The sequence below is a fragment of the Taudactylus pleione genome, unplaced genomic scaffold, assembly GCF_031769625.1.
Source record: "Taudactylus pleione unplaced genomic scaffold, aTauple2 ptg000314l, whole genome shotgun sequence".
Taxonomy (NCBI): Eukaryota; Metazoa; Chordata; class Amphibia; order Anura; family Myobatrachidae; genus Taudactylus; species Taudactylus pleione.
In genome coordinates, this window is record NW_028284715.1 from 6,916,578 (window position 1) to 7,058,922 (window position 142,345).

The 142,345-nt window shown below is 45.9% G+C and overlaps 3 protein-coding genes and 1 long non-coding RNA gene across 4 annotated transcripts; 2 read left to right on the forward strand and 2 right to left on the reverse strand.

Annotated features, from left to right (window-relative positions):
• Positions 1 to 3,410: 3,410 nt before the first annotated feature.
• On the reverse strand, positions 3,411 to 20,067 carry LOC148510616 (uncharacterized). Its single transcript, XR_015869376.1, has 3 exons — positions 19,974 to 20,067; positions 18,855 to 18,960; positions 3,411 to 3,876 (listed from the first exon to the last, which is right to left on the reverse strand). It is a non-coding gene; the product is annotated as an uncharacterized LOC148510616 (long non-coding RNA).
• Positions 20,068 to 42,082: 22,015 nt separating this feature from the next.
• On the reverse strand, positions 42,083 to 74,973 carry DCAF13 (DDB1 and CUL4 associated factor 13). Its single transcript, XM_088442590.1, has 11 exons — positions 74,753 to 74,973; positions 72,884 to 73,083; positions 71,809 to 71,916; positions 70,584 to 70,673; positions 69,548 to 69,703; positions 68,592 to 68,669; positions 66,219 to 66,301; positions 64,818 to 64,982; positions 64,327 to 64,462; positions 43,107 to 43,270; positions 42,083 to 42,429 (listed from the first exon to the last, which is right to left on the reverse strand). Exons 1-11 carry the CDS (start codon positions 74,820 to 74,822, stop codon positions 42,342 to 42,344), a joined length of 1,338 nt encoding a protein of 445 aa, XP_088298716.1. The 5' UTR covers positions 74,823 to 74,973; the 3' UTR covers positions 42,083 to 42,341.
• Positions 74,974 to 75,105: 132 nt separating this feature from the next.
• Positions 75,106 to 87,086, forward strand: SLC25A32 (solute carrier family 25 member 32). Its single transcript, XM_088442591.1, has 7 exons — positions 75,106 to 75,405; positions 79,200 to 79,350; positions 80,606 to 80,691; positions 81,243 to 81,403; positions 81,496 to 81,609; positions 83,657 to 83,802; positions 86,629 to 87,086. The coding sequence occupies exons 1-7, from the start codon at positions 75,237 to 75,239 to the stop codon at positions 86,765 to 86,767; spliced, it is 966 nt and encodes a 321-aa protein (XP_088298717.1). The 5' UTR covers positions 75,106 to 75,236; the 3' UTR covers positions 86,768 to 87,086.
• Positions 87,087 to 97,467: 10,381 nt separating this feature from the next.
• On the forward strand, positions 97,468 to 111,710 carry LOC148510619 (tripartite motif-containing protein 14-like). Its single transcript, XM_088442559.1, has 3 exons — positions 97,468 to 97,773; positions 98,656 to 99,010; positions 108,924 to 111,710. Exons 1-3 carry the CDS (start codon positions 97,468 to 97,470, stop codon positions 110,306 to 110,308), a joined length of 2,046 nt encoding a protein of 681 aa, XP_088298685.1. The 3' UTR covers positions 110,309 to 111,710.
• Positions 111,711 to 142,345: the final 30,635 nt, after the last annotated feature.

The window sequence follows — 142,345 nt, forward strand, 5'->3', positions numbered from 1 at the left end:
ATCTATTGCCAACTCCCATAGAAGACATAAGTCCTCATTCAGACCCGGTTGAGTGCTCGCAACCGGGTCGATGTTAAGGCCCAGCGCACGCGCAACGGCCGCACTGCGCGCAAGCCCCGGAGCGAAATTCTCTTGCTCCGGAGCTCACTACAATAGGGGCGGCTGTCGATGGTGATCGACAACTCGCCCCGTTTTGTAGACGGGGCGGAGGGGTGGCTACACAAACGGAGGCGTTCCCGACGGAACGCCTGCCGTTTTGTGGGCGGCCGCACTGACATTAGCAGTGATGTCAGTGGGGAGCTTCCTGCTCTATCAGAGCAGGAAGCTCCCTGGGGCTTGCGGTTGCCGAGACCCAACCTTAGGGTCTTGTCGCAAGCCCCGATGGTCTTGACCATCGCGACAATCACCCTGGTCGGTCGCTAAAGCTGTGGGTGGTAACCCACAGCTTAGCTAGCGACCAGGAGGCCGCACTTTAAAAATCAAGTGGCCACCCTCATTCAGAGAGAGCGCTCGCTTCTTGCGAGCGCCTCTGAATGACGACCATTGGGCCTTATTCAGATCCGGTCACAAGCGATGAGCACTCGCAACCGGGTCGATGTTTGCCCACTGAGCATGCGCACGTCGGTGCCGGCTCCGACATGCGCAAGACCCGGCTAGCGACGGGCGCTCCGTCTCTACGGGTCTCGCACCAAAGGAGGCGAGCTGTCGATGGTGATTGACAGCTCGCCCTGTTTGGGAGGCGGGCAGGGGGGGGTGGCCGGCCAAACGGAGGCGTTCCCGACGGAACGCTTGCCGTTTGGGGGTGGCCCCACTGACATCAACAATGATGTCAGTGGGGAGCTTCCTGCTCGATCAGAGCAGGAAGCTCCCTGGGGCTTGTGCTTGCCGAAACCCAACCTTAGGGTCTCGTCGCAAGCCCCAATGGTCTCGATGGTCCTGACCATTGCAACCATCAACCTGGTCGCTCGCTAGAGCTGTGGGTGGTAACCCACAGATTAGCTAGCGACCAGGAGGCCGCACTTCACTCCACAAGCGGCCGCCCTCATTCAGAGCAACCACTTGTATCTAGCGATCGACTCTGAATGAGGACCATTGTGTCCTCGCATGCACCTTACTAACAACAATCACTAAATGAACACGGCCAGCTTTACCCAATAAGAAAGCATTCAAAAACTTTATATTGTGTTTAATCATAGGACCTAAGAATAAGAAATTAACATGAAAACAAGAGAGACAAAATAGTAACTACATATCTACAACTGTTGTTGTAGTACTGTAATAGAACTGATCACAGGATCAAATGGTCTATATATAATCCTAATTTTTACTTCTACGCTCTAATGTCCCAGTCCCTTGATCCAAGAAGACTCCCGGCTTTTATTATCAGTTATACATCAGCACCACTTTTTATTGCAGGCAACAAATCAATGACCTAAGATTAAGATGGCTAATGGATGGCCCTTACCAAACTCTACATTACGACATCTAATAGCAGATGTATTATGAAAAATTCTGTCCATGTTTCATTTTTGTATGACTTACATCAATCGTGTGACCCGGGGAGAACAGAGGTGACTAGGGGTGACCCATGTATTGAGCCATGGCGGGAGAGTAATAACTGGGGTCTGGCCTGTACTACTAGGCCCTACTCTTATTACTTACTGACTGGCATGTTGCTTATTGACAAGTAGCAGCCAGCTCTTAAGGGTTGGGTATGAAATCCCAGCAGTCGGATTGCCTGCTGTCAAAATGCCGACAGCGGGCATCCTGATGCCTAAACCTAACTCCCCCCCCCCAGTGGTGCCTAACCCTAACCCCCCCCCCCCCCAAAGCCTATCCCTAACCCCTCCATGGAGCCTAAACCCAGAGCCGTAACTAGACTTTTTGGTGCCCTGTGCCAGAAAGAGCATTGGCGCCCCCCTCATTTTTCAAAGGAAAATAATACACCCAAAAAAGGGAAATGGCCTCATGGGGAAGGGCCAAGGAAGAGATAGGAGAGGCCAGGAGTTACTGGGGATGAAATAAGAGAAAGCTACAAGTGAGAATGATAATAAACAGAAATTTGACAGGCCCAAACAGCGCCCCCTGACCTGTGGTGCCCTGTGCGATGGCACCAGCCACACTACCTTAGCTACGGCCATGGCTAAATTTCCCCCCCCCTGCGCGGCTAACAGCTAAGATGCCCCGATGTAGCTTCATTTGGGATGGCGGCTGTTGTGATTTCGGCGTCTTGATACAGACTGGCGTCAAGATTTTGACCATCTCTCTTTAGCCCAGGGTCGGGTTCCGAAGTCGTGATTTCAACGGTCGGCATCCTGTCTGCCGACATACTGACTACATCCCACTCTTAACCCCCGTGCACGTTCCTCTTTACTTCCTTTCCCAAATCTCAAAGTCGGTATCAGCCTGCTACTGTCAATAAGGGGCATATTTATTAAACACATTTTGAGGGAAATCCCCTGAAAACTGCCGCTTTTGGGGGATAACCTGCAAAATGCAAGTATCCCATGAATGTATTTACAGCGGTTCAGCAGCAGATAAGTTTCCCTGTCTCCGATCGCCTTAGAAGGCCCCATAGAATTTCTATGAGGGCTGCTCTATTCAGTGGCGTCACAAGGGGGGTGTGAGTGACACCAAAAAGAGCAGCACACACACCTGAGGGCCGCACCCCATCCACAGACATGTATGCTGCCAGAACACCCCCTTCCCCGGCACCACCGCATCCTCGCCGATGACAAATGGGCTGGCCCTGCGCGCTGCCGCCGGGGGTCACTTCATTCTCTCACTGCGGCCTGCGTCCAGAGCCACACACAGGCACAGAGCTTCTCATTGTGCCTGTGTGTGGCTCTGGACGCCGGCCACAGTGACGTTATCACGCATGTGGCACACCGGAGGGAGAAGAAGAAGGAGGTGCGCGCCCGGACACCCCTAGTGCAAGCCAGCCTGGACATCTGGAAGAGAGGTAAGTACTATTGCACAGGGGAGGGGGCACAGCATAAGGGGCGTTCTGGGGCCACTGCATAGGGGCACTACTGGGGGTACTATATAGGGGGCACAGTGTAAGGGTACTACTGGGGTCACAGCGTAAGGGGCTCTAATACAGGAGGCATTGCATGATGGGCTTTAATACAGCAGGCATTGCATAAAGGGCTATAATACAGGGGACACTGCATATTGGGCACAACTACAGGGGGCAGTGCATAAAGGGGCACTACTAAAGGGGGAACTGCATAATGGGCACAGCTACAGGGGGCATTGCATAAGGGGTAACGATACTGCCTTGAACCTCTATATACCCCTGCCTATACCTTCTGATATCCTGCCTATAAACCTCTAAGGATGACGCTATTTTGCGTACGCAGTCATACAGTAAATAAAGACTCCAGACCTAGAAACCTGTGGTTCCAAAGCACAAAGTATTATTCAAGTAAAAGTACAGTCAGTTACACGCTATGATCCTCATATAATCTTAGCGCAAAGAAATTATACAGACCCAAGTACAGTTATACATACGCAGCGCTCTCTGGACCAGATGTAGGCATCAGCAAGAAACCCCCGTCAATCAGCATTCAGCACGACGACTAGAAACCCAGGGTCAGAGCACACATATTTATAGCCCCCCAGAGATAGACAACACAATAGAGAAGTTTGTTGCTAATACCATTGGTCCTAAAGGCGAGGGCATATGTTACAAGGCATCGAACAGGTTGGTTCAAATAGACACAGTCCAGCCTCTAACAACTGGTGGTCTCTGGTTTCCCGCCTCATGCAAATCCTAACAGTTGGTCATATAATGTACATTTTGTTGCTTGAAGTCTCTGCGGTCCATAAGTTGAGAATGCATGTTGCGATCTCTACATCGATGTTACCGGAATACTGTTGAGAGAGTACGCATCAGTACAATGCCAAACATGGCTTATTTATCACGTATAAAACCTTAGTTACAAAAATATGAGATATGGTAAGAACTTACCCTTGTTATCTCTATTTCTACGAAGTCCATAGGGTTCCACAGGATACCTTGGGGGTATAGGTGTGACGTCAGTCGCAGGGCACCAAAGAGTTAAGCTTTCAGCCTCCCAGGATGCACTAGGTCCCCCTCCTATACCCCGCCCCCGAGCCAAGGCACCTCAGTTAGTTACCAAGCCATAGGCCGGAGGAGGAGAAGGAAGAGAGAGAACAAAGATCTGGACACATACAAGAATCACATTCTCACCAGAGGGAGACGGAAAACCGGTGACCAGAGCAAAGCCCATCTGCAGCACAGGTGCGACAGGGCGGGAGTCCTGTGGAACCCTATGGACTTCGTAGAAATAGAGATAACAAGGGTAAGTTCTTACCATATCTCATATTTTCTACTTCAGGGTCCATAGGGTATCCACAGGATACCTTGGGGATGTCCCAAAGCAGTATCCTTTAAGGGTGGGGACGCTCCTGTGCAGAAAGGAGAATCCGCCGCCCGAAGGAAGCATCCTGAGAGGCGAAGGTGTCAAACCTGTAATACCTCACGAAGGTATGGACAGAAGACCACGTAGCAGCCTTGCAGATCTGAACTGCCGAGGCACCACGTCGAGCTGCCCACGAAGGACCCACAGACCTAGTGGAATGAGCCTTCAGAGAAGGAGGGACCGGTAGGCCTTCATGAAGATAAGCTTCAGAAATAGCCATACGGATCCAGGCTGCCAAAGTTTGCTTTGAAGCAGGCCAACCCTTTTTACGGAAGCCAAAGAGGACAAACAAAGCGTCCGACTTCCTAAACGAAGAAGTGCGGTCAACATAAGTCCTTAAGGCCCGCACAACATCCAAAGAGGCCTCACCCACGGAAAGACCCGGTGAGTTAAAGGCCGGAACAACTATTTCCTCGTTAATATGAAACTGGGAAACAACTTTGGGAAGAAACTCGGGCCGAGTGCGGAGCACTGCCCTGTTCCCATAAAAAACCAAGAAAGGGGGTCTACAAGAAAGAGCCCCTAACTCAGAAACACGTCTGGCCGAAGCAATGGCCAGAAGGAAAACAGTCTTAGCTGTTAGCCATTTAAGATCCACTGAGCCCAGTGGTTCAAACGGCGGTCCTTGGAGAGCCCTCAGGACCACAGCCAAATCCCAAGGCGCCACAGGTGGAACAAAGGGCGGCTGAATGCGGAGAACACCCTGCATAAAGGTGCGCACATCCGGGATTGTAGCAATCCTACGGTGAAACCAGACAGATAGGGCCGAAACCTGTACCTTCAAAGAAGCAAGGCGAAGCCCATGATCTAGTCCCGCTTGCAGGAAGGCGAGAATCCGAGACAGACGAAACTCCCGCGGTGCATAACCTCTCGGTCGACACCACTGGAAGAACGTATGCCACACGCGATGGTATATCCTCGCGGAAGACGGTTTCCGAGCTAGTAACATGGTACATACCACAGAGCTGGAAAACCCCCGGGACCTCAGCATGGCCGTCTCAACAGCCACGCCGTCAAAGACAGCCGAGTTAGGTCCGGGTGAAGGCAAGGACCCTGAGACAGAAGGTCCGGTCGTAGCGGCAACCGCAGAGGAATGTCCACGGACAGACCCTGAAGGTCTGAGAACCAGTGCCGTCTGGGCCACGCGGGAGCTATCAACAGGAGCGTCCCTCCTTCCTGTTTGAATTTCCGGATTACCCGTGGAAGAAGGGAGACCGGAGGGAACAGGTATGCGAACCGGAACGTCCACCGGACGGACAGAGCATCCACCAGAGACGCCCCTTCGTCTCTTGTGCGAGACCCGTACACCGGCAACTTGTTGTTGTGCCGGGACGCCATGAGGTCGATTTCTGGAAGACCCCACCTGTCCACCAGTAGTTGAAAAACGTCCGGGTGCAGGGACCATTCCCCCGGATGAACGTCCTGGCGACTTAGAAAGTCCGCCTCCCAATTGAGCACTCCCGGGATGAAAACCGCTGATATGGCCGGAAGATTGCGCTCCGCCCAAACCAGGATCCGAGAGACCTCTACGAGAGCCGCCCGACTGCGAGTTCCTCCTTGCCTGTTTATGTAGGCCACGGTGGTAGCGTTGTCCGACTGGACCTGCACCGGGCGACCCTGGAGAAACCGCTGTGCCTGCTGGAGAGCATTGAAGACCGCACGGAGTTCCAAGATATTTATTGGAAGCTCCGCTTCTGTCGGCGTCCACCTGCCCTGGAACAAGTGTGGACCCGAAACTGCTCCCCAGCCCCGAAGACTGGCGTCCGTTGTCAACAGGACCCAATTTGGAACCCAGAACGGACGTCCCTTGTTGAGGTGGGTCGTCTGTAACCACCACGTAAGGGACAGGCGAACCTCCTGGGTGAGCACAATCGTCTGGGACTTCAGAGACTGAGTCAGCCCGTTCCACTTGGACAGGATCAGGTGCTGCAGAGGTCTGGAGTGAAACTGGGCGTATTCCACCATGTCGAACACCGACACCATGGAGCCCAGTAACCTCATCGCCGAGTGTAAGGACACCCGGCGGCTGTGCAGACAACTGCGCACCCTTGACTGTAAAGCAGAGATCTTGTCCTCCGTCACGAAGATCCTTTGCTGTCCCGAGTCCAATAAGGCTCCAAGATGCAGAATCCTCCGAGACGGGATTAGAGTGGACTTCTGCCAGTTGATTAGCCAGCCGTGCCGTTGCAGCAGTGCAATGGTCAGGTCCAAGTGGCGTAACAGGAGCTCTGGAGATCCTGCCACCAATAACAGGTCGTCCAAATACGGCAACATGCGGACTCCCTGCAGCCGCAGAGAAGCCGCCATGACCGCCATCACCTTGGTGAAAACACGTGGTGCTGTTGCCAGGCCAAAAGGTAACGCCCGAAACTGGAAGTGGTCGCTGCTGATTGCAAACCTGAGGAACTGTTGATGGCGCCAAAGAATAGGGACATGCAGGTAAGCGTCCTGTATGTCCAATGACACCAAGTAGTCCCCAGGTTCCAGCGCCAGAATGATGGACCGTAGGGTCTCCATCCGAAACTTCGGGACCCGCAAAGACTTGTTGAGTGCTTTGAGGTTGAGAATCGGACGATATGACCCATTGGGTTTCTGTACCAAAAATAGATTTGAATAGAAACCCTGGCCCCTCTGGGAGAATGGAACCGCCACTATAACTCCAGCCTGGAGCATAGTGTGCAATACCTTCCGCAGCTCCGTAGCCTTGTTCCGGTCTGATGGGAGACCCGTGGTGAAGAAGCGAGCCGGGGGTCTGTGCCGGAAGGAGAGGGCGTATCCGTGGGAAACCACCTCCAGAACCCAAGTGTCTGTCGTAGTAGTCGACCAACACTGGGCGAACTGTAGCAGGCGGCCTCCCACCCTGGGATCCCCCAAAGGGAGGCCCGGACCGTCAGGCCGCAGGCTTGCCATCTGGCTTGGGGGCCGGACGTCTGGTACTCCATGCCTGCTTCCGGGGCTTGACCGATTTCTTAGGGCCAGCCTGTCGAGGAAACGACTGTGGTTTGGGCCTGCCCTGGGCCCTAGATGACCGAAAGGACGATGGTCCCGAACCAGAAGGAGCAGCGGCCGACGGGAGACAGGCAGATTTGGCTGCCGCCAGCGTGGCCACAATCTTATCCAGATCCGGACCGAAGAGAACTTCTCCGGTAAACGGCAACGCTTCCAGACCTTTCTTGGAATCTGCGTCCGCCTTCCAGGATCGCAGCCACAAGGTGCGACGAGCAGCTACCGCTGCTGAAGAAATTCTAGACACCAGAGTACTAATGTCTAGAGCCGCCTCGTTGATGTAGGTGGCCGAATCACGGAGATTGCCAATCAACTCCGCCTGATCGGCCGGACAGTCGGATTCAAAAGAAGCCTCTAATGAATCCGCCCAGCGCTCCATCGCTCTGGCAACCCAGCAAATGGCCATAGCCGGCCGTGCTGCCCCCCCTGCAAGGGAATAAGCGGACTTCAGGCAGATTTCTACCTTGCGGTCCGTAGCATCCTTAAGGGAGGACATGGATGGCATCGGCAATGTGGCACTACGGACAAGACGGGTCACGTGAGAATCCACCTGTGGAGGGGATTCCCACTTCGCAAAATAATTATCCGCGAACGGATAAGCCACCGCCAGGCGTCTCTGCGGCTGGTATCTTTTGCCAGGTTGTTTCCACGCCTCCTCTAAATGGTCCACCAACTGACCCGAAAGAGGAAAGACTGTGGCATCGCCCTTCACATCTTTGAAAAAGGCATACTTAGATTTAGCCGCTGGGGGAACTTCGTCCTCAATCACCAAGGCTGTGCGGACCGCCCGAATAAGTCCAGGAATATATACTTTGGACTTAGCATCAGCGTCCTTAGTATGGAGAGGTTCCTGATCGTAAGGATCTAGAATCTCCCCATCATCAGACGTCCCTTCGTCATCCTCATAAGGAGCGGACAGAGACGCCACCGGCCTTTTATGAGACCGCATCACAGACTCCCCTTGCAACACATCCGACAAGTGCTGTACAGAACTCGTCAGGGAGTTAACCCACGCTGGCTCCTGAGAACCCGGGAGCGGGGAAATAGGGAGACTGTGGGGTACCACCAATTGTCGTGGGAACCCCTGCATGGGTGACGACACCACAGACTGCTGGGACAAACCCATCGGAGTAAACGCGGGCTGCGGAGCTAACTGGCCCACTAAAGCTGTTAACGCCTGAGCGAAACAAGCCCAGGGCGGCTCCTGTACCGGTGCTGTAACCGTAATAGGCCGCGCCATGGACAAACACTGCCGGCAAAGGCCCTCCGCGCTACCCTCCCCCTCCGCTAACGGTACTTTGCACGTGGTACACTGTAGCCGGAGGGGAAAATCACTTTCAGACATGATGGCACCACGTATGTGACCTCTCTCACCAATTAAGTATTAAATAGGCGAGAGACCACCCTGCAGCACCGCACCGCAAGGGCTTTAGCAGAAAGAACAGGGACAGTAATAAAGCTGACAGTTTAGAGAGAAAAGATTACAGGCAGCAGCGCTAGCACAGTCACATACAATGCAGAAAAATAACAATTCCTGCACTAACAGCGCTGATCACTCAACTACACAGACACAGGGCCTGGTAGGACACAGCGCTGCATACACAGACCTGACCACAGCGGAGGAGAGGTATGCGGGGGGACCCAGACCACGATGCTTCCTTCCAGCGCTTCCAGCAGCGTTCACCATGCGTTCTGGAGAAGATGGCCGCCGAGGAGCAGAGAGGAGGCTGGCCTGGGGGAGGAGCGCTGCCACAGGACCAGTCGGCAGCATGCAGAGAGGGCTGTGTGCAGCGGGGGAGGCGCCGGCTGTGAGACAGGGAAGGCGCGCTCCCCTGGCATGCATTTAACCCCTGGGACGCCGCAGCGCTACCGCTCTGCTGCGGTCCGCTGTCCCAGGGGGTAGTGGAAGCGCAGGTTGGTCGCCTGGCTCCACGCTGCAGCCAGTCCCCAGGGAGCCCCCTGCCTGGGGACTTAGGACCATGTGATCAGCGGGGACCCACCGCGGGACCCCGCTGCTTACCTCTGTCCCCCTTGAATCCGGCCATGGTCCGGAGCATCTGGGGTCACCGCTAGCTGTGACCCCAGACGCCCACCAGCATCCCCGGATCAGTACCGGCGTTCTGGTACCGGCGGGGTGTAGGGAAGACAGCATGGACGTCAGGACTGACTGTCCATGCTGTTCATCCAGTTGTGCAGCCACAGCTGCATGAAGAATAAGCTTCAGGGGCTCTTCTAGCCCCCACTCCAACAGGTGCACCCGACTCCGGCCGGGCACCAAACTAAACTGAGGTGCCTTGGCTCGGGGGCGGGGTATAGGAGGGGGACCTAGTGCATCCTGGGAGGCTGAAAGCTTAACTCTTTGGTGCCCTGCGACTGACGTCACACCTATACCCCCAAGGTATCCTGTGGATACCCTATGGACCCTGAAGTAGAAATAATCTTTATTTCATAGCAATTATAGTAAATGTGCATACTTGAATCTTATACCTTAAAGCTTATGGAACCTTGTATGTGAATATGTAATGTGTGAGTATGTGGGGTTTGATGTAAAGATGCTAGTTAACTTGGGGCAGATGCGTGTGCATGAAGCTAATATTCGTTGTTTTCATACAGGATCTTATGCATTCGCTAATATGCGACTAGTTAACAGCGCTATTGTGCCTATTAATGTGTGTATGAGAAATGGTGTAAGATGCAATCGCATGATGCTAATAGTAATATCGCCACATGTACTAAAGTGTGAGTTTATCTAAAATGGCGCTTGGGCGGCCATTCGCAAAATGGCGTCTTGCGGCCAGACGCAAGATGGTATCGCTGCGATGCAATTTTAAACTGATCTTGTCTCAGCCAATTATCCAGCTTCGACAGGGGCACTAATAATGTGGTCATTGTATAAAATGAGCACTACTGTGTGTCAAAACATAAATAAGGGACACTACTTTATGGTGTAATGTGAATCAGGGGCACTATGTGCGGTGGTAATGTGGATAAGATTGTGCTACTGTGTGGCATAATTTGAATTGGGGATAGTATTGTATGACCATGCCCCTTTCTTTCGAGATCATGCCCCTTTTTTGCGCCACACGCCTTAGGCGTACGCTGTCCTTTTATTGATAAATCGCCGGGGGAGGGGGGGGGGAATCGTTCCACCACGTCTCTAGGACCACTTTAAGCACTGCTACCCAGAATATCAGGCGTGGCATCATCACCCCTGCTGGGTGCACCTGGCATTCTGGGAGGAGCACAGTGTGACTGCTGGACTGGTAAGAGGGAAGAGTTTGCGGAGCTGCACACCTTGGTCCCGACACCAACCCTAGTGATGCCTTTGGCTCTATTACAGTGGTGTCCCTACCTCATCTGACACCCAGTGCGGGGAGTAGTGATTGCTGGGCTAGTAGTTCGTGCGGCGGAGCTGCGCGCCGGGAAAAGGGGGCATGTCCTTGCAAGAGGGGCGTGGCCTTGCGGCCCGAGCCACGTTTTTGTCACACCGTGGGTGCCGGAGTTGCGGGCTGCCCCTGGGGACCAGCCTGTCTGAAGTACCCGCTCTCTCACTGTGCCAGGAGCAGAGTGCTGCACGTAATGCTACAGTGCAGCACCAGGCTCCTGTCACTGAGGGGGAGCCTGCACCTTGGTGTCACCCCTCAGCGGGTGATGCCCGGGTGCGGCCTGCCCCCCTCTTGTGATGCCACTGCTCTTTTGTGAGATTTAACAAGCTGCAGAATGCGAAGAGCTGGGCCCTGTTAGCTCATAGGCTACATATCGCATAATTTATCCAGAATAGATTTTGCTCAGTTTTGTATATATGACACCAGATATTTGACATCCGATATGACTACCTTTGTATTTGTGTTGCCAGAGAACACTCAGCTTATTGCATTTGACATAAGATGTGGGCCTGTGGCTCAGCTCATTTTACTTTTCTTTAGAAATGTTCTAAATATGTCAGCAGATACTGAACTCTGCTTTGTGCTCTGGCCACTAGGAGGAGCTATGTGCCTCTGTGATAGGCTTTCTGCCACATGCCATTTACTGACAATCTTCAGACTGTAGAGGTCATTTCTGTTACCTAGGAGACTTTTAACCAATGTCTTTACAGAACAGGCAGCTTACTGGACAGACTTAGTTAAGTTTGAACACATAGGTATTTATAGGTATATAAAAAACTCAAAATAATTTTTTTCTTACTACATCACCCCTTCGCAGCTAGCATAGTGACCCTCTCCCAAGGCTCTGATGACTTTTGTCAAGGATTGACAACCTCAACACTCAATGGACAATTAATACCTAAATTAACCTTTAGGCCGGGATGTACTAATCTTGCGGTGTACATTCGCTAGTGATCACATATGTACTAACATAAGCCATTACAGGTTGAGTCTCCCATATCCAAATATTCAGAAATACGGAATATTCTGAGAATGTGAAACCTTTGCTTTCTGATGGTTCAATGTACACAAACTTGTTTTAAAGCACAATTTCATTAAAATACAGTATACAATAACCTTCAGGCTGTGTGTATAAGGTGTATATGAAACATAAATGAATTTCATGCATGTACACAAACTTTTTTTGATGCTCAAAATTATAAAAAATATTGTATAAAATGAGCTGCAGGCTGTGTGTATAAGGTGTATATAGAACATAAATGCATTCTGTGTTTAGTTTTGGGTCCTATACCCAAGATATTTCATTATAGTATGCAAATATTCCAAAATACGGAATAATCCGATATCCAAAATACCCCTGGTCCTGAGCATTTTGGATATGGGAGACTCAACCTGTAGTATCGCAAAGGACAGCTCTTGCAAGAAAAGGAGGAGAAGGAGGCGGGGGACCCAGGAGGAACACGGGCTGGCATGCAGGAGGCTGTGGAGAGGTAGGGGGGCGGTGCTGGGTGACTGCGGAGCGGTAAGGCGGTGGCGAAGCGTCGTCAGCAGGATGTGGTAAGAATGCCATAGGCCTCTATAGGGTAATGCCAAAAAAACCTGGCGTTACCCTCCACATCGAAAATCGGGCGGTAGGGGTTTGGTCAGGGGCGTATCTATAATTGGTGCAGGGTGTGCGGGGAACACGGGCACCCATAATATTACTTACCTCTCCGGAGTCCCACGTTGGCGCGGGGGTCCGGCACTGTAAAACCACTGGAAAATGGCCGCGGCAGCCATTTTCCCGTCTTTCGCGCATGCGCGGTACAGGGAAAATGGCCGTCACGGCCATTTTCCCGGTGACCTGTGCATTCATTATAGACTCTGAACACTCTCTAGTGCCCAGAGTCTATAACTTCGTCGCTGGCCGCGCACAGCTCAGTGCGCTGCCTGCCTCTGGGCGGGGAGGAGGGGGCCCGCGTCGGAGACTGCACACGGGCCCCCTCCTCTCTAGAAATGCCCCTGGGTTTGGTACATATGAAAATGCAGTAAAAACCCAGAAAGCGGGGTTTGTACCGCATTTTTCCTTTAGTACATGCCGGCCTTACTGTGAAAGTTTACTACACATGCTGCCTACTCTGTAGGATACCCTCCCCTCGCAACCTTTTACCCTACACTCCTGGGGTCTGATATTTTATGAGGTTCCTACAACAAACAGCCAAATGCATTTAGGCTTCAAAATGAGCCTGAAATTGGGTCTCAGGCACATTATTGGTATTGGGACTCAAATGTTATCACCCTGAACTGGTGCACTGACCAGAGCAATTGGTGTAGGCAACATAGGTCTCGGCTTTCAACCTATCCACACTTTGCACTCTCTGGGCCTGATTCAGACCCGCTCGCAAGCTGGTCGATGGTGGCCCAGTGCGCATGACGGAGCCGACTCAGCCTACCGTCTGGGGCCGGCCCCACTGACATCACAAGTGATGTCAGTGGGAGTGCTTTTGGCTCTGGTAGAGCCGAAAGCACTCTAGGGCTTGCGGCAATGAGACCCTACCACAAGGGTCTCGTCGCAAGCCCGATGGTCTTGACCATCGCGACCATCTTCCTGGCTGCTTGCTATAGCTGTGGGTTGTCACCCACATCTATGCGAGCGACCAGGAGGCCGCTCTAAAAAAAAACCAGAGAGCCGGCCCTGATTCAAAGCGAGCGCTCTGTCAGAGCGTCCGGCTCTGAATCAGGCCCTCTGTTGTTAGGACCCCAAATAGAAGAGGGAGCAGAGTAATGATGGATGCAATTACCTTTTAGAAATTTTTTTTTTTTTTTTTTGTTTTGTTTGGAATTTAATTACTATTTTCTTCTACTACTTTTTAGTAGAGGTTTTAATCAGACATCTGTTTTACTTGCTGCTATTGCAGTGCTAAATAATGCAGTTTGTACTTATTTAAAGCAGTTTTGGATGCAGAGCTAAAGTCGCTTTCTTCCACTATTTCAAAGACTTCTGCATTTTTCTTTTATTTCTTTGCCCTAATTAATCCAACTGCCCCCTGTTGTCATGTTCCTACTGATTCTATGCAGCCAGCTATGTCCCAGAAGCCTTTGCTGCCGCTTCTTATTCATTACACTGATTAAAGGAGAATTGTGGGGAATCAAATTAATGGCATAGAACAGTCAAATATGAAAAGTTAGGTGTTCAGTGCAGTGCTGGGGATAGAGTGCAGTGCTTCGGTGACAAACTGTTTTAATCAAAGACCTAATTACGTTTATAATGTTGTTTCGTGCTTACAGTATACTAGCAAATATTTATAATTTTGTATTAGTTTCCTTATGAATGGTCATATGTCATTTGAAACATCTAGGGAGTCCTCCTTTCCCCCTGTAAGTAGAACGGTTTTAAAATAGCTTGTGCAGCTTAAATCTGCCGATTTCATCAGTTATTAGTTTTTCTGGGACTTTTGCAAGTTTCCAACTTTATTTAGGCACTAGTGAGGAAGGACTTGGACGCCCGAAGTGCCTACGGAGAAGGGAGATTGCCCTGATCGTCCTCCTCATCCCGCATTGTTGGATCCGCTACTACATACATTACCCCTGCAGCAGTATCCAGTGCAGCAGTATCTCTAGAGGCTGCAAGATGGTGGCAGTGAGTCCACAACATGGGACCCCTTCTCATACCCCTGCCTGCTCACCAAGTACTATTGTAGGCTGCACGATTTCCCCGAAGCAGGCATATGAGCTACTGAGACTTCAAGATATGCAGACCCTACTTATCACATTTAAGGCCTCAATTACTAATGAGTTTTATCACCAAAACGAGTGAGAAATGTCACTGTGTATGATAAATGGTGCTCCAGCCAATCACCTCCCAACTATCATCTGTTAGAAGAATGACAGTTGGGAGCTGATTGGCTGGAGCACCATTTATCATACACAGTGAAATTTATCACTCGTTTTGGTGATAAAACTCTTTAGTAAATGGGGGCCTTAAAGAGAGATGTACTAAGCTTTGGAGAGAGATAAAGTGGCGCCAGAAAAAAAGGGGCCCATTTATCAAGGAGTTTTATCATACGCAACGAGTTTTAAAACTGGTTGCATATGATAAATGGTGCTCCAGCCAATCAGCTACCATCTGCCAGTTTTCAAACAGATGACAGTTGGGAGCTGATTGGTTGGAGCACCGTTATATCACATGCAACGAGTTTTAAAACTCCTTTCCTATGATAAAACTAATTGATAAATGGGCCCCAAAGTTATAACCAATCAGCTCCTTCACTTTACAGGCTACAGTTAGGAGCTGATTGGTTGGTACTTTATCTTTCTCCACTTTATCTCTCTACAATGCTTTGAAAGTAAGAACGAATCCCCAGGTGCCTCATAATCCGGTTCCAGCATATAAGTACTGTGACTTACTAGAGCTAATGCTATTGGCTCTGTTTGCATTTGTCCTTTTAACCATCTGTCCCCATTCTCCCTCTCCACATTTAGGGGGTCATTCAGACCCGGTCGTTTGCGCCGATGCGTTCGGACCGGGTCGATGGCCCCCCACAGAGCATGCGCACGACGGCGCCGGCTCCGTCGTGCGCATGCGTGAGACCCGCTACGACCAACAGCGCCGGTCGTAGCGGGTCTCGATCCAAAGGGGGCGAGCTGTCGATGTTATTTGACAGCTCGCCCCGTTTGGAAGGCGGGCCGGGGGGGTGGCAGCCCAAACGGGGGCGTTCCCATGGGAACGCCTACCGTTTGGGGGTGGCCCCACTGACACCACTAGTGATGTCAGTGGAGAGCTTCCGGCTCAGACAGAGCCGAAAGCTCTCCGGGGCTTACGACAAGGGAGACCCTACCCTAGGGTCTCGTCGTAAGCCCCGATGGTCGCGATGGTCTTGACCATCGCGACCATCACCTTCGGCGGTCGTAAGGCTGTGGGTGTTAACCCACAGCCTTACCACCGCAAAGGAGGACGTCTTGAAAATTCAAGACGTCCTCCCCTCATTCAGACCGACCGTACGCTCTGTGCGACCGGCTCTGAATGAGGTCCTTAGTCTTCTTACGTGTATACACAGGTCTCATATATCTCCTACTCTGATATTCAAAAAACTTCCTTTAAATCTAAGGGCCTCATTTATCAACAAATGATAACCTTGTAATCACTCGTTACTAATCTTAAAGGGTGCTCCAACCAATCAGCTCCTAACTGTCATTTTTCATACACATGTCAATTAGGAGCTGATTGGTTGGAGCACCATTTAAGATGCTCACTTACCTGAATTAAAGGTAACTATAATTCGGCTGATATAAGAGGTCTACAAAAGATTGATTTCCCAGTAACAATCTGTATTACTTTCTAAGATACTTGCTATACGTAGGGAAACGTTTATAACACTCCTGTTAATGGAATGGAGATGCTATCATATTTAAAGCCAAGATTTCTTTCCGTCTGCATAAAATGTTATCTTATATAGAGGACTGATATGTAATCTAGGTGGGGGGAAGTAGATACCATATACCCTATACTAAGGTCAAAGTTTATGCACCTAATTACATTTCTCCAGCAGTTATTTGCCACAAATCAGAAAGTGTCACTAATGATGTTTGGTGACATTTCTCAGGTGACTTTGCTTTAACATGTCCTCCAGGCTCTTCTCTAAGGCACATCAGAATGCTTCTATTAAACTTAACCACTGGCTGTTCCTCACTTTGATCTGTGAGCTGCTCCTGAGGAGCACACTACACACACAATACAACAAGCTCCAGTGGTAGTAGAGATGTGAGCAGACCCCCAATGTTTTGGTTTTGGTTATGAATCATCTTCGCGTTTTGGTTTTACCACCCTCAAGTGTTTTGGTTCGGTTTTGCTGTTGGTTTTGGATTTCTTTAATATTGATAAAGACAGCTAAAATCATGTAACCTGGACCTGTTTTTGTTCCTGTAGTATTATTAACACCAATAACATTCATTTCCAGCAAATTATGACCACCGCACAGCACTTGAAACCACGAGGAAGGGACAGAAATGTAATCCAAAAACACTCAAGATCCGTGTTTTAGATCCAAGTTTCGAATTTGGCGAAACTCAGTTCTACTCGGAACCCCAAATTGAGAACTTAGGCCCTCATTCAGAGCCGCTCGCTATTTGCAGTCGTTCGTTCTAAAACAAGGGGTGGCTATTCAAATGAACCGTTCGCTAATTGCGGTCTGTTCACACCTCTAAGTCTGAACGAGCGAGCAAAACTTGCGCTTGTAATTTTGAAAAATACGCCCCCTGGCCGCTCGCATCCTACGTCATGTCCGCTATTTATTAGATTAATCGAGTACATCGACCAGCGTATGAACTGCTCGCTATTCTTGTGGTTGGTTTTTGCTACCACAATCTTGCGAGCAGTTCTGGCTATAAAATAACCCAGTGACGTGGTCAATGACGCTGCTGTTTTAATTATGCACACCCTTAAAACGCCCGTTTTGACCTTTAAGCACGCCTGCGTTCTGATCTCCACTCCCCGTTTTCAAGCACCTTCCCCTGTTACCACCCACATACGCCTCATTCTGTCACTCAAAGTAGCAGGCATTCGCTATATAGCGAACAAACGATTTTCGGCCGCACTGACTGGTTCGCGCATGCGTATTATAAACCGTACGCATGCGCAGAAGTGCGAACATCGCTCGGAACGAGCGTACTGCCGCTTACGAGCGGCTCTGAATCAGGCCCTTAGTTCCTGGAGCCTTGCTGCTACGGGAAAAAGTGCCAGGTTGAAAAGATTCCACCACCACCTCCGCACTCCATGTCCATAAAAGTATTCACAATTCAGGACTAATAATATGCTTTGTCTTTTGTATTGGACAGATTATATTTCATTCAGCAGTCATCCTGGTTTTGTATCTCTGTATAAATTAATCAGTTCTATTCATGAAGCTTTTCTCAGTTCAGCCATTGCCAAAATCTGTGTTTTTCTGCTTTCTTATAAACTTACATCTACAGAAATCTGTTTTTGTTTCTTTTATGGGGGGGGGATTTTTTTTGTGATATAAACTAATAAATGAACGAATCAATGTAAATGAGGCAATATAAGTTATACTGTTGTTAAAAGGAAACTAAAGCTATAATTTACAGTTTTTCGCAACTATTTTTTATCTTGTCGTACCGTTCCCTTACACTATTTCTCCAATCATTTACACCCTGGGCTCGTTCACACAAGAATACAAAATGGTGAAAACCAATGCACGCCTCAGTGATGCTCCTCTGTCGTGTTCTCCACATGATTTTATTTTATTTGTTCCTTTTTTTGCATCACAATCACGTGCACGTTAACACCTGACAAATAGGATTAACACATTGGTAGGAATAACAGCGTAGGAAATCATTGTCTATATTTTCACCGTGGCTCCAATCAGTTACTTGGATGCCATACGCCTCAGGATGGTCCCTAGCTCTAAGGGCCTGATTCTGAGTCCCACGCAAGTTCAAATGTGTCAATATCTAGCACGTTTTAGCAAACTGCCAGGTGCCACAGCGAACATACAATACAAGTACATGTCTTTGTCTATCCTAAAGTGATTCTATTCTAACGGATCTTTTCTCTACATTTGTGAAATGAGTGTTACTGGGTGTCAACTGGACACAGGGACAGACAGCTCCAGCATTCCTCTGTGCTGTCATGGAAAAGGGGTGTGGCCATGAGGGGGGCATGGCCACCACTCACTGGGGTGTGCTACGAGTCACAGGGGTGTGGCCCTGCAACAAGTCCCGTCTCTCTGCATGCCGGCTGAGCAGAGCACCGGGAGGTGGAGCTGTTATGAGTTTTAGCAGTTACTGTATATATAAAATACCTGCATTTTACCGATAATCGCTCAACTGCAAAAACATCGGCATAACGTACTTCTCTGAGTCAGGCACCTAATTGACTATTTACGTGCAACATTCATATCTGAAATGCATCTAAGTAGGTGTATGGAGAGTCATGTGTAGAAATGAATACCTGTGTAATTGTAATACCCTGGTGTGGTAATGATGTACATGATGTGGTGTGGGTACAGGTAGGAGTTACCTTGGTGGAAGATTCTCCCCTCAGCAACAGCTTTCTCTATACCATGCCCAGGCAGAGAGGCAAGGTTTCCCCAGACAGGCGCAAAGAAAGGCAGACAGGGCTTTTCCTAAAAGAATATCACAGTTTATTCTTTAACCCGGAATAGGAATTGGTTAATGTAGTGAAGGGAAAGAATGGATTCAGGTGACTTTAAAAAAAAAAAAAAAAATCACCTAAGTATATACATCCAGTATAAGGTCATCACACAAACGGCAAATATCTAACTTAAGTTTAGCTTACGTATTCAAAAATATAATCAATCCATGCAGATTTACTTTAGTATGCTACACATATAGTATATGAACAATTCTTAGTCTCCTATTTGATTAAATAAACTCTTAACTTTCAATTACCGTCCCACAGACAATAATTTTGTTCTAACCTGAGTTACTACAGAGGGTCTTTATGTGCACGTTGGGGCCCAATTATTGTTATTTTATTAAGGGGTGGGATACAGCTGTCCATCTCCTTTTAGCAGTAAATAAAATGTTGCAGCGCTGTGTATTAACAATGGTTATATTAAACACACTGGAACTGTTTCCCGTGGAATCCACTGGCTATATAAGTATTGCAAATATAAAGACATATGCAGTGGAGCAGATTTCAATACAAATATGTTTCAAAGAGGAGTGAGCTACGGCACAGACTTCAGTCTTCCTGCCCCTCCAGGGAGGCTTCACACCCTGTTCCAAGATGGCCACCAAGCTTACTACTGAGCATGTGCAGGGGCCATTTTGATTTTTCTGCTTAGAAGTGACATTTTGGGAGACAGACTTCTTCTACTTAGCTCTTATAAGTAGACCTGGTTAATTACCAGCTATAAAGCTGTTCCAGCATCCTGCACTGCTACCAGTTTGCAGCAGCACTTTGCTGGTGAGCTGTATAGAATCCCGCTCCTCTCCATTACCAGTTTACATGTAACAGTGAGTACGGCTGTACCTGCTATCCTTCAATAAACCCCAATAAATGGGCTGCTCATAGTTGAGTGGTCCGCTGGTGTGTGCCTACATAACCCTGCAATATCTACACCTGCGTACACATAATTTCAAAAACAAAATATATATATAAGATTTATCTCACCACAGTCCAATGGATGTTGCTGAGGCAGTTTACCCTCAGATGCAGGCAAATCAGCTTAGGTGTATAGTCTATAAGCTCCAACTGTCATACCTCGAACCGCTCCTTTTTAAAAAAAAATATACTTTATTTAAAATTGTACTGGCCTCTATGCCCTTTTCCAAAGTGAACTTAATTTAATGGGATATAACATTATGACTGCATGCTTAATGTAATATTTTGTTTTTTTTCAGGGTGGCAGACAGTTTTTAAAACCATGTATTTCTTGCACAGAGCATCTTCTGTGTGTCTGTTTCTTTTCCCCACTGTGTCAGCTAGCTCCCATTGGCCAAAACTAGCCAATGGGAGCAAGCTGACACACACAGAGTCTGGGGGTAGGCTAATCAAGCTCGCCTGTCAATTACACAGAGACCATATCTGATCCTTCCCTGGTGAGTTTAAGGATTGTTGCCCAGCAGCAGCATTTGAAGCAGGCTTAATTTTATTGTTTAAATGGCACTGCAGCCTGGAAGTTTTGGTAAGGGCTGCTGCCCCACCTTGCAACCGCAACTGTTTGCCACCCAGAGAATTTTTAGAATACTGAGACGCCAACTTGTGAGGTCTTACAGCGGCGCAAATCTGTCTTGGTGCATCTTTAAATTGCACCATCATATGCACCATCCCGTGACACACCCACATCTCCTTAGCTACCCCTGTTACCCCCTAGGAAGACCCATTGAATTTGGTGCATCCGACTCTGTTCCCCGTCTCTGAACACTAATAATCGAGAAGCATGCACAGTGCGAGTCAGATGTATGCGCAAACTTAAAAGATTGGCCAACTGCGTGCTGCATTGACACTACGTGCGATTCACAATTAGGTCCTTGGCATCAAGGTCCCGATTGGTGTGAAGCCATGTAAATATATCTAGTAAAAATTGTTGAACTGAAGTATTACATGATCCCATGAGCAGTAGATTGGAATTCCACATCTATTATAGTAATCTATACAATTTTTCGCCCTGCCTCTTCTTATAACTAGCCCAGTGATGGGATTATCAGCAATTCCCTCACTGACTCACAGCTCCTCCAAGTCCTTAGTGGTGGCTCCTTCACTACAAAAAAGCTAGAGGCCAGGATAATAGAGATACACAATGAGGGTAAGGACCAGCATAACTGTGCCAACTACAGCATAGGCCCATCTCCAGCCTTAATGTAGACCTCAAATGTTATGCTAAAATCTATGGTCAACCTAATGAACCAATTCCTCTTCTCCCTAATACACTTTGACTAAGTGGGCTGCATCTCAGGACACCAGGCGAAGGATAATACTAGGCGAGCCATTGATCATGCACTATTAGTATGGTACAGGAGATGTCTCATGGAGTTTTATGAAGTTAATTCCGAATCTTTTGTCATACCAGGAGACTTCCTAAACGGCGTCCTGGCACTTTATACTACTCCAGATAAAATCTCAATGTCATTCCAAACATAGTGCTCATCTGTAATGGCACCAGACAAGGTTGCCTCTCACACAATAGCTCTATCTCCAGTCCCCAGGTGGTGCAAGTGGGCAAAACCAACTCCAAGATTTCGCTTTTCATGAATGACATCTTTCTCTCACATTCCAAACCAAGATTATCCCTGCCCAACATGCAAATTTATAGTGATTTGCCTGCAAGATCAATTACTTGAAATTCGATCATGCCTTGCTGCTTCAAGACCCCTCTCAAGATACTGAAAGCCTTAAACCAAATTTTAATTTCACATGGCAGTCAAGACAGAAAAAGATCACAGATGTTAAAATGAATATCCTTCCTAAATGACTATCACTCTCGCAATCTCCTGCTTTTTTCTGGAACAAAAAGTCAGCATGACTTTCAGCCAACACACTGAAGAAACCTATTACAAGAGGTGGAAGGTCTTCCTGATATAAAAAAAAGTAACTATCTGGCATCACAATTTTTTCTCAAGAAGTAGTATCATATGCCCCCCCAGGAACAACCTCCTGGCTTGATATTAAATCGAGATTTTTAATTTGGACTTATCTAGCGCACTTGTAGGGCTTATCAAAAAACAAAGGTCACCCACTGCTAAGTTTCTCCCAAAATTTAAATTCTCAATCAAGCTTTGGGATTGAGTCTCCAACCTTGACTCCTATCTGGGAAACCCTGCATTCCTCCCGGCATCATCTGCAACCAGATTTAGTAATTTTATAAAAGCTGATTTTAAAGTTCCTTTTGATTTCTGTAGCCATGGTCGGAGGCTAAAGGGGGTATCCATTTAGCCGCTGTAAATTACTGTGGCTAATTACCTCGCCCGGGGCTATCCAATTAGCCCCAAAGCTGGCACTTATCAGGGAGGCAAAACCAAATCCCTAAGGTGTTTTTCTACCGATCGCAGCAGAGAAAATTCATAGGATCCACGAAAAGTCTCGGACCAATGTATTTTCGTGACAAAAACAGAACATTTTCGGGCACAATAAATGGGGTTTAATTGGATAGCACGATAAAAAAAAAAAAAAAAAAAAAAAATCGGCCAAAAATACCCAAACATTGATGAAAAAAATTTTTTTTTTACGTTTGAAAATTGTTTCAGAGCTAATTGGATACCCCCCTAACTCTGATGAATCTTCAACAAAGGTCCCCCTCCTTTACGCTGAGCCTATTTGTGTTCACCCAAATTTCACATTTCTTGTATTCCCTATGATCTGACCGCATTTGAGAATATTTGCAGACACCATGCAAAAAGCAGGGCTAGGATTTCCCAAGTTTATAATATTCTGCTTACTATTCTTCTCAAATGGAATTACCATGAAGGAGGCTTGGGAAAACATAAGACTGGATATTACTAAAAGTTCTACCTCAACTAAGATCAAATAAACTTCTTATAAAGTGTATTATTGGTGATATTATACTCCTGTGAGACTTAGTCTCACCAGTTTGCCGGAGAAACTGCGGCTTCAGGGGTACCATGATTCATATATGGCGGTCATGTCCTTTATTAAACTACCTTTCAAAATGAAACACACAGACACCTACCCTATATATGCATAAAGACAAATTTGGGATATTACAGCCATGGAAAAAATAATATACTACCTCCACGATATAGCCCACATGCTCAATCAAGTATGGGCCTATGGCAGTCCGTGAAGCGTAGTTCTCTACCCTCTTCTTCAGCTCTGTGATTTCTCCCTGACCTCATGCATAATGGAAACACTCAAATAATCCTTGAGCCCTTCATCGCTACTTCTTCAATTTGTGATCACCCCTAACCATTGTGGGATGATTAGGACACCACTGCCGACTAGTCCTGTACCATAGCCTCTCCTGTTATTGTCCTTTAAAAAAAAAAAAAAAATTAACCCATATACTCACTTCAAACCTAAATTCCTTCTCATTAAACATGTAGTCATATTTTATTCTTACTTTGGACCTCTATTGATGCTCTCATTTAAAAAATTTTATACCTATGTTATACTTTATTTTGGATTTGCCATTTCCTCGTTTTTTTTGTTTTGTTCAATTGTACTAAACATATTGTTATCTTGATCAAACAAAACAAAAAAAAATTGTGGTCATTCCGGATAGCCACAAGCCCGTAGAGTCAACAGATGGAGAGGATTTGGACAACTACATCTCTGCCTTGAAAAGGAGGATGATGTGCTCCAAAATATGGTGAAACACAAAAGTGTGTGTCTGGATATGCCTATTACCCAGATCCCAAATCACAGAAGAGCTGGTTAAGGGGAAAAAGCATTTGGGGGACAGGCTTGCATATTAAATGGAAGCATAGGGGTTGACATTGGTCTTCTAATTGGCACATAGATGTGTTTCATCAAAGATTGTAACCCAGCCACCACTGTCTTCTTGGACATGGATTCCTGAGAACTGCCTGCACCCAACAAGCTCCTAAACCAGATGTTCCAAGACTTAAGCTGGCCACACACTAGACCAACTTTCATCCAACCAGCCAACTAGTTGAATGGTTGGAATGAAAACCCGGTAAGGTATGAAAGCAAATGACAATCAGCAATTTGCTTCCAAACGCCGGAAAATGGACAAAAACTGTTGTTTGAACAAATTGTTTAGATCAAACATTTAACAAACTTGTCTGACCGACCATTTTCATCTGTTTTCTGGCATTTAGGAGCAAATTGCTGATCATCAGTTACTTCCATTCCTTACCAGATTTTCATTCCAACCAATCAACAAGTTGGCTGGTTGGATGTAAATTGGTCTAGTGTGTGGCCAGCTTTAGTCTTCAAGGCAACCAAACTGTCCAGGTTTTAAGACTATCCATGCTTGAGCACAGGTGACTTAAATAGTGCCTCAGTCAATTTGATTTAGCCATCTGTGCTCAACATTTGATATCCTTAAATCCTGGACTGTTAAGAGTGCCTTGAGGACCGAACTTGGGTAACACTGATCTAAATGCTACAGAGCAGACTGGAAGAACAAAACATGATGAATTAGTGATGGTAACCAAACTGCTGTGGCCAATCTGAAGACATCTTAGAGGTTGGAGCAAGCACAAGACACAACTGCAGAAGAGCTGCAGTTATACCAGCGAGTGTCCCTGTATTTTTAAAGTGGCAATAATTTTAAAGGCTAAAACAAGCTGGTTTAGCCTTTAAAATGATTGCCACTTTAATAATACAAGGAGACTTGCATAAATCCCCGCAGTGGCTGAAGATTGCAAGCTCTTACATTTAGCCCATCATTTCTATTAAGAGAACGTTTACAATTTAATAGCCATTAATTTACACATGAATGATTGGATTTCCAAACAGATGTTCTTTACTTGAAAATTGGTGTCATATTGTAGCGCTGGACAGGACTCATACATGGATAGGGTGACACAATGCAATGTTCTGCAATTCTCCCACTGTAACAATGCTCTGCAGAGCTCTGAAAGAAAGGCACATTTAGAACGGTTGCTTAGAGGGGCCTGGTGGGACATAAAGAGCGGCGTTTCTGAGCACCCAGAAAACCATCCCTGACGGACCCAATTATTTTGGGCTGAGCCATCCCATGATTGTAGCCCCACCTCCTTGCGACATTATGGCGTAATTGGCACGGCTATGGAGAGGGGGTGCTGAACCAATATGACACGATTCTATGAGATGATGCAAAGTGCCCGCCCCTATCAATGACCTCTCACTGCATTTTACCTCCTACAGTAAGTGTGTGTGTGTATACAGTATATGAATGTACCTCTCTCTTTCTGTGTGTGTGTGTTATATATATATATATATATATATATATATACATATATACACACACACACAGTGTGCAAACAAAACATGTAACTGTCCACCCCTCCCCCTCTAGGAATCCTGGCTTTGCTCCTGATAAAGGATGGAATGGTCTCAGATATAGTTTGTTCCTGTCTTGGTAATCTCTCTTTTTTCCTCTTAATGTCCATCATTTTAACACCTGGCCCCCAACCCTATTGCAGTTTTTTTTGTGGATGAATGAACATGTTACTATAACAGATCCTTTTGTCATCTACACCATCATCTAGGTCAGTGGTTCTCAAACTCGGTCCTCAGGACTCCACACAGGTTATGTTTTGCAGGTCACCCAGCAGCTGCACAGGTGCAGTCATTACTCAATGAACACATTTTAAAAGATTCACAGGTGGAGCTAATTATTCCACTTGTAATTCTGTGAGGAGACCTGGCAAACATGCACTGTTTGGGGTCCTGAGGACCGAGTTTGAGAACCTGTGATCTAGGCTAATTCTTATTTTGGGACATAGAGATCTGTTTTTATGGGGTGGAGGCAAGTTCACTGTAAAATAATCATGTGGAGCTATTAATGTGCAACGTTGGTAGAAGTGAAATATAGCGTTGAATTACTATGCTCGTCTGTGCATATAAACTTCCTTTCACTGGGGCTTCCAGAGGGGCCCCAGCATGATAAATAGTGTGATACATCACTGCGATATACAGCGGTACATAATGGTAGTCACCAGAGGTATAAACACCCCTTACATTCACCAACACAAATGAGTCACCAGAGAGATCTATGAGCGGAGCCATGCCACATACATTTGTCTAATAACAATCATCTGTTCTTGCCCGTTCCACTTCCGCTATGATTTGTGTTTTCTGGCTACTAAGATTCCTTTAATAAATGAAGGAGTAGGTATATATGTTGAGCCCTTGTGATTAGAAGTTATAATGAAATTGCTAAAGTGATGTTGTAGCCAAGTAATGAAAATTATGGATTTTAGTTGAAAAATATATAAAAAGAAACCCCCAAATAACAAATCAAACAGGATTAGAATTGTATCACTGTGAAAGAGATCACGTTGAGAGGTATGTTATGTCAGCGGGCACTGAACTACCCTTATGTCTCCTGTCTTATGCTGGGTACACACTGGCCAATATATCGTGGGCGCGTTGGCAGGTGTGTACTAGCGATATGACGGTGAACGTCGTCATTCATAGACATATTGCATCGACTTTGCAGCACAAAAGATGGCCAATATTTCTGCAGATAGTCAGCCGACCGCCCGTACTATTGCTGCAGAGGACTGACAGCTCAACTGGGCAGGCTCATGTAAATGCCCGCCCAGGTGTGACGTCAGTCACGACACATCAGGCAGACGACTGGTAAGTGTGTATGCAGTTAGCAATCTTCAGCTAGGATGGTAGATTGGCCAATCAGTCGTCCTAGTGTGTGCCCAGCTTCAGGACGGGTACACACTAGACCGATATCTTCACAATTTGTGATTTCCAGGCAAATTGGAATGACAAATCGTGGAGATTGTTCAGTATGTACCAGCAATTGCGCGCTCCCGCGGGTTGTTTACGATATCTTCTGATTGGCCTTGCTGCACAGTCAGTCAGAAGATATTGTGTACAGTGACATGCTGCTAGATGCAGCATGTCATTGTACATCGCGCCAGTGTGTACGCACAACATGATGTCAGCTTGTCCGCCGGTGGATCAGCCGGGAACTCATTGTTTTTATGTGCTCCCGGCCTTAGGGTGTACCTATGTATGGTGAAGGTGGCCATTTTGTGGGCTAAGCCGCTAATGTAGCATATCCATTCACCGGAATGGGATTGAAATGCAGGCGGCTGTGTAGCCACCGGTTCAAATCCCGACAGTGCTAGCCCGACGCGGAGGAAATCCTGACAGCGGAAGTAATGTAACCCTTCCCTCTCACTCCCCCTAACCCTACTTTAGGGGTGCCTAAACCTAACCTCCCCCCGTTAGTGCCTAAACCTAACCCCCCCCTCCCCGTACCCTAAACCTAACCCTCCCGGGGGTTCCCTGACCCAAACCCCCCCCCCTAGTGCCTAAACCTAACCCCCCCTTCCCCTAGCCTAACCCTAAGTCCCCGGGGGGTCCCTAAACCTAACCCCCCATCCCCAGCTACATCGCTACTTACCTCCGGCGCTGGACGATCAGTCCGGCGTTTTGTCGGGATTAACATAGGCGACGGAATTTTGACGCCTATGTTAAATCCCCTGCCGCAATTGTAGTGTCGGGATTACTACATCCCCCATTCACCAGGGACCACTGACATCAATGAGGAAAGAGGCATTAGTTCCTGGTGAGTGTGAAAGCTGCAATCCTAGCAGAGCCCACACTGCCTCCTCTAGGAGCGGCTGATGGGTACACTTTATAGACATTTCTGTCTATCAACATTTGAGTTTGTATAATTAACTGAACCAAGGCTTGCAATGGTTATACTACAGTATCCCAAAAATTACTATCATCATCATCAGTCTATTTATATGGAGCCACCAAGTGTCCATAGCATTGTACAGGAAAAAGGAAGTCTATAGGGTCCACAGGGAGACATTGGGGTGTAGGTGGACCTGGAGTACTGGACACCAACAGCAAAGCTTTTCAATCCCAGGATGCTCCGTTCCTTTCCCCTATACCCCGCCCACAGCCTGAGGGAACTTCAGTTTTGTTAACAAGCCCAAAGGCAGGAGCAGGATAGGAGAGAAGGAAGACTGGTACACTGAAGAATCACACTCTCATGCAGAGAAGGAAACAAGTGACCAAGAGAAGAAACACAAAGAAGCTAGGAGCGTCAGGGCGGGTGCCCTGTGTACCCTATGGACTTCGAAAAAAAAAAAGTGTTAATGAAAGTTTTACCGTAACTCTACTTTTCTTCTTCAGGGTTCATAGGGCTCCACAGGGAGACATTGGGGGTGTCCAAAAGCAGTTGTTCAAGTGTGTGAACACTCCTAAACCGATAGGATGCTTCCTTCGGGCATTGGGTTCTCCTGAGAGGCAGATGTATCAAAAGGCATAAAACCTGAACCAGGTTGCTTCCTTGCATAGCTGTTCTGCTGAGGCACCATGTCGGGCTGTCCACGAGGGACCCACTGAGCGAGTAGAATGAGCAAATACTGAAGCCGGCATAGGAAGGCCAGTCTGCATGTAAGCCTGTGAGATAGTCATGCAAATCCATGTGGCTAGAGTCTGTTAGCTGGCCATCCCTTCTTGCGGTCCACGTAGATCTTCAGAGCACGGACCACATCCAACGAGGCCTCACCTGCCAAGAGGGCTGGTAAATGAAATGCCGGAACCACAGTTTCCTCATTCAGGTGGAAGTGAGAAACCACAATGGGAAGGGAACCTGGGCATGTACGAAGAACAGCCCTGTCCTGATGAAATATTAAAAATGAGCAACATGAAAGCGCCCCTAAATCCAATGGGCAGATGCTATAGCCAGAAGAAACAGTATTCGCAGTGAGCCACTTGACATCCACTGATTCCAGGGGTTCGAATGGAGGTTCCTGAAGTGCTTGGAGCACCATTGACAAATCCCATAGAGCCGCAAGAGGAACAAAGGGAGGTTGTATATGTAGAACACCTTGCATGAAGGTGTGAACATCCGGTATAGTAGAATTCTGCGCTGAAACCAGATAGACAAAGCAGAGACCTGCACTTTTAAACATGCTAGGCGGAGGCCTACGATCCAGTCCAGCCTGGAGAAAGGTAAGAATTCGAGAAACCTTAAAGACTTGTGGGTCATAGTTTCTTGGAGCACACCATTGGAAATACGTATGCCATATTCTGTGGTAAATCCTGGCTGAGGCCGGTTTACGTGCTCCGAGCATGGTCTGTCACAGAGCTGGAGAAACCCTTAGCCGTTAGGAGGGATGTCTCAAGAGCCAAGCCATTAAAGACAGACGGGCTAGGTCCGGATGTAGACATGAACCCAGAGACAACAGGTCTACTCGTAGAGGAAGTTGAAGAGGAACGTCTATGGAGAGCCTGTGAAGATCGAGGAACCAATGACGTCTGGGCTAAGCCAGAGCTATGAACGGTCGCCTCAGGACTGAGACGGCGTATCCGTGGGAGACCACTTCCCTTACTCAGACATCTGGTGTGGTTTGATGCCAAACCTGGGCACAATGAAGAAGTCGGCCTCCCACCCTGGGAGCCCCCAGAGAGAGGCCTGCCCCGTCAGGCTGTAGGCTCCTCCTCAGACTTGGCAGGTGGACGTCTAGTAGCCCAGGCCTGTTTGATCCTAGGCTTGGTGGCCTTGGTTGATGTCTGCTGTCGTGGTAAAGACTAACCCTTGGCTTTTCCTTGAGGGCAAAAGGACCGAAAGGATGACTTCCGAGGCTTTGCATTATATGCAGTGGGCAGGAACGCTGTCTTGCTAGCCTCCAAAGCAGTCACAATTTTAGCCAATTCTGGACCAAATAGGATGTCTCCTGCATAAGGCAGAGACTCTAGTGCCCGTTTTGATTCTGTATCTGCTTTCCAGGAATGTAGTCAAAGTATACGGCGGGTAACTACCGAAGTGGCAGATATCCTGGAGGCCAGGAGAGCCATATCCATAGCTGCTATACCTAAGTAGGAGGCTGCACTCTAATGTGAGATATGTAGGACAGCTGTTCCCTCGAAGCATCAGGGGGAAAAGTCTCTTCTAGGGCCTTTGCCACCCAGGCCGTAGCCCCAGCAGAATGAGTAATAGCTCCTGTAACAGAGTATATAAATTTACGACAAGCTTCTATGGTCTATCTGTAGTCTCCTTCAACGAGGTTGCAGTATGAATGGGTAAGGTGGCATTTTAACTAGACGTGTTACATGAGAATCCACTGCTGGGTGAACTTCCCATTTAGTGCAAATCAGTAGCTGGCAGAGGGTAAAAGAAACTGAACAGTTTTGGAATTTGAAACCTTTTACCGGGCATATTCCAAGCTTCACTCATGTGATCAGATAGCTGGTCAGAGTGAGGAAACTCTGGTAAAAACATTTACAAAGTGAATGTTTTTTTCTTAGGAGCGGGTTCATCCTCTTCTATTTCTGGAATAGTTTTAACAGCTCTCACAAGAGCAACTATATTTAGACGGTGGCTCCGCTTCTCCTGAGACGGAGTCAGAGTGAGAGAGATCTGCGTCTTCTGCCTCCCCAGATGATGTCTCAGAATCAGATAACTGTGTGGATTGGGAAGATATCATAGTACGTTTAGTAGGCTATAGTAGTTAAAGGCTTTACTTTTTGCAGCATTTACTGAAAAAACGTAGAGGTATTAGCCAAACTCTGTACTGAGGTAGACGGTATACAGGGAGACTGGACACAGCGTTCCCAGAGACCTGCTGGCTGCCTTGCGTCTCATGGGGGCGGATGGTGAGGGAGGATCAGCCCACGGAACACAAAGGTAGCAGTGGAATGGCGCCCTGGACTGAGGGAGGGGCTGCAGGGAGAGCTCCTTCTCCCCTTGCTGACATTAACCACCGGGTCCCCTGGCCTCCTTACATATACCCTGTGCCAGTATGTTATATGCCCTGGTGATCTACTGGAGCCGTGGGCGGAGCAGTGTCCATATCAGCGCCTCCGGTCGGTCTCCTGAGACCGGAGGCAAGACTGCGCAACAATGCGGGTCCCTGCGAACGGGGTTCTGCCTTACCTGTTTACTGAATTCCAGGCTGCAATCTGGGGTCCGATGAGCCTGGTAGCTAGTCCCCCTCGGAGCCCTGCCGGGAGTACCAAGCACAGACTTTGAGTCACGGCGCCATGGAGGGGTGATGGGGTGACAGCACAGACGCCCGGAGGACAGTCTGGTGCTGCTCGCCTGTTATAGTATAAAAAAAAATATATATATAAATAAATGACATCATAAAATAAAAGCTTAATGCAGCCCCGTTATAATGGTGGTCGAGCTCCAGCCGGACACCAACGAAACTGAAGTGCCCTCAGGTTGTGGGCGGAGTATAGGGGGAAGGACCGAAGCATCCTGGGATTGAAAAGCTTTGCTGTTGGTGTCCGGTCAACCGGACACATGAATGGTGCAGTCTGAGAACAAGAGGGGGGGGGGGGGGGGGGGGGCAGGGCCTATGAGGTGAACTGGGTAGATCTAAAGTATTAATAATAAAAAGGGAGAGAGGGAAGGGTAGGGAAGATTTAAATTGCACAGGAGTATTCGTATTGATATAACGGTATTGGGGTTGTATGTAGCATACAGAGGTGCTCCCTCAGAGAATAATTATATTGAATAGCAAAGAAAGAGAAAGAAAGACTCCTGTGGCGGGGCACACTCCGGTATAAGTAAATGGGATCAATTACAGTAAAATATATCTTTTATTAATAAATGATCTAAAAAAATTATTTTAACTGTCAGGCAAAAATGTAATCACACACACTAAAGTCTAAAGTGCAAGACAGAAAAGACATAAGGAACATACCTATAAAAATTAACTCGAATAGATGGTAAATAATATCTGCATATGCATACAGTAATTATCCAAAGATAACCTGGAAACAAAAAATTCCTATATAGTAATGGATGCAGTATAGGATTCTATGATATGGGATATATCCCGGGTATAGACTGCAAAGGTATGCAATTCTTGTATGATAGTTTAAGGAAACACATCTACTGAGTAAAAATACTGTACAAACATACAAACGTACGTGCAAATATGAAGTTACTTTCATATATTCAGTGAGGCGAAATATGTGAAAAACATATCAGACATTAACAGTGAGACATACACAAACTAATTAAAAAAGCTAAGTACCACGATTTCTATATGTACCAATTGGATAAATAATCGGAGGCGTCCCTCCCTTCTACCTGGGAGAATGAAGAAAAAAGGTCTAAAGTAGTAAGATACGTCCAAATACGGTCAGCTCTTCATTTATAACCATCAGAATTCTTTGGGCAGAAAATGGATAAGGGCTATGCTGCAGATTGCATAATACTAAGATGCTACAATTACAGAACTTTACTTAATCCATAGCACCAAAAGCATGATCTTGTCACACAGCAGTTTATTTGTGCTAGTATTCTCTGCTCAGCAACCAGCATTGCCAGCCAGGTAAGAGGTATGCCATGAAGGGTGGACTGTACATGCGCGGTAAGAGGTATGCCATGAAAGGTGGACTGTACATGCGCGGTAAGAGGTATGCCATGAAAGGTGGACTGTACATGCTTGGTAAGAGGTATGCCATGAAAGGTGGACTGTACATGCTTGGTAAGAGGTATGCCATGAAAGGTGGACTGTACATGCTTGGTAAGAGGGACTGTACATGCGCAGTAAGAGGTATGCCATGAAAGGTGGACTGTACATGCTTGGTAAGAGGTATGCCATGAAAGGTGGACTGTACATGCTTGGTAAGAGGTATGCCATGAAGGGTGGACTGTACATGCGCGGTAAGAGGTATGCCATGAAAGGTGGACTATACATGCGTGGTAAGAGGTATGCCATGAAAGGTGGACTGTACATGCTTGTTAAGAGGGACTATACATGTGCAGTAAGAGGTATGCCATGAAGGGTAGACTGTACATGCGCGGTAAGAGGTATACCATGAAGGGTATACTGTACATGCGCGGTAAGAGGTATGCCATGAAGGGTGGGCTGTACATGCGTGGTAAGAGGGACTGTACATGCGTGGTAAGAGGTATGCCATAAAGGGTAGACTGTACATGCGTGGTAAGAGGTATGCCATGAAAGGTGGACTGTCTTAACTAAACACCTGACACTTCTGCAATTTAAAGGGTATCTGCTGTAAAATAAAGTGTTATTTCGACAATTTGTGCTATTAACATGTTTTAATTATGTTGTAAGTTACCGTAACACATCATTAATTGTGTAGTTAGAAAAAAATTGTGATCTTTTTTTTTTTAAACCTTTTTAGAGATACAGTAATAAAATATGGTACAATGTCCAAATCTTTTCTTAAAAGCGTAAACAGTGCATGTGTGTGTGTGTGTGTGTGTGTGTGTGTGTGTGTGTGTGGGGGGGGGGGGGGGGGGGGGGGGAAATAGGGAGACAATATGGAAAAAAGGGGTCACTGAGAATACCACCCCTTTTACAGCAACCGAATAACCCGGGTTATTGCCGGGTCGATGCTCTGTGTGAACGGCTCCCAGAAAAATTTCCTGGGAATCTTACTCGGGTTGAGAGCTGGGTTGAACACGGGTTGTTCCCGTGTCATGCGGCAGTGTGAACGGGTAATACCCTGCTTATTTGACCCGGCTAGCGCTGAAAGATGCTGATTGGAGCTTCTGGGGCACTGGCAGATGATGTAATTTGTCAGTGCCCTGCAGAGAGATGCACATGAAGCCATTGCTTGCCTGCCTAACCTCCTGCACCACAGCAGCCTGACCAGCAGTCACAAACGCAAGCTGATACACAGCCTGCCACAGCCAGAACTGCAGCCTGCACCACAGCCTGACCAGCAGCCACAAACGCAAGCTGATACACAGCCTGCCACAGCCAGAACAGCAACCTGTAGCAATGCTGTAATCAGTCCCCACCCCTCTCTTTTGTTGCCTTTTGTGACCATCTTTGTCAGACCTTAAAACAGACCATTTAATGACTTCTATAGAGAAAAGCAGGGATTACCCGGGTTCAGTGTGAACGGTGCAAACCCGGGAATAACCCGAGTCAAGTTGCAGTGTAAACGGGGTCTGAAGCCGAGTTCGACCCGGTATTGACCAGTGTTCAAATTCCAGTGTTCAAATTTGGTGTAAAAGGGGTATTAGTAACAGCAGTTTTTTCTAAACAGGTTTGGTCTATCATGGAGATATTATACCCTGCATCTGACTTGCCAGATACGGGGTTTTACTGTGGAGAGGGGTGGAGGATCAACTTGCAATAAATTAATTAGCTGTGGCCAATAGAGACACACAGTGCTCTTATACATGTGATTCAGATGTCATTCTTTAGGGAGTACCCTTTCCCGTATGGCATTAGGAGTCTGCTATTCCTCCCACTATAAAGGTGCTGTACTCAGGGAGTGTTTGGGTGTACACCTCAGACTTTGTGACACAATGAAAGACTGTATAACGGTCAGTGAGTGTATAGGAGGAGTACCTTATACACCTTCACAGCGTGTCCTATGACATCAGTACTCACCAAATATAAGCAATGGGCCATGCAACGGAGATCTGACAAGATACAGGATGACTGTGCAGTTATTGTACACCAAGTATAAGATGACCGTGTAATTGTTACAGCTATGACAGCAAAAAAAGTCTCTCTAAGCAAAGGTTTAGGTTACTTTATACACTAGCTATGTATATAACCAGCTGCACAACACTCTAGGTAGTAGATTTACCAACCCGGGGTTTGTCAAAGCCCCCAATGATCAACAGCTTTGACCGATTCATTTAGGGTGGCAACAAAAATAACTGCAAAACCAAGCTTTATTTCTGTTGCAGTTTTAAATTCATTGGTCAAAGTTATCGACCGCCATTTAAATAATGCGACATTGGGAGGATGAGACGCTGCATGGCGTCCTGGGACACCCGGTAGCCTCCTTATATGGTCAGTTATGAATGACAACCAAAACAAACAATTAAGGGCCATTATCAACTAGCCACGAAAAGCCGCGTTTTGGCCATAAGTGTTCGCAGGTGCGAACTTTTCACACAAAAATGTGTAGCGTGCAATGCTATTGCCGAAGTTTGCGGATGTGCGAATTCTCCATAAACAAAAAACAGCAAATTGTTTTCACCATCGAAGGGCAGGTGAAAAAAAAAAAAGTGGAAAATAAATATTTTTGATAAAAATGTGAGGATTTCTTTCAGAACTCCTTTTTGCAAATTAGGCAAAAATTATTTTTTAATTAGCTTAATTTGGGCAATAATATGAGATATGGTAAGAACTTACCCTTGTTATCTCTATTTCTACGAAGTCCATAGGGTTCCACAGGAGTTAAGCTTTCAGCCTCCCAGGATGCACTAGGTCCCCCTCCTATACCCCGCCCCCGAGCCAAGGCACCTCAGTTAGTTACCAAGCCATAGGCCGGAGGAGGAGAAGGAAGAGAGAGAAAAAAGATCTGGACACATACAAGAATCACATTCTCACCAGAGGGAGACGGAAAACCGGTGACCAGAGCAAAGCCCATCTGCAGCACAGGTGCGACAGGGCGGGAGTCCTGTGGAACCCTATGGACTTCGTAGAAATAGAGATAACAAGGGTAAGTTCTTACCATATCTCATATTTTCTACTTCAGGGTCCATAGGGTATCCACAGGATACCTTGGGGATGTCCCAAAGCAGTATCCTTTAAGGGTGGGGACGCTCCTGTGCAGAAAGGAGAATCCGCCGCCCGAAGGAAGCATCCTGAGAGGCGAAGGTGTCAAACCTGTAATACCTCACGAAGGTATGGACAGAGGACCACGTAGCAGCCTTGCAGATCTGGACTGCAGAGGCACCACGTCGAGCTGCCCACGAAGAACCCACAGACCTAGTGGAATGAGCCTTCAGAGAAGGAGGAACCGGTAGGCCTTCATGAAGATAAGCTTCAGAAATAGCCATACGGATCCAGGCTGCCAAAGTTTGCTTTGAAGCAGGCCAACCCTTTTTACGGAAGCCATAGAGGACAAACAAAGCGTCCGACTTCCTAAACGAAGAAGTGCGGTCAACATAAGTCCTTAAGGCCCGCACAACATCCAAAGAGGCCTCACCCATGGAAAGACCCGGTGAGTTAAAGGCCGGAACAACGATTTCCTCGTTAACATGAAACTGGGAAACAACTTTGGGAAGAAACTCTGGCCGAGTGCGGAGTACTGCCCTGTTCCCATGAAAAACCAAGAAAGGGGTTCTACAAGAAAGAGCCCCTAACTCAGAAACACGTCTGGCCGAAGCAATAGCCAGAAGGAAAACAGTCTTAGCTGTTAGCCATTTAAGATCCACTGATCCCAGTGGTTCAAACGGCGGTCCTTGGAGAGCCCTCAGGACCACAGCTAAATCCCAAGGCGCCACAGGTGGAACAAAGGGTGGCTGAATGCGGACAACACCTTGCATAAAGGTGCGCACATCCGGGATTGTAGCAATCCTACGGTGAAACCAGACAGACAGGGCCGAAACCTGTACCTTCAAAGAAGCAAGGCGAAGCCCATGATCTAGTCCCGCTTGCAGGAAGGCGAGAATCCGAGACAGACGAAACTCCCGCGGTGCATAACCTCTCGGTCGACACCACTGGAAGAACGTATGCCACACGCGATGGTATATCCTCGCGGAAGACGGTTTCCGAGCTCGCAACATGGTACGCACCACAGAGCTGGAAAACCCCCGGGACCTCAGCATGGCCGTCTCAACAGCCACGCCGTCAAAGACAGCCGAGTCAGGTCCGGGTGACGACAAGGACCCTGAGACAGGAGGTCCGGTCGTAGCGGCAACCGCAGAGGACTGTCCACGGACAGACCCTGAAGGTCTGAGAACCAGTGCCGTCTGGGCCACGCGGGAGCTATCAACAGGAGCGTCCCTCCTTCCTGTTTGAATTTCCGGATTACCCGTGGAAGAAGGGAGACCGGAGGGAACAGGTATGCGAACCGGAACGTCCACCGGACGGACAGAGCATCCACCAGAGACGCCCCTTCGTCTCTTGTGCGAGACCCGTACACCGGCAACTTGTTGTTGTGCCGGGACGCCATGAGGTCGATCTCTGGAATACCCCATCTGTCCACCAGTAGTTGAAAAACGTCCGGGTGCAGGGACCATTCCCCCGGATGAACGTCCTGGCGACTTAGAAAGTCCGCCTCCCAATTGAGCACTCCCGGGATGAAGACCGCTGATATGGCCGGAAGATTGCGCTCCGCCCAAACCAGGATCCGAGACACCTCTACGAGAGCCGCCCGGCTTCGGGTTCCTCCTTGCCTGTTTATGTAGGCCACGGTGGTAGCGTTGTCCGAGTGGACCTGTACCGGGTGACCCTGGAGAAACCGATGTGCCTGCTGGAGAGCATTGAAGACCGCACGGAGTTCCAAGATATTGATTGGAAGCTCCGCTTCTGTCGGCGTCCACCTGCCCTGGAACAGATGTGGACCCGAAACTGCTCCCCAGCCCCGAAGACTAGTGTCCGTTGTCAACAGGACCCAATTTGGAACCCAGAACGGACGTCCCTCGCTGAGGTGGGTCGTCTGTAACGACCAAGCAAGGGACAGGCGACCCTCCGGGGTGAACACAATCGTCTGGGACTTCAGAGACTGAGGCAGCCCGTTCAACTTTGACAGGATCAGGTGCTGCAGAGGTCTGGAGTGAAACTGGGCATATTCCACCATGTCGAACACCGACACCATGGAGCCCAGTAACCTCATCGCCGAGTGTAGAGACACCCGGCGGCTGTGCAGACAACTGCGCACCCTTGACTGCAAAGCAGAGATCTTTTCCTCCGTCACGAAGATCTTTTGCTGTCCCGAGTCCAATAAGGCTCCAAGATGCAGAATCCTCCGAGACGGGATTAGAGCGGACTTCTGCCAGTTGATTAGCCAGCCGTGCCGTTGCAGCAGGGCAATGGTCAGGTCCAAGTGGCGTAACAGGAGCTCTGGAGATCCCGCCACCAATAACAGGTCGTCCAAGTACGGCAACATGTGGACTCCCTGCAGCCGCAGAGAAGCCGCCATGACCGCCATCACCTTGGTGAAAACACGTGGTGCTGTCGCCAGGCCAAAGGGTAACGCCCGAAACTGGAAGTGGTCGCTGCGGATTGCAAACCTGAGGAACTGTTGATGGCACAAAAGAATAGGGACATGCAGGTAAGCGTCCTGTATGTCCAATGACACCATGTAGTCCCCAGGTTCCAGCGCCAGAATGATGGACCGTAGGGTCTCCATCCGAAACTTCGGTACCCGCAAAGACTTATTGAGTGCTTTGAGGTTGAGAATCGGACGATACGACCCATTGGGTTTCTGTACCAAAAAAAGATTTGAATAGAAACCCTGGCCCCTCTGGGAGAATGGAACAGGCACTATAACTCCAGCCTGGAGCATAGTGTGCAATACCTTCCGCAGCTCCGTAGCCTTGTTCCGGTCTGATGGTAGACCCGTGGTGAAGAATCGAGCCGGGGGTCTGTGCCGGAAAGAGAGGGCGTACCCGTGGGAGACCACCTCCAGAACCCAAGTGTCTGTCGTAGTGACCGACCAACACTGGGCGAACTGCAGTAGGCGGCCTCCCACCCTGGGATCCCCCAAAGGGAGGCCCGGACCGTCAGGCCGTCTGGTACTCCATGCCTGCTTCCGGGGCTTGACCGATTTCCTAGGGCCAGCCTGATGAGGAAACGACTGTGGTTTGGGCCTGCCCTGGGCCCTAGATGACCGAAAGGACGATGGTCCAGAACCAGAAGGAGCAGCGGCCGACGGGAGACAAGCCGATTTGGCTGCCGCCAGCGTGGCCACAATCTTATCCAGATCCGGACCGAAGAGAACTTCTCCGGTAAACGGCAACGCTTCCAGACCCTTCTTGGAATCTGCGTCCGCCTTCCAGGATCGCAGCCACAAGGTGCGACGAGCAGCTACCGCTGCTGAAGAAATTCTAGACACCAGAGTACTAATGTCTAGAGCCGCCTCGTTGATGTGGGTGCCCGAATCACGGAGATTGCCAATCAACTCCGCCTGTTCGGCCGGACAGTCGGAATCAAAAGGAGCCTCTAATGAATCCGCCCAGCGCTCCATCGCTCTGGCAAACCAGCAAATGGCCATAGCCGGCCGTGCTCCCCCCCCCGCAAGGGAATAAGCGGACTTCAGGCAGATTTCCACCTTGCGGTCCGTAGCATCCTTAAGGGAGGACATGGATGGCATCGGCAATGTGGCACTACGGACAAGACGGGTCACGTGAGAATCCACCTGTGGAGGAGATTCCCACTTAGCAAAATAATTATCCGCGAACGGATAAGCCACCGCCAGGCGTCTCCGCGGCTGGTATCTTTTGCCAGGCTGTTTCCACGCCTCCTCTAAATGGTCCACCAACTGACCCGAAAGAGGAAAGACTTTGGCATCGCCCTTCACGTCTTTGAAAAAGGCATACTTAGACTTAGCCGCTGGGGGAACTTCGTCCTCAATCACCAAGGCTGTGCGGACCGCCCGAATAAGTCCAGGAATATATACTTTGGACTTAGCATCAGCGTCCTTAGTATGGAGAGGTTCCTGATCGTAAGGATCCAGAATCTCCTCATCATCAGACGTCCCTTCGTCATCCTCATAAGGAGCGGACAGAGACGCCACCGGCCGTTTATGAGGCCGCATCACAGACTCCCCTTGCAACACATCCGACAAGTGCTGTACAGAACTCGTCAGGGAGTTAACCCACGCTGGCTCCTGAGAAACCGGGAGCGGGGAAATAGGGAGACTGTGGGGTACCACCAATTGTCGTGGGAAACCCTGCATGGGTGACGACACCACAGACTGCTGGGACAAACCCATCGGAGTAAACGCGGGCTGCGGAGCTAACTGGCCCACTAAAGCTGTTAGCGCCTGAGCGAAACAAGCCCAGGGCGGCTCCTGTACCGGTGCTGTATCCGTAAGAGGCCGCGCCATGGACAAACACTGCCGGCAAAGGCCCTCCGCGCTACCCTCCCCCTCCGCTAACGGTACTTTACACGTGGTACACTGTAGCCGGAGGGGAAAATCACTTTCAGACATGATGGCACCACGTATGTGACCCCTCTCACCAATTATATATTAAATAGGCGAGAGACCACCCTGCAGCACCGCACCGCAAGGGCTTAGCAGAAAGAACAGGGACAGTAATAAAGCTCACAGTCTTAAGAAGAGAAGTTACAGGCAGCAGCGCTAGCACAGTCACATACAAGGCAAAGAAAATCAATTCCTGCACTAACAGCGCTGATCATTCAACTACACAGACACAGCGCTGCATACACAGACCTGACCACAGCGGAGGAGAGGTATGCGGGGGGACCCAGACCACAATGCTTCCAATGCGGGCTTCCAGCAGCGTTCACCATGCTTCTGAAAAGATGGCCGCCGAGGAGCAGAGAGAAGGCTGGCCTGGGGGAGGAGCGCTGACACAGGGCCAGTCAGCACAGTGCAGAGAGGGCTGTGTGCAGCGGGGGAGGCGCCGGCTGTGAGACAGGGAAGGCGCGCTCCCCTGGCATGCATTTAACCCCTGGGACGCCGCAGCGCTACCGCTCTGCTGCGGTCCGCTGTCCCAGGGGGTAGTGGAAGCGCAGGTTGGTCGCCTGGCTCCACGCTGCAGCCAGTCCCCAGGGAGCCCCCTGCCTGGGGACTTAGGACCATGTGATCAGCGGGGACCCACCGCGGGACCCCGCTGCTTACCTCTGTCCCCCTTGAATCCGGCCATGGTCCGGAACATCTGGGGTCACCGCTAGCTGTGACCCCAGATGCCCACCAGCATCCCCGGATCAGTACCGGCGTTCTGGTACCGGCGGGGTGTAGGGAAGACAGCATGGACGTCAGGACTGACTGTCCATGCTGTTCATCCAGATGTGCAGCCACAGCTGCATGAAGAAAAGCTTCAGGGGCTCTTCTAGCCCCCACTCCAACAGGTGCACCCGACTCCGGCCGGGCACCAAACTAAACTGGGGTGCCTTGGCTCGGGGGCGGGGTATAGGAGGGGGACCTAGTGCATCCTGGGAGGCTGAAAGCTTAACTCTTTGGTGCCCTGCGACTGACGTCACACCTATACCCCAAGGTATCCTGTGGATACCCTATGGACCCTGAAGTAGAAAATTTCATTTTATTTTTTTGGGTGAAAAAATTAAAAAAAGTGTTGGAAAATGGGTTTAAAGTAGTGGGTCAGTGTTTTTTTTTTTTTTTTTTTGTACGGGTGGGACATGTGTTACAACATGATGTATTTAAAGAAAAAAAATGTAAAATGCACTTTAGGACACAAAAATAGTTTTTTTTTTTAATCATTTTCCCAATGTTATACAAATATGCATATAACAGCCATTTAACAAAATTTAAGAACCCCAAATACTTTTATTAGGGCTACTAATACACTTCTATATTGATTTCCCATGTCAGTTAGCCTTTTTAAGGGGTACAGACTGATTTTCCCAAAATGTGCTGTACTTTTCGTTGTTTTCACCTCACGCAGTTTTCAAACAAATACGTTTTCTCGTCTTTTGTAATAGGATAGTGCGAAAAATGGCAGCGCGCATAGACAAAAGCAAAAATATCACACCGAAACACGCGAATTGTGCAAAAACTGCTCAGACGTTTTTTTTTTTCCTTTTTGCGGCTAATTGGATATGGCCAATATAATTGGCAGATTGAAATTTCAAAGGGCATATTTTATACATCAGCCAGTACTCCATGCTATTTAAAAATAGGGCTCTGCTCATTTGGAACACTCTTGAGGCAATGCAAAATGTCTGTTTTTGGCTGATTTTTTGTATGTATATATATATATATATATATATATATATATATATACACATACATATACACACATATATATACATATACACACACACACATATATATATAAATTAGCAATAGCTTTACTATAATTTTTTGCAATCTTATTTTTATTGAGTTGCGGCTATCATAATAATTTCTACTCATTGTACAGGTCTACATGAAGGAGTCCTTAGGTGTAAAGGGCCCCCCCATACTTCAAGCGGCCCTTACATTAATGCGACCAGAACCCCCAGTCGGAAACGCAGATCGGCAGCCATCCATGATTGCCGATCGGTCAGGGAACTTCATGTTAAAAAAACCCTGATTTGCTGAACCCGATCATATTTTGGTCGGGTTTGACAAATCAGGGAAATCCAACACGTTGGATTTCACCACCAGTTCCCCAACCCCGGCGTCTGGGGATCAGGGAATTGCGAGAATTCCTCGCTGATGAATGGGGGCCTTTAGTGAATCTACATCTGGAGACACCAGAGTTAGTTACAAAGCAACACACAAATCAGAGTGCACAATATACTTAAATAGTCGAGTTTTATTTCAAAGTGATGTTCTTAATAACCATAAAAACCATATACAAACTTTACATAAACTTGTGAACAACCCAAGAGATCATCTTCATGGTATACCCCTCTAATCTCTCCTGGATACAAGGAATAGATATCCTAGTCCCCCACAACAGATACCACAACAGAGACAAAAAAAAAAAAGAGGGAAGAGTATTGAGCAACATTATCCACAAGAGGACACATTTGCATGCCCGCAGGCGACTCTTCAGTCCACCACAGCGACAACAGATTTCTTCTTCTCCGGGACGACGGGCACTGCGCCCTTCTTGCTGTGTTTGCGTCGATTTAACTCCCTAGAAATTTGATTGTTAATTAGAATAAGAGAAGAACCAGTGGAAAGTTGAACGCATCTACATTTTGAAATATTTGGTTTTAAATCTCTAAGTTTGTGATCTCTGCATAATGTTTGAAAGTCACTAATAGGGCTCATTCAGATTAGCACATTTTTACGTTGCATTCTGGATGAGAGACATTAAGACTATAATATAAGCGCAGTGATTAGGGGAAAAATAAAAACGATCGGAAGGCAGGAGAAAATTATGCATGATGGGTTTCCTTGTATTTTCACTGTATTGGGGTCTACAAATCAAGGCCTTCATTGAATTATTGTAGTGGTTTCTGTGGTTATTCTACATAGGGGTAAAGTAGTCTGCAAAAACTGGTTAAATACCAATCTGACAGCAAATTCTTAAATTTCAGGTTTGAAATCAGAAACACACGATACAGTGGAAACAACCAGTATACACATTTGTCACCGGAAAAGCCTCATATGAAACAAAAAAATGATACTAGCGCTGGACTTTAATAGTTTCAGGAGTAGCAACGTTTCCGAGGAAAAGGCTCCTGTTATTTTAAGCACTTAACCATGCTACAATTCACCAGTGCGACCGAGGGCCTACACCACCACTGTAAGACTAGTAAATCATTGGAGACGCAAAGGCTTAGAACGCGCAGGAAGAGATATACGTACTTCTTGCGGCGAGAGTCCCTCATGGCGCGCTGTTCCTTTATCTGGCTGTATATGGCTTTGGGGAGGTGTCTGTGTTGCGCAATTCTCTTGATCTGCGGGTGATGCTGGAATTTCTCCTTTAGCTTCTGGTTGTAGTTCTGTGCTGCCCTCTCTCGTGGTGATAACTACGAGACACAGGCAAAAGTACAAGTGTTACACAAAGACGTCACTAAACTTATAGATGACCAGAGAACAGTCACGGGTATTCGATCCAGCCAGTGCTTTTACAGAAAAATGGGCTTCTGTGACCTAAAACCTTACAATAACTATGTACATGGTGACACGCATAGAATACGGATGGACGGTAGACACCGCATTCGGTATGACTTACCGCGGGCCGCATGGCCAGCGGTTCAAATCCTGGCAACGGAAGCCCGACAGAGGACGAAATCCTGATCGTCCTAAAGGTAAGTATAAACTAAACTAATTTTACCCCCTAAGCCTAACCCTAATCCCCCTTTTAAGTGCCTAAACCTAAGACCCCCGGGGGGGTGCCTAACCCTAGCCCTCCGAGCCCCTAACCTAAAACTCCCCCCCCCCCTTCCAGCGGCTGTCCGGTCTCCCGGCGTCTGTAAAATGACGGCTGTCTAGATTTATACGCCTGTCATTTAACCCTCTCTGGGATTAAGTAGTTGGGAAGCCGGCTGTCGGCATTGTGACAGCCGGCTTCATGAACGTATACCGTAGATACCGACACTTAGAGATAACATAATATTTAAGACCTTTAATGCATTGTTTGGCAACTACACTTCCTGAAACCTTGTTTCAAACCACCACGGTGCCTTTAGTAGAATAGCAGCATTAGTCTTTAAATCATGTCAGCTTCTGTACCACAATGATCCTGATATACTGTACACGTGTGCCACAATCCATCTCACAACAATAATTCAGAGACTTTTTTTTTTTCTCATCATATTACAAAATCAATGAACATGTATTCTCTTAAAAAACAATCCCCCCCCACCCCTTCCCTCCAAAAACCTGTAAATCATTTTGGAGTTTAAATAAAGCAAATCAGAATCAATTAATCACAAATCTAAACCAATCTTGGCCAAGTTCATCAGAGATATTTTTAGGAATAGAAATGAGCCTGTTCCAATGTATCTGAATCACGCTTTGTCTATAAATCACATCTGCTATTTGTTTTAGCTGAAAAAGCAGCATGGCAGGAACCACGTACAGTTACTGAAGCACACCTAATCAGTGATAGAAGTCCACATTTCCTCAATGATTGATACCCTTGGTTTAAAGAAAAGATAAAAATAACCCCCCTCCAATAAATAAATAATAATAAAAAAAAAATACAGTGTCTTGCAAAAGTATTCACCCCCTTTGCATTTTTCATGTTTTGTTGTCTCACAACCTGGAATTAAAACGGATTGTTTGAAGGTGTGCATCACTTCATTCACAGAACATGCCTACAACTGTGAAGTTGTGTTGTTTCTAATATTGTGAATCAAACAACATTTAGGACAAGATAACAGAAAACTTCAGCATGCATAAGTGTTCACCCCCTTAAAGTCAGTACTTTGTCGAGCCACCTTTTGCGGCAAGTACAGCTGCAAGTCACTTTGGATAAGTCTCTATGAGCTTGCCACATCTTGTACCTGGGATTTTTGCCCATTCCTCAAGGCAAAACTGCTCCAGCTCCTTCATAGAAAAAAGTATGGATATGAACAGCTCTAAGAAACCTATTGGTATATTATGAACCAATTGCAATAAACAAATCTATATATAAATAATTAAAAATGTATAACTCAAAGAGAAAATATCAAATAAAATCTGTATAACATCAATACATATTATAATCAATCATATATAACTGTATGGCTTGATTGAAAGTATCAATTTATTAGAATCCAAATATATGATAAATATATGCTTCATGGATATTATCACAATGCAGACATTATAAAATAAAAAATAAACATTAAAAATAAAAATTCACTCCAAATGAGAAAGGAAAATGTCCGTGAGAATAATAAGAAACAGATAAATGAATGAATATAGTAATGGTCTCTCCTGAGGTATTATTAGATGTGCAATATAGTAACAGTCACTGGCCTACACATGTGGATCCGGAATATTATCCAGCTAACAGTATTTACCAAACTTGATTGAGTGTCCACAGCCTAGGCATGCTGACGTTTTGAAGAAAAAGCTGGAAAGCAGTGAGTAGTGCTGGTCCGGAAAGAGAGTCCACATAGGAATCCAAGTGCTGTATTAGATGCTGGGGTGCTAAACGCGTTTCGCTGTGGTAGGTCCCACTGCTTCCTCAGTACTGAGGAAGGGTACAGGGTTACTGAGGAAGCTGTGGGACCTACCACAACGAAACGAGTTTTTCTTCAAAACGTCAGCATGCCAGTGCAGAAACTTCTGCACTATTTCTAGGCTGTGGACACTCAATCAAGTCTGCTCAAGAATATCAATGTATTTAGCACCATCCATCTTTCCCTCGACTCAAATCAGTTTTCCAGTCCCTGCTGCTGAAAAACATCCCCACCACAGCATGATGCTGCCACCACCATGTTTCACTGTGGGGATGGTGTTCTTGGGGTGATGGGATGTGTTGGGTTTGCGCCAGACATAGCGTTTTCCTTGGTGGCCGAAAAGTTACATTTCAGTTTCATCTGACCAGAGCACCTTCCTCCATACATTTGGAGAGTCGCCCACATGCCTTTTGGCAAACTCAAATCGTGTCTTCTTATTTATATATAAGTCATGACTTTTTTCTGGTCACTCTTCCATAAAGCCCAGCTCTATGGAGTGTACGTCTTATTGTGGTCACATGCACAGATACACCAGTCTCTGCTGTGGAACTCTGCAGCTCCTTCAGGGTTACCTTTGGTGTCTGTGCTGCCTCTCTGATTAATGCCCTCTTTGCCCGATCTGTGAGTTTTGGTGGGCGGCCCTCTCTTGGCAAGTTTGTTGTGGTACCATATTCTTTTCCATTTGATGATGATGGATTTGAAGGTGCTCCGGGGGATCATCAAAGATTTGGATATTTTTTTTTTATAATCCAACCCAGAATTGTACTTCTCAACAACTTTGTCCCTGACTTGTTTGGAGAGCTCCTTGGTCTTCATGGTGTGATGCCTCTTGCTTAGTGGTGTTGCAGCCTCTGGGGCCTTTCAGAAAAGGTGTGTTTATACTGACAGATCATGCGACACTTAGATTTCACTCAGGTGGACTTCATTTCACTAATTATGTGACTTCTGAAGGTAACTAGTTGCACCAGAACTTTTGAGGGGCTTCATAGCAAAGGGGGTGATTATTTTATTTATAAAGATTCCTATATATATATATATATATTTATTTATTTTTTTCTCATCTCACTTCACCAAGTAGACTATTTTGTGCAGATCCATCACACAAAATTCAGATTAAAAAAATAAAAAGCCAAGGGGGGGTGAATACTTTTGCAAGACACTGTGTATAACATAAAATGGAATATATTTTCCCCATTTGCCACATCTATTTGATGACAACACATTAAAGCTTTGCAATAATACTAATGGGCACATAAGTCTCCAAGCAGGGGCTCTACTAGTCCGTGCTCCTGAATGTAAAAAGCATGCTTGTCCACCAGCAGTGAGCAGGTCAGGGTGTCCCTTACTGTGATTTCTGGATGGGGGAGAGCTGAATACAGGACTATCCAGTATCTTTGTCACATATCACTTCCAACGCTTATATCTTATTGGCCAGTGAATAATTAGATGGCACCGGTAAGCAGAGCTGTAGTAGTGAGCAGTACTGCTGATATTCCCCATGTAGGGTGGTTCACCACTGATAACTGGCCTTGCTGGAGTAAGTGTCTTCTATTAGTGACTACACTACACACTTGGGGTTCTAGATAATGGGCCTGTGCCGGAGGTCTTACAGCAATCTGGCATTACTCCTACTTCCAAGTTTGTCCTAACTTTAATAAATCACCTTCTGAAAGTTCAACAAATCATTAGCACAAAGAATATATTTGCCCTGGCAATAAGGAGAGTTTTGTCTCGCGTCGTCCCTTGGCCGGACAGTGCAATCCGTCTCATTTACAACAGAGTGAATGAGTGCCTGATACATGGCTTACCCTGTTTGTGTAATAATGAGAACATCAGAATACACTGTATCTGGGGTGGACAATCACACAAATGGCTAGCTTCAATGCCATTACTTTTCTCTCTGCTGTGTAAGACACCTGAAAAATGTGCATTTTCCCAAAAGGTTCAGAGACTGCTCCTCTTTATCACTCTACGCACACATAAAAGTGAACTCGTCACTGTAAATCAAAACGGTCTGAGCCAATGCGACATATATACTGTATATATCACATCATGCTAGCCACTTGCTATGCTTATTTTTTGACGTTCCTCTTTATCTTTCTACTCCCCAGGGCTGTATTTTACATACAGAGCTAGAATAAGACTCGTGTTTATGGCAGGAGAGAGATTATTTTATTTTAATCATATAGAGAAAATAGATCAGAAGAGATACTGTGAATGTACGGCAAGTCACCCGATACTAGGCTAGCTAACAGTTTTCCTCTGTGATTACATTATTATTACGCAATCAAGTGCTTGGGAACTGATCCTTAGTAAATCTACTCCTAGGAGCGTAGAAGTATGTGACTGCCATTGTACGGTTATGCTGGGTACACACTAGACGATATGTCGCCCTATCCAGCCGGATCGGCCAACATATCCGGCACATTGTCTAGTGTCGTCAGCGATATCGCCCATCAGACCTGCATGCAGGTCTGACGAACTACATAGTTAGTGAAGGCCATGCTGCATGGCCCCCCATTGTCGCTGCCGGCATCGGCAAGTGTGTACGCACTTGCCGATGCCGGCACCCCGCTGGGTCCAGTCGCTTACGAGGTCAACGCACACTAGACATAGTCTATTGTGTTAAAGCCATTAGGCTATAGGAGAAAAAATAAGATTTTCTCTTACCGTAAACTCTTCCTTGTAGCCCATCTGGGGGATGCCATTACTTCTGGGTTATGCGTAGTGAGGTGTAGAGTCGGACACTAGCTTAACTGAAACTGGCTCCCACCCACTATATAACCCCTCCCCTTCTATTGTAAGCTCAGTCTATGTTAAACAAAGTCGGAGGAGACCCATGGAAAGAACTGAGAAACCAGAAACCAACAGGTATCTAGTATGAAACCAAAGAAGGGAGGGATTGCTGCATTCGCCAGATGGACTCCAAGGAAGAGATTTTACGGTGAGTAAAAATCGTATTTCCTTTATCATCCATCTGGGGGATGCCATTACTTCTGGGACATACCCAAGCAAGCCAATTAAGGATGGGGGAGCGTCAGAACTGATAGCTTTAATAATTTTCCATCCAACACTGGCATCCCTTGTGCCAAAATGTATGGAAGCTGTAACATTTTTGTAAAAGTGTGTACAGATGATCATAGCGGCTTTGCAGAGCTGCTCAACCGAGGCACCATGCCGTATAGCCCAAGAAGCTCCGACAGCATGAGTCGAGAGGGCCCGAATTGAGGCTGGAACAGTCACATTTGAGGACAAATATGCCTGTAGGATGGCAGAAGTGACCCATTTAGCGATGGACCCTTTTGAGGCTGGCCAGCCTCTTTTTGGTGCATCGATTAACAGTAAATCCGTACGCCTCAAAGACACAGTACTGTCCAAGTAAATGCGTAACGCACGAGCCACATCCAATAGTGCTAAGGAAGAAGCTTCACTAGTCACTGAATGCTGGCGAAAAGCTGGAAGGACAATATCTTGGTTAATGTGGAAAGCAGATAGCACCTTTGGCAGAAAGGAAGGTTTAGTGCGTAACACTACCCTATACTTATGAAAAAAGGTAGACTTACCTAGATAACTCCTTCTCTTTGAGGTCCATAAGGATACTATGGAGATATTGTGGTTGGAAGACCAGGCACCAAATAGTTAAAGCTTCTGCTCCCAGAATACCTCGGGTCCTCCTCCATATATACCCCGCTCTTAGCCATAGAACTTCATTTTAGTAAACAAGCCTCAAGACAGGAGAAGGAAAGATGAGAAGAACAATCATACACCAGAAACACTCATACTGATAGAATATAACCCAATGAAGCCAGGTGCATCAGGGTGGGTGCTCTGAGGACCTCGAAAAAAAATGGAGTTATCTAGTTAAGTCTACCATAACTCTAATTTTCTTCTTCAGAATCTATAAGAAAAGTGTGGATAGAACACCACGTGGCTGCCTTAGACAACTGTTCAGCGGAGGCACCACGACTAAATGTCTATGATGGCCCCATTAGAACGTGCTGTCACTGTGCTTGGAACAGAGAGATCAGCCTGTGTGTACACCTGAGAGATAGTAATGTGTAGCCATCTCGCCAGAGTCTGCTTATTAGCTGGCCATCCTCGTTTGTGAAATCCGTATGATACAAAAAGAGTGTCTGATTTTCTAACAGAGTTTGTTCGCTCATAGATACGGAGAGCACGAACTACATCCAGGGTGGCTTCACCTACAAAAAGGTCTCGAGCCTGAAAAGCTGGAAGAACAATTTCTTCATTCACATGAAAAACGGGACACTACTTTAGGAAGCTAACCCTCCCATGTACGAAAAACAGCTTTATCCTGGTGAAAAATTAAAAAAAATGGGGTGCGACAAGAGAACGCTGCCAAATCCGTGACTCTGCGAGCAGAAGAAATAGCAAGAAGAAAGTGTCTTTGTTGTTAACCACTTGAAATCCACAGGGTTCAAATGGGGAAGTTTGTAGTCCCTTAAGAACCAAAAGACAAATCCCACCGTGCTGCCAGTGGAACAAAAGGAGGCTGAATTTGCAAAACTCCTTGGGAAAAATTCTAACATCTGGTAATGAAGCAATCTTCTTCTGAAAGCAGACTGCCAGTGCAGAAACCTGCACACTCAAAGTGGCCAGGCGTAGACCTTTGACTAATCCTGCCTGAAGAAAAGCCAGTACCCTGGAAATGCTGAATATCTTAGTATCATATTTCCTATGGACATACTATTGACCAACAGAATACCAAACTCTTTAACAGATGCGGGCAGAGGTAGGCTTCCGTGCCCTAATCATCGTTTGACTTACAGAACTGGAAAAACCTTTCGCTTGTAGGATAGAAGATTCAAGAGCCACGCCGTCAAAGCCAGACGGGGTAAGTCCAAAATGTCGGCAGGGACCCTGCGTTAGCAGATCCTGCCATGGAAAACGAGGATATGACTGTCTATGGACAGATTCTGGATGTCGGTGAACCAATGACGTCTGGGCCAAACTGAAGCCAGTATTACCGTTCTGCCTTCATGCTTGAATTTTCTGAGAACTCTTGAGAGTAGAGAATCGGAGGAACTTGAAATCCCATCTTACTGCCAGGGTGTCCATCAAGGCTGCTGATGGGTCTTGGGACCTGGACCTGTACCTGGGGACCTTGTGGTTGTGGCGTGATGCCATGAGATCTCTCTCTGGTAGACCCCGTTTGTTTATCAGGAGTCGAAACACTCCCGGATGGAGAGACCACTCTCCGGTGTGTATGTCCTGGCGGCTTAGGAAGTCTGCTTCCCAATTGAGTATGCCCAGTATGAATATTGCAGAGATGGCCAGAAGATGACGTTCTGCCCAAATCAGAACCTTTGTCATTTCTTTCATGGCTGCATAACTTCTTGTGTCTCCCTGATGATTGAGGTAGGCCACTGTAGTCGCATTGTCGAACTGGATCTGGACCGGCCTGCCCTGGAGCAGGTCCTGTGCCATGACCAGAGCTCTGCATACTGCTCACAGTTCCAGAATGTTTATTGGCAGATGACTTTCTTGATTTGTCCATCTTCCCTGAAAAGTGTGATGACCTGTCACTGTCCCCCATCCGCGATGGCTGGCGTCAGTGGTGAGAAGCACCCAAATTGGAATCCAGAACGAGCGCCCTTTGTTTAGATGATTCTTTCTCAGCCACCACAGGAGAGAGTTACGAACCTCTTCAGTGAGGATCCTCTGAGACCTTATAAAATGATGCTGTCGGTTCCACCTGGAGAGAATCAATCTTTGTAGAGGCCTGGAATGGAGGTGGATACATTTGACCCCAGTACCTGCATTGCTAACATAATGGATACCCTTCGCTTGTGTAGCACCTTGCGTATTAGCAATGATAGATCCGCAATCTTGTCCTCTGACAGAAACACGCTTTGTGCCCGAGAATCCAGAAACATTACCAGATGTACCATCTGCTGTGTTGGAGAAAGTGACGATTTCTTATAAATTGATTATCCGGCCGTGCCTTTGTAGGCAGGCTATGGTCATTTGAAGATGGTTTTGTGTCATAACCGGAGTCTGTGCCAATATCAGCAGGTCGTCCCGATATGGCAGAATTCTGACTCCCTGACGCCTGAGATAGGCCGTCATGACTGCCATTATTTTAGTAAATACCCGGGAAGCCATAGATAGGCCAAAGGGTAGAGCCTGAAATTGGTAATGTTGCTGAAGGACAGCAAACCGTAAGAAATGTTGGTGGGATGGTATAATAGGAACATGCAGATATGCATCCTGAATGTCCAGAGAACCATGTAATCCCCCAGCTCCGTAATAATTGACCGGAGAGTTTCCATCCGAAACTTGGGTACATGGATAAATTTAGTATAGGCGCCATTCAGTTTCTGAACCAGAAACAGATTGGAAGAATAACCCCCTTCCCTTCCCTTCGACACAGGAACCGGGATTATTACCTCTGCCTGCAGCATGGAGTGAATAGCTTCCTGAAGGGCCAAGGCCTTGACTGGATCTGATGGAAGATTTGTGCAAAAAACCTTCATGGGGGGGCTGTATATCTTGAGGGCATGCCCTTGAGAGACCATGTCTCGGACCCAGGCATCTGTAGTTGTCTGATGCCAATAATCCGCAAACTGAAGAAGAAGTCGGCCTCCCACCCTGGGATCCCCAGGAGGGGGTAAACTCCATCAGGTCAAGGGCTTGTTGTCCTACTTATAAGCTTGCCAGGCCAGACCTCTTAGTTTGTCGCTTAGACCTGCGGAAACTAGTCGGACTAGAGGAAGACTGTTCGTTTGCTCGTCCCTGAGGCTGGAAGGACTGAAAAGAAACCTGCCTAGATCTAGTCTTTGACGTAGATAGTAGACCTGCAGATTTTGAAGCCGCCAAAGTAGTGATTATATTGCTCCAAAAAGTACCTCTCCATAGAAAGGCAAGACTTCCAGTGCCCTTTTTGATCCTGTATTAGCTTTCCAAGATCTTAACCAAAGGGCCCTGCGTGCCACTATTGATGCTGCGGATGCCCTAGACACTAAAATTCCAGCATTGACTGCAGCCCCTCCCAGATAGGAAGCTGCTTCCCGTATGTGGGAGATATTCATCATCTGCTCTCTGTTAGCATTTGGTAGCGAATCCTCCAATGCCCTTACCCATTCTTCAGCAGCATTCAGTTGACGAAAATATTGCTTTAAGACAGGCTTCAATCTTTTTATCTGTGGAATCCTTCAGTAAAGACGCTGCTGGGATAGGCAATGTCGCATTTCTGATTAAATGTGTTACATGAGCATCCACAGTAGGAGGTGGCTATAACATCCTTCCATGAAGGATGCATAGGAGGTGTAAACATAGTATAGTGTGGACACCCAATCCAAGGAGGCATCGTAGGAGCAGCCATACGATCCACAACCTTCATCATAACCTGGGACAAAGAAGAAACCCAAGATGGTTCTTGTCCAGGAACAGGAAACTAGATTGGTTAGGTGTTTATAACAGCCAACACAGAAACCATCTTTTACATCCTGAGAGGACACATAAGCCGTACATGAATTACATGGAACCAACACAAGTTGCTCGACCTCCTGTTTCCCTTTATCTTTTGACATGGTCAATAAAGGCAATTATTGCCTTGTTATGCGACAGCCTTCACAAAATCTTTTTTGAATGTGAAGTACTCAGAAAGAAACCTCCACCTAAAAAGGATGGAAAGAAAACAGTGATAGTTACAACTGACAGATTTAGAAATAAAAGACAGTGTCAATCAGCAGCTAGCAAACAGTCACATACAATGCATATGTAATATAATTACAATCGTCTCTAAATCAACTACAGCAACGCACAGGGCGCACTGAGCATGGACCGTGAGCATCTCATATACACATGGAGGGTAGGTGGAGCAACACAGACGGGCAAAACCCTTCGTAGGGACTGCGTCTGGAAAAAAGCTGCCTGGGGAGCGCCTACCTTCCCTAGGCTGCGTTAACCAGCCGGGTACATTGGCCTCATGGCAGCAGAAGCGTCTGCTGCCAATCCCCTGCGTCAGACGATAAGGCCCCAGCTGGTGTAATGAGGATGCGGACAATCCCGGGCCCTGACAGCAGCGGCTTCTGGTGCATCTGACACCAAAAGCAAAGACTGCCGCTCTCGATTCCTCGTAAGCGAGGAATCACCTGACATCTCCGCACATCCGATGCAGTCCAGGTCGCAGCATTGCTGCTAGCTAAGCTCAGCCGCAACCCGCCAAAATCACCAGCACAATTACTGATGTTGCGGCTCAGCGGAGATAGATGGTATTTGTACTGCTGACTCAAACATAAGAAAATAAACTAAAACATAAAATAAAAGCTTAAGACTGCCACGGCAGTCCCCTGCTGCAAAGGTGCGTCTTGATCCTGCAGCACCAAACGAACAACTGAAGAAGTCCTATGGCTTGGGGAGGAGTATATATGGGGAAGGACCCAGGACATTCTGGAAGCATAAGATTTAACTGTTTGGTGCCTGGTTTCCAACCATAATATCACCATGGTATCCCTGTGGATCTCTATGGACCCCGAAGAAGAAATAAGAAGCAGAGCTTTACAAGAAAGAGCCGCTAATTCAGATTTCCTTTTGGCCATTGCTACGACCCGAAGAGTAACAACCTTCAAAGTGAGATATCATAATTCTAGAGATTCCAAAAGGCTCAAACGGTGCCGTTTGAAGTGCCGCCAAATCTGAGTTCAAGTCCCAAGGAGGAACCGGTGGGATATAAGCAGGCTGTATGCGAAGAACCCCCTGCGAGAAGGTCTGAACTTCTGGAATGGCTGACAATTTCCTTTGAAACTGGATTGAAAGGGCCGAAATTTGTCCTTTAAGAAAGGATAAATCTAAGACCCTTAACCAACCCTTCTTGTAGAAAAGACAAGAGGCGAGACATGGTGAACATTTCAGGTTTCAACTTGTTTTGTTCACACCAAGAAATATATATATTCCAAGTCAGATGATAAAATCTGGTTTGTGATCCTGTGTCATGGTTTTCACCAGACTCTGAAAACCCTTTGTCCCTCAAAATATTGGATTCAACAACCATGCCGTCAAAGCAAAGCGAGGCAAATCTGGGTGACCAAATGGACCCTGAAGTAACAGATCTGGACACAGGAGCAGATGATAGGGAATGTCTGCCAACATGTTCCGAAGAACTGCGTACCAAGGAGGGTGCAGTCATTCTGGAGCCACCAGAATGACCGGCTGTGCCACCAATCGAATCCGCTGAATTACCTTTGGCAACATTACCAGAAAAGGAAAGATGTATTCCAGCTTGCATAACATTCCACTTTTTAGCCTTAAAAAACTCTTTGGTTGCTTTTGCAGTATGCTTCGGATCATTGTCCATCTGCACTGTGAAGCGCCGTCCAATGAGTTCTGAAGCATTTGACTGAATATGAGAATATAATATTGCCGAAAACACTTCAGAATTCATTCTGCTGCTTTTGTCAGCAGTCACATCATCAATAAATACAAGGGAACCAGTTCCATTGGCAGCCATACATGCCCACGCCAAGACACTACCACCACCATGCTTCACTGATGAGGTGGTATGTTTTGGATCATGAGCAGTTCCTTTGTTTCTCCATACTCTTCTCTTCCCATCACTATGGTACAAGTTGATCTTTGTCTCATCTGTCCATAGGAGGTTGTTGCCGAACTGTAATGGGTTTTTTAGATGTTGTTTGGCAAACTCTAATTTGGTCTTCCTGTTTTTGTGGCTCACCAATGGTTTACATCTTGTGGTGAACCCTCTATATTCACTCTTGTGAAGTCTTCTCTTGATTGTTGACTTTGACACATATACACCTACCTCCTGGAGAGTGTTCTTGATTTGGCCAACTGTTGTGAACGGGTTTTTCTTCACCATGGAAATAATGCTTCTGTCATCCACCACAGTTGTTTTCCGTGGCCTTACGGGTCTTTTGGTGTTGCTGAGCTCTCCGATGCGTTCTTTCTTTTTAAGAATGTTCCAAACAGTTGATATTTCCACACCTAATGTTTTTGCTATCTCTCTGATGGGTTTGTTTTGATTTTTCATCCTAATGATGGCTTGCTTCACTGATAGTGACAGCTCTTTGGATCTCATATGGAGAGTCGACAGCAACTGATTCCAAATGCAAATGTCACACCTAGAATCAACTTCAGACCTTTTACCTGCTTAATTGATAATGAAATAATAAGGGAATAGCCCACACCTGTCCATGAAATAGCTTTTGAGTTGATAGTCCCATTACTTTTGGCTCCTTAAAAAGTGGGAGGCACATATAGAAACCGTTGTAATTCCTACACCGTTCACCTGATTTGGATGTAATTACCCTCAAATTAAATCTGAAAGTCTGCAGTTAAAGCACATCTTGTTTGTTTCATTTCAAAGCCATTGTGGTGGTGAACAGAGGCCAAAATATGAAAATTCTGTCAATGTCCCAATATTTATGTACCTGACTGTATGTCTGGTGAACCCCATCTGGCAACTATTTCAGCAAACACCTTCTGGTGTAATTCCCATTCACCTGGATGCACACTGTGGCGACTTAAGAAGTCCGCCTCCCAGTTGTCCACCCCTGGAATGTAAACTGCTGAAATAGCTGGAGCCCAATTCTCTGCGCAATGAAAGATGTGAGAAACCTCCCTGATTGCTAGCCAGCTGCGTGTGCCACCCTACTTGTTTATGTAAGCAACTGCTTGGTATTGGCATATCGAATTTCCCTTAATTCCAGAACATTGATGGAAAGAGCGGCTTTCTGGACCTACCACAGACCCTGTAAGTGCCTGTCCAGAAGTCCCGCCCCTATCCTTTAAGACTGGCATCTGTGGTGACAATGGTTCAGTCTTTTACTGTTAATTGGCAACCTATGTTCAGATTTGCCTCCTGTAGCCACCACCGGAGAGACTGCTGGGTCTGCCGAGATAATCTGAATATCTGCCTGTTTAATCGAGGGTCTGATTTTATTCATCCATGAATCAATTGTTTTTTGTAAAGGTTGAAATCTGGCGAAAGGAACGGCTTCAAATGAAGCCATTTTTCCCAGTATCTGCATAGCCCTGAGAACCGAGATATGAGATATCTGTAAAACGGTCCTTATTCTGGATTGCAGATCCTGAATCTTTGCCTGTGGAAGAAACACCGTGACACAGAGTGTCGAAGAGAAGGTCCAAAAATACCATCCTCTGGGATGGAATTAAATTTGACTTGGGAAAATTCATGATCCAGCAGCATCTCTGGAGCATGCCTAAGGAAATCTGAAGATGTTGTTGCAATAGGGTCATTGAAGGAGTCTTTAGCAACAAATCGTCCAGATAAGCCAACACGTTTATCCCCCACACTCCTGAGTAAGGAGATTATGTATGCCATAACCTTTGTAAAAACTCTGGCAGTGGTGGCCAAACAGAATGGTAGAGCCTGAAACTGAAAATGCCCTACTGCAAATTGCAGAAGATGCTGAGGACCTCTCTACATAGGAATATGGAAATAAGCATCTTTGATATCTATGGAGGTTACAAATTCATTTTCCTCCATGGAACAAATGACTGACCTTACTGACTCTATCTTGAATTTTTCCAAGTGGAGACAAGCATTTAACCCCCTTAGGTTGAGAATCGGACGAAATGACCCATCTGGTTTGTCTACCAAGAAAAGGCTGTAGTAGAACCCCAGAACTTGCTGTAGCACCGGGACCAGAATTATTACTCTGGAATCGGAAAACGCAGAAATTGCTTGCATAAGGGAGAGGGGTGGAAAAGAATCTCCTTGGAGCAGGACCCTCCAAATCAAGCATGTAACTCCTGGTGACTATTCGACTTACCCAAAAATCTGGATTGGATTGAATCCAATCTTCTCGGAATCTGAGTAAGCGGCCTCCCACCAGAGGACGCTCCCAGACCCGTGACTCTCATGTGGATTGACCTGCTGGCCTAGCAGCAGGTCGACTGGTGCTGGTGACTGTACGTCCCCTAAAGGTTCCTCTTCGGGAACCCCTAGGTGCACTCCGGAAGGCCTGAAAGTTTCCTCTGAGTCCAAAATGAACAAAACCTAGGAGGAGTTTTTACCTTTGGAGTGGTTACAGGAAGATACAGACTTTTTCCTTCTGTGACTTGAGAAATAATTTTGGTTAATCCTGGACCAAACAAAGCACCTCCTTCAAAAAGCATGCTTAGATTCTACATCTGCCTTCCATAATTTAAGCCATAGCGAACGCCTGGTGGAAATGGCCAAAGCATAAATATGAGACTGTACCTGTATAGTATCTATTAAAGAGTCACCTATATAGGTTAGAGCTTCCAAAATCTGATCAGCTATGGAACTAGCTTCAGACAACTCCAGATTTAAAACCAGTAATCATCTGATTCAACCAGAGATCAATAGCTTTCATCACCCAGGCGCTGGCCAAAATTGGCCGCAGAGATACTCCTGACAAAGTGAAAAAAGATTTAAAGTACAGTCTCACTCTTTCTATTCATAGGATCTTTAGGAGTTAGAGACCATGTTGTGGGAATAACAGTATTCCTAACCAACCTAGCAATAGGAGCGTCCAACGTAGGTGGAATTTCCCAAAGTTTGGTTTCCTCTTCCAAAAAAGGATAAAGGCACTTACATTTTTTTGGAATATTAAATTTGGAGTCAGGCTTTAACCAGGCTTCCTTTAATATTTCCTCAAAATATGACAATTCCAGAAAAAAATAAAAACAGATACCGGTTTCTTCTTTCGTTTAAAGAAAGTGAACTAATCTCTGGAATAGCTGTTTCCTGTATATGCAAAGTCTCCCTGACCGCATTTATCAACACAGAAACTCCTGAATACGATTGAGGAGTCCTCCTCCCAGTTAGAGGGGTCTTCCCAGTCAGAATCAAATCCCCCTTATTCCTGGGAAGAGGTACTGCAACCTCGTCACCATGAAAAGTGGAATGGCCTGTCTCTTAGTGGCTATAGCCCCTGCTGCCAATTTATTCAAGGACGTTGCCATCTGAGTGAGATATTGTCCCATATTCTGGGCCCATCTGGGCTCTACTGAGGGATAAGAAAAAGAAGGAGTTTGAGCACAGGGTACCCTATAATTTGCCTGAGAGTGACGTAATTCACCTATGGCCGCAGCCATAGGTTTGGCCCAATCAGGCACCACCAACTGCTCAGCCGATCCTCCGGGAAATTAATCCCGTGAACAGCTAGCACAGACTGAACCTGGATCCGTACGTTTTGGCATTTTAGCACATTTTGTACAAACATAACTAGTGACTCCTTGGACTAAATAATTCGACATTCACATTTCTGGCGCACAAAGATCTGCATCAATTCACGTAAATAGAAATTACTCATCCCACTCCCCACCCCCCAAAAAAATAAAAAATGACATGGCTGCTGTATAGCTTTTAACAGGGTTTTGCTTTGCAAATAATGCTCGGTCAACTTTTTTTGTTCATGCGGTTGCATAAGATTGCCTTGGGCGATATTGCAACAGAACCCCTCAAGAATACTGTGGAACCGTCTCTGTTTAATGAATGAGACTTGGATTCCTTCCCTTTTATATATAAAGCCGAAGTGAGTTTTGATTGGGCAGGGGACACACTTACCAGTGGTCACTTAGTGGCTTCACCTGCAGACCAGGATGCACGGAGTCTCGACACTCTGCAAGTGGTCAGATTGGTCAGTGCACCTTATGACTGAGAAAGGGACTCCACTTGCTTAGAGGTTGCCATTCACATAATGAGATGCCCCATGACATGTATTCCTATTTTATTACTGAACCAGACAAACATTACTACAGTTATTGGTTCAGTTGTTTACAGGACTCGGAAATGCTTACTCCCTTACATTAGCCCTCGGTCCCTTTGAACATGGACATCTCGCCCCCCTTCATGTAATGTAATTTTTGCTATTTTCCTGAGCCAGCCTAAATAGAGCCTACAATTTTTTTTCCCCATTGTGCAGCAAATTGTCAACAGCCTCCAAGTGAGAGGGCTTTTATTCTAATTAAAAGCAATGATTTTCTTTAATTTAATTGAGAAAGAGCAAAGTGCTGTTGCTGATTTAGTACAAACTAAACAGTTTTGTAGAGCAAAACCTCTGTGTGGAGAGAACACATTTAACCATTTCCTCACACAGAGCGGGTAGGTGAATGAGTTACCTGGAAAGGATAATTTCTCAGGGGTTCTGTTGTATAAAAGAGGCCACTTCACTATACAATTCATCTTGCAGTTTATTCTGATCCAATGAGCAGTAGTTATACTGTATTGCCCACCCCCTCTCCTTTCTCCACCAGAGGTATTAACTAACAATTATTTTATCTTCAGGTCACCGTGTTTATTTTTAAGGGTCTTCATTTCAAAGTGATGGGAGCTCTGATCGTACACCAATACCATGAGTTTGGTCGACGTTTGATAGTGATGCACAGAACAAGCACAATATACATGGGAGACCGCCTGAGATTCGGCCCTACCCAGTCCTTTCATCCTCCATGAATGAAGAGTTTTAATATTAGACCACTTCTCACATCCTTGGAATGAATTTGTATTAATGAGACCAACGTTATATATAAATATTTTATCCCTGAGTTTGTAATACAGGTTGAGTCTCCCATATCCAAAATGCTTGGGACCAGGGCTATTTTGGATAATGGAATATTCCGTATTTTGGAATATATGCATATCATAATGAAATATCTTGGGAAAGGGGCCCCAATATACACACAGATTGCATTTATGTGTTATATACACCTTATACACACAACCGCAGGTAATTTTATACAATATTTTCAATAATTTTGTGGCTCAAGCAAAGTTTGTGTACAGAAATTAAATTAATTTATGATTCATATACATCTTATACACAAAGCCTGAAGGTAATTTTATACAATATTTTTAATAATTTGTGCCTTAGACAAAGTTTGTGTACATTGAACCATCAAAAATCAAAGGTTTCATTATCTCAGTCCTGCCAAAATAATTCCGTATTTCGGAATATTCCGTATTTCAGAATATTTGGATATGGGAGACTCAACCTGTACTCTACTCTCTAAAGACTAATCGGGTCTATTCATCAAATTTTGCATATTTGACAACAAACTTTCTGGCATTTTTAGCATTCAGTTTTCGGCTTTATTTACAAATCTCACCTTGCCGGGATGGTGCTTGCGTAAAATTCCTGTCCCGGTGAAGTCTTTTGTAGCCAGAACGGCACTATTTATATGCAGATAACTTCTTCAATACAGGTTAGTCGTATCTGCATGAGCCGTGCATGCAGGGTGTCACGTCTTCACTCAACCTCGGTGAGGGAAGACCGCGGCGGGCGCTATTCAATGTCCCTGGAAAGCAGTATTAACCACTTGCCTGGCGTGGTCGCATCTGACGCGACCACGCCAGACTGGACTTTAACTGACATGGTTGCATTTGATGCGACCAGTCAGAAACGTCCACTAGTTGGCTGCTGAAGGATAATCCTCCAGCAGCCGGCTATATCAGCGAACCTGCTGTTTCCTCTGCACCCGCTGATCCCCCTCCACGATGTCCTCATCACTGCTGGCCACAATGATCGGGACCCACCTGGCTGCTGCTGTAGCTATCTCCTCCCAGCCGTGGGAAAGCAGCAGCCACGGCTCCTGTAAGCCAGCGGCAGCTGCTGCTGCTGCTGTGTCCAGCCGGCAACTACCCAACCCCCCCATCCAGCTGCTGCTCTCGCAACTATCTCCTCCCAGCCGGAGGCAACCCCACCTCCTCCTCCCGCATTCCGCTGAGGTCGCCACCAGATCCCTGCATTGCAAGCCGAGCTCCGCGCAGACGACACCGGACCCCCAGGTATTCTAAATAATGGACCAAAAAAAGAATCCAAAATGCTTCCAGTCTAATATAAATATATATATATATATATATATATATATATATACATATATATACATACACACACACACATCCAATGAATGGACACAAGTTAATGGGCGGCAGTGCCGCCCATTATCTTGTGTTCATGCATTGGTGATTATATATTTATTTTACACATACATTACACACAGTGATTTAACATTTTTGTTAAAAAAAAATTATATTGATTCAGGTTTATATCAGGTCTTTACATAATTTGCCAATAAATAAATTATAAAAAAAGGCCGTTTTATGAAAAATATTAGCCAGTTAAGTGGTTAGAGGTATGTGCGACAGACGCACAGTGGGAGAAAACTAAAAAAAAAAAAACCCCTAAAGATATTATTTCATAAATAGCCCCCATATGTCCAATTTTTGTTGATTTTGTTTTAGGGATTAAATGTGTAAACAAAAAATATTAAAAATCAAAAGACCCTAATGGACCGTACACACGGTCGGATCAGATAATGATCGTTATCGAACATCCAGCACATGCACCATTCCCCCAACTACTATAAGCCTATAGTAACTAGGCTAACCTGGTCGATACCGACCAGCTTGGCCTGCATGCACGGGCGATGGTCGATATCGAACATCCTTGCCCGCGCATCATTTGGTCGTTTGAGGGGGGGGGGGGGGCGAAAAAAAGGACGATTTAAACGGTCAAACGATATCGTTTAAATCGTCCTTTAAATCTGACCGTGTGTATGCACCATTAGGGGAATATATTGCAAGTGACACCACCTATCACAGTTGTTTTCAACTCCAGTCCTCACAACAGATCATGTTTACAGCATTTCTTTCAGTAATTATCATGTCCTTTTTACAGACAGAAATCCTGAAAACTTGACCTGTTGGAGTTGAAATCCTCTGCCCTAACTTCTCTTTAGCTGTGTGCTATACATACTTTCTAGGAGAGTGTATATAGTACTTAGCTCCAGCCACATTCAGTCACACGAGGTTTATCTACAGCCAGTCACCTCTGCCAAGTCACAAGCCGATCATCACTGGGTTCGGGCTGAGCAGTGCAGATTGCGTTTCCTGCTGTTTAAATTCAATTGCACATTGGTGGAGACCATCTGAGGACTGACTGCGGGCAAGGCCACTGATGATGGCACTCCCCATACTGTACAGAGTATGTAGCAGACCATTACAGGTAGAGTTCTCCTTTATGTGTAAAGGATAGGAGGTATATAACTATTCTCTTTACCAATGTGAGTGTAAATAATGAATAGAAAATAATCATGCGCAAAGCACTAAAGCAAAAATTATGAACATGCAACTACCAAGTAATAACTTCTAAAGGACATTTTAAAAAGAGTAAACAAAATGCGCAAAATGTACAAATATTACAATACTGCACCTTTAAATAGCGTACCGTAACCAAAAGCTTAGATGCTTTATTCTGTAAATAAGATCCTGTATGGGAGAGCGATTGTATTATGCAAGAGGTGGCATGCGGACATGACTGACTGATGGAGCCTGTGATGTAAAGGGGTCACCGGCAACATTAAAGTTCTATTCTCGCCTGAACTGTAAGTGAAGACAATAAACCCCCATCCTGGACCCCTGCGGAAGGCCTCAGTCATTAAATGGCTACAAAGTAGTAAGTTCTCTGTGATTTGCATTGGACTCATGCTAGGAGGAAAACAAATTAGGATTCAATTAATGCGGTTTCCTGGCAAAGTGTTGAGCAATGACCTGAACAGTGCAAATTACGGGAGTCCTACTGTCACCTGGTGGAAAGCTGGAGATCGCCCCCATGTGGTCATAAAACTGATGTGTTACCTTATAACAATCTTAGAAGAAAGGAGTACAGAAAACTCCGAATAAAACACAAATCGTTGCTTTGATGTTCTATTGCTTTTGTGGGTTGTCAAGCTTAGGAGGAAGCCTCTGTAAACTGATTTACTACATGTTTATGGCTACCATAATGGGATAATGAAAGTCAAGAAAGAAAGGGATTGTAAGCAGGGCGTTTTGTCTAAAAGTGTCACAAAAGAAAACACAGACAACAATGAAACAGACATCTACAATTACAAGTCCAACTGGGGGCTTTTGAATTTTAACGATTAATGCACCAGCAAATTACTGCTAGCTTTATTGGCGCGTTCCCCTTATTCCCTGATGTTTGATCTCTCATCTAATCCCAATAAAAGGCAGTGGGGCCACGATACTCCGTCTATTTATAATCCACCATACTGAAGGCAATGCGGACCTCTGCCCGCACAGAGGACCGCTAATGCTAATGGCGCAACTGATTCGGGTCATAAGGAGATTCCCGCTTGCATCAGCGCTAATCCATCTCGTTGCATCTTTAGACGCACCATCGAAGCCTGCACCAACACTATGGCAGGTTAAATGTCTCCGTCTGGACATGGCGTCTTGTGTCAGCGCTACTATTCGATTAGATGCAGCTGCTGTCAGTAACATGCCCGTGTCTGGCTAACCACCCCAAGAACGCCTGCTGACATCTATTACTCATGTTCAAATTTGTTCAGCATCTCCCAGCTGTAATCATGGAGACGCATGGGCTGTACTCCCACTGCCGGCATCACACATTTATCACGTCAGTGTTTGGAGAATCTTATTGGTCTATTCACTGAGCAGTGTTAGGAGACAGAGTGAAAAGTGATAAGGTGCCAGCCAATCAGCTCCCAACTGTCATCTCACAGGCTGTGTTTGAAAAATGACAGTTGGGAGCTGATTGGCTGGCACCTTATCACTTTTCACTCTGTCTCCTAACACTGCTTAGTACATAGATCCCTTAGTCTCTGACAAGCCACCCCGATGAATAGTCACATAATATACATCTTCGTAAGCTTATGCCTTCCCCTATCCTGCAGTAGTCAAACGATTTCCAGGCACTAAGTAATCACAAATGTAACAGTCACCTTGCATTATAGCTCCAAATAGGGGATGACAAGCAGTCTAGGTGCTGCGGTCTGACTTCAGGATTTAATGCTGCACAGTATGACTCACACAGCAGGTCTATGACTGAGCACTAGGATCTGGCTACAGGTGCACTGCAGTGACTCTGCAGCTGCAATTAACGTATTGCTTTGCTGGACACCACCAGCACTCTTACCAGGCCAAGTTTCTCAGAAGCGTTGGCTTTCCATATACGGATGTTCATTTCGTCCGACCCGCACAGGATGTACTTGTTGTCGGCCGACCACCTGACGCAGGTTACGTGCTGCATCCTCTTTGTGTGATACACTTCCCTGTTTCAAAAGCAGAGCTTAGAGTCAGGTTATGTTGAAGCTTTAGAAGGGAGAGGATGTGTAAAGTGTAAAGCATTCAAACAAGACCTGGTGCGTGCAATGGTCACATCTAAAGAGCATTCCATTCAATGAAAGTATCTCAGCAGCATCGTGACACAGATTCCTCCTTAAATGCATGCTAGGCTGAGTAAATTAACAGAAATTGCCTTTTAATGGACTCAAAAGTGCACTAGTCATTACACACAGAGGAGGCAGCCATCTTGTGGACTGAACGGAGAGTCACGTGAATGAGGCCTATTAACTAAGAATCAGTGATGATGTGTACTTTTTATCATTGGTAGGAAGAGAAGCTCACCGGCTGTGCCCACTTTCAACTGGGAAGATGCGAACTGATTTATCAAAGCTGGCAGTCACAAATTCCTTCCCGGTGGGGGAGTAATCCACATCCAGAACAGCTGAGACGTGGTCCATGTGCACCTTCATAGGGGTTTCCATGTTGCGCATGTCATAGGTGTACAATCTGCAGGAAGAAGATGCATTGAAAGTGAAAACGCACTTTGTTTTGTATTTTACAAGGAAGACATTAAAACAATATAAAAAAAAAGGGTGTATTGTGTTGTATTAAGGCAATTTTTTTTGCTTTTACATACGAGTGTATGAGGAGGTCCGGCTACCAGGAGGGAGACTGTAGTGACTGATGGCCTGATTCAGAGATGGGCGCCAATGCGATCGCAGCTGCGATTTCGTGCACATAACACAAGAGGCGAAAATATGCCAATGGTTGCAGAGATTACCCGAGCATAGAGACGGCCACTGCTGCCTTCTTACATTGCGGACAATGTCGCTTACTGTGTAAATACAGGCAACATCGACGCACATCGAGCAGCCATCTTGCCCTTGCGGCCTGTCTCCAGACACGCAGAGGGCTCTCATGCTGCGTTTGTAATCACAGTGGCTAATGCATGCACGCCCATGTAATGGCGTTTAAACGGTCAGACACGCCAGCATTCTTTTTTACAACCCCACCCCCCCCCCTCCCCGTCACCAGCCCCAAATACTGAGTACCTCTCCCTCACTTTGCGAATGAACCCTCTGTGCGTCCGTAATTGCATTGCGATGGCTGCGCACGCGGCTTATACGCATGCACGATGGCAAACAATCGCTCGTTCTGCGTTCGTAATCGCCATCGCGTCCAGCTCTGAATCAGTCCCTGAGTTAAACACATTTCCCAACAAGACATTTCAGATCTTCTTATAACTGCAATAAACTAAAGAAGTATTTTTAGACTCAAATTTACTGTCTCGTTAAGAGCACTTCATGGAGTAAATGAAGGGCAGTGTATATATAGGTGTGTAACATCCCACATAAACCAGACATACTGCATTATCTGATAAGGATATAACAGGACAGCAGCTACTGTACTGCTAGATGAGTAAAGCAAATGACAAACTCCTCAACTGGCTCCTCCGCGCAACATTAATAAACACTTTTCACTTGATTTATGGGGGAAGGGGGGGGGGGGGAAGAGATATTTATCAAGCCTTCTAAAGACAAGTGGAAATGTTGCCCATAGTAACCAGATTCTAACTATTTATCCATTACATTCTATAAGATGATAGCTAGAATCGGATTATGAACAACACCTCCCACTTGTCCTCTTTGATAGATCTCCCCTGTAAGAGGATGTTTTACCCTGCAACTTACAATTACTGTTCATAAACTTGCCGCTGCCCGCTTGCCGACTATTAATACTTACTTGTAGTTCTCATTAGCAGCTGTAAATACGAAAGCTTCCATAGGGTTCCAGCAAATAGCATTTGTTCTCATTTCTAGAATAATCTGTTACAAGAGAGGAATTATTAGGATATAATAAAAAGCTAAACATTGCACTAGAACAGCAGGTTTGTTTTAAAAAAAAAAAGTGCTGAATTGTCTGTTCTGAAAAATCTCAGGTTCTGCACCGTCAGCAGCACGCGGCGTGCATTTATCCGCCAGTTACGGTAAAGTGATTCCGTCTGCATCTCCATAGGCTGTGAGCAGAATCAGAATTGCGTCACATGATGCACTTTGGCGGTTAATTGAAATTTGCCTCTAGGCAACCAATTCATTTTAGGATCCTTCACCATTGTCAAATGAAATGGAAAAAGCTCACTCACCTGGGTTCCGCCAATCATTTGGGTGCCATGAGGTCCTCTCTCCTGCTCGGGAACGGCTTTCCTCAAACTGCTGCCTTTGAACCATGGCGAGGCAGCTCCAGTTTGGGAATGGCCTGCTCAGCGGAGGAGAGAGGACTTCCTGCATAGACTGTTAGGGGAGATCATAAAAGCCTACAGATCAGAGGAATGCAGGTAAGGAGACCATCCGTTTATGAAGAGTCATCCAAATGAGCAGTAACCATTTATATATTACCAGTTATTTATATAGCGCACACATATTCCGCAGCACTTTACAGAGAATATTTGGTCATTCACATCAGGAACTGCCCCAGTGGAGCTTACACTCTATATTCCTTATCACATGCGCACACACACACACACACTAGGGTTCATTTGTGTTGAGAGCCAATTAACCTACCAGTATATTTTTGGAGTGTGGGAGGAAACCGGAGAACCCGGAAGAAACCCACGCAAACACAGGGAGAATATACAAACTCCACACAGGTAGGGCCGTGGTGAGAATCGAACCCATGACCTCAGAAACACTACTAGAAGCAGAGCTGCAAAATTACACATAAAAACACAGAATATCACAAATCTGTAACCTAAGAACTGAGAAAGATATACAGAGCAATATTCTTAACATGCAGATGTTGTTCCTTATGTTTCCAAGTAATTTGAAAATATATTATAGCCCAGAGTTGTTAACCCAATAAAGGTCCAGTATTTTTTAAAGGACCACTCCTTGTTCATTTTTTTTATTGTAGCAGGACTTTAATACCCATCGCCTAATTGTCTCTAATGCAAAAGTAATCTAGATTTAGTAGATAAAACAAGGTTCAATCTCACAAGTCCTGCTGATTTGCCTGATTTGTCCAAACCTAAACCGGCCGCTCGCACTGCGATATTGTCAATATTGGAGCAACCAGATGATATTCAGTGTGTGACACCCAAAGTGGTGTTGATGTCAGATGATAATGTTACGGAAATTTATAGGATTATTATTATTTGGTAAAACCGAAAACACAACTGCAATATAACCGCTATCAATCTTTTTGTGTGGGGTTATATTCCCTCTGAATTATCAAGCCAGTTCCTTGACTCGAGAACAGCTGGTTCTTGTATAATCTGGGAAGAATGGAATAACCAAGTTATGACCCTGTCGCTTGGGTCCAGCAGTAGTAACCGGCCACCTTCGAAAACCAAAAGTTCAATAATAAACACGAAATAACTGTAGTGTTTAATAATGGTGACCAATCAGGACATTGTCCTACAGATATGGGAGGGGCTTCACCTGTCTATTAGTGGAATTTATTAGAATTAACTAATTTTACCACCATGGCCCATAGCTGCAAATTTAAATTTTGATCAATCCTTTAATCTCAGTGAATACAGAAAGCCGATATCAAAAAACAAAGCAACAAGATAGCAAGGTATAAACATGCAAATTAAAATAGGAGTACTCTTGACTTTAAATGTAATGAAAATAAAGTAAAACATGGGCCAATTGCCTCCACCAGGGGTATTCAACATGTGGCCCTAAAACGGTTTAGGAACTACACATCCCAGAATGCCCTACCACAGTTTTAGCATGCCCCAATAGCAAAACATGTGGCAGGGCATGCTGGGATGTGTAGTCCCACAACAGCTGGAGGGCCGCAGTCTAAATAACCCTGGCCTACACCAAGCGAAGGCAGCCATTTATTAGATGGATCAATATTCATGAGAATGCAGCCTGTCTGTTCACGGCAAACCAGTGAGATCACTAAAGCTGCAGCCTCATTGTACAGCAATGTCATACGTTCCTAGTGAGCTTTGTGGGCCCCATCCTCCTGACTATAGACTGAGAGCAAAAACTCCACTGTGTATAATCCTATAACTATTGTGTTCTGCCATTGAAATTCAGCACAGCATCTCCCTTGAAGACATCACTTCCCACACATAGTGATACCAGATGTGAAAGTGCTACTTACCTTTTTTAATGGTGTAGGTTTCCGCATATCATACAGGACAACGCTTCTGTCAGCAGCACAGCTTCCTAGGATGTGCGTCTAAAAAACAGAGCAAATCATGAAGATTCCACCTCTCTGAGATAAGCTGTACAGCAAGATTGGTGTATCTGCTATATGTAGTTAGCCCTGTTGCAGCAAATTAATATCCATACAGATGTGAGCACATACATCTTACCTCCATGCGCTACAAGTCACGTTAAACATAACACGTGAGCGTTGTGCGACTCGACAGCATCAAGCGTAATTTCTTGCTTCATTTTCTCTTAAAACGTGTTTTATTCGCAAAGTGATGTGAATAGGACACACAAGCTGCTTCTGCTGATTAAAAGGATATGCGGCATGCCTATGTTCTGTGTGCAACAGCGGGTGCATCTGCAGGCAAAATGCTACGTCACAGTGCCACATCCGCTGACACTAACGCAGCATTTCGCATACAGATACACCCGCACACAGAATAATATAGGCATGCCGCATATCATTTCAATCAGCAGACACGGCTTGTGCGTGCTATACACAGCGCTTTATGAATAAAATGCTTTTGAAGGGAAAAAGTTGCACAAAAAGATGCTCAGCGCTACGGAGTCAAGCCGTGGCATAGCGCGACTAGAAGGGATATTTAACATGCAGAGATGCATGTGACCACATCTGCATGTCTAGCAAATATAATATATGTTACACTATTTAAACCAGCTTTGTATTTATCTTTAAAGACTTGGGACTAACTGAGCAAGCCTGTAAAGCAAATCTGCCAAACGGAAATGATTGAGGCGCAAACAATCCGACTAAATGGGTATAATATACTGTAGAGGTTGCAAGTTATGCATCTTCATAATATACCCAATGACAAAGTAAACCCCAGGACTTCCAGGTCCTCTGATGATCACAGAAACGCCATGAATAAAACACAGCTGCTTTACCTCAATGGGGTTAAATCTGACGCTGGAAATGCTGTCTACTCCCCAGGAATAGGATCGCATGGGACTGGTTCGCTGTTCATCCCAGATATCCACCTGCTGCCCACATGTGGCAAAAACAGGGTCCCTCCAGTGATGATCCACCCACGTGTACACAGTCTGCAGACGGAATAAAGAGTTGAGAACCTAGGAAGACACTCTTTGGAGACAGCAGAATACATACAGCAACTCAGACAGACTAAACTTTGCGGTCATACATATCTGGAAAACTTTATGGAACTTAGATATTTTACAAAGCAGAATACCCCGATGTCTAGTGTGTACCGACCTCATAAGCGACAGACCTGGCCGATGCCGGCAGGGGGGTTAGCGGGAGCCATGTTGCATTCGGCAGCATGACATCGTTAGCGACATCTTCAGATCTTTCTGCATGTACAAGTGATCTGAGGATGCGACGGACGTCCGGCATGTGCTCGCTTCGGGAATGGGATTAGTAGGTGTACACACTACACTATTTGTGGTTCCGATGCATCGGAATCGGCTAAATCGTTCAAAATATCGTCTAGTGTGTACCCAGCATAAAAAATCTGGATTAGTTTGAAGGGCCTCCTCTTCTACCAACACTAGTACATTCAGGGCTTCTTCTATATAATCAAGATCTAATTGTACTGCCAAAGAAGGTCTGATACAGTAACGTCACAGGATTTACTGTCAAATGCAGAATGATACCAATTATCGCCTATATAGTGTTGCCATATTGCGCAGTGCTTTACGGAGAATATTTAATCAGTCCCTGCCCCACTGGAACAAATAGTATAAATTCCCTTACACACACACGTTTTTTGTCAGTGGGAGGAAACTGGAGCATTTGGGGGAAACCCACACAAACACAAAAGAGAACATGCAAACACTACACCGAGGGCAAGGGGTGAAATCGAACTCAAAGCCCCAGAGCTGTGAGGCAGAAGTGTTTACCTTTATTGTATTAATAAAAAAAATATCCAAGAATGAAAAGTAAAATCATAATTTACCAACCGACCTTGCCCAGGATTGTATGTATAGGCTCCTCTTTCTCTCCATGACCCGGGCTTTCCATCTTCCACTGTTTCACCGTCTTATCATCACCAACCTAGGACACAAGTGCCAACAACTAAAGTAATCAATGGTTATTTACTAACTATATGTGAGAGTGGTGTGTGCGCATACCCATATTTTGGGAGCAGTAACACATAACAGAACATTTACGAGCTTTCCGAGTTAAATTGTTGCCCTTACGCTTAAAATGAAACAACACTCAAAAAGCCTTTTGCCTAATTATAGTTATACTGAGTAACACAGATTGCTGGAGTAACTCGGAATTAAAAAAATATGACTTCTATAAAATATGGCTAGTTGGAAGGCTCAGAAGATAGATACTCTTTTCACAATATTAAGTTTACTTTTTTTTTTTATTTTTTAAATGGAATAAACCTATCATGTGATGTTTTTATTTTTAAACCGGAAGCAAACTTTGAAAGCCGCAGTGCTTTCTGATGGATCTAAAAGAAACGGACCCGCTACAGATGTACAAGTACAAACTGGACTATTGTCACAGCACTTCAGTGGCAAACGCAGGATTTCTAGAGGGGGGTTTCCAAATACCTGATTTTAAAGTGAGTGTGGCCAGTCCATGAAGAGGGTAGAATTAGCACTTAACCAGCTTTAATATGCGTCATACAAAGTATATTGTGTGTCATAATTCCAGCATATACAGTAAGCCATTAGATGCGTCAGTATGGCCATCCTGCCTGAGATGAATGTTTATATTTTAGATGTGGGCACCATTCCAGAGTATTAGAGCAAGTCCGGGAGTCTGGGGGAGCAGCAGAAGAACCTAGCACTGCCCTGGACATATATGTACATATTGGGCTCTATAGCAGCACATCCCTAACAGTGAATGGTGAATGTTTTCCAGATCTCCTAGTTGGTGCACAGGTTATTTATTACTGGCTGATACATGTTAAAAGATCCACAGGTGGTGCTAATTATTTCATTTGTGATACTGAGAAGAACATGCAGTACTAGTAGAATTCTATTACATTACTATTTCTATTGTGGTCATGGTGTGGGTTGGGGAGGGGGGTTTCCAGGAAGACGGAAACCCCCCCTGCGTTTGCCTATGCGCTTGTACAATTTCACTGGTTGTTAGAGGAGTTTGAAAGCTGCAAATTAAATAATAAAACTCTAATAGTTTGGGGTATATTGAAAGCTTCATGGGTACATACTGTAAAGAAGGAGGTTCCGCAGAAGCGAACACAAATCCCTCGGACAAAGCCTTCATGTGCCTGTATTGTTCGGGTGCACTTTCGCATGACCAGATTCCAAAGCTTCACCTGAGAAAAAAAGAAAGAAGTACATCCACTTACAGGTAGGTTTATGCAAAACATAATGAAGGACACACTATTGTCTATAACACGTGAAAGGCCGAATGCAATTGCCCACGATTTGTGGGAGCCAGTGTCATACTGGCGAGATTGTCACTAGAAATCTAGTGACTATTAGGTTAAAGTCAAAACCAACCTTGTTTTTACTTTAAATGAATTGCCACTTTAAATCTAGTAACTATCTTGACTGAAACAAGCATGTTTACATAAATCGTAGGCTATTTCATTTGTTCCATAGTTTCCGGTCTAAATAAGTTACATTGGTAGAAGTCAGATGTATTTTTAGACTTCAAGAACAGAAATAAATAAAAAAAACAAAACAAATCTAAATTATTATTGTTACAAATAACTATGATTAAGTAGATTATATACTATTTAATTATATATTAAGGACCCCATAATATATAATTAAATATAGGCAGCCATTTCCACGATCTGACCGGAGCCACCAATCGGAAACGCTGATCATCGATGATCGCCGATCTGCCTGGGAAATTTTTCATGTAAAAAATTCCTGACTTGCTGATCCCGATCATATTTTGGTCGGGATCGACAAATCAGGGAAATCCAACATGTTGGATTTCACCGATGCCCCGACCCTGGTGTCTGGGAATCGCGAAACTTCGGTGCAGATGTATAGAGCCACTTCGACTCTAATAAGCCACTCTAAGCTGAAAACAATTACAGTATACACTGAAATAAGTTTCTCCCTTTAAATTAATTTATTTGCTAGTATATAACCTCCAGCAAATTTGACAAAAATTATGCTTTCTGCTTCGTGAGTTTAGTCTGCCCACTGTTAGTAGTAACAGGTTAAGGGTGCAGGATAAAAAACAGCATACATTTACTCAATACCCCTTCCCCCTCCCCTCCCTGCATGGCAAAGATTCGTAATAAATCCCTTTACTATTCTTACCTCTCCATCGCAAGCTCCTGACAGCACTGTGGATAAGCTCTTGGGGTGTTTTGCCATACAGTTGATTCCATCTCTATGTCCCTCCAATGCAGCAACAAATGGCTTGGCGAACACACGCTCTAGTTTGGTGCTATTTAGTGCTCGGACATACTCCCGAGGCACTTCAAACGGGTGGAGTGAGGGGTCATAGTTTCGAGGAACTAGAATGGAAACACATTCACACTAGTATCACATAAAAAAAAACATTACGACCTAAAAATGTATCTGTAACATCACACAAATCATTTTATACTGCTTAAAACAATGTATTTGGAATAACTGCTACAGTAATACAGAATTGTTACTAGGAACAGTCACCGTTCGCAAATTAGGTAATTATCTCTCTCATCTACTCTCCCCCCCACCCCACACGTCTGCTCGCTGCTCCTAGGGCCCCCACACATCCTCTCTCTTCCTCTAGGGCTCCCCCACACGTTCGCTGTCTTCCCCTAAGCGCCCCCCCATCTGCTCTCTTTACCTAGGGCCCCCCATAGGCACGTCCGCTCTCTTCACCTAGGGTCCCCCATACGGACGGCCGCTCTCTGGACCTCATTCAGAGTCGGTCGAATCGGCCGCACGGTCGTACGGGAAAAGGGGTCGGATATGCAAATGATTCCCTCGCAAGTTGCGTCCCTAAGTTCGGATCGGTAGTTGGCCGTCCAAGGGGAGGAAGCGGTCGGAAGATAAAAAATACGCCCCCTTCTCGTACGCATTACATGTCATCTCCGGCCATATAAGGATTAATCGAGACCATCGGGCACCATCGGAACTGGTCGTAGAGCTTAAGGTTGACCATACCCTCTCTTAAGCTCTACGATCATGTCAGTGTAAAAACCTCCCATGTCACGTGCCATGACGCTACTTTGTTAATTATGCACTCCCATAAACCGTATGCACTCCCATAAAACGCTGTTCGCATAATTAGGCACGCCTGCGTTCGGATCTCCACACCCCCGTTTTCAAGCACCTTCCCCTGTTACCACCCACAAACGCCTCAATCTGTCACTCAAACTACCGACCTGGCTGTGTTCAAGGAGAGAGAAATTTCTGATCGTAGCGGCTAGTTTGCGCACTCGCATTGCGAACTTTACGCATGCGCAGTATAGCGAACATCGGTGGCGTAGGACCGTGCGGCCGCTTCGACCGACTCTGAATGAGGTCCTCTGTCCCTAGGGCCCCCCCCCATACGCACATCCGCTCTCCGTCCCTAGGGCTCCCCCATACGCACGTCCGCTCTCTGTCCCTAGGGCCACCCCGTACGCACGTCCGCTCTCTGTCCCTAGGGCCACCCCATACGCACGTCCGCTCTGTCCCTAGGGCCCCCCCATACGCACGTCCGCTCTCTGTCCCTAGGGCCCCCCCCTACGCACTTCCGCTCTTTGTCCCTAGGGCCCCCCCCCTACGCACGTCCGCTCTTTGTCCCTAGGGCCCCCCCCTACGCACGTCCGCTCTTTGTCCCTAGGGCCCCCCTATACGCACGTCCGCTCTGTCCCTAGGGCCCCCCTATACGCACGTCCGCTCTCTGACCCTAGGGTCCCCCCATATGCACGTCCGCTCTCTGTCCCTAGGGCCCCCCATACGCACGTCCGCTCTCTGTCCCTAGGGCCCCCCATACACACGTCCACTCTCTGTCCCTGGGGTCCCCCATACACACATCCGCTCTCTGTCCCTAGGGCCCCCACCCACATATGCTCTCTGCCCCTAGGGCTCCCCACACGCTCACTCTCTTTCACTAGAGCCCCCCATACACGTCTGCTCTCTGCCACAAGACACCACTCTGCCCTAAGGAACCCCTCTCCGGACCTAGGACAGCCCATTTCGTGTGCTCACCCCTTTGGAGATCCTTTTTGGTTTCCCGCACATAATCGTCGGGATTCCTACACAAAACCTTCACTTTCATAGCGATAAACCCCACAAGCTCCGCTCTCTCCTTTACTCTCCCCACATGGGCCGGAACTGAGAGAACGACAGTGTCATCTGACCTGCGCCAGACACTTCACACAGCCGCCGCCATCTTTACTCCGGTCTGCCCACACAGGCACAGGTGTATTACCAAACACCTCCGCTAACCGCTAGGCGTGCATGTGCCAGTAACGTCAGCCACGTACATCGCCATCTTTCAGGCAGGCAGGGACTACACGCGACGCAGGAATCAGCAGCCGCCATCTTTAGTGAGGGCGAAGTGTGAGGGCTGGGGAATAGTGGGGCGGGGGTGACATTGGAGGTGGCTTCTTCCTCCATTCCCCAGCCTGATGCAACGTGTGTGCGGTGCAGGTGTCAGACGTCCGCCCGGCTGCCGGTGCGCCTTATCCGTATGGCTGCCCCGTCCAGCCCGGAGGCCGCACTCCCGTCCTCCCCGGCCGCTCCCTGGGCACAGCTCTTCAGACACGTCCAGTACGAGAACTTGGTGGCCGGCCTGAGTGGAGGCGTCATATCCACCCTGGTGCTGCACCCGCTCGACCTGGTCAAAATCCGCTTTGCAGGTACAAGCCCAAAGCCCATAATGAGATCTATATAATTATAATACACACACACACGACCTAGCAGGACAGACGTCACTCAGAGACTGTTAGATCTATATAATTATAATACACACCTACCTAATGGTGCATACACACACCTACCTAATGGTGCATACACACGGCCTAGTAGGACAGACGTCACTCAGAGACTGTTAGATCTATATAATTATAATACACACCTACCTAATGGTGCATACACACACCTACCTAATGGTGTATACACACGGCCTAGTAGGACAGACGTCACTCATAGACTGCAAAAGACATGAGTGTATTCCAAGTTCAACGTTTCGGGGTATACACCCCTTCGTCAGGACCACATACAGATTTATCCAAGCCCCTAGGGCCCCCATACACACGCCTGCTATCTGCCCCTAGAACACTCCCACGCGCCTGCTCTCTGCTCCTAGGGCCCCCCATACACAGATTTATCTGTATGTGGTCTTGACGAAACCTTGAAGTTGGAATACACTCATGTCTGCTGTCTGTCCTAGTATATGCATGCTAGTCTCCCTTACAGGCATCGGAGTATATTGACATTTTTAACGAGTACCGGCAGACTGTGGAGTTGTGTGTGTGTGTGTGTGTGTGTGTGTATGTAATATATACTATATGTATGTATGTAATACTATCACCCGGCACTCGTGACCCACCGCGGGGTAACCTGCTCCGATGCCTTTCTAGGAGGACTGCACCCCCATCATATATCCATACTGCAACAGGCGGCACTCGGAGTCTTTGGAATCAGCGAAACAGAAATAAAGCACATTCCTGTTTCACTGATTCCAAAGCAAAGACTCCGAGTGCCACCTGTTGCAGTGTGTGTGTGTGTGTGTGTGTGTATATATATATATATATATATATTAGTCCTGCACTCACGTCTTAAATTTTCACAATTAGGGGTGCTTGCCAAGATCAAATTAATGATCATAGTAATAGGCTAGGCTGCGCGTCAGACCTACAGAGATCCGGAGGACCCAGACCAGATTGTAAGCATCTGCTACCTAATTACAATCCTGACCCATCTGATATGCAGACTTGATGTATTGCTATGTATATCTGACTTATGCTACATAATATTCAATGCCTGTCTTGAGAGAGGTTCTTGAATGGAACCGAAATGTCGATATTTGGCTACAACAGGTGGATTGTAAAGTTTCATAGATATGAAAAAATTCTATAAAATAACTAGATTGGTGATTGCCTCCTTCCAAAATATTGGACATGGGAAAGATATATATATATATATATATATATATATATATATATATATATATCTCAAAAAGTTCTGCACTCTCATCACATATAAGTCAATGTCGGGGTGCTTCCAGTAGCTGGGAAAGCCACAATGCATAAATGGAAATAGCCACTGAAGGAAGGATGCACTCTCCTTTGATGTAACAGTCAATAATATTTTATTAGCACCAACAACAGCACGTTTATTGGTATTTTTTTTCCAAGCCGCATAGAACAATGTATAATTGGTCAACGTTTCGGTTCATGCTTTAACCTTTATCAAGATCTCAATTCTTCAAATTCAACAAGTATTGCTGGTATATGGTGCTACAACATGTAGATCTGTGGGGTAAACAAAGAAACACCTGTGACTAGTCTGACAGGCTCCAATGACATGATTAAGCATGACTTGTGGAAAATGGAAAGTGAAAGTTCCACGCCTCCTATGGCTTGTTTTTGAGCATCTCTTTTCTTGTTAAGGTAAGGCCACTTGGTAGCCAGGTGATAAGATTCTGAATAGCACGCGTGTTGTTTTGATCATCATGTGTCCACATTTGCACGTCCTGCAGTTTGGATCTCACTGCTCTTTCCAGGATGATGTCTTATTAACCATGTACATTTAGTACCTATGAAGGTAGATTTTATAGTATGTTTTCTTTTGGTTGGATTCACTCGCACTGCATTGTGGGGTTTTACATTAAGTGGTATGATAGCTGTGGTTGCATTAGCACTTAGGCACTCGGTCTATTGAAGAACAGGGACCTTTCACTTTCCATTTTCCACAAGTCATTATTATTACTTTTTTGCTTAATCATGTCATTGGAGCCTGTCAGACTAGTCACAGGTGTTTCTTTGTTTACCCCACAGATCTACATGTTGTAGCACCATATACCAGCAATACTTGTTGAATTTGAAAAATTGAGATCTTGATAAAGGTTAAAGCATGAGCCGAAACGTTGACCAATTATAGATTGTTCTATGCGGCTTGGAGAAAAAATACCAATAAACGTGCTGTTGTTGGTGCTAATAAAATATTATTGACTGTTACATCAAAGGAGAGTGCATCCTTCCTTCAGTGGCTATTTCCATTTATGCAAAGGAGAGTGCATCCTTCCTTCAGTGGATATTTATATATCTATATCTATCAACTATTTTTTCCCTGTACATACAGGTGTGTCCACATAACATCTATTCTACATGTGCTACAAGTGTCGCGTTACACACAACGTGTGACTCTGCAGCATATTTATAATGGGTGCAAGGTGTGTGGTGCCCACGCTGCACAGCCTGCACCCATACTAGTTATTCTTACTTTTCCGCAGATTCCTGCATGTTGCTCTGCAGCGCCGGACCGGTGACTCGCACATGCGCAGAAAATATGTCCCTGGGAAAAAGGCGCAGACGCAATTTTCCCGGAAACCCAAGCATGCGCAGTAGAAGTAGAAACGCCCCTATTCACATTACTTTGCGAATAAGGCGCATTTTAAAGGAACGAGTCGCATGAAAAATGCTCAGCGCTACTGAGTTGCACCACAGGATGGCGCGATTAGAAAGGCTTTTTTAACGTGCTAGGAGGCTAGATGTATTTGGACACATCTATATGGATATATATATAGCTCTCTATATCCCACTATATCCTGGGAGCAGTGTATTTCCTTAAGCTAATGACAGTACAAGGTAAGTGACCTCACTGAAGCAACTGGCCCAGCGCTGGATACCCTACTCTGCACAGCACCAGGTGGCCTGGGCTGCAATCCATCTTTAGTGAGTAGCACTGGGGTCAGGTGTAAGCATATATATTTTTTGTTTATTTTGAAGACTTCACTTTCCTGTACAGCACATGTGCCCAAACGTTCCTGCACACCCATCCATTTGTCGATATGGATGCTTTCTGCACTTTTGCCACCTTGCGCTCAGAGAGGCGGTACATGTCCTGAGACGTATCATTTGAGGGTGCAACATACACACTGACAAAGTTGACGACGACCAAGGCCATTTCTGATTGACGACCTTGTAAGCTTTGGTTAAAAAAAATAAATAAAAAAACACCTCACTCACCTTTTCACTCAAACCCAGTGGTTCCCGAACTGTGTGCCGTGGCACCCTGGGGTTCCTTGGGACACTTGCAGGGGTGCCTCAGGTGGTCCAGCACCAAATCAAATCATTTATTGTCAATGTAATGTAAAAATGTGGGCAAACAGAAGCGCAAACCTGTCCCGCACCACATAACTGACCCTAAGGATGATGGGAAAGGCCAATTTACTTAACTTTACTACTTCACTACATTTTTTTCAGACTTTCTCAATAACAAAGTTTTGGCTTCGGGGTGCCGTGATAACAATGCTGATACTCTAGGGTGCCGTGATTCAAATAAGTTTGGGAACCACTGCTCTAACCAATGTTAGATGCCGCTTTCCTCTGTCACTCGGCTGGTGTGCAATCACTTCCTGATGTCAAGGTTGTACTTTGTAGGGCTGCATACTTTTGTAATAGCTTTGTATTTATTGTGTCTTTTACAGTGAGCGATGGCCTGGAGCTCCGACCTAAGTACAGTGGTATATTGCACTGCATGTCCACCGTGTGGAAGCAGGAAGGACTACGCGGCCTCTATCAGGGCGTTACCCCTAATATATGGGGAGCTGGGGCCTCTTGGGGGCTTTACTTCTTCTTGTAAGTGTTTACAGTGTACCGGTACTGGATGTTTTACTTTAAGAGTCATGGTCTATGATGGAAATATAGGTTTTCAGGAAAACTGATAAGCACAGTGATGGGGAGCCTGATGGACTTCAAGGGCTTCAATGTGACTTTTAAAAGGGCCACACATTACACTTTAGCTCAGTAATAAGTTAGAACAAAACAAAATAGATACCACATGCCACTCAAACACCCTTCATACCTCGCTGTGCCAACTCTTCTTCATATGCCTTTAGAACGCCATTAACTACAAAACTTCTATAATCTGTCCCAGTTGCCCGAAAACACCCATCAATCAATCATAGGGTGGGAAGTAGCTGGGGGCCTCGGATTCTCGGATGGGCCGTATGCCGCTCATGGGGCGCCTGTTACCCAGCACTAAATTCACACAGTTATCTCTACTCTCTATTCCACTTAACAGAATTGACATTATATTGTGGTGCATTGGAGAAGATAAAATGGTCTTCCCCTTCTGTATACTACAAATACAGACATGCCATTCCTATGGGGGAGGGGGAGAATATTGTATGCATTTTCCACCTTGTAAAATATTGTCTTATGACGTCTTCATCTCACATTTTGTTCTAATACATATAAAAGTGTGAAGAGAGGTATCCGCTGATGCCCAGTGTGGTTACAGCCTAGCGCAGAGGTTCCCAAACTCAGTCCTCAAAGCTCAACAGTCCAGGTTTTGGAGATATCCATGGTTGAGCACAGGTGACTTAATTAGTGCCTCAGTCAATTTGGTCTAATCACCTGTGTTCAACCACGGCTATCTCTAAAACCTGAACTGTTAGGGAACCTTGTGGGCCACATTTGGGAACCTCTGGCCTAGTATAGAGTGTCCCTATTGAACAGCATACAGTAGTGGCGCTACACTGTATATAGTAGGTACGTTTGTATAATATACTCTGATGTATGGGCTTTTATAACTCGTGCACCAGATTATCCAAAGCCGAGTGAGTGATTCTTTACGTTAATGACTTTACACCTTGGTGTTCAGTATAGCTCCCTTACCTGCAATTTAATGGTACAAGTCACGGTAAATGCAATTGAAATTCTGGGGTACTTCTGTAGTTAAAAATCCTCTGTAGGTAAAACATTTTTCTTATCTAAGATGTATTACTTTATTACCTGCGGATTCATACTTTATTCACCTATCACATGTTCTGCGCCTTTATTACTTTGTTACCTGTGTATTCATGTTTTGTTTTGTTTTTTTACCTTCCAGTTACAACGCAATCAAAGCCTACAAGAAGGAAGGGAGGGCAGAGAACCTAACAGCGACTGAACACCTCCTATCTGCCGCTGGCGCAGGTAAGTGACTATAGGGTGTGATTTGGGCGGTAGACCCTTGTAGGACGAGTGACTTGGAGGAATGTGGGATGGAAGCTGCAATATCCATAAATAGTACCATTATGTCTCCCCTGCTGTCCAAATTCCAGCTTAATTGTGCTGCCTGCGGCACTGGAACTTGAGTAATAATTTACGTGGAAGCAAATAAAATGACTGTACATGAAATAACATCCATGTCAAATGCAAGTTCATGTTCTAATGGAGTGACTCGCTGTGACCGCGGTGCTACATTTATATAGAGGACTGATTGAGTGGTGCTGACGTAGGAGGAAGGGTTGGCACAGTGTTGGCGTTTAGTGCACAGTTACTTCCTTCACTATATGCAATATTCTAAAACATCAGGGATGCGGTTTTCTGTCCTCGGATTCATGTATACACACAGCATATAATGTCGCCAGATTAATGCTGGGTAAAGTAGTGAAGAACAATTGTCCCAGTGATGTTACTAGGGAGCTTGTTCTGCCAATGATGGATGTTCTGTAGTTTTATGTTTTCTTTCTTTCCTTACACAGGTGCCTTAACATTGTGTATTACAAACCCAATATGGGTTACAAAGACTCGTCTTGTTCTTCAGTATGACGCTGGCATTGACCCTTCCAAACGTCAGTACAGGGGCATGTTCCACGCTCTGGCTAAAATCTATAGGCAGGAAGGAATCCCCGGGCTGTACAAGGTAACGTCTCCTGGTATAATATGTGGCAATGTATATAGAGATTTGTATTTTTGTCTTTTATGATGTACAGCCGCCACGTTATGTGTTTACAGGGTTTCGTGCCAGGCCTATTGGGAACATCGCACGGTGCCCTCCAGTTCATGGCATACGAGGAGTTAAAAATGGAATATAATAAGCACCTTAATAAGCCCAGTGATTCTAAATTGGTAAGACATAGCGCCTCGTAACAAAAATCATGATCATACTTTTTATTTTTGTATTCATGAACTGAGCAGCTCACCTGTATTGCAGTGAAAGTGTAATATCTCAAGATGTTGATGATTATTCTTAGATTTACTAAAACTTCTAAAATGAAAAAAATGAAGGTGTTGCCCATAGCAACCAATCAGATTATAGCTGTCATTTATGCAGTTCATGCGATTAAATGATCGCTGCAATCTGCTTGCTGTAGACACACGTCCACCTTCCCTTTTTAGAAACTTTAGTAAATCTACTCCATAGTCCTAAAATGACTCCATTATGCTGGCCATACACTATTGCCCAATTTTCGACACGTCGTACGATGAATCGTGTGGAAATCGTGTCGTTTTTACGCAGGATACAGTCTAATGCGCAGTCCCGCCGCTCAGATGTGATCAGATGTGCAGCCCATATTATCTATTGTATCGTATGCAGATCGTGTATTTACACATGTGATGCAAACACCAGGATGAAGTTATCCATTTACCAATACTCCCGGTGGCTCTACAGGGTGCTGTGCCAGGTGCCCTGCAAGCCAAATGCAATGGTGTCACGCTCTAGGCCCTGCTTCTTGGGCAGCGGCACCGCTCGCCCACCTCCTAGTTATGGTCCTGCTTAAAATAATGAAACTGTAGCAGATGTAAAGATCCATGACACAAGGTTTCCTTACATATGTTTGTACATGTAAAAAGGTAACTACTTTGATCAATTAGTTGTAGTTCCTTCTTTTTTTATTTGGTTTGCTAGTACAAATATTTATGTCTTTTGTTCAATGTTTAGTTCTTTCGAGTTTGGAAGAAATCCATTTCATAGCTAAGAGTTGGTAAAAACGTAAAACAAGCCCACCTCAGATGGAGTATGGTTTTATGGTTATTTATACCGCTGATGGAGTATGATATATGGCTATTTACGTCCCTGATGGAGTATGAGATATGGTTATTACACCCCAGGTGGAGTATGATACTGTATATGGTTATATACACCCCAGGTGGAGTATGATTTTATGGTTATTTACACCCCAGGTGGAGTATGATTTTATGGCTATTTATATCCCTGATGGAGTATAATATATGGTTATTTACACCCCTGATGGAGTATGATATAGTTATTTACACCCCAGGTGGAGTATGATTTTATGGCTATTTATACCCCTGGTGGAGTATGATTTTATGGTTATATACACCCCAGGTGGAGTATGACATATGGTTATTTACACTCCTGGTGGAGTATGATTTTATGGTTATATACACCCCAGGTGGAGTATGATTTTATGGTTATTTACACCCCTGGTGGAGTATGATTTTATGGCTATTTACATCCCTGATGGAGTATGATATATGGTTATTTACACCCCTGATGGAGTATGATATATGAATATTTACACCCCAGGTGGGGTATGATTTTATGGTTATTTACACTAACAATATTTTCCACAGTGTGAAGAAGTTAATTAGTGTAAGAATTTGTGGTTTAACTGATCAGTCATATTTTCCATTGCAGAAAACCTTTGTTTGTTTATGACACATGCAGGATCACACACATCATTCATCTCTATAATCTCCCTTACTGTAAAGTAATACATGCAAGGGTTAATTACATAGTAATGGACACCTAGGGGTAAATTTACTAAAGTGAGAGTTTTTTGAAGTGGAGATGTTGCCCGTAGCAACCAATCAGATTCTAGCTATTATCTTATAGAAGTTGCTATTTAAATGTCAAGTAGAATCTGATTGGTTGCTAAGGGCAACATCTCCACTTCTAAAAACTCTCACTTTAGTAAATGTGTCCCCAAGATACCACCATCTGTTTACTAGAGAGGTAATTGCATCTAACAGCTATGATTATCCTTTCTGTAATACGTGATGGGCTTAATTACACCTTTCTCATATTTGTGAAGCAGAGATGCACCTCTCTGAAATGTCACCAGTATCGAGGGATCGTAGATCATACCATCATGGCTAAAGTACAGTTTACAACAGGCTGTATGCCAGTAATTTTGTGTTATTTATTCAGAACACTTTGGAATACATCACAGTGGCAGCGCTGTCAAAGGTATTTGCCGTGGCGGCTACTTATCCTTATCAAGTAGTGCGCGCTCGTCTACAGGATCAGCACAATCGCTACGCAGGAGTCATCGATGTTATCAGCAGGACGTGGCGGTAAGTAGGCACAAGTTTTGTTAACACAAGATAAAGACAAAAATGTATCTTTTCATAATAACTTGTGCATGATCTTTGCTTTTTCAATTTTAGTTGGTGCAATTTACTTGTATCGGAAATGATAAAATACAGTATATATTCGGTTTCAATGTTTAAGTAATCTTAATTGATTTAATGAAGAGTGACATAGGTTCTTTAGTTTGTAAGTGGGGAATGTTTCCAGACTTATATATATATGATTTACAAGTCAATAGTTTGTTATATATGGAATAAGCATACTAAGCTTATTCCATATATAACACTAATTCCATATATAAGCCACTTCTTTTACTGGCTATAATTCTATATTCTTATTGTTACTAGATTATTACTTGTCTTATAACTTTAATGGCTTTTATTTATGATATGAAACAGTGAACTGGTTATTTGTCCCTTTGTTTACTATACTTTGTTCTCCATCGAAAGGACGGGTTGGGGCCTTGATAGTAGGGGAGTCTTCCCTACGCCGGATACTCGGAAAATGAGTGGTAGTTTGGTTGTAGTTAATATCTTGTCAATGGTAATAACTTATAAGTACAGAGTCCGTGAACCAATGTTTTAAGTAGCTGAAATATAGCAGGGTATGAGATTATCCATTACCCAAGTCCATCTGTCAAAACGATCAGTGTACGAAGTCCTCTGACCTGAATTGTATCTACGCAATATTGGAGTTAATTACTGACTGTGTAACAGCGCTAACTGATGGTAAATAATCAGACAATTACTTTAAATATTAGACTGAGCAAAGCTAATAGTTAATTTATTTTCATGGCTTACTGAACATGTAACACTTGTAACTCGTAAGCCCCTGTTGCACTGTATATATCATCGCTAAAGCTGCATACAGGCACATCGATTTTGTTACCAACGATTTTATGAACGATTATCTGTCAGATTTTTTTAAAGTGTAATGAACGATTTTTTTTTGAACTACAAACGACTTTTGTATATTCCCTTAATGAAAATCGTTGAGTTGGTCAGTCTGACTAAACTACAAACGTGAACGCGCATGAATGATAATCATTCATCGTTTTAACTTAAAGTGAATGATTTCTTGAACGATATCGTTTTTTTCTTAGGCAGGAAACAGGACATTTCTGTTAACTTACCTATTTCCCATACCTGGATGTGATTGCCTAGCCATGGAGCACCCCTTTACCTGAAACCTGGTGCTACTAAAAGCCAATCGCATACTCCTTTCCCCACATTGGCGCAGCCACAATGCGATCAGCTTTCTGTGCCCCTGGGATTTGTGAGGGGTAAAGGCAACTTGAGCAGAATGTGTACTGTAATCCAAAATCTAAGCTCTAGAGATGGACATAAAATAGAATGGAAGCCGGGTTTCTGACATCTAGTAATGCGATGGATACTTAACATAGCATCAAAACCATGTGATGGTATCGACAATCAGTGGTCATAATATGCGCAGAAGCAGCTGGAGCTTTGTGCATGCGCTCTTGAGCTGTGCCCTGGACAACCGGTTCACGGCGTCCGCAGCTGAACGCAAGCATTAATTCAGCCATTGGATGGGCATAGAAAGGCAGCATTCGATGGTTGGCAAACATCAGAAACCCGCTATTCCATGGAAAAAGCTTTTCAATCAGCTTGGAAACATCGATGGTTGCTAACCATCGGTTTCTGATGTCCATTTTGTCTAAAGCTGCATACACACGGTACGATCTGTACCGCCAGCGACCTGAAAGATATCTTTCAAAAGATCTTTTGCTGAGTACACACGGGACGATCTTTTCAGCGAATGATATCGCTGAACGTTCTCCCTTGAAATTCCCGGCGTTGCTGGATGAACGATATTGTTCATCCACACACCAAGGATATCAATGACCAACGATCGTTCTCCCATATGAAAAATGAACGATCTCGTCCAGGTTGGCCTGCATGCATGGATGATGGACGATATCGTTATCGTCCAGCGGGAGCGTGCATCGTTGGTCGTTCATTGCATACACACGGAGCGATATATCGTTGACCGTTATCGTTCATATCTTTCAAAGATACAAGGAGCATAAACACTAGATGATATGCTGCTCCCTCAGCGATATCGTCTAGTGTGTCCCTGGCAGGGTGTGCTCAATATCGTTCATGACTTTGAGCACACCCGCTGAACGATATCATTAACTATATTGTTCAGCACCGGACTCTCTCCCCCATTCCCCAACATGCAGCAACCTGACAATATCGTCAGGTTGGTCTGCATGTTTGCCCGATGCCCGATGAACGATAAAGACGAACGACCTGCAGGAACGCGCATCGTTCGTCGTTCGTTATCGTTCATCATTTAGGTAAAAAGATGGCCGATAAAGTGAACGATATCGTTATCGTTCAGTCGTTCACTTTAATCCCCCAGCGTGTACGCACCTATAGTCTCGTGTGTGTACACCTTTTAAAAGATATCGTTCAGTGAAGGCATCCTGCCACATCTCTGCACAGGCAAAGTTGACAATATCGTGCAAGTTGGCCTGCATGTACAGACGATCATAGATATCGTTATCATTCAGGCGGAAACGCGCATCGTTGGTCGTACACTGCATAAACATGAGCGATATATCATCATTGAATGTTATCGTTCATAGATATCGTACCGTGTGTATGCAGCTTTAGCTCAAAATACTACCCACCCGGTGACCTTTCCTTGCGGCTGCATGCAGATGGACAGAGGTTGTCTCTGAGCGGCTGCTTTATATCGCTAATCACTGTCTGGTGTAATGGGGAATTTGACCTTTATTAGAACAAGAACTTACTCTTCTATCTTTTCTGTTCTTCATAAAGGAAAGAAGGTGTCCATGGTTTCTACAAAGGAATTGTCCCCAATGTTATCCGAGTGACCCCCGCCTGCTGCATCACCTTTGTAGTATATGAAAACGTCTCGCGCTTCCTGCTGGGTCTGCGGAAACCAGGGAATAAGTAATACATCGGCCCTGCTTGGGACTCTTGGTGTAAAATGTGCAGGATGAGCAGGAGATGATCTGCAGAGACAGCGGCCACGTCGTGGAGAGGGCAATGTGCTGTCCGGAACTTATTCAGGGTTCTGTCTCTACACCTGTGTAAAAGCAGGTGGTGATTTTATTTATTACAGTTTAATGTATATTGCTTCTACAGTTGTATGTGCAAGCAAATAATACTTTTTGTTTTATTGTGTTACAACTTGGGAATTGACCTTTACCTTTATATGTAATGGTTTTCTAGTTTTATTTACTTTACAGCTTCTACATTTCAAGGTTAAAAAAACAAACAAAATGTTGTACATTAAAAAAACAAACTAACAAACCATTGGTTTTTACATGGATTTTACACTCTTAGACAAAGTAGAGGAAAACCGAGGACTTCATGCACAAGATTATAACTCAAAACTCATAACCTAGGTTGCAGTGGCAAACTGCATGGGGACACGCTAAAAAGGCCACTACCAGCACTAAGGTATGATAATTAGTGTTCATTCTAGCACCTGGCCCCTGTCACAACCCGTGCAGTTCCTCTTTCCTACCTGTGGTGTCGCTCTCTGCTATGGTGTTTCTAGCACGAGACGACACCCCAGGTAGGAAAAAGGAACTGCACGGGTTGTCAGGTCCAGGGTGCTAGAATGAATATTAGATAATGTCCACCAGCCTCTGTTTTTAAACATTATATATTTATTTTTTTAAGAAGTGTGAACTACAGGTCCTGGCATGGACAGAATGCTAGAGCATGCTGGGTCTTATATGGGCCACAAAACATGAACCAGTCACTGCAGAAATCTCAAAACAGCTGATGACAACCGTAATGGTTCTTCCCTGTTTATCATAACTGAGCTTCCTTCCACTGCTGCTTCCAGTGGAGGCTTTCACGTTCATGCTGCACATCTAGGGGTTTATTTACTTGTACTTGCCAACAAGATGGTTGCCTTTTCATTGATTGCCGCTTTAAAAATACACCCAGACTCGGCTGGACTCTTGCCACAGCTTATATCCCACAGGCTATTACATAACCCCTCCCCTCCAGTCTCTTCGTTATCTGAAGGTGCTGTGTGTGAGTATTCCAGTGTTCTTATATTTGTAAAGGAACAAAAATAGTGTTCAAAAGAGTAGTGGACACACTTTATTCAGCAGCCAAGTTAAAAACATAAACTGCCCACCAGAGGGTAGCGACATGGATGCATCTTGGTAGATGTAGTTTCAATCAGACAGGCAAAGAGAAGATATTATAAATGGGAGTACCAATCAGAATACAGGGGGTGTGTCCAGAAGCTCCAATCTGAGCTATCATTTTGCAACCAATCAGTTGATATTGGCTGTGCTCATAGAAACACATTAAATTATTGATAAACCAAACCAGATCAAACACAAAAACAGGATTTTGGTACTTACCGATAAATCCCTTTCTCCGATTCCACAGGGGACACTGGAGTTCAAGACAGTGGGGTATAGACGGTGGTAGAGCAGAGCCTGGCACTTTAAATAATTTAGAAGTGTGACTGGCTCCTCCCCCTCTATGCCCCATCAGCCCCAGTTTAAGAACTGAGCCCGAGAGGAGACGGAGGACAACAGGAAAAAAAAAAAAAAAAACGAGGAAAAGGAGAAGACCACAGAACGGAACAAGACCGACTGAAGTAGAACAGAGGAACCCACTGCAGGGAACCCTGCAGTCACACAACTATAGAAACCAAACAAAACGGCAGGTACGCAGCGCTGGGCGGGCGTCCAGTGTCCCCTGTGGAATCGGAGAAAGGGATTTATCGGTAAGTACCAAAATCCTGTTTTCTCCTTCATCCACTAGGGGACACTGGAGTTCAAGACAGTGGGGACGTCCCAAAGCCAACCTCCCGGGTGGGAGCGCGGAGAACTTGCTGATCCCTTGGCCAAACCGAAACAGGGACCGCCAAGAACCTGAGGCCCAGCGGAAGCTGAGGAACAAGTGTCGTAGCACAGGAGACAAACACTACTCCTCACTAAACAGTCACAGAAAATTCCACAACTTACAGAGCAAGTCAAAAGGAACAGAACAGCTGTTGAGAGAACAAACACAGGTGGGAAACGTCAGAATCTGTAATCTCAGCTGAAATAGACCAAACCGGACTGTTGGTGGCAGAGAGCCCCAACAAGAATCCATAGGAGAAGGGCAGTAAACGAGCACAAACTCGAGAACCTTACTAGAGTCTAAACAGGCAGCTGCAGCAGCCGCAGACAGCAGAATCCCAGCACTGCTGGACATAATCGTATATATAAAAGTATAACAATACCAAACTACAGATAGAGCTGATCCTGTCCACAGACTCCCAACAAGAGTATGCAGGAAGGCAAAAGACAAGACTGAACAGTCGCCCCGAACCATCCTTGAGGTCCAACTACAACACAGTTGTTAACCAGTGGAAGGGCTAGACCATAGAAGTCTCCAACGAGTGGAGATCCCACTGGGCGTGAGACCGAGGCGAAAGAGAGAGCGAGAGGATTGAGACTACAATACCTTTCAGAGGGTCAGACGGAAGTACAACCCATTTTGAAAACAGGGATAAAACAGGAGCTGAAATGCTGCCGTTAAAAGGAAATAACAGACAACTTCCAACATGATGTAAGTGCGTAGTCAGTACCAACTGCTGGCCTGAACACAGTATGAAAACAACCAGGAATCTAACAGTAAAACAGCACGAATGCAACAGCCACCCAGGGAGAGCTATCAATATAGGGAAGCATCCCATACAACAAGGCCAGAGCACTAGGACATCCATGTGAGTGTGATAAAAATATCAACAGATACTGAACAGGAACCCAACCAGGTCCCCTGCGCGGATCACACTTATGTAAAGATGTGCAATAGCCTATAGGTGTGCTTCGGTCCAGAACCTTAACAGGTTCTAGTAGAATAGTGTCGCCAATCCAGTGTTGTAATTATGCACCACCCACACTCCAGGAAAACTCTAAAGTGTAGAGCCAACTGATTAAAAGAGCGGATGGCTGCTAGGACAGCAGCTAGGGTGCGTAAGGGAGAATAAAGCTATGTATGTCAGGTTGCATGAATTAGGAGCATCATCCGAGGCATTAGTAAGCTCTTACCTTTGAGCGACCAGAATCCCTCTGGACGCTATGTAGAATGTCACTGACCTTTACCATCACACAGCAACCCGCCACGTTAGGTATAGAGAGTAGCTTCAGTGGGCTAAGACCAATTGCTCTACAGCACAGACTTCAGTCTGGAGATGTGCAGTAGAAAAAACTGTGGAAACTAGCAAAATTTTAGTCGAGACAAGAAGGTCGTAGAACAGGACTCTATACCTGAGCCTGGTCCATTAGAGACGTGTATCTGTATAGCAGTGTTAGATTATACATACAACCCCAAAAACGGTCTGCTAGTTTAAGTATCCTTGCATAAATATTTCTATTGGTGAAGTGCGTCTTATGCCCACCAGTCTAATATAACTCAGGTCTGACCCTGCCTATATCGGCAAGTGGCCCTAGGCCTTCCAGATATGAATTGTACCTAAGGGCACTTTAGACCCATTTTATTGAGATATGCTACAATAATATGTAGTACCGGAATAGATACTGAGAAGAGTACCTGTACTTAGACATAGAACGAGTTGGTTATCCCAAGTAAAGAAGGGAGATATCAATAGTGATAACCCCAGTAGTTTAAACAAAACACAGGTTTTTGTTTCCCAATTATTAGGAAATATTCATACAAGAAATGGGCGTCTTACAAGTTTACTACCCAGTGCATCACTGTAATGATAATAGGTCCCCCGAAACGGGGTGCCGTATAACTGGCAGGAATGGAACTAGAACTCCAGGAGGGTGGAAGTACATAACTTTATATACATGTGACATGTCTAGGATCCATACTAGAAGCAATGCCTTAGAGAATTGTGACTATCACCATGTAAGCTGCAGCACATGACTAGTTTATAGAGCCACCCTATAATATTAATATGTAGGGATATAGCCTACAGCTTCTGGTAATCCCAGGCGGCTTCCCTTGTGTGGATTATAGGTAAACCTAATGATTGTGGAAGTATAGGCATTCTACCCATATACACAAATATATATATGTATATGCACACACACAACCCAATCCCCAGGGAGAGATAGTGTAAAGCGTAGTCATTATACAAACTACCGCATCAGGAGAGTCCAGCCTCCAAACGCAGCCTCCTTCTATCAATATGCTAGGTATTAGACATAAATTGATAAGAACAGATCCTACCGCTGCTCCTACGGTAAGGAAAGAAGCGATATCCACAAATGGATACGCTTACCTACATACAAATTTAGTAGGTGACGTAACATTTTAAAATTAGAACATGAGCAATAATTGAAGCCATGGAAGGAATTGAGCCCAAGGACAAAATCACTCCAGCATGTGTGTTATACAGCAGGGCTAGTATAAAACACAATAGACATACATAGACTGCTCATGTGCCGCAGGTGGCCGTCATTCTGCTACGGCGTAGGGTCAGGATATTTTAGCAGTGTGCTGTCCCAGACTGGTTTCGATCCTGGGACCCTTCTGTTACTGGCGTACTCGCCTTTTCAGATGAGCCATCTTAACACCAGATGAACCCATTTTTTGAAGTGAGAATCAACAGGAAGACCCCAGCGCTGTGAGGCAGCAACGCCAACAACCACACCAGCTGCGCGTCACTAACCTCTTCCTGTATGTGCTGCCAAAGGGAACACATGATATAAAAAGATGCACCTATGCACACCTTCTAAGGTAAGCACAGAAAACTGGGGAGAAAGGTTTTAAGACCAGCCTAAAATGGTATCCACAAATGCATGGGAAGCCAATGTGAGGCATAAGCCTGGGGATGGGACGCAAAAATGTGCTAACCTTGGGTGAAGGGTATGCTATGACCATAAGTTCTGGCAGCAGCACCATAACAGTGGAGCTAATACACCATGAGGCCATGATACATAACAGGCCCTTAGATTAATCTAGGCGCCCTATGTTACAGAACGAAGGGGAGCCTGACTGGGTAAACCAAGCGGCGCTGCAATTGGCAGGACTGCGTTTGTGCACCGGTCCTGGAAGAATGTCAGCACATCGCTTCTAGCCGTGATGCATAGGCTGAACAACTGGCCCCTTTCAGAACCGCTTAACACGGTGTCATAGTGGAAAAGCGGGATAGGGCTAGTCTACCGCTAGCGACCAGCTATCCACTGTAGCTAGTACTAAACTCCTGTCATACAAGGACAGGCAACCCTTGCTGAAGCACTCGCAGTGTGGTAGGCGTAAGGGACGCGCGCTAAAGCACTTCCTGCTGCAGGTAGTGCCTGAGCTATACTGCTTGTGTGCAGCAATAACTACTGTCCTTAAAAGGGAAGCAGGGAACGCTGTTTGATCATGAATACCACGCTGTGTGTGCGCAAACTGCTACACTTCTCAGCATAGCGCTGCTAGCCCCCTTAATCGTATAAGCGGAGTAGTTGAAGGTCCGGTCAGTGCCGGGAATACGGGGAGCCATCAAGGCTCCTGACGCAACACTGCGCATAAACCAACGTTTTTCCTGCAAGACAGGAGAGGGGCTAACTCTCGGGAGCACTGAAGTTGTGCTGCTGTGGTAGCAGCGTGACGTCATACAGCGCTGCATTGTATAACGTAAGGCTATTAGCTCTATGCTATGCAGTAGCTAACAGGGAAGCCTGCTCAGCCCAGCCAGGAGCTGCGGGACGCGGCATCTCCTCCTGATATTTAGATGAGGAGAGAAGCTGATAGCTAAGGCAGTGCTGCCAGCACAGGGAGAACATACAAACTCCACACAGAAATGGCAGCGGCAGGATCCGAGCCTTGCGCTGGTACTATTAGCCTGTTACTATAGACTAGGGATAACAGGGAAGCCTGCTCTGAGGAGAGCTGCTAAATAGCCAAGGCAGTGCTTGTGCTTCCTCCCTTGCGGCGTACATGCTATGCTGGTACCTGTAGTTCTTCTACTGTGGATGCTTCCATGTGCTGCAAAACAAGCTGTAGCATAGGGACACCTTGCTGTGTGTAATGTCTCCCTGATGGTACACACTTGTGCCTGCCTACCTCCTAAGCTGGAGATACCCTAGCCCGCCTGTTATAGTGCACACAGCCCAGTTGGAGTGCACTTATCCGGAGAGTAAATCCAGAAGTCTTGCATAGCGGGTGCACAGGGGGGGAGGGTGAGCGGTGCAACGGGGACCTAAACGCTGCCATCGCGCCACTCCCTATAATCAGAGACCCGGACACTGACCACTGTAAGCCGTGTCCAGGACTGGCCGGCTGCACAGAACAGGCAGCCTGATAGAGGAAATGGTAGGCGTCCGCATGCGGCAGGCGTTCAGCGCGCCTACCCCAGCGCTACACATGTACCTTCTGTAGCGAGGTCTTGGCAGGAGGGAGAGCCCGACTACAAATGGCGCCGCTAGATAAGCAGGACGCGCCATTCGGAATAGGCGGCTGATGCTATGGCCGCTGGTAATAAGCTCCACCCCCGCTAGCCGAGACCGCGATGTCCTGTCAGCGTTACATTAGTAACTGGCCGACTATGGATAAGCCCTAGACCCGGACACTGCCTGCTGAGAGCAGCGGCGGGTGCTGGAAGGAGCCATTAAGTCGCGACAGCCCTGCAGCGCGTTCTTCGGGCCCACTTAGCACCTTCTGTTACCCGATAAGGGACTCGGGTGCGTGCGGGGGGGATTGTCGGGTCTCCTAACAGTGACATTATGTCACTGAGCCCAGCTATGCATCCACTGCTCCTGCTATCAGGAGCAGTGGTTATACTTACAACTGCTGCGGCCGGGATGCTGGGCTGAGGGGGCGGCGAGGAACCCGGACACATGCCGGTGTCAGCAGTGGCGGGTCCTCGCAGAGTCCGATGACTCCAGGTGTGTGCCCCCTCCTCTAGGTCACCGGACACAGGCTGCAGTAGCCGTGTGGTGCCTTTCCCGGCGGCTCCCACGTAGCAGGCAGACTGCCACAGTAAGCAGCCTGCCTGTCCTCAATGCTTGTCTTAAAAACTAAAACTAAATAAGAAAGGCTGGAGACAGCCTGATGTGCGACCGGCTCTCTCGGGCACATTCTAAAAACTGGGGCTGATGGGGCATAGAGGGGGAGGAGCCAGTCACACTTCTAAATTATTTAAAGTGCCAGGCTCTGCTCTACCACCGTCTATACCCCACTGTCTTGAACTCCAGTGTCCCCTAGTGGATGAAGGAGAAATGCTGGTACCTCAATCAATACAGTAAAACCATGTTTATGTAACAGTTTATAAAAACATGTTAACAATTGTAATACACCTTAGCACAATGTGCTAGAAATCTTTCCATTGAAAGATTGCGTTTTTATTCAAATATATTTTCTTCGTCTGGGTCCATGGGGTCATCAGCCATCACATTGGGGTTTATGGATTCATCCAGGCACCAAACAGTTAATCCAAGCTCTCAGCTCCCAGGATGCGCTAGGTCCTCCCCCATATACCCCGCCCCTGGTCACAGGGCGTCAGTGTACTGTTTGGTGCAAGAAGGCACCGTACTAGCAGTGGGACTGCAGGGCAGTCCCGAAGTTCAAGTCTACAGGAAGGCAGGGGCACGTGTTCCCATATAGGAACCACGCGTCTAGCAGACGCACGGGTCCCTGCTTCAGCAAACCCCGCCAGCACCGCAATGCTAGTCGCGGCTAGTGATTTCGGCAGGGGCTCTGCTCTGGACGGCGACTGAGCGGGGTGCAGGTAAGTGGGACCGTGGGCGTGTGCCGACGCCGCGGTCATAAGCTTTCCGTCCTCCGGCTTAGAGACTGGCCGGAGGATTGCTGTGTGGGCAGCCAGTCACTGGGTCTGCTTTCACAGACCACCGGGATATGTCTGACAGCCGTGGGGGGTTGTGGCGGCCATGTCAGTTGCCGGGTGGTCTATACAGCATAGGGGAGGCATGCTTCCTCGGCGGCCCCTCCCCCAACCCGAACTACGGCCCTCCTGAGGTCCCGCTTTTGGGTTGCTCCACCCAGCTTCCTATTTGAGTCAGCTACAGACCACACTCAGTGCTCTCTATGGCTGTTGCTCAGGAAGCATTGGGTCAGTCTCCCTGTATACAGTACTTCTCCTTTGGGATCATTTATACAGAAGCTCCATATATGCTACTAGGCTTTGCTTATTATAGTGCATGGGAGCCTAACCAAATTGCATAGACTCTGCTAAGTATATGTGCATTGTTTGTGACCTGTTGAAACTGTGTGTATGTATTGCTTACATTTCATTACTGTTTCTCTCCCTGCAGCCGGTGTGTGGGGTGGGGTCACCTGTATATATAGAATTTAGACTTTAAAATATGTCCAAAAGATTCTGAAAGGCAGGTGGCTGAGGCCCCTCTTTTGATATCATGTGTAGCCTGTGAAGCAGGTTTGTCCTCTCAGGACTTTGTACAAAATGGCTTATGTGTTTGCAGTGGAGACTCTCTAAAACAGCAATCAAATTTGCCGCCATCAGGTCAGGAACCCCCTTGGGCTGCTTTTTCCCAGATCATGGCCCAGGTGGCCGAGAGATTGGCAGTTCCAGCTGCTCCGGGGATGAGAGTTCAGCAGCAATTGCAGCCAGCTATATTTATGCCTCCTATGTTGCCATCTTGGATGGATATGTATGCGCATGGGCAAGCAGGCCCTTCGTCTTTGACTTTTCAGCAGCCGCCTCAGATAGCCAAACCTGTACAGCCAAAAGCTAGAAGGCATTTGGCTACACAGGCAAATCAGGACACAGATTCTGATTTGTCTTCTGAGGAGGATGAAGTACCCTCTCAGGGATCTCTCTCCACATAAGAGGGGGATCTTTTCCCAGTGGCTGATGTCCCATTCTTAATTAGGGCGGTCAAAGCTGTTTTGAATATCGAGGAGGCAGAGCCTATACTTAAGAAGGCTCCGGCGCCAAAGGGTGGTCAAAGCGGAGTTTCCCGGGTCGGAGCATTTATCAGAACTTTTGGGCGAAGCTTGGAAGGCTCCGGACAAGAGGTTCCATGTGGCTAAAAAGATTTCGGCTTTATATCAGTTTTCTTCTCAGCAGTGTTCTAAATGGGAGGTTCCGCCATCAGTGGATACGCATGTGGTACATTTAATGAAGTCTTCCACTTCACCAGTACCTTCAGCCTGTTCCCTTAAACATCCTACTGATAAGAGGCTGGAGGGTTGCCTTAAGACGATTTTTTCAATCTCAGGGGCAGCTACCCGGTCGGCAATGGCTACAGCCTGGGTGGCTAGAGCCATAGAAGAATGGATGAAGACTTTGGCCGAGTCCTTGCCTGAGTTGTCCAAAGAACAGCAGGATATAGTTTCCTATGTGAAGGAGGCTTCCTACCTTGGAGAGGCAGCTCTAGATGCAGGAATATTGTCCGCCAGAGCTTCAGCAGCCTCTGTAGTCGCTCGTAGAGCATTATGGTTAAGAGATTGGAAGGCTGAATCAGGGTCCAAGAGGGCCTTAGAGTCTCTACCCTTCACAGGTGGAGTCCTTTTCGATTCGGAATTGGACAAAATGGTAGCCTGGGTGGCAGCCTCCAAGGCTGCAGGGTTACCCTCAGCATCAGGGTCTAGACAAAGGTCTTCTTCCTTTTGTACCTTTCGGCCTGGCCTCAGGGGAAGGTCAGAGGTTAGCCCTTTGGTAGCACAGGTGTTGGTATAAAGCCATCACCTAAAAAGCCCTGGCAAACCAAACGCCCGGGTTCCAAGCCGCAGGATAAACCCGTGGCCTGATGGGACGGGCCTCTCCGGGGGGGATCCCAGGGTAGGAGGCCGACTTCTTCAGTTTTCGAACGTCTGGCGTCTCACAACAACAGATGCCTGGGTTCGGGAAGTAGTTTCCCAGGGTTATGCCCTAACGTTTTGGAGAAGTCCGCCTCAAAGGTTTTTTTCCGTACCCAGCCTGTGGGGTCGGTGAAAGCGTTGGCTATACAGCAAGCTGTTCACTCCCTGTCGAAGACAGGGGTGATTGTCAGAGTACCACAGGAACAGGTTCAAAAGGGGTTTTATTCCAACCTGTTTCTGGTTCGGAAGCCAAATGGGTCTTTCCGACCAATTCTAAATTTAAGGGACCTCAATACGTTCATACGGGTACCCAGGTTTCATATGGAGACACTGAAGTCAATAGTATTAGCCTTGGAACCAGGGGACTTCATGGTAACCCTCGATATTGAAGATGCTTATTTACATGTGTCCATTGTGGTATCCCATCAACAGTTTCTTCTTTTTGCAGTAGGGCAGGACCATTTTCAGTTTCAGGCATTACCGTTCGGGCTGGCCACAGCCCCTCAGGTTTTACCAAAGTCATGGCGGAGATAATGGTAATCAGAGTTTTGCTTTACTTAGACAATCTCCTTCTGCTAGGGCAGTCTCTGCAGGAGTTGATGAGGCATCTCGAGATGACAATCTCTTGTTTGCAGAGGCACGGTTGGATTGTGAACTAGAGAAATCCTCCCTTCAACCAGCACAACAGTTGGTGCACTTAGGAGCACGACTGGACTCTGTACAGCGGAGATTGTATTTACCGGAAGAGAAGATTGCGGTCCTACAGGGGCGCATACGCAATCTTTTGCACAACAGGCAAGTATAAGTGCATGCGGCCATGCGAGTGCTGGAGTCAATGGTATCCACTTTCAGCATGGTGCAATATGCACAATTCCGCTCCCGGCTGTTGCAACGATGGGTTCTCTCACGCTGGAACAGGGATTATCGGTCGATAAAATCTCAGATGATCTACCTCTCCCCAGAGGTCAGGTTGTCCCTTTCCTGGTGGTTACGGACGGACCACCTCAACCAGGGTCGGACGTTTTGGATATCGGATTGGACTCTTCTCCACTGATGCCAGTCTTCATGGTTGGGGAGCATTTCTTCCAGGGAAGATGGACAAGGGCAGAAAGTTGTCTGCCCATAAGTGTACTGGAACTGAGGGCAGTTTTCAGGGCATTGGTACAAGCCCAGGATCTTGTGCACGGCAAGCCGGTGCAAGTACAGTCCGACAATGTTACCACAGTAGCTTACCTAAATCGGCAGGGAGGCACCCGAAGTCGGGGAGCCATGGCAGAAGTGTCAAGGATCTGAGTATGGGCAGAACGTCATCTTCATGCGATAACGGCAGTTTTTGTACCAGGGGTACAAAATGTGGAAGACTTTCTAAGTCGGCAGGACATAGATGCGGGGGAGTGGGCTCTCCACCCGCATGTATTCAAGGTCTTTGTGGACAAATGGGGTCTTCCAGAGATAGACCTTATGGCCTCAAATCGCAACCACAAGGTCCCCAGGTACGGGTCCAGGACCAGGGACCCACGGGCAGACTTCACAGATGCGTTGTCAGTAAGGTGGAAGTTCGGGCTGGCGTACTTTTTTCCGCCTCTAGCTCTTCTTCCCAGGGTGGTCAGAAAGACACCATGGTGATATTGATAGCCCCTGCTTGGCCCAGGTGCCATTGGTTTACCGATCTACAAAACCTCTCAGTGGACACGCCTTGACCACTTCCCCTCAGGTGAGATCTGCTGCTCCAGGGTCCCTGCTGGTATCTGGATCTCCCTCGGTTAGCTTTGACGGCGTGGCTCTTGAGGCCTCTGTGTGAAGAGCCAAAGGGTTGTCAGAGCCAGTAATAAAGACCATGATGAGGGCACGAAAGCCTTCTTCGGCCCAGGTTTACTATAGGGTTTGGCGTGCTTTTTTTCAGTGGTGTAAACTGAGAAAATATGATCCTAGTTTGTTTAGGATCTCCCGAGTACTCGCTTTTTTCCAGTCAGGGTTAGAGCGAGGCTTCGTCTGGCCTCCCTAAGAGTGCAGGCTTCTGCGCTTGGAGTTTGGTTCCAGCGTAGGGTTGCTTTGTTGTCTGATGTAAAAATCTTTTTTCAGGGAGTTTTGAGGGTACAGCCTCCGTTTGTTTCTCCGGTAGCACCATGGGACCTGTCTTTAGTTCTTAAGACTTTACAGGCTTCCCTCTTTGAGCCATTGGAGTTGGTAGATCTCAAATGGTTAACAGCAAAAACAATTTTTCTTTTGGCCATTGCTTCTGCTCGTAGGGTGTCCGACCTGGCAGCCTTGTCCGTTCGCTCTCCTTTTCCGGTTTTCCACCAGGATAGAGCGGTGCTGTGGACCCGAGCAGGATATCTCCCTAAATTGGTCCCAGCTTTTCATGTGTCGGGGCTGTCCTTGGGTGAGGCTTCCCTGGATGTTGTACGTGCTTTACGTATCTACGTGGAGCGCACCAGCAAGTTGAGGAAGTCTGATTCTCTTTTTGCTCTTTATGGCTGCCACAAGCGGGGATGGCCAGCTAATAAGCAGACTTTAGCAAGATGGCTTCGTATGACCATATCACAGGCATATACTCAGGTGGGTCGTAGGGTGCCAGACTCGATCAGGGCACACTCTACGCGGTCTGTGGGTCCTTAATGGGCAGCCCGCTGGGGCGCATCTGCGGAACAATTGTGTAAGGCAGCCACGTGGTCGTCTATCCACACCTTTATAAAATATTATGCATTTGACACCTTTGCCTCTCAGGATGCCTCCTTTGGGCGCAGGATCCTCCTTCCAAGACACAGGAGCGTTCCCGCCCTTAGGGGTACTGCTTGGGTATAGCCCCAATGTGATGGCTATGGACCCCGAAGAAGAAAATAGGCGTTATGGTATGACATACCTTTGTTAACTCCTTTTCTTCGAGGTCCATGGGGTCCACAGGACACCCACCCTAACGCACCTAGTGTTAATGGGTAGTTTTGTTGTATCTCTTGAGTGTTTCCCTCCGTTGTGAGAGAATGTCTAGAGAACATATGTCCTTCCTTCCTTCTTTTTGTCTTCTCTTTGTGGGCTTTGTGACAAACTGACGCCCTGTGACCAGGGGCGGGGTATATGGGGGAGGACGTAGTGCATCCTGGGAGCTGAGAGCTTGGATTAACTGTTTGGTGCCTGGATGAATCCATAAACCCCAATGTGATGGCTGTGGACCCCATGGACCTCGAAGAAAAGGAGTTAACAAAAGGTATGTCATAACTCCTATTTTATGCAGTTTAAACCTGGATGTTCCCACTACATCACAGGTTCTCAAACTCTGTCCTCAGGACCCCACACGGTGCATGTTTTCCAGGTCTCCTCACAGAATCACAAGTGAAATAATTAGCTCCACCTGTGGATCTTTTAAAATGTATCAGTGAGTACACCTGTGCACCTTCTGAGAGACCTGTGTGGGGTCCTGAGGACCGAGTTTGAGAACCACTGCACTACATGGTCAACATACTGATCCTAAAATAACTTTGCCTGGTTGTTGCACAATCACATGCTCAAAGAAGAAAACAAGCTCTTCTCACTATTGCAGGAATCGCAACAGACAAGATATCAATTAACTAATATGGTCAGTATTTAGCTATATTACTATTCTAGATATATTATATATAAAGACTGACCTCTTTTTAACTCTGTTACTGGTCTCTCGTTTAATTGTTCCAAAAAAACGAATAATAAGGCTACAAATCAGGAGTTGGAAGGGTTTGGCAGCTAACGTTCACAAATAATTTTGACAGCAATGTATATATGACCTCTTACATGCTCACAAAAGCATATAAAAGATATATCAAGAGTGAATAGAAATATAGTGTTCAATGTACTAAGCTTTGGAGAGAGATTAAGTGGACAGATATAAAGTACCAACCAATCAGCTCCTAACTCACTTTACAAGCTGTGTTTGAAAAAAATGACAGGAGCTGATTGGTTGGTACTTTATATCTCTCCACTTTCTCTCCCTCTCTCCAAAGCTTAGTACATCTCCCCCAAAGACTTCTGTAATATACTGATGAATTTTAATATTTTAAAAGGACTATTAACAAATGTATCATGTCCTTCTGCTGATTCACACACTTTACATGAGTTTGAGAAATATATATATTTTTATTTATTTATTACACGGAAGCATTATTACGCATGATAAATAGAGAAAATGCCCTTACTCATCATAGGCGCATGTTATATTGTTAGACTTCACCTCTTTCAGTATTTTTACCCCCTCACAGCCCCTATTTACAATTTTATGTTGGCTTTGAACCTTAAATAGTTCAACATAAATAGCTGTTTGTTTATTGAACACCTGTCATGTGTAATAGCTTTAGTCTCGCATATTGGGAATAAGGGATGTCTCACGTACAAGTTGGTAGTTGGAAATTTCTTATAGCATTTCCTATCAACATTTTTTTTAATTGCTATATGGAGTCTTTTGAGGCATTGAGTAAATGTTTTTTATTCATCTAACGTTAAAATATTTAATTTCTTATCTAAATGAGTTTCAAGTTCAATAAGAAGCGTAGCACCGCAAGGTGACCTAATTGAATTGGTCCGAACCGACAGTTCGCTGCGCTAATTGGATATGCCCATAAGTGTATAGATTTGAAAGAGCTACAGCACTCACCTTATTAGCATATGTGGCAGTTTTATTCTATCTGGTGATCAACGTTTAAGTTTCTATTTAGCTTTTATACTCTCAGCCAGTGATTCCGAACCTCAGTCCTCAAGGCACTCGAACAGTCCTGGTTTTAATGATATCCATGATTGTGCACAGATGGTTAAATCAAAATAACTGAGGTACTAATTTGGTCACTTGTGCTCAAGTATGGCTATCCCTAAAACCTGGACTGTTAGTGTGCCTTGGGGACCATGGTTGGGAACCCCTGCTCTAAGCTTTACATTGTTACACAGCGGTCTTTGTATATCCTATTGAAATGTCCCATGGCCCACTTACCCAAAGTCCCATAAATATGCGGTGGTTTTCCATTTTCAGCACCAAACAGGTCACCATGGCCACTGTGACCAGTCTGCGGCTACACAGCTCCATAGGCAGCAAGCTGTGATGCACTGTGTCTTCTGACACCGTTCTGTCATAGCCAGCATTAACTTTTGCAGTAGTTTGTGCTGCAGGAGCTCTTCTGTGGGATAGGACCAGACAGACTAGCCTTCGCTCCCCACGTGCACCAGCAAGCCTTGGGCCCCATGACCCTGTCGCTGGTTCAATGATTGTCTTTTCTTGGACCCCTTTTGTTATATACTGGGATCTGCTGACAGGTACTGCAAACCGATTACCTGAAGCCTACACCCTCCAAGAGGAATCTATATCCAGTCCCCAGCAACTGGAGTGATGCTGAAGCAGGGGCTCGGCACGAACCCTAATACTCGAAGGGAAAACAACCACTCTCGATGGTGGTACCAATGGTATGGGGAGTAGAGTCCCAACGCTAAAGCTGCATACACACCCAACGATTGAGTTAATGAACGATTTTAGTAAACTATTTTCTACCTTGAAAAAATTAACTAAAGTCGTTTACTAAAGTTGTTCATTTACTATGTTTATTTAAATGTAATGAACGATTTTTATGAGCTACAAATGATTTTTGCATATTAACTTAATGAAAATCGTTGAGTTGACAAGTCTGACTGAACTACAAACATGAACGCGCATGAACAATAATCGTTCATCGTTTGACTCAGAAAGTGAATGATATTTTCAAATGAAACGATAATCGTTCAAAAAATCGTTGTGTGTGTATGCACCTTTAGTCAGCAGCTGTGATACTGAGAATAGGCAATGTAATTGCAGAGCAACAAAGTCCACTTCAACCCTCAATAGGCAGCAGAGTTGTACTCAGGACTTGCTTGAAGTCAGTATTACTGTAGTCTGAAGACCTGTCACTAGGAAAGTCTATGGCACGCCCAGGCTGGAATTAAGAAGTAGAACACAGGCTTGGGCCAAAGTGGAACCAGATTGGGACTGGAGGCTGTTGTAGTGGTGGAACCGGACTGGGACCGGCAGTAACCACGACAGAACCGGGTTTGGGACAGGTGATAGCCATAACAGGACCGGGCTGGGACTAGAGCAGTGATTCCCAACCACGGTCCTCAAGGCACACTAACAGTCCTGGTTTTAGTGATATCCATGCTTAAGCACAGATGGTTAAATCAAAATAACTGAGGTACTAATTAAATCACCTGTGCCCAGCTATGGTTAGCCGTAAAACCTGGACTGTTAGTGTGCCTTGAGGACCGTGTTTGGGAACCCCTGGACTAGAGGCTTGAACTGGGCTGGAACTGGTGATAGCTGCTTGACCACAGGCTGATAAGGTGCAGACTGGAGTCTGGTCACAGCGCAGGACAGCAGAGTAAATGCAGCAGCATTAGCTTGCAGAAATCCAGCAGACAGCAGCACAGTTTCAGGCAGTGGATCGGAGGTAGCACATGCACACGGGTGAGAACGCAGAGCGGTAATGAACCACATTGTTCTGACAATGTGCTAGTGTCAGGTGCAGTCTTAAATAGAGCAATCTTGCAAGGGATAGGAGGAGGTGGTCATGTGAGCACAGCAGACAGGTAGAGACTGGATACTAGTGCTCACCAATAGGGCTGCAGCCATGGCCCTCAGGAATGTAGTGACAGCATTCTGGGATGGAGTGACCCACCTTGATGAAGCACTGCCAGACAGGAGAAGTATGACTAATGGCCCCCATACACTAGCGATGGATTGTCAGGTTCCTGTGATCCGGTGAAAACTAACATGTTGGATTTCACTGATTTGCTGATCACTATCAAAATATGATTGTGATTTGCAAATTGGTGAAATTTAATACTAAGAATTTCAGTGATCCAACGACGGAACGCGGAGCATCGATGGCTGCCGATCTAGGTCTCCGATCCGTTTGCAGGATCACGCAGTCGCCTAGTGTATGGGCACTTTTAGTCCCAGTTTTGTGAGGTTTTTTTTTATTTTTTCATGTGCAGTAAATGTTATTTACAGTAAATATGCTGTTTTTATAGTGTTCCTACACATATACATACACCCATATCCGTGTTGTCATCCTACTGGTTTTGTTTCACCTTCCTGTTTCTACCCATAGGAATCACATATTTATCCTTCACAGAAATACTTTTAACCTCATACATTCTACACATATAGTTAAACCATTGGTTTTCTAAACTTAAATAAACAGTGTATTATCAGTGTATTGAATCCTGTATCACCAAGAACAAATGTTATGGGTTTAGTTTGGGTCTGGGGTTAAGGTTGTTTGGGATTAGAGTATTAGTGTGGGGGTTAGGGTAGGTGGACATATACTTACGGCCAGGTCACCGAGGTTAAGCTGGGTAGAGTGGTCAGGATAAAGGGCAGGAGCCATAGAATGTTTAGTAAGTAGTGGCCAGGATATGGAGAATGCAGGTGTTTAAATTGGTCAAAGTGCAGTTTCAACACTGTAGTTGAGATTTCAGACTTCTCTGGCCTTCAAATACTTCCACATATACAATCTATAGCAACACAGGTCCCTGTTTAATAAAGTGTATTGCTAAATATGATCACTTAATGCGGCAATTTAAGAATAAAATGTCACTGGAACAGCGTCACCGTGTAGGGTTAATTTACGGCCTTACCTCGTTCCTGAGCCAGTACCACAGGATATGCACAGCGCAGCCCCTCCCCAATTCCCAGCTAGGGGTAGTTTCCACAATAAGAGGGACCCCAGGAGTGTGGGATCTCCTGCGATACTGAAAACCCCCTATACATCCCAAAGAGAGACTTGGGTATTTATTATAATTATTGCAAACTCTTTAGCTACGTGACTGTGTATTCCCAAAGAAGTACATTTTATGCATGATGTCCCATTATTGCTGGGCATACACTATACAATTATCTGTGAGATATCTGTCCAATCTGACTGGTTGGAATGAAAACCTGGTAATGTATGGGAGCAAATGACAATCAATTATATGGGTTTAAACACTGGAAAACAGACAAAAACGATTGTTGAAATTGGTTACATTTGTTTTATTTAACCAATTTGTCTGACTGTCCATTTTTTCCAGTGTTTGTGAACAAATGTTTGATTGTCATTTGCTCCCATACATTACCAGATTTTCATTCCAGCCAGCCAGATTGGACAGATATCTGACAGATAATTGTATAGTGTATGCTCAGCATATGTATTAGGTGTGTCTCTTAGTATAACAGAGCCTATATATCAAGGCTGTAATTAGGGTGGTGCGATATGTGCCATAGCACATGGAGCCGACATCTCCTGGCCACCCCTATCTCCTCCACGGCCTACTCTCCTCCCATCTGGAGCAGAGTCAGCCATGGAGGAATAAAAAAATATTGTATATAATTATCTCCAGGCTGTGTGTATAAGACGTATATGAAACATAAATTAATTTTGTGTATGTACACAAACTTTGATGAACAAAATAATTAAAAATATTTGATAAAATTACCTTCAGGCTATGGGCCTGATTCAGAGCTGGGAATAGAGTGAGATATCTCTCTCAACTGTGAACCTGAACAAACCATATTGCAATGCAAGTGGTGTAAATACATACATTTTGTTTTACATGTGGGGTAAATACTGGCTGCTTTTGCATGTAGCCCACAAATACTGCACAGCTTTAGTATTACTCTACAATTTAGATGTCAGTTTGGAAACACTCCTCCCAAATCTAAATCTCTCTGCACATTATAAATCTGCCCCCCCCCTGCAGTGCCGCATGGTGTCACCAAGGTGATCAGTTGAGAGAGATATCTCTCTCTATTCCCAAGTCTGAATCAGGCCCCATGTGTATAAAGTGTATATGAAACATAAATCCATTCTCTGTTTAGACTTGGGTCCCATCCCCAAGATATCTCATTATATAGCGCACACATATTCTGCAGCGCTTTACAGAGAATATTTGGCGGTATGCAAATATTCAAAAATACAGAAAAATCTGATATCAAAAAGCATTTTGGATATGGGATACTCAACCTGTACTGTCATACCTGGGACCTGAACCCATCACCTCCTACATGGCAGTCAGACACCGCACACATGGAGCTATCTGCTCATTCAAAGGGAGACTGCAAATTCTAATTATATGAGACAAAATATAATTTCGTAAACATTAATCAGCTAAGCAGATCTACAGTATGTAGTGTGTGGCTGCAGGGGATTAGATGCACACTGTATACATCTGCCAAGTTGCAATGGTTTTAAACTGACAATTACAAGTAGCTTCATATGGTAGAAATCCACAGGCTTACTTTGCAGGAGCAAATAGCTCGATGTGTAAGGTGTCACTGTGAAAGGTGATTGCTTTGAGTCCTGGGTATGACAGTTTTGAAGAATGTGTGTATTGAATAAATGAGCTTGTAACTGAAGGTGCACATATTCTCCTGTACTTACAATGTCAATGTGAGAGGTGCTAGATTCAAGTCTTGGGTATGACTGCTAAGAAATGTGTGATTTAAAATAAAGGATAATGTAACCGATTAACAGAGCTCTCAAGTTTAAGTGCATCAATGTGGTAGGAGAGGACTGGCCAAATCCATTGTCTTGGAGGGTACTTAAAGTATAGGTGTTCTATAAATGTTACACATATGTATTTATGTATATATACACGTGTGTGTCATGTGGGAAGAGGCATCATACCTTAGCATGTGCTTTATCTGGACGCCAGGGCTCATTGGAACTTTACGTCGGGGTGTGGGAGAATAAGGGGGGCTCTGTCTTGCAGCCCTGAACGCAGCCCCCTATTCCCGACCCAGGTGTTACCGGCACACCGCGAGTACCTTTGCTGATGAGCTCAGATGCTGCTGCATATACACTAATACTGTCACGAATCCTGGTCTTAGCTGCCCATACAGTGTTAAACATTCATTCATTGCTGTGTTCCTTCCCGAGGATCGTTCCAGGCTCAGTGTCTCCTGTGGATACATCCCTTGCTGAAACTCAAACCGTTACCCACTTGTACCATCGCTTTTTGACTCTCAGCGCTGCGGCTCCCGCGCCGCATACAGATAACTACCAGGGCTGTTAACCATCGCCGATGTATACTATCTTAGCGCCGCGGCTTCCACGCTGCACACAGACCGCTTGCTGTCTGCATTCCATCTACTGCTGTGTATCGTCTCTCAGCGCATCGGCTTCCACGCCGCACACAGACTGATCATCGCTGTCTGCATTCCATCTACCGCTGTGTACCATCTATCAGCGCTGTGGCTCCCACACTGCACACACATCGGTTCCGCTCCAGTTCTGCCGGTGTTCCTGCAGTGCATACCATCTGCTGTTGCCACACATCTTATCACCACACTTGCCAACTCTCCCTCATTGTCAGGGAGACTCCCTGACATAGTAGCAATTTCCCTGTCTCCTTGAAGAGTCCAGCAATCTCCCTGATTGCACCTTACTCCCATTATGTAGCTGGTTTATAAAAAAAAAAACCAAAACAGATATATACATTCAAATGGGATCATTAGTATAATTTCCCTGCATTGGTTATAAGGCACAATGATCCCTATGGTTACATGCATTATCTGAAACGTATCAGTGTGTTTTCATCAACAAATATATTTTACTGACTGCTTTTGGGCTCGTTTATATTTGGATGGTGGTCAGTTTTATTACTTTTTTTTATGACACCTCTCGGATGTAGCAGGACACGCTCACTTTACCGCCATGCTCATAGGTGCTGCTTTCACAATCTCCCTGAAATGCTTTTTCAAAAGTAGGTAAGAATGCTTATCACCTGCGTGGATTCCACTCTGCGTTGTGCAGGCATCATCCGGACTGTGTTGCAAGTGTCACTACAAATAAAGAAAACATATTCTGCGCTGGAGTGCAAATGCCAATTAGTATTTATTCCATATTAGGTCCTATTAAAACATCACAAATATCACACCATGTATAAATAAATATAACAATAATAATAAATATAACAATAAATGATGATCCATATATAACATGTAAACATTTCAGTTTAAAATTGGGATTACGTACCAATACATTAATAAACAGAATAGAGCCTGTGTGTAGGATTAGTAGCAGCTTAAACAATTGAACGTTCCTTTTACCTAAGTGGTTTATTCCAGAAGCACCACTTAGTAACAATTCAATGAGAGTCTTGTTTTCCGGATTTCCTCATAAGCACATGGGAAAATAAACAATCAGTGTAATACCTCCGGGTATAAACTGTATTAGGCAAACGTATCCAGGTATGTATAGTGTCCAACCTCTAGCAGCTAGTAAGGGGCATCCCCCTAAGGCAGGTCAAAGTAGCTTAATATCGGGTCCAGCCTGACTCACCATCCGCTGATTGTATCTGACAAGCGGGAGAAGCTGTGATCACGGTGCCGCATTCAATCCAGTCTAATAGCCGGAGCGCTGGCCGCCGTTGATTCGTCAGGTATGCTGGTCACGGACTGCCGACTGTTGTATGCCGTTCAGGTCGGAGGATACCACACAAGAAGAACTACACTCTGTGGCTATAGTGGGCTACTGCATAATCTAGGTTGACTATTTTGGTTATCCTGTACTGTGTGCTCTTGTCTTGGGCTGACAGTCAGTGTTGGGGTTCCAGGTCTGGAGGACATGATCAGGTCACAATCTTTTAGCATCAAGGTGTTCAGTACTGTGTGTGCCTTAGGTGTCTCTCCTGAGTTCCCCTTCCGGATTATGGTCCAGGTCTTGCGTCAGAGCTGTACCAGGGATATAGCTTCATTAGTTCTTATATGGTTAAATAAGACTCAGATTCCTGGCTTGGTTCCCAGGTCCAGACTGTCAGTACTACACTGTTTTGAGTTCATGTTCTTCTTGTCACCGGAGTTGTTCTCTGGACTGATTGGTCTTTGAACCATTAGGTGAGAGGCTGCCCGGTGGCTTGGGTTCCTGTTCCAATTCTAGTATCCTTCTGTTCTGATTTACAAATCCTGCACGCCTATTATGTCCCTATTTGAAAAATGGAAAGGGAGCTCTTTCTGCCCCAAGGCACCAAAAATCCTAGTTATGGATCTGTTATAGATATAACCTGAAATACAAGCTGAACCTCACCCTGTGTGCAGAATGTGAGATACTTGTACTGGTTTCTACGTGTAAGTGACTGTCACTTTTATTTCTCCCTTCTGCTGTCAGCAATGGCGTCTGCTGATCTGAGACAGGAGCTGGACTGTTCCATCTGCCTGAGCATTTATACAGACCCTGTAATCCTTAGATGTGGACACAACTTCTGCCGGGTCTGTATTGAGGTGTGCTAGATACACAGGAAGGGTCTGGAGTTTATAGCTGTCCTGAATGCAGAGCAGAGTGTCCAGAGCGTCCTGCACTAATACGGAACATAACTATGTAACATAGTGGGGAGTTTCCTGTCCACTCGGCTAGATCAGGATGAGACTGGAATCTTCTGCAGTTACTGTGTGGACTTTCATGTACCTGCTGTTAAATCATGTCTGTATTGTGAGGCTCATCTGTGTGATAATCACCTTGGGGTGCATAGCAAGTCAGCAGAACACGTCTTATCTCATCCCAACACTTCCCTGGGGAACAGGAAATGCTTCATCCATAAAAAGATTCTGGAGTATTACTGCATTGAGGATGGTTTGTGTATCTGCATGCCCTGTTGTCTGATCGGGGAACACAGGGGACATCAGATGGAGTCACTGGTTGAGGCCTCTGATAAGAAGAAGGTGAAGCTGAGAGATGTTCTGCAGAAACTGACCACAAAGAGAGAGGAGACTGAGAAAAGAGTCCAGAGTCTGCAGGAGCGCAGGAGAGACGATCAGGAAAGAGCAGCTGATGTAACAGAGAGAGTCACTGTCCTGTTTAGAGACAAAAGGAGACAGCTGGAAGACCTGGAGAAGACAGTCCTGAGAGAGATCTCCAGGCAGGCAGAACACGTTTCACTCTCAGTCTCTGATCTGATACAGCAACTGGAAATAAAGAAGGACGTGCTGTCCAGGAAGATGTGTCACATTGAGGAGCTGTGTAACGTGTCTGATCCAGTGACTGTCTTACAGGAACCAGACACAGGTGACTTGTGTGATGCTGAGGACAGAGAGAGACATGATAACCAGGTCCATGGTGCAGGAGATCTGGATGTGGGTCTCATCTCAGGGACATTACATGCATTATCTGATATAATAACAGGTATAAATAAAGGGATCTATGTGCAGGAAGCTACAGACATATTACTTGATGTAACCACAGCTGCTAATGATGTTCAGATATCAGGTGACAGGAAAACTGCATTCTGGTCAAGTATAAACCAGAATCGCCCAGAAACATCGGAGAGATTTCAGTGTGATCAAGTAATAAGCACCAGAAGTTTCTCCTCGGGGCGACATTACTGGGAAGTGGATGTCAGTAAATCAGGGAGCTGGAGGGTGGGGATGTGTTATTCCAGTATAGACAGAAGAGGAAATCGAACATACATTGGATATAATAATAAGTCCTGGTGTCTGTGTAAACACAATATGTGGTCTTTTGATGATGATTATCAGTACTCAGTGATGCATGACAGTGCAGAGATCTTTTTAGCTGACAATATCCCCTGTGAGAGAGTGAGGATATATCTGGATTATGAGGTAGGACAGCTGTCCTTTTATTCTCTGTGTGACCCGATCAGACACTTACACACATTCACTGCTGCCCTCACTGAGCCCCTTCATGCTGCTTTATGGGTAGTGGAAGGTTGTATAACTATATTTGGGGGAGTTGGCAGCTGGGTGAAATTACCATAAGAGATCTGCCTAGAAACTGATGACATCACAGGGATTGGAATCTGATTGGTAAGACACTGTTCTGTGGGTGTGCACCCCCAATATCTGCAGCCCCTAATTTAAAAAATGTTTTGTCCTTGATACCCAACACAGCGGGCGATAGAACCCAGAGGCTGCGATCCACAGTGCAGGCATCAGGACCAATCTGATTCTGGTATCAACAGCACTCAACCCCAACCCCTGTTTCCCTGTGCTAGCAGGATGGGTTGTGCTGCGACAGTGTTTCATGTTTGACCACACTGACAGAGCAGGGCATCTCTGCTTTAATACTTGCCAGGCAATTGGCCAATCAGTGAGTGGAGGCAGGGCTATGCTCCATGTCCCAGCACATAAGAAGAAAAGAAACATTGCATTGCTCTGTGCCATCTGTGGCATAGATCCATTGGATCACCTCTATTAATGGCTAAGCCTTTGACCATTGGTGGTCAACCATTGATAGTTGATGGCCATCCCTAGAGCAGGGACTATGCTGCAGATTTCCCAGGTCAGGTACCAGCCAGCAGTGTGCCTGAACTCCCAGCTAGGATATGCACTATCTGCAGTCACAATGCATGGGGTGACAGCAGCATAAACTGGAGAAATGGAAATATTGTAATTTATTCTGGTCTTCAAGCCCATTCCTGTACAATCTATACAGCATATGCTGCATGCACAGAATGACAGTTACCCACAATTATTACCTGCAATGCCTAGGTTTGTTTTATTACAATATATCTGAATATATATAATTATTAAGTTAACAGCAATTGATGGGGAACATAATACAGAATATGGTCATTAGACCAGCTAAAACAAGGACAAAGCAGACACTGCTGTATACACAGTAAGAAGGTGTCGTTTGGACTAAACTCATCTCTTAATCAAAGTTCATATAAAAGTAAGTAGGCTGACAGGTTAAGAAATGGCAGAAGCTGGAAACTGGAGCATAGTCGGGTTTATTTGCTAAATAAAAGCACAAATAGAAGACAAGAGGCTTGGTTGGGTGCACTAATCAGCTTATAAATTGTCCACTGTTCAAATAAAATTCTACCCCAGACCTATTTTGAAATACAGGAAATCCCTACAGTACCTTTTTTGCCCTCTCTCCCCTTCCCCACTCCCACCCCTCTTTATTATCTTTTCCTCATATGTCTTCCCCCTCTTTCCCTGTCTTCCCATTTTATTTGTAGCTTCTTCCCCCTTATGCGGGTCTTATGCGGGTTCATTGATAGTATCTCTTTTTGATTTTTATTGAGATCATTATGTTTATCACAGTCATTTGCATGTTATGATGTTTATATTATACTTCACCTGCTTTTGTCATTTGTGATATGGGTTCTACTTGTTTCCCCTATTGTTGTAAACCAATAAATATATTTTGCTCTAAAATACAATTCTAGTAATCGCCAAACTGAAAATCCGTATGATTTGTTCTCTTTTATTGCGAAATAAATGTATTCATATTTTGTTAAAAACGTAACTTTTAAATTTAATTCATTTTTATAAAATATCTAATTCAAAAGATGACTTATACCACGAGTGAAGAGAGTACACATAAAATACAGAGGGCCTGATTCAACAGTGCATGCTAGTGTACTTCTGAACGCAGATTCCCAATGCTCGGTAATCTGCTCACTCCCCTGGCCCGTTCTACACATGTGCAAAACGGGTCTGCGATCCTGCATGCAAACTGGTAGCAGACTGTCCTTTATTGACAGTTTTTGGGGGTGGGGAGGGGGCGGCAACGGCCTCAGTTTCCCTCCACGGAGGCGTGTCACAACAGTTTGGAGGGGGAGGGAAGAGGCCAGGTTCTCCGTCAGCTGACAGAGATTTCCTGGCCTCTCTCATCTGCCGCGACTGGCTTGCATGACACCATGGGTCACATAGCCGGCCGATGTTCCCGCAGATTATCCAATGCTGTGTTGTGTAACCCAGCTCGGATAAGTAATGCATGAAGGAGGTGTGATACCTCCTGCTGCATTACCATAATTGCAAGGACGGAATTACAAATTTGCTTGCGTGCAGCTGTGCAATTCCGTCCTAAGCTAAATCAGGCCCAGAGTGATTAGACCTCATTCGCTGTGACTTTTCTATATTTATTCCATTATATAATAAAAAATCATTATATAGTGTAACACGGGGTATTGAAATGAGGACTCCAGCCAGGAAGGTACTTGGTAAAGCAATGTCTTTTTAATGGTAGCAGACACTGCACCATAGATACGTGAGGTTAGGCCTGGACACACACAGGCACATAACAGAAAATAAGCAAACGACATTAAAGTAAATATCTCAGCACTCCTTGTGCTAATATCTGTGAACCCTTCAGGTCCTGGCACCCTAACGCTAACCACCACCCCCAGCCTATCGCCTGGTTATAAGGAGCATCAGGTGTGTGGAAGTTTTAAAGCCTTCTTGTGCTCCAGTGATTATTCCAGTAAATATGAAAACCTGGAATTCCACGTCTCCACTGCTAATGAAGAACGCATAGGTTTCACTCCAGCCTCCCTTGGAGGGAGTCGATTCCACCAGAATGTGGGCAATTCAGGTAAGCGACAACCCCTCTCAACACACATCCCCCCTTTCGCTTTTCCAAACTTGGGGAAGCACACAAATTCCTTGGTGACGGCCGACACCGTTCAGTCTTCTTGCAGATGCTGGGTTGTACTTTCCCCCACCACTCTGTGGACAACGTATCTCTGAAAGATCCAGTGCGACATCCGAGCTGTCTAGCGAGAAGTACAGGTTCCGGACTTTCTACTTGTCAGGGTTTGAGTAAGTTGTGGTAAGGGGGCCCTAGACTGCACACACTGAAAATATATATAATGGGAGGTGCTACCTGTGGAGAGTCGGAGACTATTGTTGCAAATCTACAAAAAATAATTACAGATACACAACTCCAACATAACTCATTATATATAATAATACATTTTGCAATAGAATTTTGCAAATAATAAAAGAGGTTTTGGTATAATCATGGCCATGGTTATGGGCCTACCCACCGCGCCCAGGTAACCTCTGAGGGTAGGTCCCTAACATACTGGAGTTGAAATCCAGAGCACAGGACACCCCCAAACCAGCCCAGCTGAGCCACCCCAGGGCATCACTCCAATAAGGAAAGGTGAAGTGTAAAAAGGTGTAGGATAGATAAGAGCAGCAGCTGCTGCATATAGTAAAGTGACAAATAAAGATGTGAAAATAATACATATATAATAAACAAACAATGGAAGTGCTAAAAGTGCAAGAAAGGAAAAGTGTGTATATAATGTGATGCCTTGAAGCAGCCCAACCAAAGCGATCCAGGGGACCCACGACGAAAAAATCAACCCTAAGCTGCACTACAGTATAAACATTTTTAGGATTTATCTAGATTGTGCCTCTTACTAAAGTGCAGTAAAAATGCCAGATCCCTGCTTAAAACTAATAAGGGACAGGTGGGAAGGGGTGCTAGCCTAGATTGAAGGCGTCTCATACCTTCAGGTGTGCATAGGAGCACACTAAATAGAATATGTGGAAAGGGGGCCCTAGACTGCACACCCTGAAAATATACATAAAGGGAAGTGCTACCTGTGGAGACTATTTTTGCAAACATACAACAAAGAATTACAGATGCACAACTCCAACATTACTCATTATATATAATAATAGAATTTTGCAAATAATAAAAGAGGTTTTGGCAAAATCATGGCCATGGTTATGGGCCTACCCACCGCGCCCAGGTAACTTCTGAGGGTAGGTCCCTAACATACTGGGGTTGAAATCCAGAGCGCAGGACACCCCCAAACCAGCCCAACTGAGCCACCCCAGGGCATCACTCCAATAAGTAAAGGTGAAGTGTAAAAAGGTGTAGGATAGATAAGAGCAGCTGCTGCTGCATATAGTAAAGTGAAATCTCCGATCACAGTGCTCCCAGAGGAGCACTGCGCGAGTACCGCGTGACGTCATGATGTCACGCGGTCCCGCCTTCACTCCCAGAGAGCTCTCTCGGAGACACTGAGTACGCGCCCACCTGCGATTGGGGGAGAATGTGCTCCATCCCCGGTCACCTTGTCCGCGGCCCGCCGCCCTGTCCCTCCCATCAATCATCTAACTAGCCCCGCCGCGGCCCGCCCCAGCAGCCACTCTGCTAGCCAGCCGTCCAGGCCCACCAGCAGTAAACAGCAGCAGCAGTGCTGCAACCAGCAAGGCCAGGTAGGGGATCTGATGAGCTGAAATGATCTAACTAGATAGATATATATGTATAGATATATATCTATATATAGTGCATATGAAATGAAAATGTATCTCAAATGGAAAATATATATATATATATATATATATATATATATATACACATACAAATTCTGCACTCTCATCATATAATAGTTCAATCATGGGGTGCTTCCAATGGCTGTAGAAGCCACATAAATAGGCTGAAATATCCTCGGAAGGAAGGATGCACTCTCCTTTCAAAAGGTCAATTTATTACTGTTTCAGTCATAATATTTGGGTATACAAATAACCCAGCATAGATGAATAGCGGTCGGTCGACGTTTCGGTTTTTGCTTGAACCTTTATCAAGACCTTGGTCTTCAGAGTCAAAAGGTAGCAACAGAACATAATGAATAGTCTATAAAAATAAACAGAGAAAAGGAACAGTGACATGTCTAACAGGCTCCAAAAAACATGATACGCTGAAACAGACAATGCATACATGAGTCATATGCCAATCGTCAAATGCCTGAAAGTGGCATGTGTGTAATGGGATAAAATCTCCAACCACCAAGCGAGCACACCAAAAAGTGATGATGGAATGAAGACCAATGTCCAGGTACTGGACCGCTGCAGCCGTTTACACCATCCTGGTGATGAGCGAAAAATCATACTGGGAAACCTGCAAATGCATGCATGTATGTTATAGTCAACTCAAACTAGCTACAAGCGTAGGCAAGGTAGGTTCTTCTATGAACCTTATATCGGACACGCAGCTAGTTGGGATCTCAATATCGCACAGGCATGCTTGTAGCTAGTTGCGAGTTGTGTTGTGAGTGTCCAGCGTCATCAGCCTGTGACTGTTTGTTTCCTTTCCCGTGTATTGCAGAGAGGTCCGGCGGCAGCAAAAGAACAGTAGGTGCTCTCTATTGCTCCCCGTACATGCTGAACCTGACGAGATCGTCATGTTGACCAGCATGTACGGGCGATGATAGATGGCAAAAACGACCAGAGGGCACGCGCATCACTGGTCGTTTTTGTCATTTACATACCCGATTTGCGGGCGATTGCATGATAACGACGTCGTTATTGTGCAATCGCCTGTCAAAATCGCCTAGTGGATACCCCACATTAATCGTACTGTCTTTCCATAGTCGGCAAGCGGATACGCAGTTTAAGCCCTCATCTCTCCGGCCAGAGAACTCAGAATTAATACCGTCTGCATTTCCGCTAATCTCTGACCATTTCTCAGTTCCTTCAAGCTATCTTGCTATCCCTGGTATACAGATATAAATTGTCATTACCTATCTTAACATTGCCCTTCTTTCTTGTTACCAGTGTTATACTTTACTGAAACACATATATGTGGTTATTGGCAGACAGACAAGGGCGTATCTATATTGGGTGCAGGGTGTGCGGGGAACATGGGCCCCTGGGTCTAGGGGGGCCCCGCACCGCTCACCCTGCACCCATAATATTACTTACCTCTCCGGAATCCCACATCGGCGCCGGCGTCCGGCGCTGTAAAATGACTGGAAAATGGCCGCTGCGGCCATTTTCCCGTCGTTTGCGCATGCGCAGTACAGGGAAAATGGCAACCGCGCCCATTTTCCCTGTGACCTGTGCAGACACTATAGACTCTGGGCACACTCTAGCGCCCAGAGTCTATAACTCTGGCGCTGGCCGCGCACAGCTCAGTGCACTGCCGGGCGGAGAGTAAGGGGGCCCGTGTTGGAGACTGCACACGAGCCCCCCCTCTAAAAACGTCCCTGCAGACAGACATTGGGGCCTATTCATCAAAACTAAAAAAATCGATGGAGGTAATTAGTTTTTGAACTCGCATGGAGTTCTACCTAATTACCGAGGGAATTCATCATTCCTCCTCTCCATAACTATCTATTCCGAAAAGCTGTCATTTCAGCGATGATAGCTGTTCAGGAAATAAATACTTCTCCTTGCCTGCTGTAACTTACCGCAGCTGTAATCAGTGCTGCGCATGCACCGTTACGTTCACAAAGCGGTGCAAGCGCAAAACTGCCTGCAGCTGGGTTATTTTGTGTTGCCCCCCCCCCCTCTCCTTCCCTCTGCTCACCTCCCTGTCCCCCACCTACCTGGCCGCTGCAGCCATGGACCCTGACCTCCCATCTAAAGACAGTAAAGTTTAAAAAAAAAAAAAAGGACATTTTTTTTTTCCATTTTAAACTTTACTGTGCCCTACCAGAAGAACACAGTCAGAGCAGCAGCCGGAGCCGGAGGAGGGACCAGGTAGCGACGGAGCGAGCCAGAGGACCTGCCCAGCTGAAAGCGGGTAAATGTAATCCGCTATACGCCACCTGAGAGTGGCGTATAGTAACACCATCAAATTCCGAAAATACATAATTTTCGGACTTTGATGAATAGCCTAATTTCTGCATCTCCTTACTAATGTACTAATGTATGGGGAGTGTGGAAATTAATGCAGGCGGACTTATCCAGGAGATATCAGTGATATATCCTGTGTTAAGTGTGTTAATGAATACTAAAATAATGGTAATTAAGGAAAATTTCCTTAAAACCGTTATTTTAGTGTTGATGAATAGGCCCATTATCTCTTTTCATCCTCCAGGTGGCAGTATGACTCTCAGATTACTTTATCATGCAATTATGTTTATTTTAGTTTTAGACAAACTCACCTTATTGTTACTGAATTAGAGAGTATATGTAGTATGAATATGTAAAATAGGCACGGTTTCACTTGACAGCATATGGAGAGTGCTGAGTTTATTAACGCCTTTGCTGCTGAGGAATTTCTCTCCCCTGCACTGAGGCCATTTTCCGATGTTAGCACTTGCCACATTCCAGCATCAATATCCATGATTTTTTTTCATGCAGTGCCAACACAAATTTATATTGCACCTTCTAAAAGAAAAAGTGGAAAAGCCTCAGAGCGCTCAAATAAAGACTAGCAGCCATTTGCAACAAGGACCATTTTTCAAATAGGGACATAAAATGCGCACCTGAAAAAGGGCCATGAGAAGAGAGGAGAGGCCAGGAGATGCTGGGGATAAAAGAAGAGGAAGCTACAAGTGAGAATGATAATAAACAGAAAAATTGACAGGCCCAAACAGCGCCCCCTGCCCTGCAGTGCCCTGTGCCATGGCACTGGTCACACTACCCTAGTTACGGCCCTTCACTCCACTGTAGCTGCAGACACGTTTCCGCCTCAGGCTTTGTCAATACTGTACCTTGTTTATTTCAGAAGACCGGGGCCTTATTTATCAACGAGTTTATCACTCAAAACTAGTGATAAATGTCACTTTTTATGATATATGGTGCTCCAGCCAATCAGTTCCAAACTGTCATCCGTTCGAAAAATGAGTATTTTCAGGAAATGCTATTAGTCTTTTCACTTATTCTAAGACATCAAAAATGTTTTAATCCAAATGACAAAAAAAGTTTTATATTGGAATTTCAAGTAGGGACCAAAAGCAAATGTTATTTTTGTTGTCTTATAAACACCACGAAGAACTACTTTGAAGTTCCTGTTTCTCCAATAATTCCCTTTTCCATAATAGTAAAAAGGAGGATTCTATGTGTAGGGTTTGAAAAAAAAAAACAATCTTCCTCTAATAACTAAAAATAACAAAATTGATTTCCTTGGAACAACACTAGAACCATTCAGTGACACAGGGCTTCATTCAGAGGCGGCCGTACGGTCTACGACCGCACGGCCGCCTCGATGTTTGTCCAGTGCGCATGCGCACGAGGGAGCCGGCTCCTTCGTGCGCATGCGTGAGACCCGCTACGACCGACAGCGCTGGTCGTAGCGAGTCTCTTTCCAAAGGGGGCGAGCTGTCGATGTTGATTGACAGCTCGCCCCGTTTGGAAGGCGGGCCGGGGGGGTGGCAGCCCAAACGGAGGCGTTCCCATGGGTACGCCTGCCGTTTGGGGGAGCCCCACTGACATCACTAGTGATGTCAGTGGAGAGCTTCCGGCTCTGACAGAGCCAGAAGCTCTCCGGGGCTTATGACAAGTGAGACCCTACCCTAGGGTCTCGTCGTAAGCCCCGATGGTCGCGCTGGTCTTTGACCATCGCGACCATCACCCTAGCGGTCGTTAGAGCTGTGGGTGTAAAAACCCACAGCCTAACGACCGAAACAGAGGCAGCCGGTCAGGATGCAAGCGGCCGCCCAGTTTCTGAGCGACCGCTTGCATCCTCCGACCGCCTCTGAATGAGGGCCACAGTCCCCCCTCCAACAACCCATGTAATAATGACACACACACGTGTATATAAAGTATAGCTAGAGTCTAATGTGCTGCCGGAGAGGAGGGGGCCAGCCCGGAACCTGCACACGGACCCCCTCCTCTCTTAAACCGCCCCTGCAGATTTGTGACTTAATTCGGTCGATTGTCGCATTAGCATAGGAATGTAAGTACAGGGATATAGTATATACAGAGTAAGCAAGCGAGTCCCTCTGTCGTTTGATCTCATATGTGTATCAATATAAATATGAAAATAATCAATTATTCTTTTTTATATCATCTGTCAGTCGATAATTAGTGCATGCTGCACCATTTGCTTAGTGATATTTAATACGAGACCTATGAGATTGTATGGGATATTTGATACACTGACAGAGGTGGAAATACATATGGTACTGAAATATTAATCCCACACAAGACATAATAATCTTATATTGGTAGTGCATGACCCAATATATACCACTCATATTATATGTGATATTTTCTGTATTATGACCAATTGGGAGCACTAACTGTGGTGAATTATTTATACAGTCTAATTTATGGACAGTGCATTTCAGAATTCATAAATACATTAGATACAATAAAACCCAGATAGTTTTTTTTTAATTTAATTTTATTTATTTATTTATTTATTTTCTTTGTTTTTTTTTTTTTATTTGAGCATCATAAGAAATTCTCTTTTCAGCTATATATATTTCACTGCTCTCCAACCTGAACCTAGTGACATGGTTCTGGTTTATTAATGGAATACATTAATAAAAGTTATATTTTAGTTGTTTATTACTGCGCCTGTCAGATACAATCACTTTTCCTTTCTTTCTTTCCATTTCTAGTACTGGTTGTCTAGGTAGCACCCCCTACTACAAGATTTACAATAGAGATAAGGGTTTTTTTAATGAGGCATTTGACCACAACAGAAATTTACTGTGTGCAGATATACTTTTTTTTGTCTTTATACAAGAACTACCCTACCAATAAAATTGTCAATATGGTATGCTGGCAATGTTATTAAAATGTATAATGTGTAAATACTCCGAGCAGCACAGATGTGTTAAACATACTGGGTAGGATGCATGACGCATCGCATTCTTAACCTAATCCTGGAATTTTCATATTAACTACAGTATGGACCTCATTCAGAGGCGGTCGCTCGGGAGCGATCGGTAGCACCCAAAGTGACCGAGAATATGCAAAACGAGCGCTCAGTCGCAAAGCACATCGTAAGCGCGGAAACACCCACAACACTGAAAGCACACCTCCTATCTCTACGGCCTAATTCAGAGTCGGTCGCAGACGGCAACCAACGTCAGCACGATTAACATCTGTTACATTGTTAATTGCCTACAAACATCGGTTGAGGCAGTAACCATCGCCAGCACTCGCAATGCTTAAGGTAGACCCTGGGCTACCCTTAGCTCTGCGAGCAGTAGCGTCGTTATTGCAACGAGATGACGTGTGTGATGACTCGCTCAGTAATATATACACGCCCTTTAAACGCCCTTTTTAAGGTCAACCACGCCTGCGTCCGCATCACCACACCCCCGTTCACAAGCACCTTCCCCTGTAACCACCCACAAACGGCACAAAATGTCAATCACAGCTACGACCTCGTAGTGACTAGCGAGCAAGAGGATTGCGGCCGGGAAGACAGGCTTGTGCACGCGCACTGCCAGGTACATCACACTCCATCCTCCATCCAGGCCTAGAATGTTTGTTTATGTGACTTCTAATTCAGTACAATACAAACGTATCATCGGGAGTGATATTAATGTCATTTCTAATGAACTTTTATTTTCTGTCAAAATAAGTATAAAACTTTGAAGGCCTAAAGGAAGGGATTTTAAAAACTATTTCCTTACAAATTCCATACAAGTATCAGAAGAACCAGTGTGAACATCATGACACATGCCCTTGAAAGTGAATGCATCTAACGCATAAAATAATACAAAAAGGACAAATAGTGAATATGCAGTAATCCCTCTTTTTAGAACCACTAATAAAAGTTAGGTAGTATTCTCTATTGACAGTGTGGCTCTATGAGGAGTACTGTTCTGTTCCTTTTCCCAAAATTGTGTCTGTTTTGCTCCTGGGAGCACCTCTATTTGGTACATACATTTGGGGGATTCTATAGTAGTGAAGTGATTCCAGAGATAATACTGTATATTGGGAATAATATTAATCATCATTTACATTACTCTATCTCCTGGGCAATTTCTACCCACTTCACAATCCCATACACCTCCCCCCCACACACACTATTAGATCTGTGTCAGTGCAGATCCAATAATAATAATATTGACTTGCATGAGGACCCAGGCCTGCCTACCTGGTGGAAATCGGTATCATGGCAGCTCCAGTGCTATAGCACTAGACGCACAGGGCCAGGGAACAAACATATCGCCAACGTAATTCTGCATACAGTATAAGACTAAAGCAACATTTTTCTACTGCTAAAACACAATGACAGTTTTTGAGACTGAAAAGTAACATTAGGGAATGCTCCCAACTTTTTGGACACTAGGCCTGATTCAGAGCCGCTCGTAAGCGGGCGCTCGTTCTCTCCGAGCGATGTTCGCACATCTGCGCATGCGTATGGGTCGTAATGCACATGCGCCAACCAGTCATTACGGTCGGAAATCGTACACTCGCAAAACAGCGAGGCCTGCTCATTTGAGTGACAGGATGAGGCGTTTGTGGGTGGTAACAGGGGAAGGTGCTTGAAAACGGGGAGTGGAGATCCGAACGCAGGCGTGCCAAATGGTGAAAACGGGCGTTTAATGGGAGTGCATGATTAGTAAAGGAGCGTCATCGACCACGTCACTTGGTTGTCTTTTAGCCTGAACTGCTCGCAGTGGTTGCGGGAAGTAAAACCTGCCACAAGCACTGCTAGCAGTTCAGACGCCTTTCGATGTACTCGATTAATCTAATAAATAGCGGAGATGATGTATGATGTGAACGGCCAGGGGGCGTCTTTACAAAATAGCGAGCACATGTTTCGTTCGCTCGCTCAGACATAGAGGCGTCAACAGACCGCAAAGAGCGAGCGCTCAATTTAAATAGCCGGCCCCTTTTTCTGAACGAGCAAGCGCAAATAGCGTCCAGCTCAGAAACAGGCCTACTGTCCCTCCATCCCACCCCAGACTACAGTGTCCCATGGGGAATAGGGGGGAGGACAAAGGTTGGACTGAGCACTTTCTCACTCATACATGCCTACCCCCCGGAAGTCGCAGGAGGCTCACGATTTTTCGGGTAATCCCCTACACCCCTGGAAGGGTCAGCACTTCTCCGGCATTCTGCCCACTTCCTAGTGAAGAGGGCATAATGGGGAGAATATTACAGGGGATTGGCGGGTCCATGCATTGGGGGTGGGGCCTATTGACGCGATTCTAGGAGAATCACGTCATTTAGCCCTGCCCCCTATTTTAAATATCCAGTGTTTGCAGCAAATTCCTGTGAGGGGGTGGGGCTTAATAATGCGATCCGGCCAGCCCTGTCTTCCCGGGGAGGACAATTCATAAGTCAGCAAGCATGTTCTCACTGCTGCTCTATGGCATCTAAACAGTGTGGGGTGAGCCTGGGGGAACCCCAGCAGCTCAGGGAGCACAGGGGCATGCCCCCCACAGTGATGTAAATGGGGGTGTGGTGAGAGACCATACCCTTGCCATAAGGCCACACCCCTTTTCGGCCACTCTACATCAGCACACGCAATGGTGCCCTTGCTTCATTCTACAAAATGTTAAGGGGTATGGCGTAAGGGATATAGGGCCTCATTCAGAGGCGGTCGGAGGATGCAAGCGGTCGCTCAGAAACTGGGCGGCCGCTTGCATCCTGACCGCCCGCCTCTGTTTCGGTCATTAGGATGTGGGTTTACACCCACAGCTCTAACGACCGCTAGGGTGATGGTCGCGATGGTCAGAGACCATCGCGACCATCGGGGCTTACGACGAGACGGTAGGGTCTCACTTGTCGTAAGCCCCGCAGAGCTTCTGGCTCTGTCAGAGCCGGAAGCTCTCCACTGACATCACTAGTGATGTCAGTGGGGCCTCCCCCAAACGGAAGGCGTTCCCATGGGAACGCCTCCGTTTGGGCTGCCACCCCCCTGGCCCGCCTTCCAAACGGGGCGAGCTGTCAATCAACATCGACAGCTCGCCCCCTTTGGAAAGAGACCCGCTACGACCGGCGCTGTCGATCGTAGCGGGTCTCACGCATGCGCACGAAGGAGCCGGCTCCCTCGAGCGCATGCTCACTTGACAAACATCGAGGCGGCCGTGCGGTCATAGACCATACGGCCACCTCTGAATGAAGGCCATAGAGTCATGAAAAAGTGTTGCAACACATGGGGTGAGGCCTGATCAAGTAAAAGAATTTACATTTGCATGGGGAAAACAAAAGTAATGCCTTACGCAGCCTGAGTACTCATAGCGTGCGATGAAGTTAGCAATTTCTGAGTAAGGTCAGAACTTGTGCAAGTGTGCTTGAGGCTGCGATGTTACCGATGGTTTCTCAGTCTTGCTAAACATTACGAATGTGTGTAAGGTAAGGTGGGCGTCCTTATGTTGTGCTGCAACGGCATAGCGATCGCAATGGATTAGCACACTGTCACAGGGAGACTGCATGCATAATCGCTATTGCAATCGCAGTTGCGATCGTCATTTTGCACCTTGGTAAAACCATCTTGGTCTTGGATCCTTGCTCAGCTGTCTTGTCATGGCTGACCTCTGCACTGTAATAACACTTGACCTTACATCTCGGCATCTCTATCTTGGAGCTGGGACACATGTTCCGATTGCTCCATCTCGTACTCCACTCTGACCTCAGCTCTCTCAGGCCCTGATTCAGCAAGAAACGCAATTACAAAGCTGCTCGCAGGCTATAGATATGATGTGTGCACACAGGCAGGTTTGCAATTGCGTCTTTGCAATAATGCAAATGCAGCAGGAGGTGTATGACCCCTTGCTGCATTTGCGATCACAGCACTGTGATGGAGGTCGCAGTGCTGGGATCACCATCTATGGTCGCGATGGTGGAAGGCGTCGGGCGGCCAGCCAGCTGAGTAAGCCTCAGCTAACTCAATCTGGGCAGCTTGCGAACCCAGGATACTGAGATCAACACAGATCCTGGGCTGGCCACTCCCGGAAAATGGGGAGGATACCCATTTCTGGGAACGGCACCCGCCCCTACACCGCCTCTTAAATGCCTCTGCCTGTCAATCAGGCAGAGGCATTCAAGGGCTACCGTGTGTGTAAGCATGACCCATTTTGCACACTTGCAGAATGGATCCTGTGCATGCACAGATTCCCGATAATCGGGAATCTGCATTCATCTGCACTGCTGAATTAGTCCCTCAGACCTTAGAACATCGTCTCTCGTTCTGTCACACCAAACTTGACTTTGCTTAATATAAAAATAAACTGAGAACTCCAGTGCGCCTACACGTCCTCCTCCTCCCTTAGAAGGGCGTCCTTACACACTCTTATGCCACTGCGGGCATTACACTTCGAAAAGTATGAAAAATAATGACACATCCTTTTTAAGATATAGCTATGTATTTTCCTATTTATTGAATCACATAATGTACATTACATACAGTATGCTTTATTTATCTTTGGGTTTTTTACGTTGACTTGTGTTATAATCCTCAGAACTTTGTGGGACGTCTCTGTGATGCCTTTTCCTGGTCTGTTTACATGATCGGTCTGATTGGACTTCCACTTCAAAATCCTTGGTGGAATCAGGGCAGCTGAGAGCTCCTGCGGGCCCAGATGTTGATGGGTGTGGCCCATTGGGACCGTGGCCACGTCCCGTCATGTGCCATTTGGAGCTTTGTGCTCCACTGGTACTCCCATGATGAGGGGGCATGGCTGCGCCATCACGGTGGGTATGGATATGCCTTTCCAGCAATCCCAGGCCCTTAGGGAGGCCTGGGCCCTGGTACTTAAAACCTGTGCCACCCACCTCTTCACGTACCTGGGTGACATTAGTCGGGTGTAGAAGATAATGTCCTTGGTTTGCTGAGATGCCCTCTATTCGGTGAAGTGCAGTTTTCAGTATAGTGTTTGTCTCACTAAGTGTCTCACACATTAATTTCTGGCATGCCAGCTCTCTTGTGACATAGGTGCTCATGGTGGCTGACAAGGACCTCATGTTATCATCAACCTTTAACACTCTTCCACCCAGCCTCTGCATCTCTCTAGCGATTGCTGCAAAGCCCCTCTCCATGACTTGAGTTAGATGGATCTGCATCATGTAGTTTTGCTCTTCAGATGCCTTTCTATAATACCAGTAGCCCTGCTCTGCAGTAGGTCCTCGATGCTCATCTCCTACTGTTTGGCTGGAGGCTTTCGCAGGTTCCTGAGCTTTTTCAGGATCCTGAATATGGGCATGTGCTGTAGCGCTAGCTTCCTGCAATAAGTGAGATGACGCCTGGCCTCTACTAGTGGTGTCCTGACTCTGCGGAGGATCTATGGGCAAATAAATATTCTTTAGATACAACAGCCATTGGTTATTTATTCATTTTCTGCAGGTAAATTGGTAATTTGTATATATCGTTCAGATAAACATTATTAGGAGCATTTAGTGTTACTAGCTTCAATGTGATTGTAAGATAACATATTTGTAAAGAAATTTCATTAATAATGGCCCTATGATAAATAATTCTACAAACTGACTCCCGGTATCAAGACCACACTATTATAGAGTCTTATAATTGTAAAATAAGTATGAATTAAGTACCACCATAGAGTACAGAGGGCCTAATTCACTACGGAACACAACTGCGAATTCAATAGCAATTATGCGCGCAGTTCAACTGCGATAGTATGCTAATTCATTGCGATCTCAATGCTGCCGCAGCACTACATAGGGACGCCCACCTTACACACATTCATAATTAGCAAGACTGCAAAATCATCGGAACAATTGAGCAGGGCCGTAGCTAGGGTAGTGCGGCTGGTGCCATCGCACAGGGCACCACAGGGCAGGGGGCGCTGTTTGGACCTGTCAAATTTCTGTTTATTATCATTCTCACTTGTAGCTTCCTTTTATTTCATCCCCAGCATCTCCTGGCCTCCCCTATGTCTTCCCTGGCCCTTCCCCATGAGGCCATTCCCCTTTTTTGGGTGTATTATGTCCCTTTGAAAAATGAGGGGGGCGCCAATGCTCTTTCTGGCACAGGGCACCAAAAAGTCTAGTTACGGCTCTGCAATCGAGTAACATCGCAGCCTCACGCACACTTGCACAAGCTCAGACCTTACTCAGGAATTGCTAACTTCATTGCACGCTATCAGGCCTTAGGCTGCAAAGGGCATCGCAGTGGATAATTTATGTACGCCTATGCAACGGCGTTGAAGTGCACTGGCACGCCTGTGTTTCCCCGACCACCGCCCCCCGTCACCTCCCACAAACAGCACTTCCTGTCAATCACTCTGCGATGGGTCTGTCTAGTCACTGCGATCTCAGTCCCGTTCGCAGTGGCCGGCTTGCACACGAGCACTGCGATGCATTCGCATGCGCAGTACGCAACAATCGGCAGATTAGGTGCATATTAGCAACTGCGTTCCTTGCTAAATCAGGCCCAGAGTTGGAAGTCATATGGCCCAAGTGTTGCACAAAAGATGGAGAATAACATAATGGGGATGTTATAATAATTATTAGAACAATATTATGAAATAATAACACTAGAGAAATATTTATAATTAATACTTTAATATTAACCGTTCCAAATTAACTAAAGCTACCATGACTGTCCCTGAACAAGATATTTTGGACGGTGACAGAAGATAGACCCATCCCAAAATAAAACACCTCTAAGCAGTGCAGGTTTACCGAATAGGCAGATTAGGCAGCGGCCTATGGGCCCCGCACCTCTTAGTGGCCCCGCGACTATGGATAAAAATAATATTGATTTGCTCTTGAAAGAAAATTACAATCAGGCTTTTATTAAATTGTTTTCAAAAGACAAAAAAAATGAATCAACTCAAAGAAACAAAAACTTTACATTAAAGACTCTATAGAGAAAATACTGTATTAATGTAATGGACCCATTAACAACTTAAAGTACATAAACCATAGACATCATTTCACATTACAGTTTGTCTTGTAAAAGCTCATCTTCTGTTAGCTGTCAGTTTGTAAATAATTTTCGGTGCAACCTACATACAGTTTATCAGAAGTGTTGGTTGGTAAAATTAAAAACGTATTAGGAGATTATTTGTGAGGGGGCCACGGAGGTTTCAAGTGCCATGGGGCCTTCACATGGTTTAATCCAGCACTGTCTCTAAGAGGTATGCTGTCGGGATGCCGACGGTCTAAATGCCAACCGTCGGCATCCCGACTGTCTAATCCCGGCAAGGGTCTAACGACAGGCGTCGAAATCCCAACGCCTGTCATTTCACCTACAATGGGAGCCCGATGCCCCGGCATCCCGTTCGAAGGTGAGCTGGGCGCGGACAGCCGCGGGAGGGGGGGGGGGAGGATTTTATGTTAGGTGCTCCCGGGGGGGACAGGGTTAGGCAGCCCCCCGGGAGGGTTAGGGTTAGGCTAGGGGAAGGGGGGTTAGGGTTAGGCAGCCCCGGGGGAGGTTAGGATCAGGCACCCCCCGGGAGACTTAGGGTTAGGCTGCGGGAAATTGGGGTTAGGTTTAGGCATTTAGAGACCTTAATTAACGAACATGATTTTCATTCTTGCCGGGCTGCCGCTGTTGGGTAAATCATACTGAATCCCTCTAAGATATGGGCTTGCAAGCTATACAGGGGAGAGGTAACTGGGGTGTCAGTGGTAGCACCAGTTCTGTGGTCCTGACTTCCCCATAATATTCTATTCTACCCTAGGAACTGATGTGCTGCCTCCAACAATCACAAGAAAAGGAAGCAGAGTTATTCTGTCTGCAAGTGAGAATTTATTGTCACGTGATAGATAAGCAGTATAGATTATATATATATATATATATATATATAGAAAAGGTTTGAAGGACGCACACATCACTATAAATGTTCCATGGGTGCTCGGATAGCATCAAAGATAGCAACAAGGTCCGAAAAGGAACATATCCAGCACATCCTGGATGTGCTGGATATGTTCCTTTTTGCTATATATATATATATATATATATATATATATATATATATATATATATATATATATATATGAGCTATAGAAGTATAGCATTAATTTTACTGACACTGCTAGCACTGTGTATACCGCATGCCAGTGATAGTTGGCCAGGAACGTAGTGATTACACTGCCTACTAAATTCTAGGTAACTATATAATGAGGTGATAACGGCTGACAGAACTCCAAGATTTACCACTAAATAACAAACAGCGAGATAAGTGACTTACCGGATCCTTCATCACTGTGTCTGGCGCTCATTAGGTTATGAACTCCTGTGTCGCTGTGCCCTTGCTTCTGGTTACATTCACTAGATGAGAATATGCACAATACATATTAGGAATGTGTAGGGATGTCAAAGCCCTCTACTGTTTGTTCTGGATACAATGTAGAATTCACATATCACACATGTGTGTATACCTTACCCTCAATAGCAGAGAGCATATCAACTACAGAATTCAATCTCTTACATTTGTTATAGTAAAGAAAATCTTACCCTAAACCTAGGAATTCTATCCCAGCATCTGGCCTACAATACAATGAGCCTACAGTATGTGCCCTTACCAGTTGAAGAACTGAAGAATGTAAATGGAAAATTAGAAAAAATAGTGTTATAATCATTTGCTTAGAAACATTGTCACAATAGTCATTATGACATCACATTCCATTCTGAAGGCAAGGCGGCACGTGGTCATGTGACTTCAGTTCCAGCGTTATATGCACATTTTTTTTTAAAGATATTTCCATCCAATCTTTTTTTTTTTTTTTAATTAAAACGTCAGACAGCACAAGTCTGACCTCCATGACACATGAGCATAGTCAGGTGCTCGTTCTCTGGTCTGACACATGGGGGCTTCTCATTTGGGGCTCTATTCATTATGTTATTATCAGGGTCTGAGCATACCCCAATAATTAACATTCAAACTATTCATCATTGCTCCGGTGCGGAGACACCTGATCTTAAAATCAGCAGTTTCCCCGACTCTTATCGATGCTCCTTTTGGAGCAGCGAAACTAGTGCGCCTGTGTGAACTAGAGTTCATGCAGGTGCACAAAAGCCCCAGCGCCTGGCGGAAGGAGCTGGACAGGGGCGGAGGGATCCAAGACGATCCCTCTTCGTAACCTGGGACTTCTTCCCATAGGGAAGGAGAAAGGTGTGCGCCGCAAGCGGGAGCAAACACCATCTAAAGATGGTGAATGCTACCGCAGTCTAGGTCCCTAGGACATCTACTGCCTTATCTTACAAGGGGTTCTTATATGTTGAGCGTGTTGAATAAAACTTCTAATTTTTGGGTGTGAGGGAGGGATAAATGAATAATATAAATATTAAAAAAAAGATATAAAATATTATTAATGCCAATATAAATAGCACAGAGTAAATGGTAAATTCTGCTCCATTTGGGCTTAAATTTCTACACCTGTATATATATATATATATATATATATATTATAGTGGTGGCCAAAATTGCGGACACTTTTTGAAATTTTAATGTTTTTCAACTTCGAATCCTTATAAAAACTGGTTCACTTCACGCAGTGCAATGATTCATATATCAAATGAAAGGAAATTTAATGCTGAATTCAACACAATAAACAGAGGTCAAATATTTGCATTACAAGGGAAGTTATGCCGTGAAATCAACACTTAGGGTGAAAATCCCTGTGTACTTATGATGTTACTGTCAGTATTTCGTTGGGTATATTGTTCTTCCCAACACTGTTGCAGAAGTTCCCACACTTGGAGGTAGCTTTGCTTTCACGCCTCTGTCCAGTTCATACCAGACTAGCTGGAGACTGTGCGGCCATTCCATGGTAAAATTACTGTCTCGTTCTTTTTCCCAGCTGTAACATAGCCTGGAGGTGTGTTTGGGTCATTTCCTTGCTGTAAGGTAAACATTTGACCAACCAGGTGTAGACCAGAGGGCACTACATTGCGCTGCAAAATGCTGTAGTAGCCATTTTGGTTCTGGGTGCCAGTCACTCTATGCAAGTCACCTACTTTGGATGAGCCCCAGGCCATCACGCTTCTAACTCTAAGGGGTCAATCCTATTCCATGCGAAGGGTGCGAGTTGCCATTGCAACAGCGTTAAAACGCCAGCAAGCCCAAATTCACTTAATTTTACACGGAGCCCTATGGGGCTTCGAGCACTTTTATTCAAATCGGAGCTGCCGTCAAGCGCTGGCGTTGTCACGATGACCTGCGTGTACATACTGTAGCGTACAATTGGATTGACCCTTATTTTTGATATCGTTGTATGAAGTATCTGCGCTAGTAAATGACACTAAATGGAATATAAAAGAGCTGGAAATTCAAACATATAAATACATACTTAATCAAACTTTACATAAAATACCTCACTGACTGCAGCCATATATTAAAAATGGGATGTAGCCAGTAAACCTACGATTGGGATGCCGGCGGGCAGAATTCTGGCGCCAGAATCCCGACCTGCGGTCACAAAACCTGCGCCGGAAACCCGACATCAGATGAGATGCTGACGCCAGAATCCCAACAGCCGGCAGCCCGATCATAAGTATATCGACCCTGGTTAGCTGTTACCGAGGGGGATTAGGTTTAGGCACCACAGGGGGGTTAGAGTTAGGCTGCGGGGGTGGGAGGTTAGTGCTAGGCACCCCTGGGAGTGAGTTAGGGTTAGGCACCAACAGGGGGGCATTAGGGTTAGTCACCACCAAGGGGGGGGTTAGGTTTAGGCACTAACCGGGAGGGATTACTGCTGGGGCACTGCTGGGGGGGACTACTACTAGGGGCACTGACAGGCGAGACAAGCGAGCCCCATATTATTAAGCCCCGCCCCCCTTATGGCAAAATGCAGCAATTTGCGGACCAAGGACCTTTGTCCTAGGACTGGACCGAAACGTTGATGGCTGTACTTTTATGATGACGTAAATAAAAACAACATTTTAATGAACATTCTATGAAGTCTGGTGAGTGCACCCTCATTTTTTGGAGATTGTCTTTGACAGGATATTTACCTTGTTTGGGTCAGCTACCCCAGCATTGGATTCAGGATAACGTGAGTGTGGACACTTTGCGTTTTTATATATATATATATATCTCTATATATATATATATATCTGTGTGTGTGTATATATATATATATCTATATATATATATATATATCTGTGTGTGTATATATATATCTATATATACATACACATATATATATAGAAACCCCCCCTTAAAAATCCTGTGTTTGCCCCTGCTATTCCTCTGCCTGATTGACAGGCAGAGGCATTTAAGGGCCGGTGCGGGGGTGGGGACGGCCAGCATTCCCGGAAATGGACCGTGTCGCCCCCGTTTTCCGGGAGAGGCAAAGCCAGGGGCTGTGTCCGCGGATGCAGTTTCCTGACCTCGCAAGCTGACTAGCCTGCATAAGCTGAGGCTTACTCAGCTGGCCGGCGGCCCAACGACGTCCATCATTGCGACCGATGGTCGCGAGGATGATCCATCGGTCACAGTGCTGGAATCGCAAGTGCAAGTCATACTCCTCTTATTGCATTTGCAATTGCATACTAGCAAGCAGGGGTTAAAGTGGGCAGGAACGGGGTGGAACTGAGTTCCGTCACCTCTAATGGTAGGTGGAACTAGTTCCACCTCCACCAAGTCCCTGCACAGAAGTCCCACAGACAGAGAGCAACTCACTGTCTGCCTAGGGAGGCTCAATTTCGTCAGAGAAAACAGCATATAGGTAAGGAAAGAATCAAGAGAAGGCAATACATAGGGGTTGCAAAAAAAAAACATTGGGCATCCAAATGACAGACTAGTTTGTGGGGACCCAATAAAAAAAACTCAGAGGCAATTTTTTTTTTCTTTTTAATTGACCTAACATTGTAGTCCCAGCTGATGGCAGGAGTGTTAAAAAAGCATCAAAAAATGTATTTCACACTGTCATAGACCCCAAAGCTAATGGGGGCCTAGGCAGCCCCCAGCCATTCACTTTTCTGTACACAACAGTGTGTGTGTGTGTGTGTGTGTATATAAAGAACAGTTTTCACACTTGGTAGGCCTGTCAGACTAGCGTGGCGGGAGGGGGGTGGGGAGTATGCAGCGGGAGAGAGGAGTTCCACCACCTCTCCAGGACCACTGTAAGCCCTGCTAGCAAGGATGGGCTTGCGTCAGGGGCGGAACTAGCGGCGGTGCAGCCGATGCCTTGCACCGGGGCCCGCTGTGGTGCAGGGGCCCATGGCCGCCTGCATCCAACAGCGCCGCTGCCCGCCGACCCGGTTCCCATTAAGTAAATGGTTGGAACCGGAGCGGGCTCACTTCGGCCGCTCCGGCTCCAACATGACAGTCGAGCACTCACCGCAGCCCGGCCCCTTGTAATGACGCGACGCGCATGACGTCACGCGCGCAGTGTCATAACAAGGGGCCGGGCTGCTGGAGGGAGAGGATCAAGAGGAGCCGCGAGGAAGAGAAGCGGCCATGGAAACAAGGTAAGTAAGCCGGCTGCGGTGGTATGGGCTGGGGGGAGCAAGGCTGAGACACGCTGGGGGGGAGGAAGGCTGAGACGCTGGGGCTGAGACATGCTGGGGGGAGAGGCTGAGACACGCTGGGGGGAGAGGCTGAGGCACGCTGGGGGAGGGGAGAGGCTGAGACACTGGGGGGGAGAGGCTGAGACACGCTGGGGGGAGAGGCTGAGACACGCTGGGGAGGAGGAAGGCTGAGACGCTGGGGGAGGGGGAAGGCTGAGACACGCTGGGGGGAGAGGAAGGCTGGGACGCTGGGGGAGACATGCTGGGGGAGAGGCTGAGACATGCTGGGAGAGGCTGAGACACTGGGGGGGAGAGGCTGAGACATGCTGGGGGAGGGGAGAGGCTGAGACACTGGGGGGGAGAGGCTGAGACACACTGGGGGGAGAGGCTGAGACACGCTGGGGGAGGGTGAAGGCTGAGACCCTGGGGGGGAGAGCCTGAGACACGCTGGGGGAGGGAGAAGGCTGAGACACTTTGGCTGTGGGGAAAGAGGATGACATGCTGGGGGGGGAGAGGCTGAGACACACTGGGGGGGAGAGGCTGAGACATGCTGGGTCTGGGGGGGGGAAGAGGCTGACACGCTGGGGCTGGGGGGGGGAAGAGGCTGACACGCTGGGGCTGGGGGAGAGAATGAGGCTGACACGCTGAGGCTGGGGGAGAATGAGGCTGACACGCTGGGGCTGGGGGAGAATCAGGCTGACATACAGGCTGGACGGACAAGATTTAATGACTGGGGGGGCAGTGAGGGGTGGTGAATAAATGTTGGGGTGCCAGTAATGGATGGGGGGGACCCAAAGCATATTCTTGCACCTGGGCCCACCACTCTCTAGTTCCGCCACTGGCTTGCGTGCAGCTTTGCATCTCTGGGTCTCATTCAGACCCGCTTGCGAGCGCAGGACGCTCGCAAGCGGGTCGATGGTACCCAAATGCGCAGGCGCACGACGGATGGAGCTCCGTTGTGCGCATGCGCGAGACCCGGATAGCTACAGCCAAGCTGTCGCTCCGGGTCTCGCACCAAAGGGGGCGTGCTGTCGATGGGGATTGACAGCACGCCCCCTTTGGTGGGCGTGGCTGCCCAGACGGAGGTGTCTGGTGCCGGCCCCACTGACATCACTAGTGATGTCAGTGGGAGTGATTTTGGCTCTGATAGAGCCAAAATCACTCCAGGGCTTGCGGCAGCGAGACCCTACCGCAGGGTCTCGTCGCTAGCCCGATGGTCGCGACCATCATCATGGACGCTCGCATAAGCTGTGGGTGGTAACCCACAGCTATGCGAGCGTCCAAAAGGCCGCTCCAAATTTAAATAAGATGGCCCTGATTCAGAGCGAGCGCTCTGGTCAGAGCGTCCGGCTCTGAATCAGGGCCTCTGTCCTAAGCTGAATCAGTCTCTCTGAAATTCACATTATGGGGATGATTCTGAGTTTGGAGCAAAGCAATCAAGAACAAGTCACTTTGCACCTTGGGAAAACCATGTTGCATTGCAGGAGGGGCAGATTTGCAAAGTGCAGAAAGATATAGATGTGAAAGGGGGGTGTCCTAACTCAAATCTAAATTGCAGTCTAAAATAAAACTTAGTGTCAACACAGAGAAAAAGCACTCTGATCGTGACGAAGGTGCATGCGAGCCCGGAAAGGGGCATGGCCACAATAAAAGGGGTGTGTCTTTAAGATGTATCCCCTTTTCATCACTCTTGAGGGCATGCCAAGCACTTACGGACATGCTGGGCTGTACCCAAGCTCTCCCTTCTCTGTCAAAGGCATCTATTCACTGGCGGTGATCTCTACACTGCGGCCTGCGGGTGGGGATGGCACTCACAGGCTGTTTTAGCGGGGTGCCACAAAAAGGGGCAGGGTGCATCCTGCCCTTCTGAAATCGCACAGGACGCGGCTCCCTGTATAAACAGCCTAGCGGGAACGCTAAAAACTGCCCAGTATTTGCGGGCTATGGGCCTGATTCATTATGGAACGTAACTGCGAATGTAATAGCGATTACGCACACAGGAGCTCATTCAGACCCGCTCACAAGATGCGGCCGCTCGCTAGCCAAAAGGGGCCCGGATATTTAAATTAAGTGCTCGCACTGCGTCACGTAAGGACGCCCTCTATGTCTTAAAGAGCTACGGCACTAAGCGCTCGCTTGCCACTCACAACACGTAATTTCCAGGAATTGTAGGAATAATTAGTAACATCGAGAGCCATCGGAGCTGCTCGCAGCCCTTGAGGTTGCCTTTCCCCGCTGCAAGCACTGTAATCAGTGCGGGCTCAAATACATGCAGGTGACGTGTACAATGACTCTACTTTGCTAATTATGCACGCCCTTTAAACAGTGTTTTGGCGGCCTGACACGCCTGCGTTGACACCACCAGTCCCCCGTTCACAAGCACTTTCCCCTGTTACCACACTCAAAGTAGGGACCTGGTAATGGCTTACAAGCAACCAAAATCAGATTGCAAAGACTGGACTGCGCACGCGCACTGCGAATATCGCTCACAGCAAGTGAGTGCAACTTTGCGACCGGGTCTGAATCAGGTCCACAGTTCAACTGCGATAGTATGCTAATTCATGGCTATCGCAATGCCGCCGCATCACTACATAAGGACGCCCACCTTACCTTACACACATTCGTAATGTTTAGCAAGACTGCAAAACCATCTGTACAATCAAGTACCATCGCAGCCTCATGCACACTTGCACAAGCCCTGACCTTACTCAGGATTTGCTAACTTCATCGCACGCTGAGTGCTCAGGCTGCATATGGTATCACAGTGGCTAATTTATACATGCCCCTGCAACAGCGTTCAAACGCACTGGCACACCTGCGTTTCCTCATCAAAACCCACAAACAGCGCTTCCTGTCAATAACTCCGCGATGGCTCTGCGTAGTCTCTGCGATTGCAATCCCGTTCGCTAGTTCGTGCACGCACACTGCAATACATACGCATGCACAGTACACAACAATCGTCCGATTGCATGCGTATTAGCAACTGCGTTCCTTGCTGAATCAGGCCCTATGTGCATAAGACGCCAGTATTTACCCTGCATGCAAAAATAATAAATGTATGTACCCCTTGCAATATACAGTCAGGTCCATAAATATTGGGACATTCACAGAATTTTCAGGTTTTGGCCTCTATTCACCACCACAATGGTTTTGAAATGAAACAAACAAGATGTGCTTTAAATGCAGACTTTCAGATTTAATTTGAGGGTAATTACATCCAAATCGGGTGAACGGTGTAGGAATTACAACAGTTTCAATATATGCCTCCCACTTTTTAAGAGGCCAAAAGTAATGGGACTATCAACTCAAAAGCTATTTCATGGACAGGTGTGGGCTATTCCCTCGTTATTTCATTATCAATTAAGCAGGTAAAAGGTCTGGAGTTGATTCTAGGTGTGACATTTGCATTTGGAATCAGTTGCTGTCAACTCTCAATATGAGATCCAAAGAGCTGTCACTATCAGTGAAGCAAGCCATCATTAGGCTGAAAAATCAAAACAAACCCATCAGAGAGATAGCAAAAACATTAGGTGTAGCCAAATCAACTGTTTGGAACATTCTTAAAAAGAAATAATGCACCGGAGAGCTCAGCAACACCAAAAGACCCGGAAGACCACGGAAAACAACCGTGGTGGATGACAAAATAATTATTTCCCTGGTGAAGAAAAACCCCTTCACAACAGTTGGCCAAATCAAGAACACTCTCCAGGAGGTAGATGTATATGTGTCAAAGTCAACAATCAAGAGAAGACTTCACAAGAGTAAATATAGAGGGTTCACCACAAGATGCAAACCATTGGTGAGCCACAAAAAAAGGAAGACCAGATTACAGTTTGCCAAACAACATCTAAAAAAGTTCTGGAACAACATCCTATTGACAGATGAGACAAAGATCAACTTGTACCAGAGTGATGGGAAGAGAAGGAAAGGAACTGCTCATGATCCAAAATATACCACCTCATCAGTGAAGCATGGTGGTGGTAGTGTCATGCCGTGGGCATGTATGGCTGCCAATGGAACTGGTTCCCTTGTATTTATTGATGATGTGACTGCTGACAAAAGCAGCAGAATGAATTCTGAAGTGTTTCAGGCAATATTATATGCTCATATTCAGTCAAATGCTTCAGAACTCATTGGACGGCGCTTCACAGTGCAGATGGACAATGACCCGAAGCATACTGCAAAAGCAACCAAAGAGTTTTTTAAGGCTAAAAAGTGGAATGTTATGCAATGGCCAAGTCAATCCCCTGACCTGAATCCGATTGAGCATGCATTTCACTTGATGAAGACAAAACTGAGGGGAAAATGCCCCAAGAACAAGCAGGAACTGAAGACATTTGCAGTAGAGGCCTGGCAGAGCATCACCAGGGATGAAACCCAGCGTCTGGTAATGTCTATGCGTTCCAGACTTCAGGCTGTAATTGCCTGCAAAGGATTTGAAACAAAGTATTAAAAAGTGAAAGTTAGATTTAGGATTTAGTTTGTCCCATTACTTTTTGCCCCTTAAAAAGTGTGAGGCACATATAGAAACCGTTGTAATTCCTACACCGTTCACCTGATTTGGATGTAATTACCCTCAAATTAAATCTGAAAGTCTGCAGTTAAATCACATCTTGTTTGTTTCATTTCAAAGCCATTGTGGTGGTGAATGGAGGACAAAATATGATAATTCTGTCAATGTCCCAATATTTATGGACCTGACTGTAGCTTGTTCAATATACAAAGTTACTAGCAGCTTACCACTAACCTTTGTTCAGGTTATTCATTGGATTTTCCTCACGGGTGTAGAGCAGGGGTACTTGACATGCGGCCCTCCCAGCATCCCCTGCCACAGTTTTCTAGGATGTTTAGTACCACAGCAGTTGGAAGTCTGCATGTTGAATACCTCTGGTATAGAGATATGGGCCTGGTTCATACATACCTACTCTCCCGGATGTCGTGGGAGGCTCCGGATTTTTCGGGTAACCCCCAACCATCCAGTGAGCTGACTTTATAGCAGGGGGACAAACAAATCCACCTGCCATAATCAGAGGGCACTGCACAGAGCAGCAGCAGCCAGCCAGCTCACTCAGGGTGATGCTACGTGGGTGAGTCAGGAGGCTGTGGTGCACACTGTCCTTTCTGAGAGCTGTGGCTGACTGTTTAGGAATGTGACCGCACACTGTAATAACAACACCCTGTGTTTGTGTGTGCGCTGTGTGCCTTCCCGGTCCAAGGGTTTTTCATTTTATTTTGTACAGGGTGTGGCCAAGCCACCAGGATTTAACCATGCCCCCCACACACAATGAATTTTAAAACTTGTGTGAAACCCTACTGGTACTGTGGTACACTTACATGGAGTACCTGAATACTGTCTCTCACCTCTTCACAGTAACTCTCCTCGGTTCCAGCTATGGCGTGAGTATGGCATCCATGACCAGCAGGGCCCCCGAATACTCGGGTGCTTAGCACAAAGTACCTGATGGAGGGAACACATGTGGACAACAGGTGCAGTGCAATAAAGAAATGTTGGGCGCCAGACCATCTCATGAGGCAATAACAGGAAAACTTTATGTACACTCCTCCATATCCTCCAGCACAGTAAGCGTAACGGTTACAAGCTCTACTTCACCAACTTCCTCCAGCACAATACTTGCAGCAGATGGTAAATGCTGTATTTTAAGCTCAATGGTTACAGAAGATTAGTTACGTTCCACTTCAAGCGAACACCTCCAGCGCAGTCTTACACATATGACACAGCAGCAAAATGGTAGCACATATCCGGTGTTGCTGGGTTCAGTAGTTCTATGCATGTCAGTCCAACAAATACTTTATACAGCATACAGGGGACTCCAAATTCGAAGTTCATCGCACTTGTCTCTATCCTCACGAGAGACTGCTAACGTGCGGCACATCCCATTATACAGGGACCCTCTCTCCTTCCATCACCCTGCATACACCTTCTTCAGGCATACGGACGTCCTGTATATCCCAGGAATCTGCCTCTAGTATAAGTCCCACTATCCAGGGACCTTTCATCTGACGTGCTGGCAGCTTAATGCATACTGTTAACCCTTTCACTGCTGGGCTTCTCTACTTTAATACATGGTTACACAGGATTCTTCCATAGGACTCCCCTCTAGCCACACTGCCATTTTGCATTGAGCCCTCCCTGACTATGGGGCACTTCTCCAGGGGGTATCAACCAGGGATCCAGCATTACACATCAGACACTCACCCTCTCATTACATGGGCTGTCTCTTCACAGGAGATCTCTCATCTTCCACTGTGGCATCAGGCGGCACTTTCCCTGAGATCCTCTGCAGTGACTTCCTCACTCAACAGGAACTCTGCTTCCAGCTGCTACCTCTGCAGCACTCCCTAATCCTCTTCTCAGAAGGGGTTCAATATCAGCGGGACAGCTCTTCATCTGCAGCTCCCTTGCAGGACTGTGGGGAGGGGTGACTCCCCCCCTTGTCTGTATCCAGGGATCTCTATAAGACCCCTTGTTGCCTAGGGGTTTCTCGCAGGGGGTCCTTACTGTACTACAGGGCATCCTACCCTCCAACATGACTCGTTCCATTAGGTACAAAACACTCTGCTCCTGGACTTCCCACCTAATGTATGGTTGCAGTCACCTGTGTTGAACGAGGGAAGTCCAGCAGCAGAGCATTTTGTATATAATGGAACGGGTCATGGTGGAGGGTCTGGGGCATTCCCCTGTACATATAAACTGTGGCTCATGGCAGCCTGCCATGCACCCTCCCCTAGGACACCAAGGTACCACCCTTCTCCCGTCCCGTGTCCCCGGCCTAAGATGGCTGCTCTCCTACTTCTCCTCAGGATGCTTTTTTGTGGCTACTGCGAGGCCACACCCCCTTTTATTCCCACGAGGCCATGCCCCTTTTGGTCCTGCGAGGCCACGCCCCTTTGGCAGCCTGGTTCCTCCTGCCCTCCCGGTGATTGACAGATGATGTCACCTGGGAGGCGGGGCTTAATCACGGCAGCACTGGGAGGTGGGGCTTAATTGCGGGGCAGAGCTTAAGTCCAGCTCTTCCGGGTATTACACTTGTTGCATTTGTTAAATGGTGCTCAAACCAATCAGCTCCCAGCTGTCATTTTTCAAACAGATGACAGTTGGGAGCTGATTGCCTGAAGCACCATTTTCATTCACAACGAGTTTTAAAACTCCTGCATGACCAATCACGGGGCTTTAAGTCACATACACATGTAGTCTTAAGCAATCACAGATACACTGTTTTTTCACCACTTGTTTGCTGATCTGCATATTGGGGATTTGCACCACATGATGTATATCTTGATAATTTGTTAAAAAAAGAGCTGGAAGTAGTCTCACACTTTAACCATCAGCGATTGATTCCCTGCCATATGGTGTGCCATTCATATATATGTTAAAACTTTTTTTCTAGGTTACCAAAATTACCTATCTTGCACCACCCTTCATGAGGTCGACAACTACAAAACGCGATGGGTGTTTGACATCTGTGTCCACAATACTGTAAAGTCACATTTGGTACAAGCTCGCTTTTCTATCTAGGACAGTACAAAAAGTGACAGCATTCCATCAGGCAGGAGAAGTGCTATCAGATCTCCAGCTATTTGGTGCATATATAATTGTGATTTGTAAATAAAAATTTTTTATATATGGAAACATTGTTTTAATAAATATTGTAATATCTTTATTATATTTCAAAATGTGTCACTATTGGATACATTTGAATTAATGATATATCAACATTCATGAGACTAAAACATCACTGGTAAGTTAGACCATATATGTGACACACAAGGGGCCAAATGTAATAGGGTGAGAGGTTAGAAATTGTGAGAGTTTAGCTGTAAACTCTCACACTATTTTATTGGATGAGTTGTATCTTCCAAATGGGAAAACTTCTGGATGAGAGCTTAAATCGTGAGAAAAACCTTGCCAGAGGAATAGAATCACACTACCTTGAGGAAGAGCGGTGAACCTCTTGAAACGCGATGGTTGGAGTGTGACTATACTGAGGGATTGAAAAAAGGATTCCAGACTTTCTTCTCAGACAAAAGGTGTCCCCATGAGGTTTCCGGAGACCTCCAGCGTATGACATCTACATGCCCTTTGTATGAGGGAGATCTGGTAATTTCCCAGAATTCAAGCTGAATTCTATGCACTATAGCAACATTTGCACATTGACATTTTAGAATTGGATTTTTTTTATTTTAGAAGAAATAAAATGTGTTAACCTTATTACACTATGGTTTTGTGTTTGATCTTACGTGATTTATACTTTTGGAACAGACCATTTGTGATTTAAAGGCTGGTTGTTTTTGAAAATTGACATTTAGGAGCTGGTTGGTTGGTACTTTATCTCCTTTTACTTTATCTCCATCCAAGTCTTAGTAAACAGACCCCTGTGTTTGAAAAATGAGTTAGGAGCTGATTGGTTGGTACTTTATCTCTCTCCACTTTATCTCTGCCTACACTTTGATACATCACCTCCCCTATCACTCTCTGTTCAAACTCTCTCCAAGGCTTAGTACATAGACCATAATGAGAGAATAATTAAGCCATATATATATATATAATGAAAGGACCAGAATCATCCAACAGGACAGCATAGCAATGCGAGGGACCAGTCAAAGTTCGACAACTGGTGGCGCTGGCAGTTGGGGGAGCATCAGCCTCCAGCAGTGTCAGTGGAGGGGCACAGGTGCTGCAGATATTATGGGAGAGTCCTCCATTTGTGCAAGCTGTAGAGAGGGTAGCCATATTGCCCCCATGGTGTATGATAGTCCTGCTTTAATATTTTTGTACTTCTTCCGGAGCCATTACACCCTAGAAGAGACTGGAAGGCAGGATGAATAGAGAACAGCAGGTTTCCGAAACTTTAGTGCACCATGTATTCATGTATAGGGCATACTTGCAGGGCCGGCTTTATCATTAGGTAGCTTTAGGCGGCTGCCTAGGGCTCCAAAATTTCAGGGGGCTCCTGAGTTGGCCTATCACAATATGAAGGATGTCTCTGAGAGGTGGCGACTGTAAGACACCACCACCACACTTTCACCTGAGGGGCTGAAAAGTGGGTATTGGTGTGGGTTGGGGGGGGCAGTAGGGTTCAGAGAGCGGTAGGGTGACAGTAGGATGGAGTTTTGCCTAGGGTGCCGAGAAACCTTGCACCGGCCCTGCATGCTTGCCAACTCTCCCTGAAATAGTAGCAATCTCCCTGTCTTCCTGAAAAGTATAGTAATCTCCCGGATTGCACCCCATTATGTAGCTATTATATACTTTAAAAAAAAGAAAGGAATCAGAGTTATATACATTCAAATGGTATAATAATCATTGCCATTTCCCTGCATTGGTTATAGAGGGAACAATGATCCCTATGGCTACATGCATTTTATATAAGGGTTCTCTTAGACACTTACATGAACCCCTTGTAAAACACAATACATGAGCAAGCCCTGGAAAGTATCAGTGTGTTTTCATCAACACGTAGATATTACTGCTTTGGGGCTCATTTACATTTGGATGTAAGACAATTATATGACACGCCTCTCAGATGTAGCAATACACGCCCCTCTGATGTAGCAGTACACGCCCCTCAGATGTATGACACGCCTCTCACATGTATGACACACCTCTCACATATAGCAGTACACGCCCACTTTACAGCCGCGCTCATAGGTGTTGCTTTCGCAATCTCCCTGAAATGCTTTTCAAAAGTAGGCAACCGTGGTGTAGGGCCATATTCATCAGCGCTTAACTTGCCTTTTTTACATATTTTTCATGTACTTTTCTCATTATCAGACCTATTCATCATTCCTGTAATGCAGGATATATTACTGATGTCTGCTGGTTACAAATCTGCCACCATAGTTTCCACACTCCCCATAGTTAAGTATAGAGATGTAGAAATTATATGATACATGAAGTTCTGAAAATGCTTTTTTTTCCGAACTTGACAGTGAAACTCCTGTCACAAGGTGCCGCTTGATAC

What these genes read in the sequence shown, in the direction of transcription:
- LOC148510619 (XM_088442559.1), top strand. Translation starts at nt 97,468, where the DNA reads ATGGGTTCTCTCACGCTGGAACAGGGATTATCGGTCGATAAAATCTCA. An exon ending in TGCACGGCAAGCCGGTGCAA is followed by an intron (nt 97,774 to 98,655) that starts GTACAGTCCGAC and finishes ATCTTTTTTCAG; the next exon opens with GGAGTTTTGAGGGTACAGCC. An exon ending in TATCTACGTGGAGCGCACCA is followed by an intron (nt 99,011 to 108,923) that starts GCAAGTTGAGGA and finishes TATGTAACATAG; the next exon opens with TGGGGAGTTTCCTGTCCACT.
- SLC25A32 (XM_088442591.1), top strand. Translation starts at nt 75,237, where the DNA reads ATGGCTGCCCCGTCCAGCCCGGAGGCCGCACTCCCGTCCTCCCCGGCC. An exon ending in GGTCAAAATCCGCTTTGCAG is followed by an intron (nt 75,406 to 79,199) that starts GTACAAGCCCAA and finishes TGTCTTTTACAG; the next exon opens with TGAGCGATGGCCTGGAGCTC. An exon ending in GTTATCAGCAGGACGTGGCG is followed by an intron (nt 83,803 to 86,628) that starts GTAAGTAGGCAC and finishes TTCTTCATAAAG; the next exon opens with GAAAGAAGGTGTCCATGGTT.
- DCAF13 (XM_088442590.1), bottom strand. Translation starts at nt 74,822, where the DNA reads ATGAAAGTGAAGGTTTTGTGTAGGAATCCCGACGATTATGTGCGGGAA. An exon ending in TCAGATTTAACCCCATTGAG is followed by an intron (nt 68,670 to 69,547) that starts GTAAAGCAGCTG and finishes TCTGTTTTTTAG; the next exon opens with ACGCACATCCTAGGAAGCTG. An exon ending in CTTCTGAGAAACTTGGCCTG is followed by an intron (nt 43,271 to 64,326) that starts GTAAGAGTGCTG and finishes TGTGTCTCGTAG; the next exon opens with TTATCACCACGAGAGAGGGC.